The sequence below is a fragment of the Mauremys mutica genome, chromosome 1, assembly GCF_020497125.1.
Source record: "Mauremys mutica isolate MM-2020 ecotype Southern chromosome 1, ASM2049712v1, whole genome shotgun sequence".
Lineage (NCBI taxonomy): Eukaryota > Metazoa > Chordata > Testudines > Geoemydidae > Mauremys > Mauremys mutica.
In genome coordinates, this window is record NC_059072.1 from 144,186,868 (window position 1) to 144,316,724 (window position 129,857).

A 129,857-nucleotide genomic window follows, 5' to 3' on the forward strand; every position below is an offset into this window, starting at 1 on the left:
TTCTCACAGATCATCGACCTCTGATGTCAATTTTTGGACCCTACACAGACATTCCCCCATTAGCTGCTAGTCGTATGCAACGTTGGGCATTGTTACTTTCAGCACACACATATGAAATCAAATATTGGAAATCCACTCTGCACAGCAATGTAGATGGCCTCTCAAGGTTGCCTTTGCTGGTCAAACATCAAGATAGCGCCCAAAAGGAAATCTTCTACTTTGAACAGGTAGAGAATACACCCATCACTGCTACTCAGATAAAGAAGGCAACTCGCGTTGACCCAGTATTGTCCCAAGTTATGGACCTGGTGATGCATGGAAAATCTCAACAAACCTCTCCGGTCTCATCCGACCTTGTTACCTACATGTCCAGGAGGACGGAGTTATCAGTCCAATCTGGTTGTTTGTTGTGGGGGAGATGTGTCATTATTCCACCACTACTGAGATCACAGATGTTAGAACAGCTACGTTCCGGTCACTGTGGAATAGTGCGCATGAAGGAAATTGCACAAAACTATTTTTGGTGGCCTGGATTGGACAGTGCTATTGAAGAGAAGGCAAAATCTTGTATGTCATGTCAGGGTGTGAGGGCACCCCTACACCCATGGGACTGGCCTGAAAACCTCCGGCAATGTACTCACATTGACTTCGCTGGCCCCCTAGAAGGAAGCATGTTCTTGGTGGCAGTAAATGCCCATTCTAAATGGCCAGAAATCTCTATAATGCAGTCCACTACTGCAGAGAGTACTATCCAAAAACTACGAGGACTCTTTAGTCGTTTTGGTCTGCCAGAACAACTTGTGAGCGACAACGGACCGCAGTTCGTCTCTCAGGAGTTTCAAAATTTTATGAAGGCAAATGGGATACACCACATCACGTCAGCACCATATCATCCATCCACCAACGGATTAGCTAAAAGATTTGTGCAGACAATGAAACACGCTTTGAAATCAGCAAGGGGACAACACTCCATTCAAAAGCGTCTGGATACCTTCTTACTTTCCTACAGAAACACACCTGATGCTACGACCTAGGCATCCCCGGCCTTTCTAATGATGAGATGACAGCTGCGCACTTGCTTTGATCTGCTGAAACCTTCTGAACCCCAACAAATTGTGCAACATCAGCAGCAATATCAAGTCATCAGACGGGCACCCAGAGCAAAAGACCGAACCTTTAGCCCAGGACAGCCAGTTTTGGCTCAGAATTATACTTCCAGAGCTAAATGGGTCCCTGCCACAATCATGACTCAAACAGGACCTGTTTCCTACACAGTCCGGACTGCAGAGAATCTTACCTGGCGGCGACATGTAGATCAACTGTTGCCAGGTCATGCCAGTCCTCAGGACACATCTGCAGTTGAGTGATCTGACTTCACCTCTTCTGGTGAGACACTGAATCACGAATCACCTGTTCCTGACTGTTCTCCTCCATTACTGCCAGCGGCTGAGGTACCCCTTTGCCCAGCATGAGCTGATACCACCTCCTCACCTGTTCGTGCTGCGGACCCTGAGCCCATGGTACTTTAGGGTGCAACAACACCAGAAGTTCGCCGTAATCCACCTAGAGATCCTCATCGGCTGGATCTTTAGCTAGGGCCAACCCACGGTTATGGGGCAAAATAATCCCCAGGGTTTAGCCAGGAATGGAGGCAGTCTACCCTCCTTCTCTAGTCTCATGTGTGTTTTATTTAGGGGATGTTGTTATTAGGGGGGGAGGAATATGTTGTGTATTTGGTTGTCATGGTTTTTGTTCCTATGGCAACTGAGTTAGATTATTAGGGGATAGCCCAGCCAGCTTTGGCCGGTTGGGTGAGCTCTGTGTCTGTAAATAAAATGGTAGTTTTGTTAGCTGTCTGCTGTCTGGCCTCAAGTGATTTCTTCCTAAACTGTCTGCCCCCAAGGATATAACACTATTCAGACAGATGGAAATGGCCAGGACCCTGCAATTCTCTCTAGCTCCCAGACTGACTGTGCTGCCTAGAGTTACCACACAGGGCAGGCCTAGCACTGGCCTGGAGAGAGAGTCCTGGAGTGGGTTGCTACCTACACTACGGTATGCGAGATGGTCACTCAGAACCTAATCAGTAAGTGTTAAGAACAAGTTCTAACTGGGTGAACAGGAAGCCCTCTGAGACTCTGCTGCCATTGATGGTCACATCTGAAGAAGGAAGCTCCATGACACACTCCTACCACTAATGTACCACTGCCGTGCCCACTCCGTTCGGGAAGCCCTGACCAGTCTGGGTTCCACAAAGGCAGCAGGGGTTGCTCCCTTCTCCTTTGGATACAGCTGACCCCAGTGGTAACATCCCAGCTCTGTGGTTTTAGTGGCCTCACTACAATTGGACACACACAGCTAAGAGGTTCAATTTTAGATGTTTCTTTTTTTCCATATTTATTTTCTTAATTGTTTTATCAAATGAGCAGCATTCAAGGCTCACTTTTATTCGCCTAAAAAGACAGAATCATTTTTCAAATTGTTCTGCCCTACGCCAAGGAGGGTGGTTACAAGATGATCTGAGACTGAAGCAAACATGACATCAGAAGCGGACTTATCCCTCATATATGGTCACAGCTGGAGTTTTAGAATTGTATTGGATGTTTTAGCTGCACAACGTTTTAGATAAATCCTCTGATAATGTCAAAAAAGGTGAATATTATTTCTATTGGTTCCTTCTGGCAGCTGATGCCAGCATCTGAATCTATATATTTCCCTTCCACAGCTTTGTTGTCACTTGTCAGACACAGAGGAGCCCTGGCAGAGTGTTTTGGTGTAGCCAGTGTAGTGTCAGGAGGGGACAGCTAGTTCGGCTGGTAATGAAGGGACATCTCTCCATTCAGCTGCTTTGGTTTCTCCTCTTTCTTCAGGACACCATGGGTAAGTGCCTGATTTATTTCACTTTATGAGTTGGGCAGATGAGGGCTAGAAATAGAGTTTTGAATCCACTAGAAATAGGGTTTTATTCCAGAAATCAATGAAACAAAGGGAAAGCAGGCAATTGGGTTTAAATAAATGTGTGTGTGTGTGTATAATTATCTCCCTGTTGGTTATTCTGAGAGAGTAGGTTTATATATTTGCAATTATCATAGATTTGACCCAGTCACAGATGGTTTATACATTATAAAATACCCCAGTCTTGTAGCACTGTGAGCTTGGACTTGGTTTTAGTGAACTAATGGCTTCAGTACTTAGAAATTCCTGCTAAACAAATGAACCACAAGAAAAGGAAAGTGGGCTTCCCTGTTGTGACCTCCAGCCTCATCCCTCATCCAGCTCTGTACCTGTGTATGGGACCTGTGAATAATGCCAGATATACAGTCCGTAACATTTAAAATAACACTGCTGTCCTGTGTGCATCCAACATGCTGGGCACCTTCAGCAGGGTGTAAGTGATGCACTTGTCAGGACATTGAACTGTCCGGTAGCAACCTGTTTCTGTGAGTTGCTGCAGTCTGAGACGCTGCTGTTCTGTAGCTGCAGCATGAACGGGTGAAGCTGAAGATGAAAGTCAGATTTTAGAAACCTCAAATATTTAGCTAGAGACAAACTGTGGTACCACAGCTGGTATGTACAGATCACAGATAGCTCTGGAGCTTCTCTGTGCCTTAGAGAGTAGGTGCTGAGGATTACAGAGCAAGAGATGTTTTGGAGTGAGAGTTTGTACCTGAACTTCCCAAGAAATTCACACAGAAGTAGCTGGAGTTTGATCTCATGATAAAAGTGAACGTTAGCAGAATGAAACCACAGAGAATTTCACTGGGATTCCTGGGTAACCAAGTCACCATGGCATGGGCCACGTGAAACCAGGGAGCCCTATTCTCCCTGCAGGGTGGATTGACTCCCATTACTTACAATGGGTGGAGCTCGTACCCTGCAGGGAGAGAAGGCAGCCCTGGTCCACAGTCTGATCAGAGTAATAATAGAGGCTGGTTACAACCTTCCTTTTCTTGTCTTTAAATTTGAATCCATGTGGAACAGGAATGTCCCCATCACATTTGTGTCCAGTTAAAAGCTCATAGCCCAACAGTCCATGAGAATGTTTTTCAGCTTGATTTAAATGCAGCTTAGAACAGCAGCTGAACTCCCTGCCGCCCTCCCTCAATAACGGGGCACTTTACAAATCTACAAATGGACACCTACGAACGGACTGGATTCTGGTTCCACCCAAAAGTTTCACAGTGGTGAAACCGACACTCCAACAGGTTAACATTTTCATCTTTGATTGTCAAAACTTTAGGAAAACACACACACACACAGACACAAAAAATTGCAGCGGAACAGAAATAGTTTTGTGAAATTGTTGCCCATGTTTCTTCCTGCCATTGCTGAGCAGTGGGACGACTCCTGGGAGTTCCACAATCTGGACTTAAATAAAAAAGACTCTCAAGGAGGGAGGTGACTCAAATACAGCCAAGGATTGCAGCACAAAGTGATTTAAAAACAACAGGGACATTTTAAAATCAACCCATAACTCCATAGGCGCTAATGTACGTTATAAGCTCCTTTCCAACAAATCACTTAAATATGAGCTTAACATTAAGCACATGTGTTAGTCCTCTGTGACTAAAAGCCTTTGCTTGTTCAGGGCCATAAAGATCAGGGGGCAGGTGTAACATGATGGTAGCTGCTCAAACATGCTGCAGTGGATATGCCCTACTGGGAACAGCACTAAGAGGAAATCATAATAATTAACCCCCAGTCACTGCTGTGATGCGGACACCATGGAATACATGAGTGCACAGCCTATGCCCCTGTGTAACTTACAGATGGTTCTGTGGTGAAAACCCTGCGCTGGGAATCTGGCGATTAGTGTCTGTTCTTGACTCTGCCACAGATTTAGTGTGTGACCGTGGGGCATCTCATTTAATTTCTCACTGCCTCAGGTTCCCTTTCTATGAAATGGGAACAATGCCTACCTGTGTGATTGAGGGTAGAGAGATTATGTGGGGATAAAATCCACCAGACAGAAAAAAACTCTTTAAATAAATTAAAATTAATAAAGTAACCTCTTTTGTTCCAAGCCCAACACATGGGTTCCCACAGAGCGGGGAAGGGTCTGAAGAGACACCAATTTTTTAAATCTGACTTAGTGTCACAGAATGAATCGTCTCAACCAGAGGGGCGTGGAGGTGGGTCCAGAGCTCCTGGATTTCCCATAATAGTCACTATGCTCTGGGGAAGAAGTTTGTTTTCACCATGAGATTATATGGAACAGTGCCCCCCCCAGCTCCCCATCAATATACAGCTGTAATTGTAGCTAGTGGGAGCTCTCTGCTCTGAGGGTTCTGATGTCCTCTGACCCCCCCAAGATGGAGTTACAGCCCCTGTTACTGGAGAGGAAATGTGATTTATGAAAACGGAGTATAAAATACTCATCACAGATAAATCTGCAGTTACAGTTTGTAACCAGCAGGTAAATGCAGGTGGGCAAAAACATTTTCTCTAATTCTTTATGAGAAATATTTAAAGATTTGAAGCAGGTAGAAGGGGAGGGATCTGGGAGGAGCAGTGACCCAGACAGAGGAGGAAGAAAAGTAGCAGTGAGTGGCAGGTGGGCTGTATGTTGGGGTGGGTGGCATTGAATGGACAGAGAAGCAGCAAGTATGAGGGGAAGGAGAGCAGGATAGTGGGATATGTCTGGCTCTCCATGTTATGTTCACAGGATAAACACAGAGAAGTTAGATAAACATATGAAATACTCTTTCTGGAAGGTTGCAATGTAATAGAACTGTATTACTTAGAACCCTAAGACACAAGAACTTGAAAACAGAGAGAGGGGGAGACAAAGAAGGCTGCTCCACAAGGCAGACAGGTCCAACTTACCACACCTAGGTGTAGGCGGGCTCAGATTGGAATGTTCAGTCCGTAGCCTTCAAACAGGACCAGAAAGCCCCTTACTCTTAAAGTGGCAGCAGGTTGCCATTTTAAGAGTATTCAATACACCACACTCCTTTCCAGGCAGGTGGAGGAGCTGGTGACGGGAGAGGTGGGGTGGGGGAACATGTTTTCAAGTGAGTGATGGGGGAGGAGGGTTGAAGGAAGGAGGAGATCGGGTGTTGAGGGAGGGGAGGAGTCTCTGAGGGCACTACTGCTGTGAATCACACAGCAGTGATGCTGCTCTGCATCCACCAGCCCAGAGAGCTCAGAGGAGAGGAGATACCTCAAGCTGCCTCCCCAGTGACAAGCCTAACTGGGGGATCAGGGAGTAAAGCCCAGGGCTCTTGTGTGATACTGTCCAAGCCAGAGGGATTGGGCTCTGCGCTGTCTGCAACCCTGCTCTGTGTCTGTTTTGAAGGTGCTGATGAGCTGAGGCTGGTGAATGGAAGCAGACCCTGTGCCGGGAGAGTGGAGGTTAAACACCAGGATCAGTGGGGGACGGTGTGTGATGACAACTGGGACATGGAAGATGCTGAGGTGGTTTGTAAGCAGATGGGATGTGGCTCTGCTGTCAGCGCCCCTGCCTGGGCTCATTTTGGAGAAGGATCTGGACCAACTTGGCTGATTCTAGCTGATTGTGATGGTAACGAGTCAGCTCTCTGGGACTGCAGACATATAGGATGGGGTGCAGCCAATTGCTCTCATATTGCTGATACTGGAGTGATCTGCTCAGGTAAGAACTCGGCCAACCTGCCCCGTCGGAAACTCCCAGTGAGGGAGAAGGGACTGAACCCACGTGTGACATTCCTGGTGACTCAGAACTGGACTGTGCCCTGCACTGGGGTCAGGGTGGAGCTGACCAGTCTCTCCCTGAGCTCCCCTGGGCAGACTGGGGATGAGCAGGCTGTGCCAGCCTCTGGGCAAGTCAAACAGCTGTCATGGAGTAAGGGTGGGGTGGGAGATGACCCCATTAGCAGCTCTGTGCTGGTAGGTGCCTGTGTGCAGCAGCCCAGTGCACCACACGGCTACACTGCACCACACGGCTCCCTCCTTCCCTGAATCCCCCCACAGGGTCAGGCAGGAAACTCCCACTTGAAGTGTAGCTTTTTGCTCCACAGCCTGCGTGGCTGCCTTCCCATGCAGGGTGGGCTAGATTTACCCCCTCCCAGGGTAATATCATGGAGATACACCTGGATCCCTCTGCACTCTGCATTTGGGAAATAAATGTGTCTGCATAACCTGGCTTCATCAAAGCTTGTGCTGTTAAAATGGCTGGGTTTGCACACAGGTCTAAAGAGAGTGACTAACGCACTGTTAAAAACAGCCCTGACACAAGTAATACTAAGCCCTGGTCTACACTACAGAGTTAGGTTGATGTAAGGCAGCTTACGTGGACCTAATTCCATAAGTATCTATGCTAAAATGTAGCCCCTGCCAATGTAACTTGCCCGACATAATAACTGCAGCTCCATGAGAGACGTAGCACTTAGGTTGATGTAGTGCTCCACACTGACAGTTAAATTGATGCAAGCATGGGCAGCGGGTATGGCAGGCCAGGGGAGGCTGAGTCTCTCCAAACAGCCAGGCATGGCCCCACCCATGCTCTGCCCTGAACCCCCTCCTGCTTCCTGCTGCTTCCTCCTGGCCTCAGCCCAGGGAGGCTGCTCCTCTTCCCCAAGGAGGCTGGGGCTAGTGCGTCCCATCCTGGGGCCCGGGACTCAGGGTGGTTGGGGCCCCCAGTGCTCTGGAGCTGGGGGCACTGGGGCTGCAGTGCCTGGTACTGTGGGCACTTGGGCAGGCTGGTCAGGGAGGCCTGGGGCTGGAGCTGGGGGAGCCAGTGGCCATGGTTGTGGGCTCGGGGCTCTGGCCGGGGAGCGGAGGTGGAAGGGGTGGAGGAGGGGCGGAGCCTCAGGCAGAAGGGACAGGGCTGGGGGCTCTGCTCTCCAAATGGGCAGCTGACGCACCACCCATGGTGAGGATGTACACCACCAACACAAGGAGCGTAGTGTGGACACATAACTTAGGTCAACTAAATGTTGAACTGTAGACTTGCCCTTAGTGTAGCTGCAGCTGGCTGAACAGTGATAACACCTCTTTGTTCTGATTAGCTCAGTTTACACCTCTCTGCTAGTCCCTGATCACTACCATTGGTGAGATCACATCTGTGCTTTGTGTATCTCCCCCTCACACCCTGCCACTCACCTACCATCCTCAGTGACAAGATCGCCAGAAACTGTGGGAGAGGTCACCCCTCCCCTGTGCCCTCTTGGCCCTGTGTCAGAACACAGGGCCCACAGTCACCATAAGCTCCCCCCACTTCCCTCAGAAATATGCCTGGCACAGTGGGGGCCTCCTCAACAGACCCCAATATGGAGTAACCTCCAGCACATGGAGATGCACTGACTCCCCTCTCAGTCTCTGTGCCAGGCTCAGCACTAGTGCATGGATCTACCGGGGCCGAGGTGAAGGATATACAGAACCTGGACTTCAGAAAAGCAGACTTTGACTCCCTCAGGAAACTGATGGGTGGGATCCCCTGGGAGAATAACATGAGAGGCAAAGGAGTCCAGGAGAGCTGGCTGTATTTTAAAGAATCCTTATTGGGGTTACAGGAACAAACCATCCCAATGTGTAGAAAGAATAGTCAACATGGCAGGTGACCAACTTGGCTTAACAGTGAAATCCTTGATGATCTTAAACACAAAAAAGAAGCTTACAAGAAGTGGAAGATTGGACAAATGACCAGGGAGGAGTATACAAATATTGCTCAGGCATGCAGGAGTGAAATCAGGAAGGCCAAATCACACTTGGAGTTGCAACTAGCCAGAGACGTTAAGAGTAACAAGAAGGGTTTCTTTAGGTATGTTAGCAACAAGAAGAAAATCAAGGAAAGTGTGGGTCCCTTACTAAATGAGGGAGGCAGCCTAGTGACAGAGGATGTGGAAAAAGCTAATGTACTTAATGCTTTTTTTGCCTCTGTCTCACAAACAAAGTCAGCTCCCAGACTGCTGCACTGGGCAGCACAGTATGGGGGGAAGGTGACCAGCCCTCTGTGGAGAAAGAAGTCATTTGGGACTATTTAGAAAAACTGGACGAGCACAAGTCCGAGGGTGCTAAAGACGTTGGCGGATGTGATTGCAGAGCCATTGGCCATGACCTTAGAAAACTCATGGCAATCAGGGGAGGTCCCGGATGACTGGAAAAAGGCTGCTGTAGTGCCCATCTTTAAAAAAGGGAAGAAGGATCCGGGGAACTACAGGCAAATCAGCCTCACCTCAGTCCCTGGAAAAATCATGGAGCAGGTCCTCAAGGAATCAATACTGAAGCACTTAGAGGAGAGAAAAGTGATCAGGAACAGTCAGCATGGATTCACCAAGGGCAAGTCATGCCTGACTAACCTAATTGCCTTCTACGAGGAGATAACTGGGTCTGTGGATGAGGAGAAAGCAGTGGATGTGTTATTCCTTGACTTTAGCAAAGCTTTTGATACAGTCTCCCGCAGTATTCTTGCCGGCAAGTTAGAGAAGTATGGGCTGGATAAATTATAAGGTGGATAGAAAGCTGGCTAGATAATCGGGCCCAACGGGTAGTGATCAATGGCTCCATGTCTAGTTAGCAGCTGGTATCAAGCAGAGTACCCCAAGGGTCGGTCCTGGGGCCAGTTTTGTTCAATATCTTCATTAATGATCTGGAAGATGGTGTGGACTGCACCCTCAGCAAGTTTGCAGATGACACTAAACTGGGAGGAGTGGTAGATATGCTGGAGGGTATGGATAGGATATAGAGGGACCTAGACAAATTAGAGGATTGGGCCAAAAGAAACCTGATGAGGTTCAATAAGGACAAGAGCAGAGTCCTGCACTTAGGACGGAAGAATCCCATGCACTGTTACAGACTAGGGACCGAATGGCTGGGCAGCAGTTCTGCAGAAAAGGACCTAGGGGTTGGATTGGTCGAGAAGCTGGATATGAGTCAACAGTGTGTCTTTGATGCCAAGAAGGCTAACAACATTCTGAGCTGTTTAAGTAGGGGCATTGTCAGCAGATCAAGGGATGTGATTGTTCCCCTCTATTCGACATTGATGAGGCCTCATTTGGAGTACTGTGTCCAGTTTTGGGCCGCACACTACAAGAAGGATGTGGAAAAATTGGAAAGAGTCCAGCGGAGGGCAACAAAAATTATTAGGGAGCTGTAGCACATGAGTTATCAGGAGAGACTGAGGGAACCGGGATTGTTTAGTCTGCAGAAGAGAAGAATGAGGGGGGGATTTGATAGCTGCTTTCAACTACCTGAAAGGGGATGCCAAAGAGGATGGATCTAGACTGTTCTCAGTGGTACCAAATGACAAAACAAGGAGTAATGGTCTCAAGTTGCAGTGGGGGAGGTCTAGGTTGGATATTAGGAAAAAAAATTAACTAGGAAAGTGGTGAAGCACTGGAATGGGTTACCTAGGGAAATTGTGGAATCTGCTTCCTTAGAGGTTTTTAAGGTCAGGCTTGACAAAACCCAGGCTGGGATGATTTAGTTTGGAATTGGTCCTGCTTTGAGAAGGGGGTTGGACTAGATGACCTCCTGAGGTCCCTTCCAACCCTGATATTCTATGATTCTGTGATTCTAAGGCTCTCTTTCTGGGCTTGATTCTGGGTTTCCTGTGTACAGTGAGCTGTGCAGCTGCAGTGCCTCAGCTGAAGTGTATCTGACTGAGCTGCACCATCCTTAGTTCCCCTGTTTCTATACCAGAAATGCACAAGTGCAGAGAGGAGTTCCTTTGCATAATGGGTGAAGCCAAAAGTGGGAGCCTGGTAACCACACCCCCATTCCCTGCTAGGCCTGTTCTTGTCTCTGCAGCTGCAGCTTTGGGCTTATAAATCCTGAACTTCTGAACCTATTGGTGCTGCTTGCAGGATTTGGGGAGTATCCAGAGGATACAAAGGAACTCGACCAGCTATCTGGGAATCAGGCACAAACATTTACAAGGCAAATGCTGAATAAATGTGAAATGGAAACCTACTTGTCTGAGAAACCCTCATTCCATCCATCCTGCTCTTGTGCACCTCATCTTGGTACCAAAGCAACCAATGAGCCACATGAACTGAGTGTCCCCTCACAGTTATTAACAATTATTTACCTCAGGAATAAAGAATCATTGTCCTGAGGTTACAAAAAGAGAAATTTACACTAAGGAAAAGATTCCTTGGCATTTTAAGTTCCCTGAATACTCAGTGTGTGTTCTTCATTTTGGGTCTTTATCACATATTGGCACCACATTTGGCCCTTGGTAGATTGAGAGCTCTGCTCCCCAGACACAGCTGCTGTAAACTTGTCCTGAGTTTGTGCTAGGGCAATGCTCACATGTATTAGCCTGCGCAATGACCCTCCCCACTCCTGAAATGCAATGGGTGAATGTTGAAAGGCCCCACTTTACCAGTCAGCGATCGGCTCAGCTGCTTTGCCACTTTCCCTCTCTTGCACCTCTCCTGTCTGCCCGGCTCCTCTATGGCTTTCACACTCTGCACCCACACAAAACCTACCTGGTCAATTACCTGTATTGCACCAAGGGAAATACATCACAATTCCCTTCATCTACACACCAGGCAGCAACCCTGTACACACAAGGAGTACAGGATGGGAGCAGAAAGGTCAACGCACAGCATGGCATTGTTAGATATTGTTATTGAATAGGATGCTTATACACCAGCTTTGCACTTCTGTTTAGAGCAGCCTCATGGCGTCTCTGGTTTACACTATCCACTTATTTCCAGGCTCTCATCTGGATATAAGCACAGTATGGATTTTGCTAACAGCTCCCTTTTGGAGCGTGCTTCTTGTCTCACAGAGCCAGCTGGCCTAGCTTCAACTACACCTACTTTTCACAGGCAACAATCAGCTTAGAGGTGGCGAGTGGGTGCAGTTGACTAGTGGTGATGTGTAAGGCCCACTTTACACCACTGTTACACTGGTGCAGCTATGGAGGACAGAGAACTCTGTGTGCACATAGCCCTGCAGTCACTGCTAGAGTTGAACTTTTCCACACTATTTATTGTCACTGCTGCTCTCAGAGACAGGAGGCCATTGTTCATTCATTGTGATGAAGGCCAGACTTTCCTTACTGCCTGTGGCCAGACAGCTTTTCATGTCAGTGACTGTTAGGGGGCTTATTCCTTCACCTGCTCACTTCCCTGGTCCTTCTCGTATGAACAGAGAACAACAATACCTGAAGTCCAAAGGTGCAAACAATTCAATGTTTATTGGGGTGAACTTCCAGCGAGTATGATTCCAGTTTCCTTCCTCAGTGTCTAACACCACAGAGCCTTGCCTGTGTCCCTCTTCCCATTCCCAACCCTCAGCAAAACCTGATTCGAATTCCCCCACCCCAGTCCCTGTTCCCATCCCCCCCTTACTTCCTTATTGACTGCAGACTATATAGTAAAACTTGAGTTCTGCTAGGGTGACCAGATCACAGGGATGAAATATCGGGACACGGGGAGGGGCGGAGCAAAAAAAATGGCGGCAGAGCAAAAAAAAAAAAAAATAACAGTTTTGCAGGGGCCGGGGGCATTAGCAGGACCCAGCCGCGCCGCCGGATCGCACACAGCGCCCCAGCCGCGCGCACTGCATTCCCCGCGGAGCCTCCCACCCCGGGCACATGAGATTCGTCCCACCGCAGGCGGGGAGCCCCGCGCCTCTCCCGCTCAGCTGCACTCCAGTAGCTCCTTCCCGGCAGGGCAAGATGCTGGAGCGCAGCCGAGCGGGAGAGGCGCAGGATTCCCCAGCAGCGTCGGGGAAGTTTATCGGTTCGGGGGACCCTGGCCGGCTCCTCGCGCCAGCCGCCCCGCTTGGGACAGATCTCGCCCCCGCAGCCCCTCTCCACCACATGTCTCCGGCGGGCAGCCCACACCCCCGGGCCACGCCGCTCACCCGGGCCCTGCCTGCTCCGCGCTGCCCCTGGACCCACCATGCTGCCCCGTGGACTGCAGGGCTGGAGCAGCCTCCGCGCTGCACTGCAGCGCTCCCGCCCCAGCCAGCCATGGCCCGTGTGCCCAGGCTGCTGCACAGGGGCGTCTCCTCCCCAGGTTCGGCTTGGGATCCAATGGGGCAGTGAGGGGGCGGGGCTGGGGGCAGGGATTTGGTGAGGGATCCAATGGGGGAAGGAAGGGGCGGAGTCGGGCCGGGGGGCAAGAGCCCCTCCGGGCTCCGCCTGTGCACGGGAGCGGAGGGCAAAATTGTTTGTTTGTCCAGTGTCCCGACCGAACATTGGTCGGGACGCGGGACAAACAAGCAAATATCGGGACAGTCCCGATAAAATCGGGACGTCTGGTCACCCTAAGTTCTGCTTAGCAATACCTTAACCAATCATTTTACTGAAACTTAACTAACCAATGCTAACATATTATAACATGATTATTTAACCAATTATATCCCACCACCTTAATTGGTTTATACAGCAGACAGAAACAATCACAGAACTGGACAGAGATTATACAGACTAACAATAGGGAAATGGGGACTACAGTGATAGAACAGCAAAGAAATGAGGATTTCACATCCCAACTATTGATAAGTGAGTTTTTGCCAGACAGGATGATATCAAACTAAGTTTCCTTTTACATTTTCTAGGCTCTTCCCTTTCTCTGGAGGTGATAAGCATTATCAGGACAGGATTGTATTCCTAACAGCCCAATAGCACCTTGTTTCAATGTGACTAGTTTGGAATGTAAGGATGTGACCATACACTTCCCAGCTTATGGCTGCTTCTGCTGCTTAGCTAAAGGCCTCACTTAGCCTAAGAACAGGGCCTCAGACTGTCACAGTAAGAGAAAGGCCTGTACGTCGGCAGACAGTGATTTTGATTCTTTCTTTTATACCTCTATAACTAGCTATATGATAAGAATACACCTAAAAGTATAGGCCTTTGCAGACAGGCCTAAATATCTATATCCTAACAGTGACTATGGAATTACATTAAAATTCACTAACAAAAATCCTCATTAATGCACCTGGTGGGAGAGGAAGGCAGTCTGTGTGTTTAATAATGGGTTTTCCTAGGTTTTGGTGGGCTCTGTATCCTAGTACCTCAGGGAGAGGCACTATACCTAGGAATCGGGACAGACTTAGAGTGTGTGAGGGAACTAAAAGGGAGAGAGGAGAGACACTGTTTAGAGTGATAGAGGCCATGTCAGGTCAGGGAGGATAGCAGTTGTGTCTGGGTGGCCACCGGCTCCCTGCTCAGAGGAGGGTCAATTTCTGAGAGAAAGGAGGGGGTCAGAGTAAAGTGACTGACAAGAGAAAGCCTGGAAACAGGAGCTAGTCCAACCAACAGGAAGTGAGATGCCCAGCACTGGAGAGAGGAGAAGCCAATTTGGAGCAGTCTGGAGCCAGGTATGGAAAGGTCAGGACTGGCTGTTTGGTGAGTCCCAGGTCTGCATGCAGGGTCCCCCTGAGAACTGGCCCCTGGGCAGCAACAACTCCCAGCTTGGGCCTTTCCCTCTTCAAGGTGACTCCCCAGTTAAAGAGTTTTGTTGGGAATATTCCCCAGCCAGCTAGGCTGAATTTGTGCTTCAGCTACCTAGGGAAAATCCACCACCACATGTCAAGCTTTGCTCTGACTGTGAGTCCAAGCTGCCTGCCTGCTGTGAGTGTGTCTGAGCACTAGGGCAGGAGACTAAAGTTAGGATTTTTAGTAGTGTTATTGCAATGTGCCCCTTGAGCCCTGCACCCCTTTGTGATGAGGGGAAATCCCAGAAGCAGCCTGACTTCTGCATGAAGAGGATGCCTGAGCTCAGTGAGCTGGAGGAAGGATTCAAAAGAACCCAGGCCTGTCCATCAAAACCTTTAAGGAGATTGGTGCTAAAGGAGGTAATTGGATGGATAGGAGGTGCTACATAAGGGTGAATAGTTTGTAAGAGGATTTTCATAGGGTAGCTGGTCCCTGCTGATAAGCTAATCCAGCTACCCTGGACCAGAGTAGGTGAGTCCAATCCAGCCAATTAAAGACGTCTGGGTTACACCTGGGCCTGTAAAGGGCTACTTGTGGGCAGTTTGGGAAGATGGACTGAGACAGGCTGCATCCTGGGGAGGGGAAGACACACCAGAGTGGAGTTAGCTCCTGTGGTGTATCCCTGCAACAAGGGGCCAGGGAATTAGGGAAGCAGGTAGGGGCTAAGAAGGGAGTAGAGCTGACTGAAACTGGGAAGCTGCTATGAGCAGCACTGCCAGAGACCCCTGGATGGAGTGACCCTGAGACCAAGGAATGAGAAAAAAGTTTGTTTTTTTCTGTTGGTTTGCTAACCTCTGTTAAGAAAATAAACCTTTTTTCAAAAGACTGGGTATGGCAGTGCATTCCTTGGAGCTGGGGGAGACGCATGACTGGGTGAAAAGGGTGTAAAGGGGATGTCAAATTTAACAGGTTTTTGGTTCTTTCTGGGGAATACACTGAGTATTTGAGTGTAGGACAGATGTAGGGTTGTGAGTATAGGCTGTTTGGTACATCTCGCCTATAAACTAGTTCTGTCTTAATAGAGAAAAAGCATTTGACTTAGTGATACTCTTTTCATGTGCCTTATTCCCTCAGTGATATCTTCAAAGGCAAAATGTGCATTTTTGTGCTATGACTGTATTGGATCACAGCGCAAAGAGGGCACAGTTAATGTTGCATGCATGTGTGATAACTGAAGGTGGGCCCGGGGGGAAGCTCCCTTATGGACACCCAGCCAGTGAGTTAGCTGTAAAATCCCGCTTGGTGTCTGTTCTCTGCTTGCCTTGGAATCTCTGTTCTCCATTCTGTATGCTATGGTGCACTGTGGGATAGCTCCTGGAGGCCGATGCTGTCGAATTGCGGCCACACTAACCCTAATCCGAAATGGCAATACCGATTTCAGCGCTACTGCCCTCATTGGAGGGAAGTACAGATATCAATATTAAGAGCCCTTTATATTGAAATAAATGGCTTCGTTGTGTGGATGGTTGCAATGTTAATTCGGTTTAACGCTGCTAAATTCAAAATAAACTCGTAGTGTAGACCAGGCCTCTGATGCAAATGAGGCTAGAGAAGTTTCCGTAATCCTGTCACCCTTGTCCCAGGGTTTAGGTGTGCCTCCCTCCGCCTTTTCATTGCTTTCTATAAGTCTTTCTTTTGATCGGTTTTGGTTCAAGCAGAGGTTGGGGAGAGGAAGGTCTTTCATGAGTCAGCCAGGCTGGGTACTGCGCCCTGGTTACCCAAAAACACAGAGCTGACAGCTAACAACAGAAACTGGCATATAGAGTAAAGGGCTCCTGCTTATTTAACAATGTCTTTGCTGTTGAGAGAAGAAGGTTCCCTCATTTCATCCCCAGGAAGGCCTGGGGAAGGTTATGGGATGTCAGCATAACCAGCACTCACTGATGAATGTATTAACTCTCTAGGTCGCATTGAGGTCCGGCTGGTTGAAGGGGACACTGCCTGCTCAGGACGTGTTGAAGTCAAACATGGAAAAGTGTGGGAGACAGTCTGTGAGTCACACTTGGATTTCAACACTGCTTCTGTTATCTGCAATGAATTAGGGTGTGAACAGGCTGTAGCCACCTTGGGAGCAGCTCACTTTGGAGAAGGACATGATCTGATCTGGAAGGAAGAGTTCCAGTGTGTGGGGAATGAGTCTCTCCTTCAGAAATGTCCCAGGATGTCCCGTCCTAACGACACATGCTCCCACGCTAATGATGTTGGCGTATTGTGCTCAGGTAAGAATTCAAACTGATGACCCACTAACATGGGCCCTACAGCTGAGCCCCTCAGTCTCTTTTCTCCCTAATCCACGTATCTCTCACGTGAACCGAGATCCCAGAAAACTTTGCGTGTTTCCAAGTTGCGTCAAAAGATTCCTGACTGGTAGAGAAGGTGGCTCCACTCTCCCACCACCCAGGGGGAAGCAAGAAGAGATGGCGGGAAACCCCATTCTTGCTCACACATTCCACACCCTATTTCAAGTGTCTCCAATAAATGGGGACAGTTCTATTTATCTTTCTCCTGCTATAAGGATAGGGTCCCAGCAGAGCTCTGATTTCCCTTATCCTTCACTAGGGATGCATGTTCTCCACTGCTGAGCGCTCTCCTCCCTACAGATACATCTGTAAGAGGAAGGGGCATGGTCTAGTGGTCAGAGTACAGAACAAGAACCTAGGAGACATGGGTTTTATTTCCAGTTCTGGTTCTGTACTCAATAATGCTGTATGCCTCAGTTTCCCCATCTGTAAAACAACAGTTAATTTCCTACCTCAGAGAGTGGCTGTGAGGCTTAACTTCATTTGTGTTTGTAAAGTGCTTTCAGGCACTTGAATAGATAATGCTATGTAGGGACCAGTTGTTGTTGTTGTTTTAAAACTTGCGTGATGGAATTGGAGCAGTTGTGGTCAGTCTCATGTTATTGCCCTGCAATGGGGGTTGGCTTTGTGCCACCCATTCATACAGATCTGATTCTTAGAGACTAGGTGGAAGCCTATGCTACTGCATGGGTGTAATTCGTAAAATCCTGTGAAGCAACAGTGACTGCTGGAAGCAAATATTAAGCAAAAAATCCCCCAAAACATAGAAAGAATATGAAGGCAAAACATGTCCATTGTCAAGCTGAAATGTATGCTCATATAATCTAACTCAGATATACCCACCTCCCTCCGAGTTATTTTTTAAATTACTTAGGAGAGTTAATGTTTTCACACAATTTTGAACCACATATTATGAACCACACATTAATGTTGAAAGCATGTAGCCATTTTCATTCTGAGGCAGACATTAATTGAAAGACAAATGCTCGACAACTTTAGTGCCTGACAGCTCTCCTGCAGAGAGAAAGCCAGGATTGGAGAGGGGCTGCCTTTCTGTAGAGTCTGGCACAGAAAAACTGGCCCATCTGTGGGCAGGCCCAGATACCAGAGGAGCTGTGGCTGGTCTGTTGACAGGGCATGGTTCCAGAAGAGGTGAGGCCCATCTGTGGGTAGGGCCAAGTCCTAGGGCTGGAGGAAACATGGGGAGGAGGAGCTCAGTGCTCAGAAAGGTATGGGAGGTTTGGTGGGATTTGGGGTTGGGGGTGCGGCACTGCTCTCCCATTGACTGGTGTCTTCCTTGGCACACTGCACACATGCAGATCAGGATGAACACGTCTGCCAGGAGGCCATTGTGTGTTTCCAGCTGTGGCACACGTAGCTGGAGTTCCGAGATCACTGCATGCCCAGGTGCATTTGTGCACAGCTTAGAAATCCTGGCAACACCGCCCCCTCCCCCGCCCCCAGCCAATAACACCTTTGGACCAGCAACTGGCAAGGCCATAGAAAAACTAGCCAGGGGACTCAAAAACCAGCCAGGTAATATAAGGCTGGTGACAGGGAGAGAGGGAGACCTCAGCCTCATGGTGCTCATTCCTACACATTTTTTTATCACTAGAAGCTCACACAAAGCATTCGCCTCCCCATGCCCCTTCCCTCCTATATCCCTTCAGTAGTGTGTTTGACTCACTTTGGGCCTGATCCAGGAGTGGCAGCTCAGGGTGCTCAGCCTCTCACAGAATCTGCTCAGCACCTTGTGGGATTGTGCCCTGTGCTTGGGAGACCCTCCCGTGCTGAACTCAACATTCTGGAAGTGCCCAGGGTATCATTGGGCAACCTTAATTCTGGATTAATGATGTTATTTTCCATTTAGTTCTACTCAAAATCTGCTCTGAATCCCCAATTTTTCCCACAATCTCAGAACAGAGCTACAACTTTGGGCAGAGAGACAGACACCAGTGTTTGCTTTTTAACTGTCATCAGCCCCAGACTGAGCACTGTTGAATTGACTGAGGCAGTTCACAACTCTTAGATTTTCTGTTTCAGTGCCACCAATGGAAGCCCCAAGCAGCTCTTCACCAAGGGATCCTCCTGGGGCTGGCAATAACTGTGGGGCTTCTCTGCTCTCCAGCTGCAGTCACTGCATTAGCTGTGGCTGTACTGAATGGTGGAGGATTACGCTGGAGCAGCTTGGGAGAGCTGTGAATGTGATATGAGGAGATCTGGGCTTCAGCACCCCCACGTGTGTTATCAGAGGAAAGATGTGCATATGGACCTTGAGGTTCCAGTCGGCATCATTTGCGTAGTCTGTGTCAGGAGAAGGGCACTGGGTTCAACTTGCTATGGGTATTGTCAGTTGTGAGTTGAGACATGAAAGCTGTGTGTGGATTTAATGATGGGTAGGGGAAAGTATATGTTCAGGTGATATCTTGTGTTGATGTGTAAAGTGGCGCTAAAAGGGAGGTTGTTATATTTTGCAACTGTGATATGCTCTCAGGGGGTAGGCTCAATATTTGAGCACAGGGAAAGTGCAGATAGTGCCTGTCTATTACAGTGAACAGGCAGAGTGGGAGTGTGTGTGTGTTACAGTGTTGTGAGGCATTGCTTGAAAAGGGCAGTTAACACTGCATGGGCATTTATCTGAACTCTAAACTCTGTATTCAGAAGTTTGAGTTTTGCTGAACCCAAAGTTCTGGAAGCGCATGTGCCATCAACGGGCAACCTTAACTCTGCATTAACAAAGATTTCTGCCATTTAATGTACTAGTTTTTTAAACTGAAAGAGAAATGTTTGTTGGTAGGAGCCAATGGTTACATAAACAGTTGTAGTTCTCACCTAGGTTTGCAGCTGATAGGCTACTGTGAGTAATAATCAAAAGACCTAGTTTTTATATAGTGCTTTCATGATGAGTTCTTAATGTACTTACATCATTATCCACATTTCACAGATGGGAAACTGATGCAGAGAGCAGTGAAGTATCTTCAAAGAATCATAAAAATGTGGGGCTGGAAGAGACTGAGAAGTTATCAAGTCCAGCCCTCTTCATTGCGTCAAGATCAGTTAAATCTAGACAGATGTTTATCCATCTTGTTCTTAAGAACCTCCAATGGTGTGGATTCTACAGCTTCCCTTGGCAGCCTGTTCTAGAATTATCCTAAACTACTCTTCTAGTTAGGGTGTTTCTCCTAATCTCTAACATAAATCTCCCTTGCGGCAGAAATGAGCATTACTTTTTCTCCTACCTTCAGTGGACAGGAAGAAAAATTCACCCCCGTTCTCTTTATAACAGCCCTTAACATATTTGAAGGCTGATATGTCCCCCCATAAGTCTTCTTTTCTTAAGACTAAACATGCCAAGTTTTTTTTTAACTGCTCATAAGTCAGGTTTTCTAAACCTTTTATAATTTTTGTTGCTCTCCTCTGGACCATCTCCACATTTGTCTCCATATTTTCTAAAGTGTGGCACTCAGAATGGACACAGTACTCCAATTCAGGCCTCACCAGTGCCCCCTAGAGTGGGACCGTTATCTCCTGTGTCTTACATATAACAGTCCTGTTAATACACACCAGAATAATACTAGCATTTTCAAAATTGCATTATACTGTTGAATCATATAGACAGGCTGGGTAATGCACCCTGGTTCCCCAAGAACACAGAGCTGACAGCTAACAACAGGAACTGGCATATAGAATAAAGGACTCCTGCTTATTTAACAATATCTTTGCTGTTGAGAGAAGAAGTTCCCTCATTTCATCCCCAGGAAGGCCTGGGGAAAGTTATGGGATGTCAGTATAACCAACACTCACTGATGAATGTATTGACTCTCTAGGTCGCATTGAGGTCCGTCTGGTTGGAGGGGACACTGCCTGCTCAGGACGTGTTGAAGTCAAACATGGAAAAGTGTGGGAGACAGTCTGTGAGTCACACTTGGATTTCAACGCCGCTTCTGTTATCTGCAATGAATTAGGGTGTGGACAGGCTGTAGCCACCTTGGGAGCAGCTCACTTTGGAGAAGGACATAATCTGATCTGGAAGGAAGAGTTCCAGTGTGTGGGGAATGAGTCTCTCCTTCAGAAATGTCCCAGGATGTCCCGTCCTAACGACACATGCTCCCACGCTAATGATGTCGGCATATTGTGCTCAGGTAAGAATTCAAACTGATGACCCACTAACATGGGCCCTACAGCTGAGCCTCTCAGTCTCTTTTCTCCCAGATCCACGTATCTCTTACATGAACCCAGATCCCAGAAAACTTTGCGTGTTTCCAAGTTGTGTCAAAAGAGTCCTGTCTGCTAGAGAGGGTGGCTCCACTCTCCCACCACCCAGGGGAAAGCAAGAAGAGATGGCGGGAAACCCCATTCTCTCTCACACATTCCTCACTCTATTTCAAGTGTCTCCAATAAATGGGGACAATTCTATTTACTTTTCTCCTGCTATAAGGATAGGGTCCCAGCAGAGCTCTGATTTCCCTTATCCTTCACTAGGGATGCATGTTCTCCACTGCTGAGCACTCTCCTCCCTCCTCAGTCCTGTTAATATACACCAGAGTGATACTAGCATTTTCAAAATTGCATCAGACAGTTGAATCACATTCCAATTGTGATCTATTGTTACCCCAGAACTTTTACAGCAGTACTACCACCTAGTACATTTATTCCCCCTTTTGAAGTTGTGCATTTGACTTTCCCTTCCTAAGTGTAGTACTTTGCAGATTTCTTTCTTTAATTTCATCTTGTTTTCAAATCTGCTCTGCAACTTGTCAAGGTCATATTGAATTCTAATCCTGTCCTCCAAGTGCTTTCGATCCCTCCCAGCTTGGGTCATCTGCAAATTTAATAAGCATACTCTCCATTCCATTATTCAAGTCATTAATGAAAATATTGAATAATATCCGACCCAGGACTGACCCAATGGCACCCCACTAGATATACATTCCCAGTTTGATAGAAAACCACTGATGACTATTATTTGAGTATGGCTTTTACCACCTTATAGTAATTTCATCTAATTTTTTTATGACAATGTTGTGTGCCACTATATCAGAAGCCTAACTAAAAACACTATCTCACATCTACTACTTCAGCCCTACCCATAAGACCAATAACGCTGTCAAAGAAGGAAATTAGGTTGCTATGGCATGACTTGTTTTTGACAAATCCATGCTGGCTCTTCCTTATAACCCCATTATACAGTAGCTGCTTATAAACTGATTGTTTAATAATTTATTCCAGTCTTTATAGATACATACTTGCCCTTCTCCAGTCCTCTGGAGTCCTCAATGAGTTCTCAAAGATAATTGGTAACGGTTCCACCTGTGCTTCAGCTGGATCCTTAATTATCTTTGTGTGACAATCAGGGTCCAGACATCCTAAGCGGAGAACATGGGGCCTGAAACCCAAAGAACAAGCAGTTGAAACAACTGTTTGTATACAGTATTATTGTATTATAACAGTGTATTGGGTAAGATATATAAAAACTGGAAACATGCTGGTTATGGATATCATTGTGTGAGGTATATACAGATGGCAAGTAGAGTTATGTATGTGTGTTGGAAATATGTTCTCAAAATGTTTTAGGGACAGATCTGATAAACAAGTTTGTCTTAGACAAAAAGATGTTGTTTTGCCTATGTTTCCAATGTAAACTGAGCAAGTTGATGCCAGAAACAGTGGAAATTACTTTACATATGAGCCAAGAGGTTGATGGGAAGTCACCAGGAAGAGTCAAATAGCAAAGAGAAGAAATTTATCTGGGGATGCACTTCAGACTAACACATTTCAAAAGTTTACTAGGGTATAAAAAAGAAGGGGAGAGAACTCCTTAGTTACCCATCATTTAGGGTGCAAAGGGGACAGCACCCTCTACTTCTGTGAATGTTGGATCCTCCTGCCAGAAGGATTGGAGATGCTGGTAGCTTGATGTGAGAAAGCTGTTGAGGCAAAGATCATAGTTTGCTAAAGTAAAGTCTTAGATACTGGAAAGTTGTTGCATTTTGTTATGTTTGTAAGCATTTTGTGCTTTGCTTAGAATAATTTAAATCTATGTTCTTTATGAACAAACTTATTCTTGGTTTTACCATAAATCAGCTCAAAGCAGTGTGTTAGGTAAAGAGTGTGTTCTCAGCTGGGGTTTTAGAACCCAAAACAGTGGTAACTTAACTGGTTTTCTTAGAGGAAAAAAATAATGTGGCCATAACTCCTCTGTCTGACAAATGACTGATACAAAACAGAGTGCTTCACCTAAAACTACTTTTTTTATTAGGTTTCAAGTGTGCACACACACACAAACGTATGCTGTAGCAGTAGGGTTCAGAGTATTCCAAATATTTATAGTTACCTAAAAAGTCTGAAATGGTCTCAAGAAATTAACAGCGAGGCTAGCGAGGCCCCCCTCCTTCCATCTGACTACTTGTGTCAAATCCTTGCCAAAAGGAAAACTTCCTCAGACTGCTCCAAAGCACACTTTCTAAATAAAAAAAATATTTTTTGGGGGGTAAAGCATACAGCCCATAATAGCCTCCAATAGGCTAATAATTTCTGCAGCAACAGCCAATAACAATTCATTAATTTTTATTAGCAAAATATTTCTAGTTATAACAATAAAACGTACATGTTAGAGGCACCTAACACCAAGATTGGTTATCCAAACATTTTTTTTCCTCTTTTTACAGTACATTTATTTTTTTATTTTATTCTTCCATTTTGATTAGAAAAACTGCAAGCACGCAGCTATTTGGCTATGCCTTTCAGGGTCAAAAACTATTTTTAGCTATGTGACGTTTGGGTCTCTGCTGTCAGTGATTGAACATACAAAATGACTGACTCCAGTGCTGTCTCATTCTGGGGTAAATACAGGAATGTCAAATACAGGGGCTACAGGCTAGATTGAGTGTACTGTATCTTTGGGGACAGTAAACTTAATAATTTTCTGTGAGGCTTGCATTTTCCCCCTCATTGTTAATATTAATTGTTTTGAGTATCTACTCACCATTAACCTCTGTTCACCATTAATCTCCAGACACTCCATTCTACTCCTGTGAGCCACTCCAGCCATCCCACAAACTGCTCAGCAACATATCTTCAGGCCCACAACAGTCAGTGATTTCAGTTCTTAGTAATTTTAGTTTGTAGTACAGGAGCTTCAGTTCTGGTGCACCATTAGCCCAAAGCAAATTCAGATTAGGAGCCTATATCTAGACTCCTAATGGAATCAAAATTAGGTCTGATATTCCACAATAGAGGGGAAAAAAGGTGCAGATGGTGTTTCAGGCCCTCAAAGAGACCCCATTTCATCTAATACAAACACCTATCCCAACCCCTTCTCAATTTAGTGGGATTCGGGACCCATGTCCCTTGTCTAGCGAGTGCTAATTTATTGATGGCAAGTCCCTCTGTCATAACAGTTCCACAGTCCTTGATTCACATAATCAGGGTAACAACACTTTATTCTTCCTGCCCCAATAACAGAGAAAGTGGGGATCCCACAGCAGCCCAAGTGACCATTTGGGCTGCTGTGGGCTCAAGCTAGGCAGGGTGGGTGTGCTTATGCAAACAAGATCAGCCCCTGAATTTCTTTTCCACATCTCTCCACAATTCACCACCAGATGTCAGTGTAGAGCTCATCCTGACTCTGCTTACAGTTGTAGAAATGCTTCATCCACTCCTTCTCCTGACTGGGTGATCTATTGTAGACCCCTACCATTACATACATCCCAGTTTTGATTTTTGCCTAGAGACTTTCAGCTGATCTGCCTCTCACCACCTTCTGGGGCTCAGAATCTCAGACTTGCCCAAGGTCAGCTAACAGGCCAGTGGCTGATGTGCCTTACCTCAACCCCCAACTATTTCTGCTACCCTTCCTAGTTTGCAACCCCTCCTATCTTCTCCCCTCCTCCTCCCCCAATCCTCACTCTCTCCTCCTTGCCTGAACCCTCCCACAACTTCTTCTCTCCCCTACCACCCATTCCCCTTTGTCTCTCTCCCCATAATAAACACATTCCTGGCTATGAACCCAAACATTTTCCCCTGTTACCACCTACTCTTGCACCCCAGATCACCCTCCCACTCCCAGTCAGCATTCACATTTGGAAGTTGTTTTCTTTTCAAAAGTAGTTTCAGCACATTCTGAATATTTTGCTGCACTCAGATTATATTTGCACCAAACAAAATCCCCCCATGAGAGAGACAAATTGGAGCAAAAATCCTGTTTTTTAAACATCACTTTTCTTTTCTGGGCTGGAGTTGCACTCACAGTGCTTGGGGTGGGGGGAAGGTGCCTATCTGTAAGGACCACAATTTACCCTCAAAGCCATCCACATCTCATAGTGGATTGGCAGGTTTCCAGATAGCTATCCTCCCTCACTGCACATGCTCAGTATAGTCCATTAGGCATGTGTGCAGGCACGTAAGCCTTCACAAGCACCTAACTGGAGAAGCAGGCACTTTTTGAAATAACATTTTAATTTGATTTTCCCCAAGGTCTGGTGGATGCCATATACTCTGTTGGGGGTAACCCTTGAGTGTCTGAGACCCTGGTGCAATGATCTGAGCCTTGGTTTGATCTCTATCTGTGTGCAAAAATAGAATGCCAGAATCTGTCAACTTTAAGACAAGCTAATTTTTCTCTGGAAGCTGTATCTTGGAAACCCCTTGGTGAAATGGCCCCAAATTTTGATTACTAACACAATCCTGTGCTCCTATGTAAAATACTGTATTCCAATCCAATCCAATCAATCAGGCAGATATTAGAGCACTTTGATAAATGTAGCTTTGAAGGAAAGCTGGTCTCAACCTTAACTGTTGCAGAGCTATCACTTAGCTATAATACCACCAGTGTTTATTTTGTTCCCAGTCAGACCCCTGAGTGCAACTGTTCTGATTCAGAAAATTTCCAGTGACCTAGGACTCAACACGCATGACACATGAGAACCCCAGTTTCATCACATGACATTTATGTGATATCCTGAGGACAGGTGCTCCTGACTCATAACCAGCACTTTGGAACCACAAAAGCAGAGACTGGCCCCAGTCCAAGACAATCTGTCCCAGACGTGAACCTGACTCCAGAGCGGTACATGCTCGAGCGGAGTTTGGTGGGTGCTGTGTGACCCCCTCACAAAGGACAGATATAGGGAATAATGCCTACACTGTAAGAACCTGATTATCATGTCAGAACATCCTGATTTACAAAGTTCCCAGTAAACTGGGAAATAAATATTAATTATCCCAAGTCACTGGGACTCCTTTTTCACATCTTTGGATACAATTGTGTAAGAGAAATGTCCCTCTGATCTTCCTTCTCCTTGTTCTCAGGGTACGCCGGGTACAGGCTGGCAAATGGCAGCACAGGGTGTTCGGGGAGAGTGGAGCTTCGCCACGGAGGCACCTGGGGAACCCTCTGTGACTCCCACTGGGATTTACAGGCTGCCCACACCCTCTGCCAGCAGTTTGACTGTGGATTCCCCCTGTCGATTCCAGCAGGGCAGCTCTTTGGTACAGGAGATGGGCCTGTCTGGAACGGCACATTTGGCTGTGAGAGGAACGAATCCTGCCTGAGGGACTGTCCAGTTACTGCGCTGGGCACAACTGAGTGTCCCCCTGGGAGCGAAGCCAGCGTGGTGTGTTCAGGTGAGCAGCTGCAGTGGGAAAGGAAAGAATTGGGGATTGAGGAACATCCTCAGCCAGATCTTCACAGTGTGTCAATCGGCCAAGCTCCATTGGGCTCAGTGAGGCTATGCTGATTTACACCAGGTGGGGACCTGGCCCATAAATTGGTGCCCTGTCCCGGCACCAGCCAAGTCTGCTGGAACTGATCCCCCTGTGAAATACTTGTGGTGCCTTGAGTATGGAAAGTACCAAGGAAACCAAATTCTGGTCCCTGGTCCTCCCTTCGCACTAACTGACATGGATCGAGTATCAGTTTGTGAATGTGCTGGTGTGGAATAGCCCCACAGCCCCCACAGAGTAACTGCTAGCATTGAACATGAGCAAAAATCCCTTCCTGTTTCCCACTCCCCTCCCTGCCGTTGCCATTAACACTGATCACTGCGCCACCTCGACACTCACTTTCCCTTGTGCTCAGGGTGCCTCGGCGGCAGGTTAGCGAACGGCACCGAGTGCTCCGGGAGAGTGGAGATTCGACATGGAGACACATGGCGAAGCCTCTGTGCATCCCACTGGGATTTGCAAGATGCCAATGTCCTCTGCCATCAGCTGAACTGTGGCTACGCCGAGTCGATCTGGGGAGGAGCCCATTTCGGGGAAGGGAACGGAACCATATGGAGCGACACTTTTCATTGTGAAGGGACTGAATCTTGTTTGTGGGATTGTTCTCGCATGGCCCTGGGCAACTCAGCCTGCTCCCCACGAGACACGGCCGGGGTTATTTGCTCAGGTAAGTTAAATACAGATGTGTATATGTTAGTTACAGAGCAGTGTACTGCCCAGATTAGGATAATCACAAGCAGTCCCATTGACTACAGTACTCAAGGTCAGTAGGGATATCAGAATGTTGCTCTCTATGTTTAAGTTCCACAGATCAGAGACACCTCTGGGTGCACTGAGGGATGGTGAGGTGGATCCTAGCATTACATTAGAGTGAACCAAAGAAAACAGCTTTGTGCTATAAGCCTGAGTTTGTGATTCACAAATTCCCTCAGTCCCAGCAGGGCTGACTCAGACCTTCATCAAGTTGAGGTTGGTGTAGCAGAAGCAACGTATATTCAGCTATCTCATCCAAGCTCGGGGGCCATTACAATCCCATTTCGCTCTGGAAAAGTAGGTGTTTGCCCTGGTGTTCCTGGCCAAAGTGCCCCCCGCCCTGTCTATCCTGGATTCTGTGCTGGTGGGCTGCAGCCCTCACCTGCAGAGCTTGCTCTGTGTGTGTATGTTTATAGATCATTAATTCTCCACAACACTTCATAGAAATAGTCAGTTCCTTGCCAAAGATCCCAGTATTCAGAAAAGTGTTCAGATGGCTCCAGAGCTTGGCTCCTGAGCCAGCTGGGAACTTTCACAAAGATCCTGCTCTTAGTGAGAGCACTTGGTGCTTTGGTGAAGATCCTCCTCTACAATGCAACACAAATACTGCAGGGGTCCTTTTTCCTCCAGGCTTCTCCAAAAATCTTCAAAGGCTTCCCCATGCCCCACCAGAGAACTGCAGTAGCTGATAGATAGGAAGCTATCTGATGGCTATCCATAGTGGCTTAGGCCCAGGTTTTTACAGCTATTTTGCTGTTGCTCCATTCAGCATGGCAATGCTTACCTGGTTTAAAAGCCTAACTAGTTTAAGAGCCTACGTTTCATTTTCAGTAAGGATTTAGGCATTTAGCAGTCCCTGAGTGACATAATTATGGCAACCTAACCACCAGTGTAGACAACAATAGAAGAATTATTCCGTTGATCTGGCTACCACCACATGGAAAGGTGGATTAAACCCCTTCTATCACTGAAGAAAGCATCTACACAACAGCAGCATAGCTGCAGTGCTGTTCTGTGTCACGGTAGCACCCACAGTGTAGATTTGACCTTAATAAAACAAACATTTAATGCACACAGAAAACATTATAAATAGTATTTGGAATACTGTGAATAACTTTTAAACAAAAGCTATTAAACAGTAAATATACAGATTCTCCTTATAAAGACTTTCCCCTTTTGTTTCTGTTACAATTTGACATGTTCTATACTTTAGCACACACATCAAAACACATTCCCCACTGATCTTCTCTTACAGATGATTTCTCAGGCTTTGCAGTGTAGCTGTAACATGTAGTGTGTCTTCAGAGCTTGAGAAATGGCAGTACCTCAGTCGTTTCAAACACTTCAGAACTTGGTGAGCAACTAAACAGTCTGGGGATCTCGGCAGCTAGCAGTGTTCCAGCCCTAGGCTTGGGTTAAGAGTTGACTTGGTCTCTCAGTTGCTGGTGAAACTGAAATCTGTAGCCTGTATTCAAGTGGTACCAGGATTGGAAGCAGCCTCTACAATGTCTGTTCCTTGGATCTCTGTAAGGCTCTCACTCCACAGAGGACTATCTTCTCCCCATAAACCCAGCTAAGGCAGGCAAGAATTCACAAATCCTCACCTCACTAAGTGCTGCCCCGTTCTCTCTCTTTAACTGAGACAGAGTCACAGTTTAGAGCAGTCAGCTGATAGCTAAATGTAAACTCCATAGTTTCTATGGTCTCCACAGTAACAAATACTGCCCCTAACTCTCCCTCTAGGTCCATAGAACACATCATAGTGCACCAAACATTATCCCAGTGGAGGGCTGCCCTAGAAAATAAAACTGGCATGTACAGGGGTTGGGACCAGCCCTCACAGCAGACACATCTCTCAGTGCTGCATCTATCAGCCACTGAGTCCACAGGGCTGTCTTTGACATGGAATACATTAAAAAGCTGGATTGACCCAGCTGCATCACTCAAGGGTATGAAAAATCCACATGCCTAAGTGACATAGTTAAGACAACCTCCCCCTCCCCCCCCAGTGTAGCCAGCACTAGGTAAACAGAAAAATTCTTCTGTCAAGCTAGCTACCACCTCTCGGGGAGGAGGATTAGCTACAGCAATGGGAGAACCCCTCCAGTTGGCATAGATAGAGCTACACCAGTGGTTCTCACAGTGATGAGCTGCCAAAATCTTAACAACTGGTTCCCTCCTCACCCCCCACCCTCCAGGACTCCTGCCCCATCCAACCCCCTTCCCTGTCCCCTGACTGCCCCCCGCCACCCCATCCAACCCCTCCTCTCATTCCTGATTGCTCCACAGGACCCCTGCCCCATCCAACCACCCCTTCTCCCTGTTCCCTGACTGCCCCTGGAACCCCTGCCTCCCACTGCCCCATCCAAATCCTTTTCCTTCCTCATGGCCCCCCCAGGACCCTTGCCCCCATTCAAACCCCCTGTTCCCCACCCTCTGACCGCCTCGACCTCTATCCACCCCTCCACCACCCCGAACTCCCCTGCCCTCTATCCAACACCCCCCTCCCTGCTCCCTGCCCCCTTACCATGCTGCCTGGAGGTGGCTGATGGCACTGCAGCCGCGCTGCTCAGCTGGAGCTGGGTCAAGATACCGCCGCCGCCACTGCGCACCACATGGAGCACTGGTGGCTGGCGGTGCTACAGCTGTGCTGCTCAGCTGGAGCCGGGCCACACCGCCGCTTTGCAGCACCTGGAACACTGGGTCAGGCCGAGCTCCCAGCCCACTGCCCAGAGCATGCACTGGCGGTGGGGTGAGCTGAAGTTGTGTGGAAGGGGGAACAGTTGATTAGCCTCCCGGCCGGGAGCTCAGGGGCCAGGCAGGAGGGTCTCGTGGGCCACCGTATTGTGTGCCCACCCCACCCTGCTCCTAAAAGACACAGGGACCTGCCGGGAGGTGAGGTGGGGAGTTGAAGTCCTAGAGGTGCTTAGCTGGGGCAGCTCCTGGGAAGCATCCGGCAGGTCCCTCTGGCTTCTAGGGGCAGAGCAGCATAGCTGGGAGGGAGCATTACCTGCCACGGCGTGGGCGGCCCTCCTCGCGCCCCCTACCCCAGCTCACCTCTGCTCCGTCTCCATCTCCCTGGGCCTGAGCGTGAAGCCACCACTTGCTTCTCAGCCTCCCAAGCTTCCTGGGGTGGGGGGGGGAAGAGAAGCGGGGCAGAGCGTTCAGGGGAGGAGGAGGAGGCGGAGGCGAGCTGGGGCCTAAGGTGCCACTATAAATTAAAAAAACCCTTTTAGAACCGGTTGGACAACCGGTTCTAAAAGGGCTTCTAAATTAACAACCGGTTCCTGCGAACCGGTGCAAACCGGCTCCAGCTCACCACTGGGTTCTCAAACTTGGTTCGCGGCTTGTTCAGAGTAAGCCCCTGACAGACCACAAGATGCTTTGTTTACCTGAGCATCCACAGGTACTGCTGCTCACAGCTCCCAGTGGCCGCGGTTCACCGTTCCCAGCCAATGGGAACTGTGGGAAGCGGCGCAAGTCGCCAGCCAAGTCAATAGCTAGAGTTCATGAGAAAGGTAATTTAAGTGTCCACAGTTGCAGACCTGGCCTGGAAAAACCCTGCTGAGTGCAGAAGAACCTTTATTATGTTAGCTCCTGTTCGAGAAAAACAGAGTTCTCACTCTCTGGTTGGGTGCAGCAAATCAGATACTTTATTATCTCTAGCAATTGCGTGGAAGGAGAGAGCTAAACAGGTCTGTCTCCATTTAAACAATTACAGCAAGCATTTATACCTTTTTGTTACATACAATGATGAGCAACAGCTGCATTTTGTTTATACATAGGTCATCCTGATATCTTATTTTTCTCACCCCTATTTAGACTCTAGTCTACATTCCATACTTATCTAACACAAGGTTGCAACAACGTCTCATACAGTTCTTTCCCACTCGCCTCACACAATCCTCCCTTCTACAAATCTTGTGTTATTAGGGTTACAGCGAGCCTGACTCTTGCTCACAGAGGGAACTGTTTGCATTGAAATCCCCTTCAAATCCCTGTCAGTTCTTGCTCTACATCCATACCCCTCCCCTTTTTGTGCTTCTAGCACAACTGACATCCTTATACATCCATTTGCATCAAGCCTTGGATTTCAGATTCTACATCAAATGCTTCAACCTTAGGGGTTTTGATTGGTTGCAATGACAATACACGATTAGCATGGACATGAAAGGTATTACTATTATCACATTCTTTACAACAACAATAACATAATCCTAAACTAAATTACAACAATACAAGCAGTAACATTCCTGCGGTAATAATATGATGGGGTTGTTGTACAGTTTTAGTCACAAAGCACAATACATCATGCTTAGTACATAAAGTAGACACTCTATAAGATGTATGAAAGGCGTACTTTTCAACTTGATATATATTTTGAAGCATACGGATTTGCCCTTGTAATTCAGAGATTCTTTGAACCTCTGGTAACAATGAAAGCAAAATTTGAAACCCATCAGGTACTAAACTAGTCCAATTAAAAAGTGTCGGAGAAAAACTTAGTTCTCACTATTTGGTTGGGTGCAGCAAAATCAAATAATTTATTTATTCTCAACCAATTGCAAAGAGGGAGGGAGTGCGCTAGGTCACAGGATTTCCCCCACCTAGGCAGGTCTCTCTCCAAGTAAACAATTACAGCAAGCATTTATAATTTTTGTTACCTACAATAATGAGCAACAGCTGCATTTTATTTATCCATAGACTATTTTGTTATCTTATTTTTCTCACTTCTATTTAGATGCCAATTTACATTCCTCATTATCGACACAAGATCGCAACGATTTCTCTCACAGTTCTTTCCCACTCATTTCACACAATTCTCGCTCCTACAAATCTCGCGTTATTAGGGTTACAGCTTGTCATAGGTTTAACCCCCACTCTGAACCTTAGAGTAAAGATGTGGGGACTTGCATGTGAACCCTCCTAAGCTTAATTACCATCTTAGATCAATAGGCTGCCACCACTATCTTCCCTGGGACTAACTCTCTTCCCTGGGTATTCTTGAGCGACTCCTTCACCAATTTCCTGGTGAACACTGATCCAACCCCTTGGATCTTATTACAAGGAGAATTTAACCATCCCCTCCTTTCCCCCACCAATTCCTGGTGAGTCCAGATCCAATCCCCTTGGATCTTAACAACAGGGAAAAATCAATCAGGTTCTTAAAAAGATGGCTTTTAATTAAAGAAAAGAAAGGTAAAAGAAAAAAAAAACCTCTGGGAGATAGTATACAAGCTGATCTCACAGACACCAGATTTAAAACACAGGATGTTCCCCTGGGCAAAAACCTTAGTACACATAAGAATACCCAATTTGATTATTCCCCTAATGCCAAGACAAATTACAAAAAGAAAATAAACATAAACTTATTTATTCTTTTCTAAAATGTACTACTCTGATAAGAGGCTGGTTCCTTGATCTTTTCCACTCCAGCTGAAACTGAAACTGACTCTAAACAAAAAAAACTTCCCTCCTTCCTTTTGAAACATCTTGTTCCTCCATTGGTTCCTCTGGTGAGGTGTGAGCTGGGCTAGGTGAACTTTTTAACCCTTTACAGGTAAAAGAGGCATTAACTCTTAACTATCTGTTTATGACACACCCTCCAAATCTCAGACAGTGTTGAACCGCACTGGTGGTGATTTCTTCCTAGAGCTTTAGAATAAACAGATTAATAAAACACATGCACCTTTACATATACTACTAATTATGTAAAAACTACAAGATTTTTCACATTTTAAGGACAATTTTAACCAGTTAATTCTGGGAAACTTTCATGGCAGAGTGCATCAGCTAGTTTGTTAGAAGCTCCTGAAATATGTTGAATTTCAAAATCAAAATCTTGGAGAGCTAAACTCCACCGAAGAAGTTTATTGTTTTTTCCCTTGGCGGTATGAAGCCACTTTAGCACAGCATGGTTGGTTTGTAGCTGGAAATGCCGTCCCCAAAAGTATGGGCGTAGCTTTTCCAGGGCATACACAATGGCGTAGCATTCTCTTTCACTGATTGACCAGTGGCTTTCCCTCTCAGACAGTTTCTTGCTGAGAAACACGACAGGATGGAATTCTTGATCTGGTCCTTCCTGCATTAAAACTGCTCCTATACCACGCTCAGATGCATCTGTGGTTACTAGGAATGGTTTGTCAAAGTCTGGGGTCCTTAGCACAGGGTCAGATATGAGTGTCGCCTTAAGCTGGTTAAAGGCCTTCTGACACTCATCAGTCCACTGAACTGCATTTGGCTGTGTCTTTCTGGTCAGGTCTGTCAGTGGGCAGCGATTTGGCTGTAGTGTGGTACAAATCACCTGTAATATCCGGCCAAGCCTAAGAAAGATTGGACCTGTTTCTTTGACTTGGGGATAGGCCATTTTTGGATAGCATCCACTTTGGCCTGTAGGGGGTTTATAGTTCCTTGACCCACCTGGTGTCCAAGGTAAGTCACTCTGTTTTGGCCCATTTGACACTTTTTAGCCTTAACAGTTCGTCCTACCTGCCTGATGCGCTCGAAGACTTTTTCCAGGTGCTCCAGGTGTTCTGCCCATGAATCATAAAAAATGGCCACATCATCGACGTAGGCAACTGCAGATTCTCCCAATCCCACTAGGAGACCATCTACAAGGCTTTGGAAGGGGTGGAGGGTGCATTTCGTAGTCCAAAAGGGAGCACATTAAATTCATACACCCCTGAATGGGTGACGAAGGCTGACCTTTCCTTGGCGGGTTCATCTAGTCAGGGGCAGCTCAAGCAATTTTGCCGCCCCAAGCACGGCGGCACGCCGCGGGGGGCGCTCTGGCGGTTGCCGGTCCTGCGGCTCCGGTGGAGCATCCGCAGGCATCCACCGAAGCCACGGGACCAACGGACCCTCCGCAGGCACACCGGAGCCACCTGCTGCCCTCCCGGCGACTGGCAGAGTGCCCCCCGTGGCATGCTGCCCCAACCACGCGCTTGGTGTGCTGGGGCCTGGAGCCGGCCCTGCATCTAGTGGTACTTGCCAGTTCCTCTTGGTTAAGTCTAAGGTAGAGATGAATTGGGCATATCCCAATTTCTCCAATAGCTCATCGGTGCATGGCATTGGATAGTTGTTGGGACGAGTTACAGCATTTAGCTTACGGTAGTCCACACAAAAGTGTATTTCCCCATCTGGTTTGGGAACTAGAACCACTGGAGATGCCCATGCACTCTTAGAGGGGCGGATTATACCCATCTGTAGCATGTCCTGGATCTCCCATTTTATAGCAGTTTGGGCATGAGGTGGGGTGGGGTTCTAATTGGGTGAGCATTACCTATGTCAATGGAGTGGTATGCCTGTTCGGTCCGTCCTGGGGTGGCTAAGAACATTGGCGCAAAGCTAGCACACAGCTCCTTGATCTGCTGTCACTGCAGACGTCCAAGGGTCACGGAGAGGTTCACCTCTTGCACGCCACCATCACTTTTTTCTTCACAGTAGACACCTTCAGTTCACTCCATGTCATCTGTTACCTGGGCTGTAAACTGGGAAACCTTTAATTCTCTGGAATAAAAGGGATTAAGAGAATTAACATGGTATACCTTAGGCTTTCTGTTGGAGGTGGGGGAAGTTATGAGATAGTTAACAGGTCCCAGGCACTCCTGGACCGTGAATGGTCCTTCCCATAACGCTTCCATTTTATGGGCCTGGAGCGCCTTTAAGACCATGACTTGGTCTCCTACTTGAAGGACCATTCTCTGGAATGTTTATCATACCAGGCCTTTTGCTCTTCCTGAGCATCCTTTAGATTTTCTTTAGCAAGGGCTAAAGAGTGTCAGAGGGTGCTTTGTAGGTTGCTTACAAAGTCTAGAATGTTAATTCCTGGAGAAGGCGTAAACCCCTCCCATTGCTGCTTCGCCAACTGTAATGGCCCCTTAACTTCGTGGCCAAACACAAGTTTGAATGGTGAAAACCCTAAACTGGGATGTGGTACAGCCCTGTAGGCAAAAAGCAACTGCTGTAACACTAGGTCCCAATCATTGGAGTGTTTATTTACGAATTTACGTATCATGGCCCCCAAAGTTCTATTAAACCTCTCCACCAGGCCATTGGTTTGATGGTGGTAAGGAGTGGCAACCAAGTGATTCACCCCATGAGCTTCCCACAGGTTTTTCATGGTCCCTGACAGGAAATTAGTTCCCGAATCGGTAAGGATGTCGGAGGGCCAATCTACCCTGGCAAAAATGTCTGCTAATGCCTGGCACACACTTTTAGCCCAGGTGTTGCTTAAAGCTACTGCTTCCGGCCATCGGGTAGCAAAATCCATGAAAGTCAGTATGTATTGCTTTCCTCTGGGGGTCTTCTTTGGGAAAGGGCCCAGAATATCCACAGCTACTCGCTGAAATGGGACCTCAATTATGGGGAGTGGCTGGAGAGAGGCTTTGACCTCGTCTTGGGGCTTTCCCACTTGTTGGCACACCTCACAAGACCGCACATAATTAGCAATGTCCTTGCCCATTCCCTCCCATTGGAAGGACTTCCCCAAATGGTCTTTGGTTCTGTTCACCACAGAATGGCCACTGGGATGATCATGGGCTAAGCTCAAGAGCTTTACCCGGTACATAGTTGGAACTACCAACTGTCTTTGAGGATGCCAGTCTTCCTGGTGTCCACCAGGAAGAGTCTCCTTGTATAAAAGTCCTTGTTCTACAACAAACCAGGATTGGTTAGAAGAGCTGAGAGGCAGTGGGGTGCTCCGTGCTGCCACCCAAGCTTTCTGAAGGCTGTCATCTGCTTCCTGCTCAGCCTGGAACTGTTCCGTTGATGCTGGAGACATCATTGTGGTATTTCAGGCTCTGGCTGAGCCTTTTGGATAAGGTTATCTGCTGCTTCTGCCAGTTCAGGCCCGCTGGTGCCCTCTGGCATTGGAGTTGTAGATGGGTTTGCAAGCGCTGGACTCAGTGCTGGCAATGGCTCTGGTGCTGGTTGCTTTGCCAGTTTGGGTTCTGGGACTGGCTTTGGCTGGGCCTCTGGGATTGGATCCACTATGGCTGTTGCAGTCGTTGGCAGGGGATCCGGTTCCATCACCTCTGTTTGGGTCTCTGGTAACACAGACGGGGCCCTGGTGGACGGCTCAGGAACAGGAATGGGTGTGAGAGCTTGCTTAGCCTGGCTGCGGGTGACCATTCCCACCCTCTTGGCTAGCTTCACATGGTTGGCCAAGTCTTCCCCCAGTAGCATGAGGATGGGATAATTGTCATAGACTGCAAAAGTCCACATTCTTGACCAGCCCTTGTACAGGACAGGCAACTTGACTGTAGGCCAGGTTAAAACTGACATAAAGGGTTGAATTGTCACCGGAGCTTCTGGGTTGATGAGTTTGGGGTCCACTAGGGATTGGTGGATAGTTAACACTTGTGCCTCTGTGTCCCTCCATGTGATAACCTTCTTTCCACTCACTCTCAAGGTTTCCCTTCGCTCTGAGGGTATTTGAGAGGCATCTGGGCCTGGGGATCTTTTGTGAGATTGTGGTGTAATGAACTGTAATCGGTTGGGGTTCTTGGGGCAGTGGGCCTTTATATGTCCCAGTTCATTACATTTAAAACATCGCTCAGCTGACTGGTCACTGGGCCGAGGTGGGTTGCTAGTGACTAGTGTGGTGGGACGATAAGGTGTCTGGGGCTTTCCTTGGGTTGTAGGTGGGGCCTTGGGTTGCCCCCTGTGATAGGGTTTGGTTTTGGGTTGCCCCCTCTGATATTCGCTCCAACTGCTACTAGTGTTTTTCTTTTCTGCCACTTCCACCCATTTGGCTCCAATCTCCCCTGCCTCAGTTACAGTTTTGGGCTTCCCATCTAGGATGAACCTTTCTATTTCCTGAGGAACACCCTCTAAGAACACCCTCCATTTGCATTAGGAAGTACAGATCATCCAGAGTTTTAACACTTGCTCCTGATATCTAGGCATCCCAATTTTTCCCAATGTGGTAGGCATGTCGGGTAAATGACACATCTGCTGTACACAAGGCAGGCCCTTTCAAAATTTTCTAAGAAGGCCTTGGAATCATCGCCTGCCTAGTAGGTGGGGAATTTTCTGGAATGGGAAGCGGTACATGGAGAGGGGCTGCTATGGTTGGCTGGTAAATCCTGCTTAGCCCTTGCTAACTCCAGTTCATGCTTTCTCTCTCTTTCCATCTCATCCATCTCTTTTTATTTTGCCTCTATAGCTCTCTTGTGAGCAGTTTCTTCCCTGGCCATCTGTCTGTCATGTTCCTTTTGGCTCTCCTCAGCCTGGAATTTGGCTAATTCTAGGTCCTGTTGCATAGATTTTTTTATCCTTTGCCTGACATTTTTCCCCTGGTCTGCCTTAGCTATCTTTGTTTGAGAGGTAAAACACACACACACACACACACACACACACACACACACACACACACACACACACACACACACACACACACACACCCCTTGTAATTCCTTTGTGAATCTAACTTGAAGGAACAAGTAAAACTGGGTTTGTAACTTGTTTGGCAATGTTAATTACCCTCCAACTATCACAGCTGGAAGCCTTTTCTATCAAAGCCCTGTTAGAAAACTTTACTTGTTTGCCTCCAGGGTATCTCTCTTTCACTGCTTCCCCAGCATTCAAAGGAGGAAAAAAAATCTAGCTTTGGGTTCCTTACAATCCCACCTCTACCACCATGTCATAAGTTTTACCCCCCCTCTGAACCTTAGAGTATAGATGTGGGGACATGCATGTGAACCTCCTAAGTTTAATTACCATCTTAGATCAATAGGCTGCCACCACTCCCAAGGACTAACTCCCTTCCCTGGGTAGTCTTGAGAGACTCCTTCACCAATTTTCTGGTTAACACCGATCCAACCCCTTGGATCTTATTACAAGGAGAATTTAACCATCCCCTCCTTTCCCCCACCAATTCCTGGTGAGTCCAGATCCAATCCCCTTGGATCTTAACAACAGGGAAAAATCAATCAGGTTCTTAAAAAAACGGCTTTTAATTAAAGAAAAGAAAGGTAAAAAAAAAGAAAAAACCTCTGGGAGATAGCATACAAGCTGATCTCTCAGACACCAGATTTAAAACACAGGATGTTCCCCTGGGCAAAAACCTTAGTACACATAAGAATACCCAATTTGATTATTCCCCTAATGCTAAGACAAGTTACAAAAAGAAAATGAACATAAATCTATCTATTCTTTTCTAAAACTTACTACTCTGATAAGAGGCTGGTTCCTTGATCTTTTCCACTCCAGCTGAAACTAAAACTGGCTCTAAACCAAAAAACCTTCCCTCCTTCCTTTTGAAACATCTTGTTCCTCCATTGGTTCCTCTGGTCAGGTGTCAGCTAGGCTAGGTGAACTTCTTAACCCTTTACAGGTAAAAGAGGCATTAACCCTTAACTATCTGTTTATGACACAGCTAGATGACTCTTGTTAACAGAGACTGTCATGCATTGAAATCCCTGTCAGTTCTTGCTCTACTTCCACAAGGGTATCTGAAATCTAACGGCTACTTGTAAAATTCTATCCACAGGCCAGTAAATAATATGACTGGCTGCCACAGTAGTGAGATTAAAATGTATATCTTGCAACGTGGTGGCTTCAACATACACACAGCTATCATTAGCTTGAAAATGTAGGTGTCCTGTCAGAGTAGTTCCTTGTCCCATACCCTCCCAGTAAACGTCATGAACAGTGACAACTTCCCCTGGCTTCAGTTTACGGATACACTAAGATGTGGAGGTTCTAACGGCCAAAAAGTCCATTGATTTCTTAACCTCATCCAAAGGTCGGGTGTTATCCCAGGAGCACTGACTAAAAATCAATTAGGCATGCCAGATGGTCTAATTTCCCAAACGTGTCAGTGAATTACCCAGTCCCACATGCATCTTTCCCATGGCCCCAGCAGGATTTGGTATGTGGGAGCCCACACCCCCCTAATTAGTCCATATGCTTGGAAGGAGCACTGTGAACATCTGCACTTCCACCCAGAAAATCTCCAAGTATGTCTCCATGGCCACAGATCAGATGGTACTCCTGAAGTGTCTGTAAGGGCAGTGGGCCATGCCTGGTGCTCAAGATCACTCCGAATGGCCATTAGCCGGTCATTCAGGAAATCTTGAATTTCTGAGCATGCCAGATCCCACTTCAATGCCTTCCCAGCCTCAGTGATATTCAGTACCATCTCTGTTAAAACTTCTAGGTCATAGAACTAAGGGCGGAAATAACACCAACTCCAGCCTGTACTTGGGTTAGCTGGGCTCCTGAAATAAGGCCTGTGGCTTTCTCTAATTGTCCTAATTTCTCGTCATGTTCTTGACTTTTAAAAATATTCCAAATTGCTGTTGCACTATTTGCACCATCCCATAGGTGTCCAACTAAGCCTCTTTTCTTCCTAAAGGAGACTTGTACCCTTTGCTCTGCTAGCCAAATAGCAGCTCCCTTGAAGCAATTTGGATACATGGAAATGATTTGAAAACTGGATAGGGCCAGGTGAATTTCACAATCTCTAATGTGGCATTAATTATTGTTATTTGATATCCTAGTACAGGCCTGCACAACACACGGCCCTCGGGCTGCATGCGGCCCATGGAGGCTCACTGTGTGGCCCGCGGGGGGATTCGAAATCCCGCGCACACGGGAAACACCGCGCTCTGAGGGCAGCCCAGAGCCCTTTGAATCCCGGCCACGGCTGTGATTTAAAGAGCTCAGGGTTCCCGGCGGCTGTGGGCAGCCCAGAGCCCTTTGAATCCCAGCCACGGCTCCGGTGGCCGGGCTGGGGCTGGGATTTAAAGGGCTCAGAGCTCCCCTCAGCGGCAGGAGCTCTGGGCCCTTTAAATCCTTGCCCCAGCCCCGCAAACCTCTGGGTTCCCCCCGGCCGCCGGAGTCCCTGGCCCTTTAATTTGCCCCTGAGGGCTCCCAGCCACCTCTTCAGCTGGGAGCCCCAGGGTGATTTAAAGGCTCTGGGTCTCCCAGCCACAGCTGGTGCCCCAGGGCCTTTAAATCTTGAGAAGCCCCGCCTCTTCTGGATGAGGCCACAGCCCCCTCAGGACTCCGGCAGTACCGGTAAGTCCTGTAAATTACTTTCACCCCTGCCCCCGCCCCAAGTGGGACACGGGCACAGAGCCCTCGCATGCCGCTACCCCACCCCCCCAGTGGGACATAGGCATGGAGCCCTCACGTGCCGCCGCCTCCTCTCACCGGAACACGGGCATGGAGCCTTCACGTGCCGCTGCCCTCCCCAGCGGAACACGGGCACGGAGCCCTTGTGCACCACTGCCCCCCCTCCCCAGCAGGACACAGGTACGGAGCCCTCGTGCGCCACCCCCCCACCCAGCAGGACGCAAGCATGTATCCCTCACGTGTTGCCGCCCCCCCCGCAGGACACGAGCACAGCGCCCACGTGAGCTGCTGCCCCCCCCCAGCGGGACACGGGCATGGAGCCGTCGCGCGCCATCCCCCCCCCAGCGGGACACAGGGCTCAGATGCCGCCCCATCCTGAGCGTTTTTGGCCCCCTCAAATCTTGGAGCCAGAGGGACCTGCTGGCTCTTAGACTCTCTGCGTGCTGCCGGCGCTTCAAGCCCCGCTATGCAGCTCCAGCAGGTCCCATTGGTGCTTTTCCTGGCCAATGGGAGCCATGGAGTTCGCGCTTCTGGTGGGCGCAGCACGTGGAGAGTCTGGAGACTCCCCTTGCCGCTCTCACCCTAGGAGCCAGAGACCTCCCAGTTGGGCTGGTGAGTGTGGCCAGGGAAGTGGGCAGGGTGTGGTGGAGTGAGTGTCTGGGAGGTGTGCGGGGGGTGATGGGCTGTGTGTTTTGGGGTGCTAGGCATTGGGGGCCTGTTGGGGGTGCTGGGCAGTGGGGGAGATCTGTGTGTGTCAGGGCACTGGGCAGTGGTGGTCTGTGTGGGGTATTTAGTTGTGGTGGTAAGGCTGTGGGGATGGGCACTGGGAGGGAGGGAGGAGAAATCTGTGTGTATTGGGAAACTAGCGAGTGGGGAGTTCAGTGTGAGGTGCTGACATGTATTAAGAGTTACCAGCTGGATTGAGGACTGATCGATCTGGACAGAGTTTATATTGAATGGGCAAATGAAAAAGATCGCAGGGAAAAAGAGTAAGGTTAGTTTAGCAGTCTTTGACATTTTGACCAATAAGGAAATTAAAATGCATTTGTAACTACATATCTTATTCTTGGCTGATAATCATTTATTGATATTTTTTAGGAAAATTTTCAATTTAAAACACAAACTTTTGTTTTTTCTTATGATATCTCCATCCGAAAACCCATATAAATTGACACAAATTGCAAATTAAAACTTTTTAAATGTATAAGCATTTTACTCGCTTGGGCACATTTGTCTCATGGCACACAAATTTGAACTCCGCTTCAAAAATGTGCACAGAAGAAATTTTTCTTTTACCTTAATTATACTATCTTAGGGGCAGGGCCGGCTCCAGGGGTTTTGCTGCCCCAAGCATCCAAAAAAAAAAAATGCTGCGATCGCGATCGTGATCTGCGGGAGGTCCTTCGCTCCGAGCAGGAGTGAGGGACCCTCCACGAATTGCTGCCAAATACCTGGCAGTGCCGCCCTGCTCCAGAGTTGCCGCCCCAAGCACCTTCTTGATAAGCTGGTGCCTGGAGCCAGCCCTGCTTAGGGGCCTGCTATGACATATTACCAAGGTTCAATACAAAGTCATATAAAAGTTATACAAAAATGCATAATGCAGAGATTTATCTACAACTGCATTGATTGACTGCTGTGTGCAGTAATATTGTAACCTCTGGGGGGTTGAAGAGGGGTGTGATGGTGGGGCCGAGCAGGGAGGGGGCGGGTCCTATTTCACTGCTGTGATCTGGTCACCCTATGCGCACCGTATCCTTCCCTCTCTACAGGCTTCCACACACCGTCAGTGCCTTGCTAGTGTGCCATACACCGTGAGATATCTCTTCTCTTTGTGTGTGACTGTGAGTGTGTCCCTTGTGTGTGAATTTATTCAACAAAATCTTGAGCTTCATAATGGATACCATGAGTGAAAAGAAAAAGAGAAAAATAGAATCAGAGCACAGAGTTTTCAACACTGAATGGATGAATAAATACTTATGTACTGTTTCCAAAGACAAAATACTGTGCCTCATGTGTCATGAAATGTTAGCCGTTCTGAAAGAATACAACCTTCGGCAGCACTTTGAAACTAAACATCCCAATCTCACCAAATTGAACCCAAATGAAAAAATAATTAAAGCAGCCAGTTTAGCGAAAAACCTTAGTGGAGAACAGCAAATTTTCAAGAAAGTGAGCACTGAGAACGATACGATTACTAAAGTAAGCTTTCAAATTTCTAAGGAAATCGCTGCTGCTGGGAAATGCTTCACAGAAGGTGAGTTTTTAAAAAAGTGTATGTTGATTGCTGTATCTGAGTTATGTCCAGAAAAGAGGGGAATATATGAGAATGTCAGTCTATCACGCATGACTGTACAGAGAAGAATAGCTGCCATTTCTACCAATCTAAGTGATCAGTTAAAGCAGAGTCAGTGAATTCTGTTTTTATTCCCTCGCTATGGATGAAAGCACCGATTTAAAAGACACCACCCAACTTCTTATTTTTATTAGAGGTATTGATAAAAACTTTGAAATTACTGAAGAACTTGTTGGCATGTGCTCCATGACGGGTTGCACAACTGGAAAAGAAGTCTCCAGTGAAGTGATAAAGTGCATGAACGATAAATTGGGATTAGATTTCACAAACTTGGTAGCCATTTGTACTGATGGTGCTCCAGCTATGTGCGGAAAAAAATGTTGGAGCAGTTACTCTTCTTGAAGAATTTATCGGGAGACAAATAACCAAACATCACTGCATTATACATCAGCTGGTTTTGTGTAGCAAAGTCTTAAAATTTGAGCATGTAATGTCAGTGGTAGTTTCCATTGTAAACTACATCCATTCTAGAGGACTAAAACATAGGACATTTTGAGCCTTTCTTGAAGGGGTAGACACCAAGTGCAGTGACTTAATCTACCATATGGAAGTGAGGTGGTTGAGTTGAGGAAGAGTGCTCCAACTTTTCATTGCTTTGAAAGAGGAGGTAGCAAAATTCCTAGAACCAATAAAATTCCCAGAGCTTGAAAATGAGTCCTGGAATCAAGATCTCTTTTTCTTTTGTGATATTACAGCACACCTGAATGATCTTAACATTCAACTTCAGAGAAAAAATCAGCTTATATTTCAAATGTGTGCAGCAGTGAAAGCTTTCAAAATGAAACTGAAACTTTACAGAAGTCAGCTGTCAAAAGGTGAAATGTGTCACTTTCCCACTTGTGCACAGCATATCCCTCAGCACAAACACACCAAGTTAGGAGAAAAATACACAAAGCACATCAATCTTTTGATTGAAGAATTTGACAGAACACTTACTTTGTCTAAAGAAGAAGACATCCAGTTGAAGCTAATTGAAGATCCCTTTTCTATGGATCCAGAGGAAGTGCCACTAGATTTGCAGTTGGAGGTTATTGAACTTCAATGTTTGGCAGTTTACCGAAAAAAACACAGAGAAAGCAGCCTGCGGGACCTCTACAGAAGTCTGGACAATGAAAAATACAAAAATCTTATCAAAGTTGCACTGAAAACATTCAGCATTTTTGGAAGCACTTACATATGTGAACAAACATTTTCCATCACGAACCTGAATAAAAACAAGCAACGTTCTTCTCTGGCTGATGACCATTTGGAAGACATCATGAAAATATCCACTTCAAATATGACACCCGAATACAACAAGCTTGTTGCCCAAAAGAGATGTACTATCTCTCATTCAATTTGCAAGGTAATTATGAAAAGTACAAATGTTTTCTTTCAACGGAACAGGTGTTTTTCATTTTTCCATGATTCATAAAAAAAAATTAAAAATTTAAAAAGTTGTTTGATTTAATTGAAAAATTCTAATAAAGTATCACCCCCCACTCCCAACCTTCCTTTTTGGCCCACAGCTGTTTTGGTGGGGCGGCGCTGGGGAAGGAGGGTTTGTTTCCACAGCGCTGGGCGGTGCTCGGGTGGGGTTTTTCCATGGGGCCAGGCGGTGCTGGGCGGGTAGGGGGGTTCCGCAGGGCTGGGGGGTTTCGGCCCTCAGCTGTTTTCTTTGGAGTAATGTAGCCCTTGCGGCTTTACGAGTTGTGCAGGCCTGTCCTAGTACATCTCTCTCGGGGATAGTATTATACCACATGTATTGTTTAAATATTCTCTGGTACTTTCAAGAGGCATTAACATTAATAGCATAGGAAGGGGTATATTGTAATATGGTACAGGTTAAATTATTAGTTACTGGGATCACTTCAGTACAAGTAAACTTTCCAGGGGCAGAACACACACTTTGAGTAGAAGTCTGATTATTTACTAATTGGGTAACCAAAACAATAAGGACCCCTTCCCCCGATATACTACAGACTCCTGGAATGGCCATTATATTAACTCCATTATAAAACCTTAATTTAAAATTCTTGAAGCTCATTTGTAGTGATATTATATACTTTGAACTCCTCTGACAAGTCTTTTACCACTCAATTGTTCACTTATATGGGATATCCTGAACCTTAAAAATAATTTTTTCAAACAATATTTAAATAAATCACTAAAGTGTGAAGGCCTTGGCTATTGGGTTTTATCAAATATATGGCATTGTCTGTATTTGGATGTATTAGAGGGGTAACAGTGTAATGGAAAAGATGGCAGGGGCAGTGGCAACAAGGTGCCTTTGGTATTTGTCATTTAAAATCCAGTTAGAGAGTGCAATACATGCTGAAGGTACTTATCCAAAAACACAGGGCACAGCCTGTAGAATAAACCCCAAAATCCAATCAATACCACATTCCCAAGCATAGGTCCCACAAGTTCCTTCCTACCAGTGTATAATTTTTTGTTTCTTCACCAGGGTCAGTTCTTAATGTCTTTTGTAGTCAGGAATTCCTGGACTTTGGCAATTTCAGTGGAGTGAGTGTTCCTTCTTCTTTCCTGAAGCAATCGTGGCTCATCATCATACAGGGGAGGGGTTACCAGCACATCACCCTGTAGTGCTTTGGTTTTTGTAGCAAATACTGAATGCAGGTTAGCTGTCAGTGGACAGGGGAGAGGTTACCAGCACATCACCTTGTCCTTTTCTCCTGCTGTTCAGAAGGAGGAAAAAAAATACCAGAAGGAGCTCGAGGTGGAGGGGTCTTTTTTTGTGGTGAGTAGCATGGGTCCAGGCAGTCAAGCCTTGGCACTTCACAGCGGTGTTGGTAGTCAGCAGGACTTGGTAAGGGCCTTTCCAGCATGGAGCCAAAGCAGTCTTTCATTGGTGGACCTTTACATAGATCCAATCTCCTGGTTCCAAGGAGTGGCAGGGCTTCTGGGGTCTTTGGGTAGCGCTTCTCTACCTGTGAGAAAAGAAACTTAACACATTTCATTAATGCCTGGCAGTGTTTTGCAGATTTTACATCTGCTTAGGCACATTCAGGCCCCCCACTTTTTCTTAGTTGTCAGCCAAGTCTTAGCTGTGAGCAGTGTCCTTGAATGGGGCCAGCATCTTATTTGTAGACTGAGCACGCTAGCTATTTTTTCCTAGTTAATTCATTCTATTCTTTTTCCTTCTCCCCTTCTTGGTTTCTTTTAACCTACAAAGGAAACTTCCACTCTTCACTCATACACCTTTTCCCAGTCATGAACACATACACATTGCCATTATACAGTACATTAGTCTTATTATTCAATGTATGCCACATATACCCTTCCACTAAAATAACTTTATTACAGAGCTTTGGATCAACAAGCCAGGACAAGCACACCCACTTTGAGGAGTCCACTCAGTACAACCTTTGGTGTCCAATAGCTTCCCACCCTCCCCAGCCCTCTGGCTAGAAATCTGAGGTAGCCAGAAGGATCCCATGTGCAATATGGGGAGTGGGTTAACTTTTCATGTCCTTGCTTCCAAAGACTGTTGGTATACAAACTTTAACAACAATTTTCCAATTAAAAGATCTGGCCAATGAAGCTTCTTTTTCTTACTTAAGCAAATGTATTAGACTTTAGTATACCACATTCTCCTGATTTATCCAAACAATTTGCATTTCAAATTGAATAAAACAAGTATCTGCATTTTGATTTAACCCTTCTATTTGATTTTGAACTAGACTGTCCTATGAAAAATATTAAACACAACAATTCTGGCCACAAGACAAACACCACAAAACAGGACATAGAACACAGAACATAATTCCTATTGTGCCAGTAAATGCATGGTACGTTGGATACTGTTTAGCTGGCATCAGTTTTCTCTGATTATCTGAAAGACAAAAAGAACATAGGTCTACCCCTTCTGCTTGAAATATTTCCTTTTTATAAAAATACCCTTGTTGATTTCAGGCAAATCAGAGAAATCACCCTGTATTTTCTTGTATTTGTTTCATAGGCAGCCCAGGTTTCAGTGGCTTCTATCTTATCAATCAGATAATTTGCATTTAATACAGATGCTTTCTGGCTTACTTAAAAAGGGATACAATTGTTTTTACCAGAATTTTGATTGCCTTTTACTTTTAACCCCTGCTTGTCTCCCAAAGGACACTTTTTAGCAATTCAAATCATCATTATATATTGTCCCAGGGGTTTGAAATCCTCATGCTTATACTTACTTACTCTTTTCCTTCCACTATGCCCTCAAAGTTTCCAACCTGTTTTCCTCTCTATCTGTTGCCTGTCTGCTTGTACCTGATCCTGCTTTTCTCACTGAATCATCCCTTCCATGGGCACCAGCTTTGTTCCACTACCAATTTAGCTAGGAGGGTGGGCTTCTCAACTAGTCCCCACCCTTCCTGGTCTCTTCCCTTAAACATTCTTACTCACAAGGCTATCTGAGTCCTCCCCTGTGAGGCTTGCCACCTGGGCAAAAACACATCGCCCATTGGCATTTAACTGTTCAATTTTCTCTTTGTGGCAAACACACTGCAGTTATAGTAGCATATGCTGAGCACAAATGGTTAAATTTTGACAAGTCCCTGAAGGATCGGAACTTGCTTAGCAAGTGCTTCCTTTTCTGCCTGGAAGTCCTGTCTCAAGGCCTGCACTTTAAGTGGAGAGGGATAGCTCAGTGGTTTGAGCATTGGCCTGCTGAACCCAGAGTTGTGAGTTTAATCCTTGAGGGGGCCATTTAGGGAGCTGGAGTAAAAAAACCTGTCTGGGGATTGGCCCTGCTTTGAGCAGGGAGTTGGACTAGATGACCTCCTGATGTCCCTTTCAACCCTGATATTCCAAGAACTTGCCCTGGGCATAGGTTTGTGTTGCTGCCTGGTTCATGATAAATTGCTGAATTCTAGTTATCAAGTACACATCTCTTCCCTATTCTCCAGCTTCTCTATTGCCCAGTCCCACTACATCTGGGGGTAGATCCACCTGACACCCTTCCTGGTCAACCGGCGGGGAGAGAGGAATGCTAAACCCCTCTCCAGTTCTCAGACTTACTGTGACTGAGTGGGCACACCTTTAATCATGCAATCCTCAACATATAACACCAACAATACCAAGCAAAGCAAACATAAAATAACAAGGGCAAAACAAATAGATAGGGGGAGCCCTGCAGAATGCACACTTTCTCAATTTTCCACCAAACTGTGACAGATTTCTGTTACCAACCTATCCCTCATGTCAGGTGATCAGGCTGACACTGCAGGATTGTTGGGAGAACATAAAAAAAAACACACCATATGACTGAATTTTAAAGCTACATTAATAATAAAACAACAGAGAGTGTTGGGAATGCTCCCACATCACTCAGGGGAAGAAAAACATTAATGCCCCAAGCCCTAAGTCACTTTCTTACTCACACACATACGTCCAGACTGGCCATGTCTGTGTATAATGTCCAGAGAAGGTGAGAGGGAGGAGGTGGATGGGTGATTATCCTGTATACAGCTTGTCCAGAATCTCCAACTTGCTTCTGCTCTTGGGAGGGCCGTTCTTGTACACCCTGGGGTCTCCTGCACCATCTCTTTTAGAGATTCCAGTCCAGGCCGGCTGCCTGTGGTTTCTTCAGCATCCCCAAATCACTGGCTGGCTTCAGGATCGCAAAGGCAGGCTGTTGGATCTCACTGGACAGCTAAGGTTTGCAAATGTAATCTCAGTCCTGTAACTTGTATTGCCTTTGGTTTGCCCCATCTATATTTTTCACAGCCAGCTGGGGCTGAAAGCAATTTTTTCTTTGTACTTGGCATGGTCTGTGTTGATTCTTGACCTTGAACGCAGAGCAGCTCTCTCTTTATCTCTGGGCCAAGCTGAATTGCAAATTAACCCGTTCCTTTGCTCAATAGACAAATTGCTCCCACTGTGTGTCAGAGGCTTTTTGGTGATTAAAAACTCCTCTGAGATGTATGATGTTATCTAGATTGAAGGTACCTTCTAAGTCCCCAGCACCACATCTAACTAACCTTATTGGGGGTGGCAAAACAGTTCCCCAATACTGCTCTGCATCTGATCTTGCTGCACAGTCAATAAGTTCAGATGGCGTAAGCCCAACAGGGATAGATGGCCCCACAGACAGTCCTCCTCTGACACCCCAGTAGACATTTCAAAAGGTCTCTTACCTCTGTTGTGGCTCCATGGGGTTCGAAGGGGAATGCTCCATAGCAGCTGCCGTTGTCTCTGCAGGCATTGCCATCCCAGCCAACCCCCCAAATTGTCAGAGAAAAATAGAGTTTTCACTCTCTGATTGGGTGCAGCAAGTCAGATACTTTATTATCGCTAGCAATTGCATGGAGGGAGACAGCTAAACAGGTCTCTCTCCAGGTAAACAATTACAGCAAGCATTTATACCTTTTGTTACATACAATAATGGGCAACAGCTGCATTTTGTTTATACATAGGTCATCCTGATATCTTATTTTTCTCACCTCTATTTAGACTATAGTCTACTTTTCATACCTATCTAACACAAGGTCACAACAACTTCTCACACAGTTCTTTCCCACTCACCTCACACAATCCTCCCTTCTACAAGTCTCGCATTGATAGGGTTACAGCTAGCCTGACTTGCTCACAGAGGGAACTTTTGCATTGAAACCCCCTTCGAATCCCTGTCAGTTCTTGCTCTACTTCCATACTCCTAATGAATTTGGAGCTGATGTGGTGATCGCAGGTCATCAATGTGCATTGAACAGGGACAACCAGGGCAGGGTTTCTTTAAAGGAGCCATGCATCCTGGCAGTCTGGATCTGGGAATTGCAGCAGGGAAGTGGGGTGCTTGGTGTGCTCATTACAGGCTCCTAGTGTCTTGTTATAAATCACAGCTATCTCACAGCACTGCCTCTATCAGTGTGTTGAGTGAGCACTGAGTGCTTTTGCACAGAGTGTTTTGGTAACCAGGGGCCTGATCTGCCAGGTGTTCCTGAGCACTCCCTGGAGAAGTGAGAGTGCTCCACATCATACCACGGTTACCTTCCACTTGGCACAGAAACCTGTGTTTTACATCACAGCTGTATATTATTTCTAATGCAATACCAGCAGGGAGTATTTGTAATGGGTTGGATCACAGAAACCACTTTGGGACTGCCACCTGATGTGCTGAGACTATCCCTGACCCCATTTTCCCTGGAAGCCTGGGACTTCAGAACCCTGCCTGGTTGTGCCAGACACACTTGCCTGCTACAAACACTGACCCAGGTCTGAACTACATCCCCCCAAAACTGCAGGCTTAACTGAAAACAGCTTAAGAAGTGTTCCTGCCTCCAACACCCAGATGCCCAGTTCCCAATGGGGTCCAAACCCCAAATAAATCCATTTTACTCTGTATAAAGCTTATATAAGATAAACTAATAAATTGTTTGCCCTCTATAACACTGATAGAGAGATATGCACAGCTGTTTACCTCTCTTCACCCCCAGGTATTAATACATACTCTGGGTTAATTAATAAGTAAAAAGTGATTTTATTAAATACAAAAAGTAGGATTTAAGTGGTTCCAAGTAGTAACAGATGGAACACGATGAATTACCATGCAAAATAAAATAAAACACAAGTCTAAACCTAATACAGTAAGAAAGTGATTACAGATGAAATCTCACCCTCACATGTTCCCATAAGTTTCTTTTACAGACTAGCCTCCTTCTAGTCTGGGTCCAGCAATAACTCACACCCCTGTGGCTAGTGTCCTTTGTTCCAGTTTCTTTCTGGTGTCCTTTGGGGCTGGAGAGGCTATCTCTTGAGCCAGCTGAAGGCAATATGGAGGAGTTTTCAGAGGCTTACATAAACTTTCTCTTGTGGATCAATACCCCTCCCTCCCCCTGTGTAGAATCCAGCTACAAGATGGAGTTTTGGAGTCACATGGACAAGTCACATGTCCATGCATGACTCAGAACTTTACACAGGGCTGCTTATGGGGGTGGGGGAGGCAAGTGGGGCAATTTGCCCCAGGCCCCAGGTCTGGCAGGGGCCCCCATGAGAATTCTTTGGCCCCGGCCCCGCCTCCGCCTTCCCCTGGCGCCTCAGCGCGTCGTGTCCAGGAGCGGCCCTGGATAGAGCTAAAGCGGTGTGGCTAGGGCGGGGTCTGATCTCCTCCCTGCTCAGAGCTGCATGGTAAGGGGGTGGGGTCTGATCTCCTCCCTGCTCAGAGCTGCATGGTAAGGGGGCGGGGTCTGATCTCCTCCCTGCTCAGAGCTGCATGGTAAGGGGGTGGGGCTCTGGATTAACCAGCACGAACTTAGGCCCCGCTTTTGCCACACCACTGCAGTGCTGTCCAGAGCCTCTTGGACATGGTGTGCTGAGGCTTCGGGAGAGGGGGGAGGCAGGGGTAAGCAGCATGGCAGGGGGCTGGGGCCGGGGGGGGGGTTGGATAAGGGGCAGGGAGTCTCAGGGCCAATCAGGGGACAGGGAGAGGGCAGAGGTTCTGGGGGGATGGTCAAGGGATGGGGAATGGGGTGGGGTTGGATTGTGGGTATTCCAGGGATCTGTCAGGACTTGGCATGGTGGGGGTGGATAGGGGTCGGGATAGTCAGGGGACAGGGAACAGGGGGGGTTGGTGGGGGGTTGGGTCCCGGGGTGGTGATTGTGAAGGGGTTTTGGGGGGGGCAGTGAGGGGACAAGGAGCAGGATGGGTCGGGATTGTGAGGAGGGCAGTCAGGGGCAGGAAGTGGACGGTGGTTGGATAGGGGCCAGGGCCAGGCTGTTTGGGGAGGCACAGCCTTCCCTACCTTAAAGCTCATTTAGCAGTTTGAGGCTTGCAGACAGCTATTTAACACAAAGAGCCAAGCTGTTATCTTTTCCATGGGGGAGGGATCACATGAGAAAAGCAATATCCTATACCACCTACCTCCTTCCCAACCCTACCAAGGGAGACCCCGCCCCCTACATTCCCTGAGGCTCCAGAGGGGTTAATTGAGTGGTTCTCAAACTTTTGTACTGGTGACCCCTTTCACATAGCAAACCTCTGAGTGTGACCCCCCCATAAATTAAAAACACTTTTTAAATATATATATAACACCATTATAAATGCTAGAGGCAAATCGGTGTTTGAGGTAGAGGCTGACAGCTCGTGACCCTCCAGTAATAACCTTGTGACCCCTTGAGGGGTCCCAACCCCCAGTTTGAGAACCCTTGGGTTAATTTAATTTTAGCACCCTGTGTCCATTCACATGCATGTGCTATTTTGAACATTTCAGTTTTCACAACATAGGCTCATCTTAGATTCTGGAACAAGCTCAAATGCTCAGTTTGTGGAGTATGTACATAAGCTATACTAAAGACAAACCCACAGTAACCATTTCCAGTTTCTGAGGGACCCCATGGAGTCAGTCTCTAGGAAACAGATACGTTCATGGAGGTTAAGTCCATTAATGGCTATTAGCCAGGATGGGTAAGGAATGGTGTCCCTAGCCTCTGTTTGTCAGAGAGTGGAGATGGATGGCAGGAGAGAGATCACTTGATCATTACCTGTTCACTCCCTCTGGGGCACTTGGCATTGGACACTGTTGGTAGTCAGGATTCTGGGCTGATGGACCTTTGGCTATTCTTATGTTCTTATATTCTAAGCTAAATGAACCCAAAATTATGGAGACAGATATAAGTCAAGGAAGCCAGCAGAGTATCAGAAACCTGGAAAAATCTCTGACTGGATGGACTCTGGCATTTGATCACAAGCTGAGGTGGTTCAAAAGTTTTGGATTTTTTTTAAGCAGAATTTTTTTATTGTTTCTTTAAACAAACACAGCAAGTAGCAAATATTTGGCCACACACTTCTGAAACCCCAAACCATGTTCAGGTTTTGGGAGACTAATTTCAAATTTTGAAGGAAAGCAGATATTGTCCATGATTTTTTTCTGCTTTTTAAAAACCCCTAGTTTTGGATCCAAAAAAAGTTTTGACCAAAAATATTTGTCCAACCCTTTTGATGAGCTTTAGTGCCTTTTAGCACTAGCTGATGCTGAGAACCAGTGTTACCTTGTAAAGGTGACTTGAAAAGAAGTTTTCTCAAAACTGGGTTTGTGCTGAGAGGCGGAAGGTTTTTAAATTTTTATTTTTCCCAAGGCTGCCTGGGCAGGGGGGAGAAGGGGGGCAAGTGGGACAATTTGCCTTGGGCCCCACAGGGGCCCCCACAAGAATATAGTATTCTATAGTATTGCAACTTTTTTTTATGGAAGGGGCCCCTGAAAATGCTTTGCCCCAGGCCCCCTGAATCCTCTGGGCAGCCTTGACTTTACAGGTGGCATTGCATACTTTCTACCTTGAACGTCCCCAGGTAGACTTCTTATGTGGATTGGAGTCCATTAAAGTCTATTGTCAGCTTAAGTGTTTCTTGATTGGGCGCTTAACTTACAAATTCCTTTCTGAAAGGCTTCTTAAAAATCAAACAAGTACACAGCCAATATTCATAACTTTGAATACAAAAATGATACATGGATACAAATAGGATGAATATATCTAGTAGATCATAATCTTTGCAGAGATATGTTACATGGCATATCTAGCATAAAACACATTCCAGTTATGTCATATTTACATTATTAAGCATATTTCTATAAAGCATTATGGGTGCAATGTCACAGTATTATTCAAAATATTTTGTGTCTCTGTGAGCCCAGGTCATTCTAAGTCGCTCAGATTGTTGAATGGAGAAAGCCGGTGCAATGGGAGAGTCGAGATTTCCCTCCGTGGTGTGTGGAGCAGAGTCCTGGATGACCAGTGGGACATGGATGATGCCAGCGTGGTGTGCAGGGAGCTCCAGTGCGGAGTCGCTGAGAAAGCTTATAACCCCCCTAAGTCTGAGCGAGGAACAGGCCTCGTGGGGCTGAGAAGCGTCCAGTGTGCAGGAAATGAGACTCGTCTGACTCTCTGTGACAACTCCATATCCGAGACAGCCCAGGCAGGAATTGCTGAGGACGTCGGTGTCATTTGCTCAGGTGACTTAGTGTGAAAATCTTATAAATATCCTGTCCTTGTTCAATGGGAACATGACCCACCTCACGGCCTGCCTTCACCCCACTTTGTGCTTTGATCTCAGCAGTCCTTGAAATGATGTGGATTTGAGGTTCAAACTGACCCATTTATAGTAAAAATATATAGAGAACAAAGCATAGCCGTGTTATAGGGTTAATGCACTATAGAAACTTCTCTCTCTCTCTTATATTTTTATGTATTAGAGCTGTTCAAAAAAGTTCATCAAAACTTTTTTCCTTTGAAGAAACTTCACAATATGATACAAATTTTCACAAAAAGTCTGTTTTCATTGAAAATGTTAAGATTTTTGTTGAAAAACTTGGGCTCTCGATTAACCACAGGTAACTCTTGTGTTTAGCTCAAAAAATTAATCATGATTAATCACAGAATAGAATACCAATTAAAATTTATTAAATATTTTTGGATGTTTTTCTACATTTTAATATATATTTATTTCAATTACAACAAAATAGAAAATATACAGTACTCACTTTATATTAGCTTTGATTACAAATATTTGCACTGTAAAAATGATAAAAGAAATAGTATTTTTCAGTTCACCTCATTCAAATACTATAGTGCAATCTCTTTATTGTCAAAGTGCAACTTACAACTGTAGATTTTTTTTTACATAACTGCACTCAAACACAAGACAATGTAAAACTTTAGAGTCTACAAGTCAACTCAGTCCTACTTTTTGTTCAGCCAAATCACTCAGACAAACAAGTTTGTTTACATTTACAGGAGATAATGCTGTCCGCTTCTTATTTCTAATGTCACCTGAAAGTGAGAACAGGCGTTTGTTTGGCACTTTTGTATCCAGCATTGCAAGATATTTATATGCCAGATACGCTAAATATTTTTATGCCCCTTCATGCTTAAGTCTCCATTCCAGAGGACATACTTCCATGCTGATGACGCTCATTAAAAAATAATGTGTTCATTAAATTTGTGACTGAATTCCTTGGGGGAGAATTGTATGTCTCCTGCTCTGTTTGACCCACATGTTGCCATATATTTCATGTTATAGCAGTCTCGGGTGATGACCCAACACATGATGTTCGTTTTAAGAACATTTTCACGGCAGAGTGACAAAATGCAAAGAAGGTACCCATGTGACATTTCTAAAGAAAGCTACAGCACTCAACCCAAGGTTTAAGAATCTGAAGTGCCTTCCAAAATCTGAGAGGGACAAGGTATGGAGCATGCTTTCAGAAGTCTTAAAATAGCAGCACTCTGATGTGGAAACTGCAGAACCCGAACAACCAAAAAAGAAAATCAACTTTCTTCTGGTGGCATCTGACTCAGATGATGAAAATGAACACACGTTGGTCTACACTGAGTTGGATCATTATTGAGCAGAACCTGTCATCAGCTTGGATGCATGTCCTCTGGAATAGTGGTTGAAGCATGAAGAGGCATATGAATCTTCAGCGCCTCTGGAATGTAAATATCTTGCAACACCGGCTACAACAGTGCTATGCGAACACCTGTTCTCACTTTCATGTGACATTGTGAATAAGAAACGGGCAGCATTATCCTGCAAATGTAAACAAACTTGTTTATCTGAGCAATTGGCTGAACAAGAAGTAGGATTGGGTGGCCTTGTAGACTGTAAAGTTTTACGTTATTCTATTTTTGAGTGCGTTTTTTTTTTGTACTTAAATCTACATTTGTAAGTTCAACTTCCATGATAAAGAGATTGCACTACTGTATTTGTATTAATACTGTTTCTTTTGTTTTTTACAGTTCAAATATTTGGGATAAAAAATTAATGTACAGTGAGCACTGTATACTTTCTAATCTCTGTTGTAATTGAAATCAATACATTTGAAAATGTAGAAAACATCCAAAATGTTTAAATAAATGGTATTTTATTATTGTTTAACAGCACAATTAATCGTGATTCATTGTTTTAATCGTGCAAATAATCAAGATTAATTTTATGAATCGCTTGACAGCCCTATGAAAATCCCAAATTTATTTAAAGCAACAAAGAGTCCTGTGACACCTTGTAGACTAACAGATGTATTGGAGCATAAGCTTTCGTGGGTGAATACTGACTTCGTCAGATGCATGTAGTGGAAATTTCCAGAGGAAGGTATATATATATTTGCATGCAAGAATCAGGCTGAAGATAATGAGGTTAGTTCAATCAGGGAGGATGAGGCCCTCTTCTAGCAGTTGAGGTGTGAAACCTAGGGAGGAGAAACTGCTTTTGTACTTGGCTAGCCATTCACAGTCTTTGTTTAATCCTGAGCTGATGGTGTCAAATTTGCAAATGAACTGAAGCTCAGCAGTTTCTCTTTGAAGTCTGGTCCTGAAGTTTTTTTGCTGTAAGATGGCTACCTTAAAATCTGCTATTGTGTGGCCAGGAACACTTCAACCTGTTTTGATCAAGACTGCCATGGATTGTGACTCTGGGCTAGATCCCCGAAGAGACTTGGGCATTGCAAGTCTTGACTCCTAGGTGCCTTGCCATCCGGTGGAATCCTCAGCCCTGAGTCACGTGCTCAACTCCCTGTACAATGCTCATAACTCAGTGGTTAAAGCACTCAGCTGGGAGGTGGGAAATCCATGTTCAATCCCTGCTCTGCCTGATTTGGGATGTGAACACAGGAGAGTGCCCTAGTCACTATAGTCTATAGGATATGATGGGGTGGGTCTCTCCCGTTGGAAATGTTCCACTTTGTACAAATAAACAGTCACCGACTCATAAAAAAAAGGTAGAGATTGATTCTAGCTGGTGGCCAGGGCATTCACCTGGGATGTTGGAGAGTTAAGTCCCTGCTTCAATAAATATGTAACGATCTATAAATTATGTATTTATAAAGAGGCAATTAGGTAGTTATGTACCTTTGTGGCTCTAGTCCTCTGTCACTTAGGAAATACATCAAAGTTGCTGTTCTAATGTTACCTTGTTAAGTCCTGTGCAATTTTCCTTTATTTAAAGGAAAAGAAGGAAAAGGAATCTGTGATAGGATTTTTTTCATTGTTCTTGGTGGTAGTATGACTATTGTACAAGATAATTCTCTTGTTCTTTTTGCTGGTATATTATTTACATTAAGGTTCCACTGTAAAAGTAAACAAGTAGATATTTTAACTAAGTCCCTATATCATGCACTGTATGTTACTGCACTGATAGCATTTTTCATGCCCATTCCAACTGGAGGGTAACTATAGCACATTAACGCCCCATTTCTGTTCCCATTGTGTCAGTGGAAGCCTCACAGTTGATTTCAGCAGGGTAGAATTAGGCCCTAAGGGTCTGGGACCTTATTGTAGACACATGGATCCAATTTGCCTTTCTTTCCCTTTATTTGTAAAATAAATTGGTACTGTCATAGGTTTGTTCCCCACTTTGAACTTTAGCGTCCAAAAGGTGGGGACCTGCATGTACCCTTCTAAGCTTAAATCCTAGCTTAGATCTGATAGCGCTGCCACCAACCAAAAATATAGTGTTTTGGTACACTTTCCATTCCCCCCAAACCTTCCTTGGGGAATCCAAGACTCAAACCCCTTGGGTCTTAACACAAAGGGAAATAAACTCATTCCCCCAACCTTTCCTCCTCCTCTTCCCTCCCCCCCCGCCCACCTATCCCTGGTGAGTCAGACTAATCCCCTGGGATCTCAAACAAGGGGAAAAAAATCAATCAGGTTCTTAAAAAGAAAAGCTTTTAATTAAAGAAAGAAAAAGTAAAAACTATCTCTGTAAAATCAGGATGGAAATGCCTACAGGGTATACAGCTTATAAAACTAGAGGGACTCCCTCCCCCCTAGCATAAGTACAAGTACAGCAACCAGAGGTAAAATATCCTCCCAGCAAAATACACATTTGCAAATACAGAAAACAACAGAAGACTAATCCGCCTTTTTAATTAATACTCACTATATTGAATAGAAGAGACTATTTTAGGAAGCTTGGAGAGCCTGGATGTACGTCTGGCCCCTCTTAGATCCAAAAGAGAACAACCCCCAAAACAAAGAACCCAAACAAAGACTTCCCTCCACTGAGATTTGAAAGTATCTTGTCCCTTCATTGGTCCTCTGGTCAGGTGTCAGCCAGGTTCACTGAGCTTGTTAACCCTTTACAGGTAAAAGAGACATTAACCCTTAACTATCTGTTTATGACAGGTACCAAGTCTACTTTTCTCTAATGTTCTAGTACCTCCTGTCATGCTGTCTGGAGTGGCTCACCACTGTAAGTGACAATCTCAGGGCAGACTTGAAAAACAAGGGCAGACACCCCAAATTGGTGGTGTGTTCTATAGATTTCACCAAGCCAGTGAACTCCTAGATCACTATGCAAGTCTCACCATGGAGTCAGACAGTCCCCTTAGGCTTTACAGCCTAACTTGCCACCCAGACAAACTGAAAATTGTGATAAAATGTCATTTAATCCTAATATCACACCACATCAAGTTTCTCCGACTCCTAAGGGATCAGTCAGTCACCCCAGAACTTACTCCAAAGATAATGCTGGTAGACAGTTCTATAGTAAACTACTAAAGGTTTATTAGCAAAGAAGAAAGAATGAGGATTATTGAGATGCTATAGCAGGTAAAATATAACAGGTAAATCAGTTTGTAATTCCAAATGGTGGCAGTGATGTAATAAACTGTCAGTTTCTCAAAAGTCTTTTACAGGATGTCATGAGGTACTCCACTCACTGCCGATCCGGCATCTCCTGCTCGTCACTCTGAGGATTAGCTTTCAAGGCCAACACCCAATCCACAGTTTGCACACCATCACTCTGACTCGGGTCTGCAGCTCCTCTTGCTCTGGGACCTGCAGCATCCTCTTTGTGACTTAACCCTCCAGCTGGGTCACTCAGGGTTCCCCCTTGTGGGATTCAGGCCATCAACAGCCTAGGCCATCTTCCCATTCACTGCCCTGGTGCCACTTCCTCAGTGGCTGGAAAGGGATTCCAGTCCAGGGACAGCTCAGCAGTTCTGGGGTTCCTCCCTGTGCTCACACTGCTCCTTATCTGGGCTGATTTAGTTGGGGTTGTTCCTGCTTTGAGCAGGGGGTTGAACTGCAGCCCCCAAACACTCCTCCCTCTTCCCAGGACATAACTGTTGCCTGCCTTACTGCAGCCTTTGCCAACAGCCCCAGCCTGTAGCCAGCTTCCTGGCTTTATAGTCCCAATCTGTTCCTGCACAGGTGAGACTCTCTCTAACCAGCTGATTCCAGCCTAACGCTCCACTGTTTGCAGCCTAATTAGCTGTTTAGGCCCACCTGGGGCAACCCAGCTTTTACAGGGCTAGTGTGGGGAGCTCACCCCATCACACAGGGCTACCCAGAATAACTCTGGGGATCTCTGTCTTCTCATTCAGTTATTCTTCTCTGTTAGAATCAAAACAGGCTAGAGATACAGGATCTTTCTTTGAATCCATATTTATATCTTTTTCTCAAAGAAAACAAGTGACAGTCTACCCATGTGGGCATTTCCTTTGATGACAGGGAGTGAGGAATGCACTTCATTTTTTACCTCTGACCTTATGCATAATGGCTATTTGCTTTGAAATTAGCATTTTCTGCTACAGTCCTTAAATCCTTTATTTGATGTGTTATTTAGCTACAAGTGTATTTACCATCTGCATGTTTGGCATTACATTATGACAGGAATACATGAGCGAAAACAATACCAGTAACGTTCCACTAGTTTTCATAAAGTTTAAACATCTGAATATATCCTTATACATCTAACCACTACTTTGATTTACACGAGTGAACTGATCTCAGTACACTCTAGCATGACCTGGTCAGCCAGTGTCACACCCTCCCCATTCTGTAACAATTGAAAAGAACATTTGGTTTGGGGTAAATTAATTGCCTAATCATTCCTTGAACACCTTGCTACTTATCATTTAAGAGTTGTTTGAAAATATTCAAGATTTCGAATAAGGGCTGATTTCCCTAACTCTTCACCTCACAAACAGCTTTGACCCATGTGACAAGTCCCTTAAGGATTACTCTGATGAGTAAAGAATTCAGAATTAGGCCCTTTCACTCACATGCTGTTTACCAATAATGTCCTGTAAAAAGTATTCCTCATTTCCTTACTCAGCTTCTCTTCTTTTCTGTGTTTCTTGTTAAAGACAGATTTTTAAAAGCATTTCAATATCTCAGCCATTGTAGCATCATCATTGATTTGCATGGAAGCTGTTTAATTATCATCATATTGCATATTAACAGCTGGGATCTATCCCTGCAGGGAGCAGGCGGATCAGACTGGTGAATGGGGCAGGTCGCTGTGCTGGGAGAGTGGAGATTTATTACCATGGCAGCTGGGGGACAGTCTGTGATGATTCCTGGGATCTGTCAGACTCCAATGTCGTTTGCAAACAACTGGGATGTGGACATGCCATCAATGCAACTGTCTCCGCTCATTATGGGGAAGGATCAGGGCAGATCTGGCTGGATGATGTGAACTGCTCTGGGAATGAATCTGATCTCTGGTCGTGTCCTTCCAGGAGCTGGGGCCAGCACAACTGCAGACACAAAGAGGACGCGGGAGTTCTCTGCTCAGGTCTGGTCCAGGAATGCTCATGTGAGCCTGGTTACCAGGGGATTTAATGGAGGGGGCAGACAATTGAGGAAAGAGCTGAGAATGATAGAGCTTTTACCTCACTGTCTCTTCTATAGGGTGCCCATACGTCCCGTTTTGTCAGAGATAGTCTCTTTTTTTAAGTCTGCCCTGGCCGTACTGACTGTTTTGGCAAAACTGGGCATTTGTCTCGTTTTCTCCTGCCAACTGATCATGAGTTGGCAAAAGCAAATTGGACATATGCAGTTTTGCCTAAAAAAGTGGTATGCGACCCCTAGCAGGGTGTGGAGGAACATACGGGGGTGGGGCGCATGTGGGAGTACAGCAGGAGTCTTGTGCCATTGTGCATGTGGGAGGGAAGAAGGGGGCGTACATGGGTGGGTGGCAGGGGGGTTCGGGACGACCCACGTTGTGGGGGGGAGGAAGGGAGGCCTTGGGGTTGGGCCCCCCGTGGGGAGTTCTGTTTTCCCTTTTTAAGAAAATATGGTCACTCTCCTCTTCTACCTACCTACTGGGGTCATGATTAGAAAGTCACCATTTCCCATATGTTCCCACCCAAGAGTATATGAGATATCGCAGCGTTTCTCTAGTGTTGGGAGAGCAGTCACTGCTGTATTGCAGGTATTGGTGTGTGTAACTGCTGGGAACTGGTGACTTTACAGAGGTGACCATTGTATTTCTAATGGGCCTGTGGTGTCCAGAAGAGTCTCTCATTCTTAGAGTGATGCTCTCCGACATTTGCTCCTGCAGAATGATGTGCAGGATCGTTGCCAATCGCTGGGATTTCACTCTTCACACCCCAGTTCATTACAGAGTCAGACGATTTAAATTCCCTTTTTCTTCATTTCCTTCTAGAGTTCACAGATCTGAGGCTGGTGAGCGACAGTGACTGTGCTGGGCGGTTGGAGGTTTTCTACTATGGGATGTGGGGCAGTGTTTGCTCCAATCAGATGTCTGGAGTCACCGCAGCAATTGTCTGCAAACAGTTGAACTGTGGGGATGGAGGGCAGATTGCAAGAGACTTTGCATATGGAGCAGGTTCTGGTCCCACATGGCTGGACCATGTTGCATGCAGTGAGCAGCACAGCTCCCTTTGGCACTGCCCATCAGACATGTGGAAAGAGCAGTCCTGTGATAACCGTGCGGAAGAGACCCATATTTCTTGCAGTGGTAATTCTGAAACTCTCTGTGCACATGCATGTTTAGCTCATTGAAAGGGTGTAATAGAAATTTTGAATGTATTTACTTTTCAGTGTAGACAGTTTTACATTTGCAGTAGTGACAGACATATTTTCATTGTCAATTCTCAATACAGCCCCTGGAAAACAAACATGGGAGTTATTGATACAAGCTGTGTGTTACACAGAGCAATCACCCTGTGAGAACCCACAAATGCCCATAGGCTTGGGAACTAGGGGTTCGAGTGGTGCTGCAGCACCCCTAGTTTTTGCATGGGGTCCCAGCTGCCAGCCCTGCGCTCCACTGCTGGTCCTGCACACAGGGTCCCGCTGCTGGCCCTGCAAACGGGGCTCTGCTCCTGCCTCCAGCTGTTGTCCCAGCCTCAGTGCCCCTTACCCCTATCCATCTTCCCGCCCCGCTCCCCGGCCCCAAACCATGTCCCAGTCCTTGTCCCAACTTGGGGGAGAGGGAGCACAGACAGGGGTAAGGGAGAGGCAAGGTAAAAAGTTTGGGGACCACTGGCCCTCAGCACCTCAACTGTAAAAATTGTTCCTGCAACGCTGCAAATGCCTACCATTAGCAAGTGTCATTTGGGAAGCTCTGTGGCTATACTTTTGGTATGAACAATCAGAGATGGGCCCAATGTCAGTGACCAGGATGTGGGCGGTCATGCTGAGTGGTTGAAGTAGGAGTTGTTCCCAGTGGTTAGAGCAGGAGCTGGAAGGCAGAAATTGGAGCCAAGGGTCAGAGCCAGAGCCAGAGGCCAAAGATGAAGACAGAAGTCAGGAATCGGAGCTCAATGTCAGGACCGGAGCAAGGCAAGGGGTAAGTCTGGAGTCAAGGCAACAGCAAGGCTGGGAACAAGACAGGAAAACAAGGCATCCTAGCTGTGGGAAATGCTTCGAGCAGTTGCTGAATGATGCTTGATTCAGGAGTTAGACTGCTGACCCTTCCCACCAATCAGGTGGTACCACCAGTCAGGCAGCCTAATATGGGCCAGCTGCACTTGTTAGGCTGCCTGGAGACTGCTCTGCTGCAGCCCCTACTTCCTGACACCCAGGCTGTGAAATTTGGGTTAGGATCAGAATTCCCAAAAAGTGTGTCTGTGTCTGTGCACATAGGTGAGAGTTCGTTGCAGATCTAAAGTCCTATTTTGGTCTCAATTCTAATACCACCATTTCTTGTCTCTGGATCCCCACAATAATCATAGAATATCAGGGTTGGAAGGGACCTCAGGAGGTCATCTAGTCCAACGACCTGCTCAAAGCAGGACCAATCCCCAGACAGATTTTTGCCCTAGATGGCCCCCTCAAGGATCAAATTTACAATCCTGGGTTTAGCAGGCCAATAATCAGACCACTGAGCTATCCAGCTGTTTACCTTCAAACAAGGCCAGGAGCAGCTGCACACAGGGTGGATGGAACAGACACAGATAACCCCAAATGCACACACCAGCAGGGAGCTGCATAAAGATTTCAACAGCCAGAGAATCCGCTGAGTAATACATTCATTAGCTATGAAAAAAACTAGATTTTAGATTTATGTTTATAAAATTGCTGAAATTTAGGGTTTAATATACAGATAAACCGTACTCTTTCCTACATCACACATGCTTCTTGGTCCATTCAGTTCATCGTTTTCTCTTCATAGGAAAAAAAGAGAAACCACGTCAGACCCTGTTTGCTGAATGCCCGAATTCTACAAGCTGCACAGGTATTTCTGCTTCTCACTGTCTCACGCTTGGTCCCTATGGACTTTCTCAGCTGTCCCAGTAACATGAGATTTCTGCATTTCCAGACCAGGAAAAGTTACGTGTCGTGGGAGGAGAGGATAGGTGCTCAGGCAGAGTGGAAGTTTGGTATCGTGGCTCCTGGGGAACAGTTTGTGATGACTCCTGGGACATGGCAGATGCCAAAGTTGTGTGTAAACAACTGGGCTGTGGATCTGCTGTACCAGTCCCAGGCGAGGCTGCATTCGGTGAGGGGACTGGTCCCATCTGGGTAGAAACGTTGAATTGCAGAGGGACAGAGTCATCTCTCTGGGACTGTCCTGCCAAGCCCTGGGGTGAGAGCAACTGTGGTCATAAGGAAGATGTTGCAGTGAATTGCTCAGGTGAGTGACAGAAGATGTTTCTGCTACATGCTGTAATTTTCCGGAAGGAGGAAGGGTCCAATTGCCTGCCCCTGCCTCCCCACCACCCCCCTGGTCACAGACCAGGCTCTCCCATCACCTGTGTGCAGCAGCAGCATGGATGTTGTGTGGTGGAACGTTTGTGGGGCGAGATTGGCTCAGACATCAGCCCACATACCCCTGCATCCATCACAGACCCCAGTGTGCTGGTTTGTTACTAGTCAGCATAGGGGAACATGGGCCCTAAATCACTAATCTACAGACCCTTTGCTGCTCTGAGGGAGTTTGTAGAAGCAGGGCCGGCTCCAGGGTTTTTGCCGCCCCAAGCGGAAAAAAAAAATAGCCGTGATCGCAATCGGTGGCAGCTCCACCACGCCACTTTCTTCTTTGACGGCAATTCGGCAGCAGGTCCTTCCCTCAAGAGGGACCGAGGGACTCGCCACCAAATTGCCACCGAAGAGCCTGACGTGCCGCCCCTTCCCCTTGGCCGCCCCAAACACCTGCTTGCTGAGCTGGTGCCTGGAGCTGGCCCTGTGTAGAAGTGACATCTGGTGATCCCCAGGGACTCTGAGAGACGCTACCCAGTGAAAAAACACATCACCTCCCCCTCGCGCCAGACTCCAACTCTCCTCCCTTTCCCTTTGCAGGTATGCCAGGGACGACATCATCACTGAGTAGAACAGGTAAAACATCCCTTGCTCCCATCAAGAGTTAAATTTACCTGGTGCTGGGTCACAGAGGATGAGCTGCAAGCTGCAGCCTAATGGAGGAGCTTCTTTCCATGTGTAGGCAGGGGAATGGTCCCACTATTGTGGGGAACTTTCTGCCTTATACACTATCTTGGTGAAGTGGGCTAACGAAGGGATCTGAGTCCTTGCTCCCACTTCCTTTACCCAGAGGCTTGCATGACCTCAAGGGCTCCTCTTCCACTCTCCTGTGTGGCAGAGTCCTCATAACTCTGACAAAGCTGGGCCCAGGATTTCAAGGGAGGGGGGTTCAACCTTGTTGTGGTCACTTAGGGCAGGGGCTATGGGAAAGGTTAAAAGAAAACACATCACCCTGCTCTGTGGCATGGGGACATCACAACCAGCATCTCTGGAATGTAAGGGAATCATAGAATCATTGAATGTCAGGATCCTGAACTCGACCATCTCATGGTCACTGCCTCCCAGGTTCCCATCCACTTTTGCTTCCCCTACTAACTCTTCTCTGTTTGTGAGTATCAGGTCAAGAAGAGCTCTGCCCCTAGTTTGTTCCTCCAGCACTTGCACCAGGAAATTGTCCCCTATACTTTCCAAAAGCTTCCTGGATTGTTTGTGCACTTCTGTATTGCTCTCCCAGCAGATATCATGGTGATTAAAGTCTCCCATGACAACCAGGGCCTGTGATCAGGTAACTTCTGCTAGTTGTCAGAAGAAAGCCTTGTCCACCTCATTCCCCTGGTCTGGTGGTCTATAGCAGACTCCCACCATGACATCACCGTTGTTGCTCACACTTCTAAATTTAATCCAAAGACTCTCTGTTTTTTTCTGCAGTTTCATACTGGAGCTCTGAGCAGTCATACTGCTCTCTTACATACAATGTAACTCCCCCACCTTTTCTGCCCTGCCTGTCCTTCCTGAATAGTTTATACCCATCCATGACTGTACTCCAGTCATGTGAGTTATCTCACCAAGTGTCTGTTATTCCAATCACATCATAGTTCCTTGACTGTGCCAGGACTTCTAGTTCTCCCTGCTTGCTTCACAAGCTTCTTGCATTTGTGTACAGGCACTTAAGATAACTCGCTGATTGTCCCGCTTTCTCGGTCTGAGACAGGAGTTCTCCCTTCTTGCGCTCTCCTGCTCGTGCTTCCTTTCGGTATTCCATTTCCCCACTTACCTCAGGGGTTTGGTCTCCTTCCCCCAGAGAGCCTAGTTTAAAGCCCTCCTCACTAAGTTAGCCAGCCTGCTTGCGAAGATGCTCTTCCCTCTCTTCATTAGGTGGAGCCCGTCTCTGCCTAGCAATCCTCCTTGGAACACCATCCCATGGTCGAAGAATCCAAAGCCTTCTCTCCAACACCACCTGCATAACCATTCGTTGACTTCCACGATTTAATGGTCTCTACCTGGGCCTTTTCCTTTCACAAGAGAGGATGGACGAGAACACCACTTGCACCTCAAACTCCTTTATCCTTCTTCCCAGAGCCACATAGTCTGCAGTGATCTGCTCAAGGTCATTTTTGGCAGTATTATTGGTGCCCATGTGGAGAAGCAGGAAGGGGTAGTGACTGAGGGCTTGATGAGTCTTGGCAGCCTCTCCATCACATCCTGGCAAGTAGCAGACCTGTCAGTTTTCCCGGTCGGGGCAGCAGATAGATGACTCAGTCCCCTTGAGGAGGGAGTCCCTGACCGCCACCACCCACCTCCTTCTCTTGGGAGCAGTGGTCGTGGAACCCCCACCTCGTGTCTAGGACAGTGCATCTCATGGTGGAGTCTCCTTCTGCTCCCTTCCCTCAGATGTATCATGTAGTCCACTCTCCGCATTAGTACCTGTGGAGAGAACATGAAAATGGTTGCTCACCTGTATCTGCATTGCTGGTATGTGGACGCTCCTCTTTCTTCTTCTGGAGGTCACATGCTGCCAAATTTCTTCACCGTCCTTCTGTCCCCGCTGCTCAGCCTGCTCTGATTCTTCAGAATGTAGTGCTGTAGCGGGCTGGCTACCCACTCCTGCCCTTTGGGGCTTTAAAACAGCCCTGGGAAGGGGCTTTTGGCTGGGCTGATTGGGGAAATGGCGGCAGCTGGGGGCCACGCCCCAAACTGAGCCCAGGGCCTTATAAAAGGCCAGAGCAGCCAGGAAGCCAGAGAGTGTCTCTCTGTGGTTAGAGAGAGATAGGCCTGGCTGCTTAGACGTTAAGATAAGTACCTAGGGTGAAGCAGGACGGGGAAAAGGCTGAGGGGCTGGGGAAGCTCCAGCCTAGGAAAGCCCCAGGCCTGCGGCCTAGCACGGGGCTAAGAGGTACTGGGGTTTGCAGGGGGCAACCTAAGGATAGGCAAAGCAGCAGGTCCGAACCCCGTTGCCGGTGATGAGAAGGCTGACACTGCAGTCTGTCCCAGGATATGGGGCTCGATAGTGACTGAGCAGTAGCCATTCTGAGGCAAGTGGGGATAGCGTGGTGGTGGGGGGTTCCCCTGAGAGGGGGAGACCCAGTTAGAGTAAAAGGGGCACCGGGTCCAGGGAGGGACACGGGGCTGAGAGTAAAGCAGGTGGATCACCAGCCTGCAGAGGGCGCTCTGGACTGGAAAAAGAGCTAAGTTGCAGAGTAACCAGTAGGAGGCGCCGCAGGGGTGAGTCCCGACCCGTTTACAAGTGGCAAGCCAGGCAAGAGCCGGAACCGCCCCGATACACGGGGCCAGGGCAGGGAGAAATGGATCCCTGTTACACTGGGGTCTTCTTTGCTGAAACCCCGGGTGTTGTCCCTGGGTGGGGTTTCGAGGCAGCACCCCAGCGAAAGGGGGCTGAGGACCCACAGGGACTGCAGGAGGTGCAATGGGCCCTCCAAAGACAGTTGGGCCAGCTGATGGAGGAACAGCGGGCCCTGGTGAAGTTCCTCAGGACAGAGTTCCAGAGGCGTGGAGACAGATTGGGGAGGCGCAGGGCCGGGACCAGGAGGCCCACGGCTGAGCGCCGGACATGTTATGCCTGTGCAAGGCGAGGACACATAAAGAGGGACTGTCCCTACTGGGCTGGGAGCAGGGTATCTCACCCAGAGAAGGGGCAGTGGCAGGTCCCTTGGTCAGGCTGCCGGGTGAGGGAACCCAGGCAGCCGCCAGCGTGTCGGGCTTGTGGACAGACGGGCCACTTCTGGAGGGACTGTCCAGGCCCTGGGAACACGGCGCAGGGCAGCCCAGGGAAGGCTAGGCCCATGAAGGGATGGAGAAGGCCCAAGGCGGCGAGGCGGCAACGAGCCTGCTGGGGCTGTCAGAAACTGGGCCACATTAAGAGGCACTGCCCCCTCAAGGGAGTCGAGGGTCGGCCAAGAGAGGTGCCGGGAGGTTCAGAAGGGGCCACACTGGATCCCGAGGAGGTGACAGCAGTGGAGATGGCAATCGTGGGGACCCCGCGGGAGGCTGGGACCCAGACCATTACTCCAGTCACCGAGAGAGGGACCCAGACCGAGTGGGACCAGCAGGTGGCTGGGGCCCAGGAGCAACGTGTCCGAGCGACAAAGGGGGCACAGGTGGTTATCGGACAAGCCACCAGGGGGACCCAGACCCTGAGGGAAGAGGGCCTGGGGGACCCAAATCTACGGGCACGGCTTGAAGCGGTGGAGCAGGCCCTCCGTGAGTCTAAAGCAAGTGGGGTGGCCCTTGCTAAAGACTATGCGGCCGTCGTGGATGAGGAGATCCGCTTGAGGAAGTGGCTGGAGGACTCGGAAAAGAAGAGAGTGGCACTGGAGGCACATGGGCGCCTGAGCCAGAATAAGAAACCTCCCTATCCCCAAGGGTGGGGGTTTTAAGGGGGGAGGTGTGTAGCGGGCTGGCTACCCGCTCCTGCCCTTTGGGGCTTTAAAACAGCCCTGGGAAGGGGCTTTTGGCTGGGCTGATTGGGGAAATGGCGGCAGCTGGGGGCCATGCCCCAAACTGAGCCCAGGGCCTTATAAAAGGCCAGAGCAGCCAGGAAGCCAGAGAGTCTCTCTCTGTGGTTAGAGAGAGATGGGCCTGGCTGCTTAGACGTTAAGATAAGTACCTAGGGTGAAGCAGGACGGGGAAAAGGCTGAGGGGCTGGGGAAGCTCCAGCCTAGGAAAGCCCCAGGCCTGCGGCCTAGCACGGGGCTAAGAGGTACTGGGGTTTGCAGGGAGCAACCTAAGGATAGGCAAAGCAGCAGGTCCGAACCCCGTTGCCGGTGATGAGAAGGCTGACACTGCAGTCTGTCCCAGGATATGGGGCTCGATAGTGACTGAGCAGTAGCCATTCTGAGGCAAGTGGGGATAGCATGGTGGGGGGGGTTCCCCTGAGAGGGGGAGACCCAGTTAGAGTAAAAGGGGCACCGGGTCCAGGGAGGGACACAGGGCTGAGAGTAAAGCAGGTGGATCACCAGCCTGCAGAGGGCGCTCTGGACTGGAAAAAGAGCTAAGTTGCGGAGTAACCAGTAGGAGGCGCCGCAGGGGTGAGTCCCGACCCGTTTACAAGTGCTCATAGAAGCATATCCTGACATCTGTCCAGGAAATCTTCATTTTCAGTTATGCAACGCAGGGTCGATACTTGTTTTTCCAGATCTTGAACCTTCTCTTCCAATATGGAGACGAGTTTGCACTTTGTACAGACAAAGTCGCTTTTGTCCTGTAGAAGAAAGACAAACATGACACATCCTGAGCAGATAACAACAGTTGAACGCTCACCATCCATATTTCCTTCTTTTTAAGATCTTCCTCAGCTGTTGCAGTAAAAATTCAGAGAAGGCTGCAAGATGAAAGCCTCAGTGCGCTCTTCCCAAGCAAATTCCTTCTGTTAGCCTTTGCTGTTCACTCAGTCTATTCTTCTTCGAGAGATGTCCCTGTGGGTGCTCCACTCCAGGTGTCGGTGTGCCCCTGCGCCTTTGCTCGGAGATTTTGACAGCAGTACTCGTACCGGTCATGCACACACAGAGCCTGCCTCACATGCAGACCATACCTCAATAGTACATGTGCATGACCAGTCTCCTCAGTTCCTTCTCTACCATCCCTGGCCTGAAACAGAGGTCAGCAGACTCGTCTGAGAACATTTCTCTCACCTTATTTAAATATTTTTCCTTCCTAGTTTAGCTTCCCAGTTAGTTAGATAGACCTTCCCCATCTTCTTTTCTCAAAAAAAAAAGCCTTTTTCTTTCCTCTTGTCAGCGGCAGCCGACTCCAACATGCCTGGCTCCCCGGGCTTTACGCGCTGCACTACCTACCGGGACACAATTCCCATCTCCGATGGTCACTCTCAATGTATAAAATGCTTCGGGGAATCCCACATCCCCCCAAAATGTGCCCACTGCAGTAAACTTAAATCCAGGTCACGTAAGGACAGGGAGCTGAGACTAAAAATGCATCTCATGCAGAAGTCCTTAGGACCAGCCTCCGATCCGGGCATGGACTCTTCTGCACACCACAGCCCTCCCGCCTCTAAAAAGGAGGAAAAATCCTCCAAAAAGCATCAGCCTCTGTCCCTTATAAGGGATGCACCGAGAGCTAGAAGATCGCCTGGTATGTCTACCACATCCCTCCCAATGTTTCTCTGACTCAGCACTTTTGATGCGTCAGGTTCCTCCGGCACCACGCAAAACCTGTCTGTGGCTGCGGTGGCAGCACAAAACCCCAGAGCCAAGGCTTGAGGCTTCCAGCTGCCTGCCTTTCTCACATGGCACCATTCAGCACCATGAAGGATGCAGTACCGACACATATTAGCCTTCCTGATCCTCCACAGGCTGCTCTGAATATGCCGGCACCATCATCCTCTGAACTTGCCGGTAGCGCTACAAGGCTCAGAACAGCAGTGCAGATGAACCCTCCAGCACAGCAAATGCCTTTCATGCAGACGTCACCACACACAGGCTCTGCAGCACCACAATTTACTCAGTCCAGGAACTTGCAAGTGTCACCTATCCTGCAGTCACCCCTACTTAACACCTACTTCTGTCCAGACACTCACACAAGGCAGCTTTCTCCTGCTAACTCTCACTTTCCCAGTGATGAGGAATCAGTACTGCAGGGAGATTTTCACCCTATCAGATCTCCCATTCACAGACCCCAATCAATATAGGTCATAGAAAATCTACCTCATCCTGCCCCCTGGTATGCAAACCCATGAATGGCACCACCCATACCCTTCCCAGCACAGTGGCAATATTGGGCTCCTTGGGCACCGTACACTCAGGATCACACTCAATATGCCACCAGAGACAGGGGTGTGAGCTGCTCGGTACCGCCAGTAAACACATCTGCCACTGAGTCACAATATCAGGCAGCCCCTTCACACCTTAAGGAAAAAGCACGTCGTACCTCCTCCAACCCAATCGACTCAGTAGTTACACCAGCCAAAGCAATACTTCCTTCTCCTCCGACGTCCTCGGATGATTTCTCAAAATTCTAGGACCTCTTTAAAGAGTTGCCAATGAGCTAAGGGTTAACCTGGAGGAAGTTCCTGAAAAACAACTTGAACTAAGCAACATTCTGCAACCATCTACCACATACAAGTTTGCATTACCTATAAATTCAAGGCAAACCTGCCAAAGCCATATGGCAAACAGCAGCTGCAATCCTACCCACCTGTAAGTGAGCAGATTGAAAGTACTTTATCCCTTCCAAGGGTTGTGAATTCCTTTTTACTCATCCAGCACTAAATTTGTGGGTAGTAGAAGCAGCTAACCAAAAGAACAAACACAAGTTTCCTCGCTCCACCCCATCTGATAAAGATTAGATCTGCTCGGGTGTAAGGTGTACACATCTTCCACATTACAATTCCGCACAGCTAATTATACAGCCATTTTGGCCAAATACAACCACAAAAACTACAGTAAACTCATGGAATTTACTGCTAACATTCCAGAGATAAAAAGCAACAATTTACATCCATAGTTTCTGAGGGACAAATCATCTTCCATACTGTGCTTCAGGCTGCCCTTCAGAGCTGGCGCTTCCACTAGGGACCCTAGGTGATCGCCTAGAGCGGCAGGATTTGCGCAGTGGCATTTTGCCACCCTTGTCAGAAATTCGGTGGCGGGGGGTCCTTCTGCTCCGGGTCTTCGGTGGAAATTTGGCGGCAGGTCCTTCACTCACTCCGGCACTCTCCGCCAGGGCCTGCTCCAGGCACCAGCATTCCAAGTTGGTGCTTGGGACGGCAATCTGGAAGGGGCGGCAGTCCCTGTTGTTTTGCCCCCAAGCAGCACGCCGAATTGCTGTCGCAGGCAGCGGGGGCGTTTCTGCAGTGGCAGCAATCCAGCGGCAGCTTCTATGTTTAGCTGTCCATGGAGGCTTCAGCTAAACATAGAAGCTGCCTCCGAATTGCCACCACCACGGAAACGCGCCTGCTGCCCTAAGGGCACACGGACTGCCCCAGCTGCCTATGGCGGCAATTCGGCGCGCTGCTTGGGGCGGCAAAAACTGTAGAGCCGGCCCTGCCCACCGTCGAAGTGCCCCGAAGATGCGGAGTGGAAGGACCCCTCGCCACCGAATGTTCAGAGGAGGAGCGCTGCTGCCTAGGGCAGCAAAAACCCTGTCGCCGCTTCTGCTGCCCTTGATGCTGCCAATACTGCCACAAGATCCACTGCTACATTAGTTGTGATGCACCGAGCTTTATGGCTCTCATCCTCTTCCTTTCCTCGTGAGGTCCAAAATACCATTGAGGATCTCCCCTTCGATGGTGACAAACTCTTTGCCTCCACAACAAACGGTGTACTTCACTCCATGAAGGACTCAAGGGCAATGCTCTGGTCTCTAGGCATCCAAACCGCTGCAAACAGGAGGAGACAATATAGATACCAACCTTACCAACGTCCACGCTACCCCACATACACCCAACAACATCATAGAACACATGAACACCAGCAACAACAACAACGCCAGAAACCCGGGTATCAACGCCACCGTTCCAACTTGTCGGCAACATCTCAACCCCCTCCAACTAATCAGCAAATTTGAAGCCTTGATCGAGGATATAGAAAATATCATTCCCACTTCAGCACTTACACTTCCTGCCCCTATTTTCGGACACCATCTGTGCCCATTCTACCATCAATGGCAGAACATTACCACTGACAAATGGGCCATAGAGGTCATCACAATTGGCTATTCCTTTTCCTGTCCTTGCCTCCCACCCATCCCTCCTCCCTGTCCCTCTTCAGGGACCCATCTCAGGAGCAACTGCTCCTGCAAGAAGTACAACATCTCCTTCAATTGGGAGCAGTGGAAATAGTGCCCGAACAACACAGACGAAAAGGTTTCTACTCCCATTACTTTATAACAGAAAAGAAAACTTGGGGGTGGCGACCGATTCTTGACCTCAGGAAGTTCAACAAATTCATCAAAAAGCAAAATTCAGAATGGTTACCCTCACCACCATAATCCCAGCGCTGGAGCAGGGTGACTGGTTTTCAGACCTCGACCTACAGGATGCCTACATTCATGTGACTATACATCTGGTCAACAGACATTTTCTTCACTTTACATTAGGTTCAAAACACTTTCAATATAGGGTGCTGCCCTTCGGCCTATCCACCACCCCCTGTGTTTTTTCCAAACTTCTAGCAGTCGTCATGGCCCACCTCAGAAAACAGGGGGTTATAATATTTCCTTACCTTGACGACTGACTCCTGAAAGCCATGACTCTTGACGAAGCTCTTCGATCTGCACAGCTGACCATCGAATGCTTCCTGTCCTTCGGCCTACAAATAAACAGAACAAATCCACATTATCTCCTACCCAACAACTAGAGTTCATAGGAGCATACCTCAATTCCTGGAAGGGAATAGCATCTCTTCCGTTGGAGCGTTCCAACACCATAAAACTTCTGGTCACAAAACTTTGCAATAGTCCTCAGGTCACTGCTCGGGACTGCCTACAACTTTTAAGCCACATGGCCTCCTGTACTTTCGCGGTCAGGAATGCACGCCTATATATGAGGTGATTCCAAGCTTGGATGACCATGGTTTACAGACCAAACATACATGGTCTAAACAAACCTCTATCCATACTCTTCAGAGTCAAGGACTCCCTCCTATGGTGGACATTTCCCTCCAATCTGTGCTCTCAAGTCCCTTTTCTCCAGGATGCTGCTTCCATCGTAATGACTACCGATGCATCCCTCACAGGAGCACACATGTCCCACCATACAGCCCAGGGACTATGGTCTCCCACCAAAAACTCCCTACACATAAATATCCTAGAACTTCGGGTCATATGCAATACCTGATGCCAATTCCTCCCATTCATTCAGAACCAACATGTCCGAATAATGACAGACAACATCGCCTGCGTGTTCTATGTGATATCAGACTCTTACCTACCCAGGGCCCTGAATACCACTGCAGATGAACTAAGCAATTTCCTTGGGATCATGAACAGGAGATAAATGAGATGGTCAAACATTCCTTAGGGGTGCGTTCATGATCTCATGGAACCAAAACTTACTGTACACATTTCCCCCAATACCACTTTTCCAAAGCGTTCTGACAAAGATATGGACAGATCATGCCATGGTAATTCTGATTGTCCTGTCGTAGCCCAGATACCATGGTATCCGTTCCTCACCAGATTGTCAATTCGCCCACTGATTTCACTGCCCCTCATTCCGAATCTCTTTATCACAGCAACATGGCCAACTTCTCCACCCCAACCTATCCATGCTACACCTCAAAGCTTGGTTCCTACATAGTTTTCTCAAAAGGAACTAACATGTTCAGAACAGGTTCAAAGAGTACTATTACACAGTAGAACACAATCCACTTGCATCACCTAGCTCCGAAAGTGGAAGCGATTCACACAATGGTGCTCAACCAAACAAACTGCTCCCATGTCCGCACCTCTTCCACTAATACTTGACTACCTCTTAGACCTTAAACAATCCAGACTCTCAGCTCCATCAAGGTCCACCTAGCTGCTATTCCAACCTTTCATCACAAGATTGATGATACCTCCATCTTTGCTCATCCCATCACCAAGCATTTTCTCAAAGGACTCCAATCCCTATATCCGGACATTAAACCCCCTACCCCACCGTGGGACCTCCATTTAATATTAACATGTTTGATCAACAACCTTTTGAACCACTAGCCACATGCTTTCTCTTAAACCTCTCCATGAAAACAGCATTTTTAGTGATAATCACTTCTGCCAGATACACAGGAGAAATAGCAGCCCTCATGGCAAACCCACCATACACAATATTTTTTAAGGACAAAGTTACCCTCCGACTACACCCCAAATTTCTTCCAAAAGTGCATTTGTCCTTTCACATCAATGAACCTATACACCTACCAACCTTCTTCCCTAAACTGCATGCAAACTCCTTCAAACCCACAATGAACACATTAGATGTATGCAGGGCTCTGTCTTTCTATTTGTATAGAACCAAACATTTTAGGAACCCTTCTAGACTCTTTGTCTCCATTGTGGAGCCCTCCGAAGAGGCACCTACTTCTACCCAGAGACTTTCCAACTGGATTGCTAGTTGTATCTGACTGTGCTATCAGTTAAAGGATACAACTCCTCCAGGTTCCATCAGAACTCACTCCACTAGATCTGTACCTATCTCCATGGATTTTCTACACAAAGTTCCTCTGGTAGACATTTGTAAAGCAGCCACTTGGACTTATGAACACACCTTTGTTAAGCATTATGCCCCTACTCAAGGCCCTCTCATTGACACACAGATGGGCAGAGCTGTTCTAGCTACTGCATTCCTACCAGATCCGAAGTCCCTACGTCCTTGAGATACACTGCTTTTAAGTCACCTGGAGTGGAGCACCCACAGGGACATCTCTCTCTCAAAGAGGAGGCTATTCACCTGTGCAGTAACTGACATTTTTCGAGATGAGTGTCCCTGTGGGTGCTCCACTATCCACCCTCTTCACCTCTACTTCGGAGTTGGGGTAGCCTCTGTTGTAGAGAAGGAATTGAGGAGACTGGTTGCACACGCGTACTATTGAGGCACGGTCAGCACGTGAGGCAGGCTCTGCGTGTGGACAACCGGTATGAGTACCGCTGTCAAAATCTCCGAGCGAAGGCGCAGGGGCACACCAACACCTGGAGTGGAGCACATAAAACATATAACCCCACTCTGCGGCACGGGGACATCACAACAAGTGTCTCTGGAATTTAAGGGAAGTTCACAATCCTGTTCCTGAGGACTGTCAGCCTCAGAGTCCTGATTTCCCATCGAACCTTCCCCTTCCTTCTGGTATTGGGTGCTAGCCAACCAAAACACCCCACTGAGTTTTAGTAAGGGGCCAACAGTCCTCTTACACATGGCCTGTGAAATCTAGGGGCAAATGTCACGTGGGTGGGAGCTGCAGGCCTTGCAGAACTAGACGATTCCTGTCTGCTGGCTCCAGCTGATAGAGCAGGGCTCATGATTTAAACAGCAGCCTGTGAGCTGCACCCATGGTGCACAGACTGTGTCCCAGCCCGTTACCCTGCTATCCTGGGCCATGCAATGAGTGACTGGGGAGCTCCCTGCCTCCTCTCCCCGCCGACTCTCACAGGATGTCGCATGTTCATTTCTATCCAGCTCCCCCGCGCCGCCCTCCAACCGACAGTGGGAGAGTCACAGTGCCCGTGGTCGTCTGCATTATCTTGGGGGCCCTGCTCTGCCTGGTCTTAATCATTCTGGGTGCACAGGTGCGAAGTGCCAGAGTACAGCACAGAGGTGGGTGTTGATTGGTGTGTCTGTGTGAAATGCCTCTAAAATAACAGGGGGAGCTGTGCCTAAGGGGGGTGGGGTGTTGGCTGTGTAATGGAAGGTTAAATTGTATTATACTGTTCAGCCACAATGTGGACTTGCATGTAACAACTTACCTTAGCTAACCTCAGCCATGCCTGGCAGAGCATTAAGGGATCTTATTGTGAACACATCTGGTGAGTATTTCTCTGGGAAAGAAGCTCTGTAGCCAGTTCATATCTGGTACAGAAAGCTGACCTGCTAATAGCAGCCCTGCCACCTACCATGTACAAGGTGTATGTGACATGGTGCCCAAATTTAAGCAGTGCCGGAGGAGAAGAAAAACAGAAGAAAGAGAACAACAGAAATTGCAGGCAGAAGGAGGGGCAATGAAGGTTTCAGACAGGAAGAAAAAGCAACACAGGCTGCAGGATTTCATCAAGATCTCCCTCTTCATTGCCCCAGAGAACTTCAGCTTTGACAGACCTTCACAATTGACAGACTAGAGGCAGCATTTTGCAAGATTTCAAATTGCTATAAAACTCCATAAGGAAACTGAGGTATGGTGTTTAGTTCATGCTCTTTGGAAGCAAGTAGAGCATTTCTTTAAATCCTTTGATTTTCCTGAGGACAGTCCCAAAGATGACTATGAAAGGGTTCTGGCTATGTTTGATGCATACTTTATACACTGGAAGCTCAAAGTTACAGAACTGACCAGTGAACCACACACTTCATTTGGAACTGGAAGTACGCAACCAGGCAACACAAGAGACTGAAAAAAAGCAACTACAGTACAATACTGTCTTAAATGTAAACAACTAAAACAATTAAAAGGAAAGGTTAAAAAAAGATTTGACAAGATAAGGAAACAGTTTCTGTGTTTTTCATTTAAATTAAGATGGTTAAAAGCAGCATTTTTCTTCTGCATAGTAAAGTTTGAAAGCTATATTAAGTCAATGTTCAGTTGTAAACTTTTGAAAGAACAACCGTAACATTTTGTTCTGAGTTATGAACGTTTCAGAGTTATGAACAACCTCCATTCCAAGGTGTTCGTAATTCTGAGGTTCTACTGTACCCTCAGAGAAATGTGGTTTATGAAAGGGCATGTTTTCACCAGAGAGTTCAAGGACTAGGGGAGAATGTTCAATAATTTATAACAGCTCTGAGTGCCTAGGCTGAACACTGTGATTCTGAAACAGCAAACATGAAAATATCAGAAAGAGGCTGGTTATTGGGTTAGCAGATAAAAATCCTTCTTAGCAGCTACAGTTAAAAACAGACTTCACCCTACACATTGCTATTCAAATGGCAAAACGATCTGAGCTGATGAGACAGCAAAATCTAGAGTAACTTGTCATAGTTGAAAAACAAGAAACTAGCTTAGAAGCTGTTAAACGCAGCATGAGTGTGACAAGTTAACACCATAAAACTGGTGAGGAAAAGAGAGAGAACTCCCTGGCAAAGAGAACAAATTCTAGTCAAACACTCAGGATATATTAAATGCATAAAACATGGACATTTTGTAGTGTTTTGCCACATAAACGCAGTCAGAGAATTGATTCATATTACAGGCAATCAAGAGCCATTGTTTCTGGGATCTATCATATGTGATGATACAGAGCCTCTCTGGAGAGTGAAACTGATCATTCAGAGAAACATTATTGACTTTCAAATTAACTTAGGAGCCGGTGTAACAGTCATCACAGAATGGCCTTACAATCACCTCCAACCCCTCCCAGAATAGAAGTCACCTGACACAGCTCTGACTAGACCTGGAGGCATTCTGAATTGCATGGGACAGTTCACCACAGAAATATCTTTCAAAGACAAAAACTTCTCATTCATAGTGCATGTGATCAAAGGATCAAAGACCAACAGCGTTCTCCACCTCAGTGTGGCAGCCGTGATGGGCCTAATGAGAAAAGTGGAAGAACTTGACAGCGGGATATTTGAAAGGAGACCCAATAAAAATAAACTCAAGATAAAATGCTGGAGCATACAGTGTACCTCAGAAAGAACAATCAACAGAGCAAACTCTACAGATGGCAGATGCAGAAGAAGAGGAAGAAAACTCAGAGATTCCAAACAGGCCTCATGCAGTCATTGCAACTGATGGAAAGCCAGATGACCAAATTGTTACTTGTTTGGGTTGGGTAATTGGAAAACTAGTACCACTGAGAGATGTTAGAGCTTTTTCCCTCGCCCCTCTCTTGGTTCTTACACGCAAACAGAAAGCAGAAGACCATAGTCCAAGTCCAGTCAATACAATGTTTATTGGGGTTAATCAAGCTAGCATATCCATATCTCTGTACACCACAGAGCTTTTCCTATGCTTTTTCCCACCTTCTTTTTCTTAGCAGGCTTAATTATACCTATAGTGCACAGCCTTGGTCCCACCCCTTACAATTTATGGTCATGTTCCGTTTTGGAGGATCATGAGTATGGGGACTTTGGTACCACCTCTTTTGCACCCCATGGGAAGGGTAAGGAGTAAGGTTATTTTTCGGTCAGGGTCACCTTTTCTCTGTCTTTTTAGTGTTTAGTGTCAATCAAGAGTCTAGGGCTCTGGCCCTCCAGGCAGGGTGGAGTATAAGCAGTCTGTAGTCCACAGCATCCTGACTGTGACAGCCGGCAGTTAATGGTCTATCAGGGAAGCTCTGGCCCTCTGGGCAGGGCAGAGTGGGGAGCAGGCATTGCCTAAGCCTCTTGGCTAAGGCAGCCAGCAAACACACAGTCTGGGGCTCTGGCTGCTTGGGTGGGGCAGAGCAGGGAGCACCAAACAGTCTAGGGATTCAGGCCCTCAGGCAGGGCAGAGCACCAAACAAGCGGGTTTGATGTCCTGGCTCTGGCAGACAGCAGACCTCTTGGCCTAAGGTGGGAAGCTGCCACCCCAGGAATGAGGTTGGCAGCAGGGGATGGGGGGACTTCGTCTCATCCTTCTCCATTGTGTCCCAGCCCAGGGCCCTGACAGTGGAGGACTGTTCCGCCACTGCATCAGCAGGGATCCAGCTAAAACACGTTGACTTGGGTTTTGACACTTAAACAGAACCAAAATCCAGTTTCTTTGGACTACTTCCTACCAGCGTCTGGGTGAGGGGTTCCTTAGTGCTTGGGTCCTTGGTCTCGTCAGAGTACTTGGCTGATGGCAGTCCCAGCAATTTCTCTCCAGAGTTGGTCTCCTTTGGTGACAGGATGCTTCCCAGTGCAAGTTGAGCTCCAGAGTTTTGCAGCAGGCTGGAGACTTCTTTCTCCTTCCCTGGCTCCCACTCAAATGAGATGCAAGGCTCTCCCTTTATACTTCCTGTCCTGCCTGGTAATTCCGGTGAGGGGGGCAGGGCAGGTTTGGCTTTGCCCACCAGGGGGAGTGTAGTGGTCCCTCACTCTCAAGTGGGGAGGGAGGCCACTCCACCTCACTAGAGGAAATAATACAAAGAGACTTCAGGTATTGTCAGAAAAAGAACATGTTGATATTCAGGGGCGGCTCTAGGCATTTTGCCACCCCAAGCACGGCAGGCAGGCTGCCTTTGGCGGCTTGCCTGCGGAGGGTCTGCTAGTCCCGCAGCTTTGGCGGACACGCCTGCGGGAGGTCCACCGAAGCTGCAGGACCAGCGGACCATCCTCAGGCAAGCCGCCGAAGGCACCTTGCCTGCCACCCTCGCGGCGCCGGCAGAGCGCCCCCCGCAGCTTGCCGCCCCAAGCACACGCTTGGCATGCTGGGGCCTGGAGCCACCCCTGTTGAGATTCCATTTAGAAAAGTGCAAGAAAATCCATGTAAGGGAAAGATCCCAAATAGAGAGATACAGCAGGAGGGAGGGTATGAGGAAGGAGAAATGCTACAAAAGAGCTTGGGTGATAATGGCTAAAGAGATCAGACAATTCTATTAGGCATTTAGGGAATATCTACACTGCAGTGAGAGGTGTGATTGCAGCACATGTAGACATACCCAATCTAGTTTTTACCTAGGTAAAAGCTAGCTGGCATAACAACACCAGTGTAGTTGCATCAGCATGGCTGTGATGTGGGCTAGCCCCTGGAGTATGCACCCAGGCTCCTAGGTGAGGTTGTACATGGAAGGTTAGCCTGTGCTTCTGTGTTTGCTAACACAGCTACATAGCTAGCTAGATCTAAGCCAGCTCAGATGTTTTTATGCATCCTGCAATCACTCCTCTAGATTGCCGTGTAGATGTACCTTTATATAAGAACATAAGAATGGCCATGTTCTGGGTCAGACCAAACATCCATCTAGCCCAGTATCCTGTCTTCCGACAGTGGCCAATGCCAAGTGCTTCAGAAGAAATGAACAGAACAGGCAATCGTCAAGTGATCCATCCACTGTCGTCCATTCCCAGCTTCTGGCAAACAGAGGCTAAGGACACCATCCCTGCCCATCCTGGCTAATATCCATTGATGGACCTATCCTCCATGAATTTATCTAGTTCTTTTTTGAACCCTGTTATACTCTTGGCCTTTACAACATCCTCTGGGAAAGAGTTCCACAGGTGTTGACTTTGTGTTGTGTGAAGAAGTACTTCCTTTTGTTTATTTTAAACCTGCTGCCTATTCATTTCATTTGGTGATCCCTAGTTCTTGTGTTATGAGAAGCAGTAAATAACATTTCCTTATGTACTTTCTCCACATGAGTCATGATTTTATAGTTTCATATCCTCCCCTTAGTCATCTCTTTTCCAAGGTGAAAAGTCCCAGTTTTATTAATTTTTACTCATATGGCAGCTGTTCCATACCCCTAGTAATTTTTGTTGCCCTTTTCTGAATCTTTTCCAATTCCAATATATCTTTTTTGAGATGCGGTAACCATATCTGCACGCAGTATTCATGATGTAGGCATACCATGGATTTATATAGAGGCAATATGATATTTTTGACTTATTATCTATCCCTTTCCTAATAATTACCAAAATTCTGTTAGCTTTTTTGACTGCCACTGTACATTGAGTGAATGTTTTCAGAGAACTGTCCAGAATGACTCCAAGATCTTTCTTGAGTGGTAACAGCTAATTTAGAACCCATCATTTTATATGTATAGTTGGGATTATGTTTTCCTATGTGTATTACTTTGTGTTTATCAAAATTGAATTTCATCTGCCATTGTGTTGCCCAGTCACCCAGTTTTGTGAGACCCCATTGTATTTTTCACAGTCTGCTTAGGACTTAACTATCTTGAGTAGTTAGGTTTAGGTATCATCTGCAAATTTTGCCACCCCACAGTTTACCCCTTTTTTCCAGAGCATTTATGAATATGTTGATCAGCACTGGTCCCCGTACAGATCCCTGGGTGTCACCACTCTCTCCATTCTGAAAACTGACCATTTATTTCTTCCCTTTGTTTCCTATCTTTTAACCAGTTACTGATCCATGAGAGGACCTCCCCACTTTATCCCATGACAGCTTACTTTTCTTAAGAGCCTTTGGTGAGGGACCTTGTCAAAGGTTTTCTGAAACTCTAAGTACATTATATCCACTGGATCCCCATTCTCCACATGCTTGTTGACCCCCTCAGAGAATACTAATAGACTGATGAGGCACGATTTCCCTTTACAACAACCATGTTGACTCTTCCCCAACAAATCATGTTCATCTATGTATCTGATAATTCTGTTTTTACTGTAGTTTAAACTAATTTGCCTGGTTCTGTAATTTGGGCTACTGGCCTGTAATTGCTGGGATCGCTTCTGGAGTCTTTTTTAAAAATTGGCATCACTTTAGCTATCCTCCAGTCATCTGGTACAGAAACTTATTTAAATGATAGGTTACATACCACAGTTAGTAGTTCTGCAGTTTCACATATGAGTTCCTTCAGAACTCTTCGGTGAATGCTATCTGGTCCTCGTGACTTATTGCTGTTTAGTTCATCAATTTGTTCCAAAACTTCCTCTAATGACACCTCAGTCTGGGACAGTTCCTCAGATTTGTCACCTAAAAAGATACATAGATAGTACTTTCCATTTTTAAAGCACTGCATAAATATTAGCTAATTATTCCCCACACAGTCTCTAGGCAGTACATATACAAGTACTATTTTGCCCATAAGTGTGAACACCAGGATAGGAGAGGAATGATTTTGGGTGGTACTAGGAGTAATAGGATAAATTTATGAAGGGACCATTAAGGTTGAATATCAAGATAAATTTTATGACAGTGAAATAGCCAATAGAACAAACATGAGAGGGATGCGGTCCCTGCAACCTGGACAGAGCAGTGGGAATGTGCTGTAGGGACCAGTCCAGTCCTGCACTGGGCCCAGAGGGAGAGGCTGGATGATCTCATAAGGTTTCTCAGCCCTAGCTTCTCTGACCCTATGCAAACCCTGCCCTCTGCTTTCAGGCTCCTTGGACCCTTTCTCTGAGGCCGTGTACGAAGAGATCGATTATAACCTGATGAGAAAGAAGCAGGAGATGTTTGATGACTCAGGTCTGTGTGTGTCATTCCTAACAGGGAGAAAATCTCTAATGCACTCTGCATTCTAAAGCTCTGAGTTAGAGCTAAATCTCTGCATCCTTCAAGCCTGTGAGTCCTGGATGGCTGCAGATGCTGAGTCTGTGAAGAGACCAGCCAGTTACTGGACTGAGATGAAATGAGTTTCCTCCCTAGCAGACTCTGCTAGCCCCATTCTGAGGACAGTCGGACCCATCTGTACATCCTGCAGCCTTAGGTGGAAATTAGTTATGGGTCAGGAAAGTGACTGTTCACGTCCTTTTGACTGAATGTCAATCAGTTGGGAAGACGCTGCTCTCAATTTACCACATTGTGGGGCACTCTGAGCATGGTCAATGAGGCCACTTCTGAGATGCACATTGTCCTCTCTACTAATGATGGGGGTTGGTCATGGACTCTGATCATGGGAGGGACGTGGCCTAATCTGGCAAAAAGGGATCATAGAATCTTAGGTTTGGAAGGGACCTTAGGAGGTCATCTAGTCCAACCCCCTGCTCAAAGCAGGACCAATCCCTATTTTTTCCCCCAGATCCCTAAATGGGCCCCTCAAAAAGGCGCACTCAGTCCCTGCGTCACCTCACGAGGTCAATATGTCTGTTCCCAGCATCTTCCCAGTCTGATTTTATCCACCCCAAAGCCACATTTACCCCCCAAAATGGATATTTATCTTGGAAAGTCTGTGTCAGCCTCTCACCACTCAGTTGCTGTGAATTCAGCCTCTTCTCTTGAAGGAGCAATATACTGAGACCATAAATCTTGCTCCAGGACCTGGATGCATTGCCCATCAGCCAGTTTCACTGCTCTCACTGTGATAACATCCCATTTACCATCTCTCCAGTCTCCTATTCAGATGACTCCGTGACGAAGCTGCAGTATTACACCGGGGACAGTGAGGGGGAAAACGATCCTGGATCCGAACAAGGTAACAGGGGATGGGGTGGATACAGAGACATATAAAAGATTTCTGTCCAACTCTTGATGGAAACGAACAAATCCTGACCCTTTCTGTGTGTGGTTGATGGTGCTCTCCCCCAGGGGAGGAGATGCAGGGAACCGGGCAGAGAAATATGCACACAGTATGAAAGAATCTGACTTCCACAGCTGACACGTGTCACTATACAACCCCTGATCTATGAAGCATGATCTTAGCCCCCTGCCTCCTCGACATGAGCATACAGCCCAATTCACAGTCCAGCCCACATAAAGTCAGAACTTTAAACCATGTCTTTATAGAATTCAGTTGAATTCACAATGGTCAGCTCTGGCGTGGCAACTACTATCTCCCAATGGGTCCAGGGGTAGCTCAATACCATCATAGATCCTGATCTCATTGAAGGGCATAACAAAGTTGCTGTTGGATGCTGTGGGGCAGGACCAGGCCCTAGTTATTTTTGAGGAAATGAAGGTGGCACAATTATTGTTTCACATAATGTCCGTGACTCTCCCTTTTCCCCTGGGTCACCCTGTGACTTCCCCTACAGACTCTGTGATGAACAGCCCAAACTCCAAGACAACAGGCTTTTAATGGGGAACTAAAACCTGCTGGGGAAATGGGTGTGTTCAGGGGAAGCTGAATATGGTGTTTGCTGTTCCAGAGGGAGTTTACCTGGGGGAGTCTCAGTTGGATTATGATAACGTGGAGGAGCCTGCCTTGAACGACGTCCTCCAGACTCCAGATGGTCAAGGTGAGCAGTGATGAATCCCCCTCCAGAAACCACATTACCCCTTGGCTACTGCTGTTCCACCCCTTCATTCCCTAGTCAGCCTTTTGATCCTGAGATCAGGGCTGGGGAGAATTTTTTTTTTTTTGTAAATTCAAGATCTCTCTCAAGCTTTATTAGATTGTGACATTTACAAGAATTAGCGGTAACGGTGGAGCTGCAGGGTATTGCGTCTTCGCCATGCAGCGCGGCGGGAGCCACCAATGGTGTGGTGGAATTTGTGGCCCTTGCCAAGACCACGACTCTTCCTGCCAGCTGATGTCAGCCCACGCATCTCTCTGTGTTTGTGAACTGGTTTGGTGATCCATCGGGTGTCAGGGTTGCGTCTGATGGCCTTGTGGAATGGATCAATCAGGATTACCTCAAAGAACTTGTATGTGGAATCTTCACCCACCCAGTAGGAGTTCAACACTCTCAGAGCCCCACAGTGGCGACCAGCACGCTCATCTGCTACAGATTGCAGGCTCCGGGCAAATTTCAGCTGGTTAACACCATGATTTACAGGTTTACCATAGGTAGCACATTTTGGGACTGGGCGTTTACGACCACCACGGCGAACACGAATGCGGTAGATAACATAACCTTGTTTAGCCTTATATCCCAGTCTACGGGCTTTGTCTGGCCTGGTTGGTCGGGAAGCTCGATGCAGGGCAGACAACTGGCGATACTGCCAACAGCGGACACGCAGGAGGAAACGCATCACGTCTGACTGTTTCTTCCTCCATAGCTCTTGGATGTATTTGTAGGCACCTATGTTTGTTTACCTGATGGCGCCCAAAGCCGGAACCCAGACTAGCCTGGCTGGAGCCAGGGAGGGGCATTCCACAGTTAACAGCTCCCCTCATAGCCTTAAGGAGCCATGTCTTTGTTAGTTTTATGTTTCCTGTTTGCTTCCCCTCCAATAACCTCCTTTGATTTTCTCTGTGCAGTCTGGCAGGATAATATCAAACAGCTAAATTGAGGTGTATGTGGCATTCATAAGAAGTAATACACATAACTCCCTCATTTGCCACACCTGGCATGTGGCTTATTTCTCTGTTCAGTGGAAAGCCTCTTCTCATTTCCATTAATTCATATTTTTATTTCAGAGGTCCCTTCCCTGCCTGGAGATGACCCAGGGGATGGTTATGATGATGCCAGAGAAATTTCTGACCCTGAAGATAATCCTGGTCCTGGACCAAGTGCCCAGGAAGTCACTGTGACCCATGGGGAAAGTGTCAGGAACTGGGATTCACAGACTGGTGAGTGGAATGTGGACAACTCACCTGGAAGAGCCTTTCCTGGCCACTAGAGGTCACTGTCACTGCACTGAAATACAGTTATTGGTAAACTCCCAGCTGTATCCCCACCCTGACTTTTACTAAACAGAGTTAAATGGACATAAAACAAGAAAGAGAGAAGATTTCCTAGATAAGGTCCCTGATCCTAAAAATATTTGATCCCATCTGTCACTCTACTCACGTGAATAGTCTCTCTGGCTTCAGTGGGACTGTTCAAATCATCAAAATTACATTGGTCCATTGGCAGGATCGGGGCCCAAGTGCCTTTCCCCAAACCAGGTATCAGTGCCCTTCATGGTACTGGGAAGAGCAGGTCCCTGAAGTGTGGTTAATTAGTAGCCTGGCATCAGGTTTGAAATCACTCTCTTCAATATGTAAATGTCATAGAATCATAGAATATCAGGGTTGGAAGGGACCTCAGGAGGTCATCTAGTCCAACCCCCTGCTCAACCAGGGCCAATCCCCAACTATTTTTTTTGACCCAGATCCCTAAATGGCCCCCTCAAAGATTGAACTCACAACCCTGGGTTTATTGGGCCAATGCTCATGTCTCCATTATCATAGGATCAGAGCTGGGGCCCATGGCTGAGCTCCCACTTTGCAGCTCAGGGGAAACTGGGTTGGGATGAAATGTGCATTTTTTTGGTCTTGATGGGAACAATGTGCAAACAAGCATTGTGCAGGTAGGTGAGATCTGTGATGCCTAGGCATGTCCCATGGGCTAGGGTCCCCACTCTGCTCCAGCCACCAGGTCTCTGCTGACGTGTGGTCCCTTAGGGACTATATCAGATGTCAGGAGTTACAGCAGCCCCTAGTGGCTATCAGGGAGTTGTCACCAGCTCACTGCTATCCCCACACTTCTCCTGCACCAGGAAGCTCTCAGTGTAACACCGACAGACTGCGGTTGTCAGCGGGCAGGATTGAACCTTGGCCCTCTGGAGGTTAGAGCATGAGCATCTACCACATGAGCTAAAAGCCAGCTGGCTGGTAGCTAAGGCTGTGGTGGAGTAGAGTCATTTAACTCTCTAAGGGTAAGTCTTCACTACCCGCCATATCGGCGGGTAGCAATAGATTTCTCGGAGTTCGATATATCACGTCTCATCTAGACGCGATATATCGAACTCCGAACGTGCTCCCGTCGACTCTGGAACTCGCGGAGTCGACGGGGGAGCCACGGATGTCGATCCCACGCCATGAGGATGGGTAAGTACTTCGAACTAAGGTACTTCGACTTCAGCTACGCTATTCACGTAGCTGAAGTTGCATACCTTAGATCGAACACCCCTCCCCCCCCAGTGTAGACCAGGCCCAAGTGTTCTCATTGCCAGTATCTGGGACAGACCACCACACCCAGGAGCTGCGTGGATTACATCAGAACACAGAGAATCTCCACATGTTTTCTTTGAAGAACAGAAAGAGATAATGGATTAAACTTGCCAGAGGCCCGCTTAGAGGAACTGAGGGTGGGGGCTGATTCACAGCCCATCCTGTATGTTGCCCATCCATTATGCACATGGGTAGAGAATGGATACATTGACTGTAATGTGACCTCCTTGCTATTTTCAGGCTGGAATCTGCACTCACTAAGAAGCGAAGGGGCCTCTGGGGCTGAGAGGGTCACCCTGTCCTCACCTCCTCATGACCCAGGTTATGATGACATTGATGATGGCATCTCTGGGACATCGATATAAGAACGGCTGAGTTCAGATGAAATATCCTGTGAGGATGTAAATGCTGTATGGTTAGACTCTTCCTGTCCCAAATGCTTATTGACCCATGAGGGAATTGGAGACAATCCCTGCCTGGGAACTACTTCCAATAGCTTTTTTATTTCAGTTTTGTTTAGATGCAAGAAATAAGTGGGACTGAGACATGGGCTGTGATTTCCCCTGTAACTTCCCGTTGATCAGACAGCCTGCTTTTTTGTTCCTAACATTTCTTCATTGTGAATTTTTGCTTTTTCTTATTAAAGCCTTTTTGAAGATCTGTTCCAGGGCTGATGTTTCTCTCTTGAGGTCTGTTGGGTGGCTCCATGGGGACCAGCAGGGAGGGAGATGGAGACTGAATCTCCAAAAAGTAATAATGTTAAAATGTCACTTCTCAGTTATCGCTGGCTCCAGAATGGGGCACTGCACTGTGAGTGAATGTTCTATCAGGGGTGTGGTAACAGTGAGAAACCCAGCAACAAAATATTCCTAACGCCAGAGAGTGCCATTACCCTCAATCCAGACTCCAGACTTTCCTCTGAAATCCAGGAGAATAAATGGGAGGTTACTTACAGGTACCTTAATGAGCACACACACACATGATTAGGCCCCTAGTCTTGTCTTTGCCCTACAAATTCTCATACTATTCCTGTCACTGTGGCATCAGAGCATTGTTTAGAGATACATGAAGTGATAGGATTTTCTTTCATCACATGTGGATCATTCTCCATCCTTCCTCCTGGGGAAAAAGTGCATATGGATTCTTATGGAGGGTTATGGGGGTTTATTTTCAGTTTTATTTTATGACATTCTGTGAGCTTATGCTACTGAAGGCAGATTTAAGAAGCTCACTTTCAAGTGGAACAGAAAGAGGGTTCAGGTGGTTTTGTGATCCTGTGGGAGAAACAATTGCAACTAGCTGTTCTGGTTCTCTTTCTAAAAGATACTCTTTAGTTCAACCAAAACTGTGGGCTTGATGTAGGAATTACTGTGTGAAATCTGTGTTATTCAGGAGGTCAGACTAGATGATCAGAATGGTCCCTTCTAAGCTTTGAAAGGCAAATATGAATCCCTGCTGTGAGATAACAAAGCCAGATCTACAACACCCCTCCACCAAAGTAGTCAGATAATTGTATCAGTGTCACTAATGAAAGAGCAAGCAAATGGAAATTAAAACAGCCCTACTGGGTTTTGGTTACAGTATGATCATGTCCATTCCCTGTACTGGAAACAAAAACATACAGAAGTAAATAAGCATCCTGGCCGAGTTCTACAATTTCTAGCAACTGAACTATGTAGGTACTCCTACAGCCCCATCATTATAATATCTCAGCCTCTCCCAGACATTCATCAATTTACCCCCACATCATCCCTGTGAGTTATGTAAGTATCATTGTCCCCAGTGTACAGGTGGGGAGCTGAGGCACAGATAGGTTAATAATTTAGCCATAGAAGACACTTTGGGATAACCCAGGCCAGTAAGGGGTTCAGTCAGTGCCTGCCTTGCAACCCTGGGTGCCTTAAATGCTGTGTTGCTGTGGCTCACTACTACTGGTTGAGACCATTAATGCCTTGCTATGGAAGAGCACAGAGCCATCCTCACTCAAATGATCCATTGTTAGACACATGCTCAAGAAGCCATGACTTCAAGCTCTCATTTCTCAGCCTTTACTGTCTATGTTCTGGGTAATTTAATTGAGCAGGTTAGGGGGAAGCTACTCTGATGTCACCTGAGGTCTCCTGCTGTACCTGAGTTATTTTGGTCTGGACAAATCCTGGGCATGGCACGGAAACTGCTCTGATTTCATGAGTTGATGATCTCCTAGCTGTGCTGGCTCTCTTACATCTGCCATCAACTTCTCTGGTTTTCTCACTTTGCCTGCACGTCATGGCTGAGGTGCAGGGTACTGCCCTAAAATGACTCCATTCCTTTCTTCCAGAGATTCCTGAGGGACAAGGAAGACAGGGTGAGGAGAAATATTAAAGTTTTCAATTTTGTTATTTTTGTCAAAAATTTGAATTTAAACATAGCAAAAAGGGGGAAAATATTCCAACAAAGGTTCACCACATTCTGCCCGTTCTTCTTCCAGCTCTGGTGTTGGGAGATCTTTTGTGCCCTTCTGTTAGGCTCTGTTCCATAACCGCTCATGTCCAGAGTCTGTTGGGCCACTGGGGAAGAGCGTGATGCTGGAGATGTCTTGGACCATGGCAATATCAGGAGGGTTTTTTTCCCATTTCACATGAATGCTGCAGTCCCATACTCTAGCATTGTTGTGGTCTTAGCTGAGAGCCAGCTGGCTGAAAATGGTGATACTGGTAAGTCAGGGAAATGCCTGAAAAATGTAAGGTGGTGCTGTTACCTCCTATTATTGAAGTGGTTTCCCAATCTGTCAGTGAGGTTTTCAATGTGTGTAACTTCTATCTCCCCAACTGCTCCTAAACCCCAGCTAGCATCGGTGCCTAGTGCCCAGTTCCTTTTGTGTTTTGATCCATGACTTCAATGATTTGTCAGTGAAGTGGACTCATTACAGGTATCTGCAGCTCTATAATCTTCTCACTGCATGACCTTCATGTGTTTTACATTGGCATACTGCAAACCTTCTTTTCAGTCACTTAATTCTCTTGATCAGAGGCAGTATAGCCCACCAGGTCTCTGTTATTTGTATTGGCTTCTTCTTCACAGCAGGGTGCAATTCAAGGCATGTTCTATGATCCCCTCTGTTGTCTGGGTCCTGGATAAATACAGGACTCTCCTTCTTTCCCTTCATGACGGCTCAGATGCTCCTGTTCACTTTCCGTGGATTTGAATGTCTGGGGGCAGGGATTTCCCAGTGGAGAGAGCAAAGAACTTATTTGTCACACTAGTGGGACGAAACCTGAGTTGCTGGCCCCCAGGACAGTCAGGCAGCTTTTTAATCAAGCATCTGTGAGGGCCTGTGAAAGGCTGTCTGCAGTGGGGAGAGTCTCAGTGCATTATTATTTGTTAAAGAGTTCTGTGGCACATTATAGACTAACAAACATATTGGAGCATGACCTTTCTTGGGTGAATACCCACTTCATTGGAATTGGAACCTGCATCCGACGAAGCGGGTATTCACCCATGAAAGCTCATGCTCCAATACATTTGTTAGTCTTTAAGGTGCCACAGGATTCTTTGCCACTTTTACAGATCCAGACTAACACGGCTACCCCTCTGATACTATTTGTTAATAAATCATTTCAGTTTCTGCTTGTGGAGCTGTTGTGCAGTGACCTTGATTCACACAACCATGGGAAGCTGTGAAATGGCATAGACAGAATCAAACACCAAGATACAGAGATATTGCTTCAGGCATTGAAAATAAAGCCCCAGATGTTTCCCATCAGACTGGTGATTAAGCTTCTAGACATGCAGATTGCAGGTGCAGAAACCACAGCATGTGGCAACTCATCAAGATGAGACAGGGACCCATTCCAGCATGGCCAGATCAAGGAAGAAAGTGGTTTCTCTCCTTCCACTCATTTCCCACATTCAGTGTCACTTGTAGTCAAACACTGTATGAGCTACAAATCTTCAATACACTGTTTTAATCATCTGGTGAGTATCGTGGGAGTACAGCCACTCTGCCCCTGCAGCAGCTGGGTCACTGGAGATCCCTTTCCCTCTAGCAGTGTGCTCCGGGAACAGGTTACCTTTGGAACAGTTTGCACTTTACAGGGGGAGCTGTAGGTTTGCTTGTCAAAGCTACTCTAGCACATTCCTTATCCTTTCCTAGGGGTACGTCTTCACTACCCACCATATCGGCGGGTAGCAATCGATTTTTTGGAGTTCGATATATCACGTCTCATCTAGACGCGATATATCGAACTCCGAACGCGCTCCCGTCGACTCCGGAACTCCACCACCGCGAATGGTCCGGAACTCCACCACCGCGAATGGCGGTGGCGGAGTCGACGGGGAAGCCATGGACTTCGATCCCGCGCCATGAGGACGGGTAAGTACTTCGAACTAAGGTACTTCGACTTCAAATTGCGTACCTTAGATCGAACCCCCCCCAGTGTAGACCAGGCCTAAGCTATCTCAGGGGTTCCTGTCTGGAGCAGGTTGTCGTTCAAGTGCACTTGACAGCCAGTAGGTGGCTGATTCCCCATGGCTGGTCAACTGCTCAAATGTAGCTAGTGCTATCTTACAAAACGTCCATTCAGCTTCTTTTCTGTGGGCCAGAGGCAGGTAATTTGGGACTTGTTTAATAGGTGGGGCATTACCTGTATGAGTCTCATGATTAATCAGACCTATTTGAGCTAGATCACCTGGCCCCTGGGAGAACACCCCCCAATAGTCCCATCCCAACTGGCATAAAACCAATTTTGGACCTTTTGTTAGTTGGACTCCTGCCCACTGACACATCTCCAACACGACTGTCAGAACCCTAGGGGCCTCCTTTCCTGAATGGGAACCCACTTTCCCTTCCATGTTGGCCTCTAAATAAACTAAATCCACATAAAACATCTGGCCCTCAGTCCCCACAATTGGGCAGATCTCTGCAGGTCTCATTTGCTGCTACAGTCCCACAGGGAGTCCAAACCCAGGATTGTGTCCTCTTGGACTGCAGCTACCCACATCTCCTGGGCACCTCTGTCTCCCGAATTCTAACTTTCAGCAAAGCTGGACGACATACCGCAGCCAACTCCCCTGTTGCAGTCTTCAGTTACCCTTGGCTGGGCCCAGCCCCTTCTCCAGGAAGCACCCCCTCTGTGTGGAACCTTGGGTGGCACATTAGACATAGGTGATCTGTGTCAATTAACCCTCACAATGCATGTTCTAAGTGCAACATCTCACAAACAGATGTCACTTCGATCCAGGGAGACACTGACCTTCTGTGACGGCTCGACCCCCACCATAGGTACAACATTCTTGGGTTCCTTCTTTGATTTCTTTCCAGGTCTCCAGGCTGGGTCCCTGGCTGGGGCTCTGATTTCAGCTCCATGAGCCAGGTATCACCCCTTTATCCTGGCTCTCTCCTACTGGATAACAGGAACCCTTCCTCTTTGGTAATGTGGAGTTAAGGGAAATGTACGGGGGGAGGGGGAAAGACAAATGTATATTTGGGCTGTGCCTGAAATCAGAACAAAAGCAAGAAAAACAAGAGGTAGAGCCCAGGCCTGGCAACCAGGCCTGCATCTTTCTATTCTTGGCTTTGCTACTGAGTGGCCATGACCAAGTCACTCCACCTCCCTCTACGTCAGTTTCCCTAACAGTAAAATGGAGATAATCAAGATTATTTATCATCCCCATCTGACGGGGTGAGGAACTGAGACACAGAGAATTGGAACCTGTCTATGCTACCAAGTATTTTAGTGAATTTTTAAGTGGGTGACTCCCACCGCATGACTGACATGACTCCTTAACATGTGCATTCCCCGCATATGCAAAAGCCATGTGAGAGCTGGGCTGGGAGCCCTTTTCCTGTTTTGTAGGGGGCAGTAGGTATGTGGTGTCTGAAGTCTGAACATGCTCTGAACAACTAACTTAGTGTGCCATGGGGAGCACTATAATAATAATCACCAATGAGCGCGTGGGGTACTCTACGACTATTGAGGGCCAGCACAAACATCCAGAGGGGCTGGCCAGAGACAGGATCTCAGCCTTGTGGAGGAGATGTGGTATGGTAATGACATCACAGAGACCTTTGTCAGGCCTTTAGCCTATTGGGCAAAGATAGTGGGGATGCTCCTGACATGAGACATGCAGGGGAGGCAGGGCATTTGCAATCTCTGAGACCCTTGCGGCTTTCCTCAGCAACTCTCTTTTTCGAGGTCTCCTTGGAGGCCTTAGAGAGGTGTCAGGGTCACACACCGGAGCGCCAGGGAGGAGCCACTTTTGAGTTTTCTCCTTTCTTACTAATTGCTTTTCATAGAAAATTAAGCTTCCCTATTTGGGAGGTTAGAGTTTAATCTCACTGTTCAATCTGATCCACTTGTCACCAGCCAAGCTCTGGGCCCACAAATCACTAGATTAAGATGGAAGAAAAGTTTCTCACCTAGTATTCTGCCCCTTTGAATCACTGGTGGTGTTTTGGGTTTCTCCTTCTGTCTTTCTTCCTTTTGCTCCCTCCCTCCTCTCTCTTCTTCTTTCCTTTCTTTTTTCCTTTCTCCCTGTTTCCCTCCCTCCGAGGCAATAGGTTTAGGGCCTGAGTGTATCTGTCTCTTGGCAGTAAGATAATATTTGTTTTTACAGCCACTGTCGAGTACCCAGTATCTTCCCCCTGCTCTGCTGGCTGGGCAGTGTAACACACTCCCATACAGCTCCCCTTTAGCTTGTGCTGCTGTTAGAGAGAGAAGAGGAGGGAGAGGGGCAGAGACTCTGAACATGCACTGCTCAGTGTCCATCATTTAGAGCAAGTTAGTGGAATGTAGTGTTTCCTTAGTCTCTGTTCAAGAAGGGGCAAAAATGAAGGGCAAATCTCCCCCAATAAGACTTGATTTCCTAACACAGTCCCCTTCTGCCCCTTGCACTGGGTCTGGACAACACATTCCCTGCAGCGGGTTCTGCAGAGCCATCCCACTGTGTTTGGGAATATCTCAGCAATAAGGCTCCCAGTCCTTCCTTTGTAAGTGACTGTTCCTCAGGCTGAGAGTCTCTGAGCTAGGCCAGCCTCTGTGAGGTGCTGAGCACCCACAACCCCTGTGATGGGATCCCCAGGGTGCAGGCTAGAACTGTGGGACTGCTGTGGCCTCTTAACTCTCCAGACTGGACTGTCTCACAATGCCTTGCTAGTGACAAGCAGCAAACTCCTCCAGGTACTGTTATCACTCAGCACGACAGCATGTGGAGCCCCACACCACAGCTAGATTGCATGAGTCATGAATCACACAGAGAAAGGCACCAGCCAAATCCCGCCCAGCTCCCAGTCTTGTATCTCAGGTATATGCCATCTTGCACTGCTGAAGACAAGAAGCGCAAGTTAATTGATTGGTTCACCACTTCATCAATGGAAAGTGGATATACACCACCCTTGTACACTTGAACAGATTTACCAAACACTTCAGACAAATGCACTGGTAAAGATCAACAGTTAAACAAATTTATTGACTACAAAAGATAGATTTTAAGTAATTATAAGTGATAGGCAAAACATCTGAGTGGTTAAAAAAAAAATATCAGCACGCAGTCTAAACTCTCAACCCTGTTAGGTTGGTTAACATCTAGATTAAAAGCAGCAAAGATTAATCTAGATTAAGCAGTTTTTCTCATCCCAGTGGATATTGCAGTTCATATTCCAGTCCCTTCTGTTGGAGGTCTTCTGTCTTCTGAGTGTTCTTGTGGATTGTAGTGTAGGTGGGAGAAGGAGAAAGGTCAAGCATGTGGCTGCTGTGTTCTGTTTTATACCATTACTCCATGTGCTTGGAGAATACAGGTTCAGGCATGTCTGGTGGGCATTGGTGAGTCACAAGGTGAAGCAATATCCAGTGTGTCTCTCTCCTGTGAGTGAATCATTGAATTATAGCTCCTCTGCTGAACAATGGCTGCTGATGTCTATTCAGCCTCCACCCAGGCATTGGTTACCTCCCTTGTCATTGTCTCTAGAGAGCTAGTATCTGGGCGCTTCCGAAATCCACAGCATATTTTAGTGAAAACCATACAACACAATTCTTATAATTTTATATGCATATGCACCTATTTAGATGGAAGAATGGCTTTCAGGAAATCAGAACCTTTCCCCTGATTCATCCATGGCATGTTTTATATGCAATATCACAATTATATGTAAATGAGGAATATGGGGGTTACAGAAAGCTCCCCCAAGGTATAGAATGTCACAAACCCCATTGAAATCAGTGGGGCCCAAGAGGGCCCAGCACCTCATACGACTGGGACCTTCTGAATCTTAAGCAGGGAATAGATTCCCAGGAAAAGTCTGGGCTCCTGGGTTCTAGTTGATCTCCAATCTGTGGGGAGGGGAGTGTGGCATGTTGTCATAACTGAGCCTACAACTTTATCCTAATGGTAAGTTCAATTGTAAGTTGTGAAAGTTCATAAAATGTCACAATAACCTGTAACAATAAATGTTGACATGAAAGGAATGAAAGGGAGGCAAAAGACTAGATGAGTTCAAAGAAGAAAGCCTATTGATATAACCCATGGACTACATTAAAATCATGCCTGGTAAACAAGAGAAGTATGGGACCGGAAATCAATGGACCAAAATTGATGTATTGAAAAGTAGACCTAATTGGTGGACAAAAAATGAGGGGATGGGCTATTCCACCCATCATTCCCTTTTGGGATCCTCAGAAAAAGAGACTTTGGTGGTGGTGGTGGGGAATTAGGGAATGCTGGCTAACTAAAAACTAAGAGAACAGGAAGGAGTGAGATTCAGCATCTTAGCAGCCGTCCCCACCATCTTCTGGGCCCCCAAGATACACTGTTGTGATTTCATCATTGTAATCCTAAGAGATGTTCTGACCAGACCTGGGCAAAGAGGAGGACCCAGATGATGTCACCACCTCCACTGGCTCTGGCTGAATCCCAAACACCATATGAGATGTGAAGCCTTGTCATCATTCTCCACTTCCTGTGTATCTTTTTCCTTCCCTATCTTACCCCTTCTCTTTCCTATCCCTCTCCTTTTTCTCTTTGTTCAATTAGAGTCTGACTTAGCCAGCCAAGACTGCATCTTTTGCAACACTGATGTGAGCCTGTGACCAAAAAGGCAGCTCAAAGCAATGCTCTAATAAGTCTGTTGGTGGTACTCATTTATCATGCTCAGGGTGGCTGATCAGACCGTGTGCCTCGGCTGTGTGTTTCCAGCAGTGAGGTTGCAAGTGAGAGTCAACACCAGACACAAGTTGCATTTCCCTCTGCTCCAGCCCCAGCACTAGCCCTGTCCAGATGTGAAGGACACTGCACGCCGGGGGAGGGACAGCAGTGGCACAGCAGTGGAGTGCCTGATGAGCATGCTGCACATGCATACATGCATGCATGCTGGAGCAGGAGGAGGGCAACTGGCCAGCTGGACAGCCTGCCCAGCAGCGACGATCATAAAAAAACATAGGCCTCGTGCCTTGGGGAGCCAGGCTGGCATGGGGGAGTGCTACGGGGATGGGTGCCAGGAGCCGTGCATGCTGGAGAAAGGTGTCTCCTCCCAGATCTGGGTGCACGCACAAGGTTCTGGGGGACACCTGACCAGAATGTCCATTGCCCCCTGCAAGGCCCCCTGGACTGAAGGGGTTGAGCAGAGGCAGGCCCACCAATTCCTCCAGCCCCGCATCATTGCCTGCCCACCTGAATTTGGGGCCAACCCAAATGTCCCATTCTAGGTATGCCACTACTCTTGGTCCCTCAATTTCCCCATTTCTGAAGTGGGGATTACCTGACCCACTGTTACAAGGGATTTGGAACCCTGGACCCTCTGCTCCTGCATATCAGACCCCTGCCATCCTGGGCCCCTGGGCTTGTTGCCTTGCAGTTTCACATCCCTATCTCACACTGGAAAGTCTACGATAGGCTCCTCTGTCTTGCCAGCAAACTGGAGACTGGCCTGTGCATATAGCAACCCTAAACAGAGCTTGTAACCAGTTAGTGGTAGCATTGGTTGGCTGTAAACATGAGATCCTCTCCCAGGGCCTCGGAGTACTGGAGTAGCAGAGAGAAAAGCAGCTCCAAGGCTCAGACAAGCTTAGTACTTGGGTCACACGGCATTAGCTGAGTGTAGGTGGCGTTTAGGGCTCCCTTGTCTAAGCCCATTCCGGAGCCAGAGGCATGTATATACCCACTCTCCTCAGGCATGCTAGCTGTCCTGCTGTGTGCTCTCCTTCATGCATGTGCTTCAGGGGTTCAGGTGTGGACAGTGTGGTGGTGGTGGTGGAGGGTGGGGTTGACACAACAACACACAGATGTAGTCAATAGTGTACATGTAGTCTTAGGCTGAGAAGCCAGACTTCCTGAGACACACTCCCATATGGAAGCCCAGCAGTGGCTCATGGCTATCAACAGGCTGCTCTCCAGGAGACAACTTGACTTTCTGTGGAGCAACACAGTTATCCTCTACAGAATCAGAGTTTCTTTACAGAGTTAAATAGTGGAAGATGAATGAAACAATGGTGTCTTATTCTAGAACTATTTTAGGTTTATTCATGACGCTAGCACTGTTGCTTAACATGTATTTGGGACACAGGTGTAAAAAATATCTGGTGGAACCAATCATGCTGTTTTCTTCCATCGCATAGTTATTTGCTCTCCTTATGTGTGCTACCCCTCCCCCTACTCTGTCTCTGCCTGATCTGTTTAGACAATATTGTCTCACTGTTTCCTTGTACTCCTCCATTATCTGTATCCATCTGTTGTCATAGGAACCTAAGAATGGTCATATTGGGTCAGACCAATGATCGCTATAGTCCAGTGTCCTGTCTTCTGACAGTGGACTATGCCAAATGTGTCAAAAGGAATGAACAGAACAGGGAAATTATTGAGTGATCCATCCCCTGTCATCCAATCCCAGCATCTGGCAGTCAGGGGTTGCATCCCTGACTATCTTGGCTAATAGCCATTGATGACCTATCCTCCATAAAGTTATCTAATTCTTTTCTGAACCCAGTTATACTTTTTGTCTTCAGAACATCTCCTGGCAATGAGTTCCACAAGTTGACTATGTGTTGTGTGAAGAGCTACTTCTTTTTGTTTGTTTTAAACCTGCTGCCTATTAATTTAATTGGGTGTCCCCTAGTTCTTGTGTTATGTGAAGTGGTAAATAATTCTTCCTTATTCACTTTCTCCACACCAGTCATGAATTTATAGAACTCCATCATATCCCCCCTTAGTCATCTCTTCTCCGAGCTGAAGAGGCCCAGTCTTTTTAATCTCTCCTCATATGGAAGCTGTCCCATATCCCTAAACATTTTTTATGCCATTCTCTCTATTTTTTACAGTTCTAACAAAGTATATGTTTTTGGAGATGGGTCTGTCAGGCTGTCTGGAGTGGCTTGCGACCATTAATACAAGCTCAGGGCAAACTGGTAAGAAGCAGAGCACAAACCTCAAATTGGGTGTGAATTCTATACTGGGACTTCACCAACCTAGTATCAAGTGTGAACTCCTCAGGCACTATAACAGCTTTAACATGGAGTCCAGAGAGTCCGGTTAGGTACACTGGTCTATCTTGCCACATAGAAAAGCTTGCCTTCGTGAAAGATAGTCCCTTACACCAAAAGTGACAAAATATTCAGGTTACTTCCAGTCCCAAAAGACTGGTCACTTGCCCCAAGTCAATTGCACCTCAGACCTCAAACCAAAGACAACACTTGTAGCCAATCCGATAATAAACTAACTACCAATTTGTTAACTAAGGAAAATAAATGAGAGTTATTTACAATGTTAAAGCAGATAAACATACACACACAAATGAGATACAGTCTTAGCTTCCAACAGATTATAGTAGCTGCTATAATACGTAAACTTAATACATCCTTTAGGGCTACCCAAGCAAAGTAGCTGGGAATCTTTGCTTATGTTTAGGAATCTTTGCCCCTCAGAGTCCAAACAGCATAAAGATAAATTTCCTTTATAAAGTGAGTCATTTTTCTTCCCTTCTCCCAGTATTCAAACTGTGATGGGACAAGCGTCTGGGCAGGTCCATTCTTCATGGGTGTGGAGAAAACAATCAGCAAATTCTTTTGTCTACTGATGTTCCACAATTACTTGTCTAGTGTCTGTAGTCCTTTTTGTTCAGCAGGAAATGATAACTTGTGATGGGGTGGATTAGGCCCTGAGGCCCCCTGCTGGAGCACTTGTAGCTCTGCAAAACCCCATTCCAGAATAGGGTAGTAGAGATGTCCTTCAAGCTGCCTAGAGTGGCTGTGTGGGAAGCAGCCAATCAAGGTCAAGCAGGCTAGTATAAGAAGAGTTGTAGGGCCAGAATAATTTCAGTTCCTTGCTAGAACTGGAGGAGTGTGGATGGTGAGTGGCTGGTTGAGGGAGCTTCAGGACCTCAGATGGGGTAATGCTGCCAGAAATGGGAGAGCAAGAAGGAGCCCTGAGCTGGTTGCTGGGACTCCATCAGGATGGGACAGGACTTCAGGGAAGTGGTCCAGGAAATTAGAGCAGCAGTGCAACTTAGATTAAGGGATACAGTGAACATCTGCTGTCTACAGGGTCCTTGGGCTGGGATGCAGAGTAGTGGGTGGGTGCAGGTCCCTCCCCCCCCATTAGCCACTGGGGGAAGAAGCCTGGACATTGAGGCACCCCAAAGGGGGAACTTTACTGCAGCAGCCCAGCTGAGGGCTGTGGCCAGAAAGGCCCTAAGAGGGCAAAGACTTTGTCTCCACGGAGGGAGCTCTGGGGCACTGCTCTGTCCCGGAGCAGGGACACCTTGAGGGAGATGTTACAGAGGGCACTGAGAGAGACTTTTGCTTTTATCTGACAGACAAACTGTTTGTGACTTGGCCGGAGGGCTGAGTCACTGAAGACACACCACAAACAGAGAGAGAGAGTGCAGGCACATGCACTTGGCCAAGTGGGCGCATGCAGGAGGTGAGTGTGCCCCATTGCACACCTCTCGTGGTAAATTAGTACTCACACTTGGTAATGCTTCTCTTCTGACTATGGGGTTTCCAGCTTTTAGCAAACATTTTCATAGTTACAGAGCAAACACATAAATTTTACCTTCTTCTTCAAGGAGACGTGTCCCTATGGGTGCTCCACTGTTGTTGTGCTTGCTTCCCTGTGCTGCTGATTGGAGAATTGCACTAACAATGTCCATTAAGCCAACACATGCACTTTCTCTCCTCATGCCCTGCCCCAAGGGTAGTCAGTACGCAGGGGCTAACTCTCCTCAGTTCCTTTTCAACTGCCCCTGGCTAGAGACAGTGCTATTAGCAGTCCATTAGCGATGATTATCTGGTCCTCTTTTTTTTGTAGCCAAAAGCTTAATTTTTAGTGGTAGTTAGTCAAGTGTCTTTATTTTTTTCCCTTGTGTTCCATTAAAAATTATTCAAGTAGAGTTTACTTTTTTCTTCCTGCCTTTCTCACTGGGGATCCTTCCCCCACCGGGGCATGCCAGTTCTCCTGGCTTCAAGAAGTGCCTCTCATTCAATGAGGCAATTCCCATCACAGACATGCATTCATGGCTCATTCATTGCCTCAGGGAAGGACATGTCCCTCAAAAGTGTGCTTCCTGCCTGCAGCTTAGACCTTGGTCTCACAAGGACAGAGAGCTGATGCAGAAGATTATATTCATAAAGGCAGAGCTCAGACCTTCACTGGACCCACACCAACAGTCTGCAGACATGAGCTTTCCCTACAGACCTCAATATCCAAGGGCTATGGGGTGAAGAAACCAGCTGCTGACCACTTTCATAAGTCAAAAAAGTCACAACAATGAGCCATGAGATAGCTGCAAATTATCCCTGGCACACTTGGCTCAAGAAAAACTACTGCGGCAGATACCATTCATAGAATCATAGAATCATAGAATCTCAGGGTTGGAATGGACCTCAGGAGGTCATCTAGTCCAACCCCCTGCTCAAAGCAGGACCAAACCCAACTAAATCATCCCAGCCAGGGCTTTGTCAAGCCTGACCTTAAAAACCTCTAAGGAAGGAGATTCCACTACCTCCCTAGGTAACCCATTCCAGTGCTTCACCACCCTACTAGTGAAAAAGTTTTTCCTAATATCCAACCTAAACCTCCCCCTCTGCAACTTGAGACCATTACTCCTTGTTCTGTCATCTTCTACCACTGAGAACAGTCTAGATCCATCCTCTTTGGAACCCCCTTTCAGGTAGTTGAAAGCAGCTATCAAATCCCCCCTCATTCTTCTCTTCTGCAGACTAAACAATCCCAGTTCCCTCAGCCTCTCCTCATAAGTCATGTGCTCCAGCCCCCTAATCATTTTTGTTGCCCTCCGCTGGACTCTCTCCAATTTATCCACATCCTTCTTGTAGTGTGGGGCCCAAAACTGGACACAGTACTCCAAATGAGGCCTCACCAGTGCTGAGTAGAGGGGAATGATCACATCCCTCGATCTGCTGGAAATGCCCCTACTTATACAACCCAAAATGCCATTAGCCTTCTTGACAACAAGGGCACACTGTTGACTCATATTCAGCTTTTCGTCCACCGTAACCCCTAGGTCCTTTTCTGCAGAAATGCTGCCCAGCCATTCGGTCCCTAGTCTGTAACAGTGCAAGGGATTCTTCCGTCCTAAGTGCAGGACTCTGCACTTGTCCTTGTTGAACCTCATCATATTTCTTTTGGCCCAATCCTCTAATTTGTCTAGGTCCCTCTGTATCCTATCCCTACCCTCCAGCGTATCAACCACTCCTCCCAGTTTAGTGTCATCTGCAAACTTGCTAAGGGTGCAGTCCACACCATCCTCCAGATCGTTAATGAAGATATTGAATAAAACCGGCCCCAGCACCGACCCTTGGGGCACTCCACTTGATACCGGCTGCCAACTAGACATGGAACCATTGATCACTACCCGTTGAGCCCGACCAGCTAGCCAGTTTTCTATCCACCTTACCGTCCATTCATCCAGCCCATACTTCTTTAACTTGCTGGCAAGAATACTGTGGGAGACTGTATCAAAAGCTTTCGATACTGCAGCCAGATGCATTTCCACAGCGGCGGTGATGCGGTGTGCCTCTTGGCTCCATCTGTCAGGTTTCCTGAAGAAGGTGCAAGCAACCGTTGAAGATTTTCCTATTGAGGCTATTAAGCTCTTCACGGAGATGCATCCCTTCACACTTCAAAGGATTTTCAGGCCACTCTCTTTTCGCTGGACATCTACATGCTGGGATAAAAGAGAAAGTTTAGTTCGCAGCCCTAGCATAGGCCACACATCTCCCAATAACTGGATTATAAATACTACAAGCTACACAAGAAGAAAACTAAATTCTCAAGACATAAACAGTCTGCCTCGCAATCTTCCTCATCCCAGCCATCCACCTACAAACATCAATTTTGACATCTTGGTCGAGGTGTTGGAAAACCACTCTCTAAAACTGCTACAACTGACCATCACTACCCACCCATTTGGCCACCATCTCACACTGTTCTGTGGCACCTGGGAATGCCTAACATCATACCGATGGCTCCTAGAGATTGTTTGTTTGTTTGCTTGTTTGCCATGGCTACTCTATCCATCTGATCCCCCACACACAACACCCTTCCCCATCCCTCTTCAGCGACCCTTCTTAGAAGAGTGTACTACGACAAGAGGTAGACTGTCTCCTCCATAGAACTGGTACCTCAACATCTGCGAGGAAAAGGTTTCTACTCTCAGTATTTCCTAATACCCAAGAGAAAGGGCAGGGCTGGAGACCCATATTACACCTCAGAGCTCTCAACAAATTTCTCAAAGCTCAGAAATGAAAGATGGTTACTTTAGCAATGATCATTCCAGCACTGGAACAGGGAGATTGGATTTTGGCCTTTGACCTTCAGGATGCATATTTTTAAATATTAATACTACTCTCAGACGATTTCTCAAATTCTCTGTGGTACAAGACCACTACCAGTACAGGGGGCTCCCCTTCGGGTTATCATCGCTCCCAAGAGAATGTTCCAAGGTTCTCTCAGTGGTGACCGCCCACTTACGCTCCCAAGGGATCATGACTTACCCTTATCTGGACGATTCCTTCCTCAGAGTTTAGTCTCTCCAAGCAGCTCACCAAGTCACTGAAGCCGTGCAGATCAATGCCCAGAAATCAACCCTTACTCCTGTGTAACACCTGGAGTTATAGTCATTGACCTTGACTCTCTATGGGTGAGAGCTCTCCTACCTCAACGCAGATTTCTCTCTCTGGCTACAGTCACAGAGACCATTCAAAACAACCCACAGATATCAGCCAGACACTGCCTACAATTCTTAGGGCATATGGCAGCAGGCACAGCGGTAATACTACACCCCAGACTTCACATGTGATGCCTTCAGTTGTGGTTCAATTTGGATTACAGACCAAACAGGGACAGACTAGACCATGGATCTGAAACTCAAATAAACCACGAGGGCCACAGGAGGACTAGTACATTGGCCCGAGGGCCTCATCACCGAAACCTTTTCATACAATGATACAAAAGTATAGTAAAAAATGAAGAGTAATATAGTATGCTATTAAAAGTCAATGTATTAACTTTTTAAAAACTGTAATGTGAAGAGGGGTTTTAATAAAATACAAACACCTGTAACTATTCCTTATGTGGTCAGCAATACTGATGACGATCTACACTAACAGTAACAATATAGCTGTAATGGCAGGAACTTTTTAAAGTAACTATTCATACAAAATACGTTACCACTTTTAACAAACATTTTTCCCAACTACTATCAGTTGAACTTCATACCTCAGACTGCTCGTCTAGTATATGAGGCCCCGGCCCTGCCCCGCCTCTTCTCCGCCTCCTCCTCTGAGTGTGCCACATCTCTGTTCCTCCTCCCTCCCTCCTGGAAAGTCCTAAGCAGCTGTTTGGTGGTAGGAAATGCTGGGAGGTAGGTGGAGGAGTGGAAACGCGGTGCACTCCGGGGGAGAGGAAGGGGATGGTGGGAAAAGGAGCTTGGCTGCAGGTGAAGTCAGCGCCTATGGCAGGCCGCAGGAAATAAATTTGCGGGCCACGTGTTTGAGACCCCATGGACTAGACAAACCGCTGTCACTACCCACCAGGGTCAAAATCTCCCTAGACTGGTGGAAAGACCCAGCCACCATTTGCAAAGAGATCCCCTTCATGAAAAAACCTCCATCATTGCTCCTCAATACTGATGCATCACTCACAGGATGGGGTGCACATCTGAAAAACCTCAAAACACAAGGAAAATGGTAACCCGTGACGATATCTCTCCACATCAATCTCCTTGAGCTAAGGGCACTCAGGAATGCCTGCACCTACTTCCTCCATCTGATCAAAGGTTCACACATAAAAGTCCTAACAGACAACGTTGCCTGTATGTTCTACCTAAATTGACAAGGGGGAGCCTGGTCTCCCTCCCTCTGCACGGAAGTGATGAGATCATGGAACTGGTGTATATCCAATGACATTACACTGTCAGCAGCCTACCTCCCGGCTACATAGAACTCGATGGCGGACAGTCTCAGTTGCAAATTCCCACATGATCACAAGTGAGAACTAGACCCAGTAGTACATCATGATCTATTCAGGCAGTGGGGGACACCAACCACACACCGGTTTTCCACTTACCTGAGCAAGAAATATCCATGCTATGGCTCCAGAGCGGAGATAGGACAAAACTCTCTAGGTAATTCTCTCCTCCTCCCTTGGGATGGAGATCTCCTTTACACCATCCCTTACTTTCCCCTGCTATCAAAAGTCCTACTGAAAGTAATAGGAGACAGAGCACACATCATTCTGATCGCTCCTACATGGCTGAGACAGACCTAGTATCCTTATCTGTAACAGCTGGCAATGTGCCCACCATTCCCTCTTCCACTCACTTCACATCTCCTTTTGCAGAACAGAGGACATACCCTACCTCACAACCTGGTAATTCTCCACCTCAAAGCATGGCTTCTTCTTGGTTCAAACACCTAGAGAACTCATGTTTGACAGAAATGAAAGAGGAATTATTAAATAGCAGAAAATCCTCAACACAATGTACTTACCTGCAAAAATGGTTTAGATTTTGGATTTGGTGTACATCCCAACAAATCTCACTGACATCCATGACTCTTCCACATGTCTTAAACTATGCTCTGGCCCTAAAAAGATCAGGGCTGACTATAAGCTCTCTTAGAGTCCACTTAGAAGCTATAACAGCCTTTCACCATCTAGTAGAGGGATACTCAAATGTAAAATTACAGAACTACTAACTGTGGCTTGTAACCTCATTTAAATATGCATCTGCACCAAATGACAGGAGTCATGACCTTCATTTTTAAAACTACTAACTGTTGTATGTAACCTATCATTTAAATCAGCTTCTGTACCAGATGACTGGAGGATAGCTAATGCGATGCCAATTTTTAAAAAGTGATCCAGAGGGGATCCCAGCAATTACATACTGGTAAGTCTGTCTTCAGTACGAGGCAAACTGACTGAAACTATAGTATAGAACAGAATTGTCAGACACATAGATGAACATAATTTGTTAGGGAAGAGTCAACATGGCTTTTTGTAAAGGAAAATCATAGAATCATAGAATCATAGAATCATAGAATTCAAGATCAGAAGGGACCATTATGATCATCTAGTCTGACCTCCTGCAAGATGCAGGCCACATTAGCCGATCTACCCACTCTTTTAGCAAGCGACCCCTGCCCCATGCTTCGGAGGAAGGCGAAAAACCTCCAGGGACACTGCCAATCTGCCCTGGAGGAAAATTCCTTCCCGACCCCAAATATGGCGGTCAGCTGAACCCCGAGCATGCGGGCAAGATTCTCCAGCCATACCCTCTGATCATGCCTCACCAATCTACTAGAATTCTTTGAGGGGGTGTGACAATGTGGGTATGGCGGGACCCAACTGAGAGTGCCAATTCAGGACCAATTGCTTAAACAGGGCAGTTACTGCCCAAGGCTGGGGTTTTTCCACCTCTAAGGCAAGCCAAACCAGCCAGACAAAGAGGACTTTGATTTCACCCCACTGGCTAACCACAAGTCACACAAGCAATTTCCTTAGACACTCCAGTCTGCCAGTATCACCAACAGTGCCACTCATCCTGGGGATGAACGGTTATGAAAATCAATACCCCAGTAAAAGAAAATGGTTCTCTCGATCCCAAAGAATCAAGCCCCAGACCCAGGTCAATATACACATCTGATCTTACCCACAAACCACGCTGTTGACAATCCTTTAGAATTTAAAATCTAAAGGTTTATTCATAAAGGGAAAAAGGTAGAGATGAGAGCTAGAATTGGTTAAATGGAATCAATTACATACAGTAATGGCTAAGCTCTTAGTTCAGGCTTGTAGCAGTGATGGAATAAACTGCAGGTTTAAATCAAGTCTCTGGAGAACATCCCCTGCTGGGATGGGTCATCAGTCCTTTGTGCAGAGCTTCAGTTTGTAGCAAAGTTCCTCCAGAGGTAAGAAGCAGGATTGAAGACAAGATGGAGATGAGGCATTAGCCTTATATAGGCTTTTCCAGGTGTAAGAAACTCTTTGTTCTTACTGTGGAAAGTTACAGCAAAATGGAGTCTGGAGTCACATGGGCAAGTCCCTGCATACTTTTCCGAGTTACAAGGCATATCTGCCTTCTCTCCATGGATCAATTGTGTAGCTGATGGTCCTTAATGGGCCATCAAGCAGGCTAGGCAGAGTTATCACCAACTTGTCTGGGGTGTTTCCCAGAAACACAGCACAAATTTGAAATACAGACAGTATAGATCCAATACTCATAACTTCAACTACAAAATGATACAGACATACAGACAGCATAATCATAACCAGCAACCCATAACCTGGTCTTAGACACCTTATATGATCCCCTTTACATAAGATTTGCTGCCACTACAGGACCTTGGTTGCAAACCATGTTCTATATGGTCCCAATTTATATCAATAATGTCACAGGGGGTCAACAAACATGTGGAAAAGGCAGATCCAGTGGATATAGTGTACATAGATTTTCAGAAAACCTTTGACAAGGTCCCTCATCAAAGGCTGGAAAGCTAAGTAAGCTGTCAGAGGATACGAGGGAAGGTCCTCTCATGGATTAATAACTGGTTAAAAGATAGGAAACAAAGGGTAGGAATAAATGGTAAGCTTTCAGAATAGAGGGAGGTAAATAGTGCTGTCCTCCATGGGTCTCTACTGGGATCAGTCGTATTCAAAATATTCAGAAATGATCTGGAAAAAGGGATAAACACTGAGGTGGCAAAATTTGCAGATGATACAAAACTACTTAAGATTGTTAAGTCCAAAGCAGACTGTGAAGAGCTACAAAGGATCTCAAACAACTAGGTGACTTGGTAACAAAATGGCAGATGAAATTCAATGTTGATAAATGCAAAATAAGGCACATTGGAAAACATAATCCTGACTGTACACATAAAATGCAGGGGTCTAAATTGGCTATTACCACTCAAGAAAGAGATCTCAGAGTTACTGTGGATAGTTCTCTGAAAAACACCCACTCAATGTGCACCGGCAGTCAAAAAAGGCAACTGAATGTTGGGAATCATTAAGAAAGGGATAGATAATAAGACAGAAAATATATTGTCTCTATATAAATCCATGATACGCCCGCATCTTGAATACTGCATACGGATGCAGTCGCCCCATCTCAAAAAATACATAGTGGAATTGGAAAAGGTTCAGAAAAGGGCAACAAAAGTGATTAGGGGTATGGAACAGCTTCTGTTTGAGGAGAGATGAATAAGATTGGGACTTTTCATCTTGAAAAAGGGATGATTAAGGGGGGATATGATAGAGGTCTATAAAATCATGACTTCTGTGGAGAAAGTATATAAGGAAGTGTTATTTACATCTTCTCATAACACAAGAACTAGGCATCACCGAATGAAGTTAACTGGCAGCACGTTTAAAAAAAAACAAAAGGAAGTATTTCTTCACACAATGCACAGTCAACCTGTGGAACTCTTTGCCAGAGGATGTTGTGAAGGCCAAGTCTATAACAGGGATCAAAAAAGAACTAGGTAAATTCATGGAGGATAGGTTCATTAATGGCTATTAGCCATGATGGGCAGAGATAGTATCCCTAGCCTTTGTTTGCCAGAAGCTGGAAATGGGCGAAAGGGGATGGATCACTTGATGATTATGTGTTCTGTTCATTCCCTCTGGGGCCCCTGGTGTTGGCCATGTTTTGCAAGATAGGATACTGGGCTAGATGGACCTTTGGTCTGACCCAGTATGGCCATTTTTATGTTCTCAGTGCTGTCAAAACCAATCGTTGGAATGTTCCTCAAGGGTATTGCAAACCTCTTTCCAGAAACTTGGCTTCCCACTCCCACATGGGACTTAAGCCTGCTACTAAAAGGACTGACCAGTTTTCCCTTTCAACTCATGGCCCCCTGTTTGCTTACTTACATCTCAATGGAAACGGGCTTCCTGACAGTGATTACTTTGGCCAGGAGAATAGGAGAAACAGCAGCTCTGATGGCACATCTCCCCTCTATGGTACTCTTTCCGGACAAGGTTACACTCAGACCATATCCAAAATTAATTCCTAAGGTAATGTCCCCATAACACATGAATCAATTGATTCACTTTCCAACCTTCTACACCAACACTCACTGAGATAACAGAGAGGCTATAATACATACTATAGATGCCAGAAGGGCCCTCACCTTCTACCCAGACAGAATAAAGGCCTTCAGGAAATCCTCCAGACTGTTTATTTCCATTGAGGAAAGCTCCAAGGGCTCAGAAATATTGGTCCAAAGACTTTTCAAGTGGGTTTCAAAATGTATCTGGCAATCATAGATTCATAGGACTGGAAGGGACCTCAAGAGGTCATCTAGTCCAGTCCCCTGCACTCATGGCAGGACTAAGTATTATTCTAGACCATCCCTGATGATGTGTATTTGGTTGTCATGGTTTTTGTTCCTATGGCAACTGAGTTAGATTATTAGGGTATAGCCCAGCCAGCTTTGGCTGGTCAGATGAGCTCTGTGTCTGTAAATAAAAGTAGCTTTGTTAGCTGTCTGCTCTCTGGCCTCAAGTGATTTCTTCCTAAACCGGCTGCCCCCAAAGATACAACAAGTGGCAATGAGGGTGGGATACCGATGCTGCCCCAGCAACAAAAGGAAGTAGAAGTCAAGGTAAAGACCAAATAAACAAACAAACAAACAAACAAACAAAAACTGCTTGTTGGCACTGACTGTGAAACTGAAACTAAAATCATGGCTACTCTGACCGGGCCACTGGAAACTTTTGATGAGAATATAATGCAGTGGCATGTGTATACTGAGCGTTTTGAGCTTTTTGTTATTGCAAATGACATTACAGAAGCGAAGAAGGTGCCAGTATCCTTAAGTGTTGTAGGGGCTAAAACCTACCCCCTGCTACGCAGCTTACTATATCCTGTTAAGCCTGAGACCAAATCTTACAGTGACATTGTGGAAATCCTGGGGTCCCATTTTTCCCAAAAACCACTGGTAACTGCTGAAAGATATAGGTTTCACAAAAGAGACCAAAAAGAAGGTGAAACAGTTGTACAATTTGTAGCAATTTAAAAAAAACTAGCAGAACACTGTGAATTTAAGATGTTAAATGATGCCCTGCGTGACAGGTTAGTGTGTGGCCTGCACAGTGAAGCTATACGGAAGCACCTACTGACAGAGGCTCAGCTTACCTTAAAGAAGGCTGTTGATATTGCAGTCTCCATGGAACTGGCTACAAAGGAGGCGCAATACATTGGTGCATCCCCTAGGGTGCATAAAGTGTCACAAGAACCGACCCACAAAACTGTGCAGAGTCAGGAATGTTAGCACTGTGGTAAGCCGGGTAACCAGGCATCAGAATGCTGGTGTAAGGACCTGGTGTGTCGACACTGTGGCAAAAAGGGACATATTGAGTGTGCCTGTAAACAAAAGAAAAAGAGGCCTGTGGTCTGGCCGACAAAAAGGGGAACCCTGCATACCCTAGAGCAGACCCAGGATGATCAAGGTGACACCTCATCGCAAGAAGAAGTGCCACTGCATGTTTTGTCTTTGGCAGTGGGCTCACATGAATACTGGGTAACCCCATTGTTGGACAGCAAACCTATACACATGGAACTGGACACCGGTGCAGCCGTCTCACTGGTCTCCGAGACTGTGTATAAAGAAAAGCTACAGCATCTTCTGCTTAAGGCAATAAAAACTGTTCTGAAGACATATACGGGAGAAGCTGTGCCCATGTTGGGCACTATTGATGTTAAGGTGGAGCTCAATGGACAGGCTGCTAAATTGCCACTGTTTGTGGTAAAAGGAAATTACCCCGTCTTGGCTTGGGAAGATGCAGCTGAATTGGGCAGAAGTGCACGGAATGACTAAAGAAGAAACCAGTCTAACTCCTATACTAAGGAAACATGCTGCTGTTTTTGGAGAGGATCTGGGAAGTATGAAGGGAATCACTGTGACATTGAACATTAAACCTGACAATCCACCAAAATATCTGAAAGCCCGAACTGTGCCATATGCCATCAGGCCAAACGTTTAAGTGGACCTGGAGTGCCTGGTCACCAATGGGGTTCTAATACCAGTTACCCATAGCCCATGGGCCACTCCTATCGTTCCAATAGTGAAGAAAGATGGCTCCCTCTGGATTTGCGGTGATTTTAAAGTCACTGTCAACCCAGTGTTGTGTGCAGAGCAATACCCACTTCCCTGCATTGATGAGCTCTTTGCAGGCCTGGCTGGGGGACAAAAGTTCAGTAAGATTGATCTGAGTCAAGCATATTTACAGATGCACATTGATGAAAAGTCCCAAGAGCTGTTGACTATTGTGACTCATAAGGAGCTTTATCAATACTGTCGCCTACCCTTCGGAATAACTTCTGTTTCCGCCCTGTTCCATAGCGCTATGGACCAGATCTTGTGTGGCTTGTCAGGAGTTCAGTGCTATCTGGATGACATCCTGGTCACTGGAAGGAAAGAAGAGGATCACTTAAAGAATTTAGAGGCTACCCTACAAAGACTGGAAGAGTATGGCCTATGAGTTAAAAAAGTGTGAATTCTTCCAACCCTCTGTTGAATATTTGGGACACATCATTGATGCTGCGGGTCTTCATAAGGCCCCTGCAAAAGCTAAGGCAGTTGTGGAGGCTCCCCCACCTCGAAATGTAAGCCAGCTGCGCTCGTTTCTAGGACTACTATTATGGAAAGTTCATCTCACAGTTAGCCACACTGCTAAACCACTTCACGAGCTCCTTGGGCAGAACAAGGCCTGGAAGTGGACTGAAGCCTGTGATGTTGCATTTAACAAAGCTAAGGATGAATTGCTAAATTCTGAAGTTCTAACACACTTTAATCCATCCTTACTCCTACAATTGGCCTGCGATGCCTCCCCTTATGGAGTGGGAGCAGTTGTGTCACACATTATGCCTTCGGAAGAAGAGAGAGACCTATTGCTTTTCCTTCATGCACTCTAAGCAAAGCAGAAACCAACTATGCCCAAATCGAATGTGAGGCATTAGGAATTGTTTTTGGAATTTGGAAGTTTCATCAGTACCTGTTTGGGCGGAAGTTTACTCTTCTCACACACCATCGACCTCTGACGATTCCCCCATTAGCTGCTAGTCATTTGCAACGTTGGGCATTGTTACTTTCAGCACATACATATGAAATCAAATATCGGAAATCCACTCTGCACGGCAATGCAGATGGCATCTCAAGGTTGCCTTTGCCGGTCAAACATCAAGATAGTGCCCAAAAGGAAATCTTCTACTTTGAACAGGTAGAGAATACACCCATCACTGCTATTCAGGTAAAGAAGGCAACTCGCATTGATCCAGTATTGTCCCAAGTTATGGACCTGATAATGCCTGGAAAATCTTGACAAACCTCTCCGGCCTCATCCGACCTTGTTACCTACATGTCCAGAAGGACGGAGTTATCGGTCCAATCTGGTTGTTTGTTGTGGGGGAGAGATGTCATTATTCCACCACCACTGAGATCACAGATGTTAGAACAGCTACATTCCGGTCACTGTGGAATAGTGAGCATGAAGAAATTGCACGATGCTATTTTTGGTGGCCTGGATTGGACAGTGCTATTGAAGAGAAGGCAAAATCTTGTATGTCATGTCAGGGTGTGAGGAATGCACCCCAGTGGGCACCCCTACACCAATGGCACTGGCCTGAAAACCCGAGGAAATGTATTCATGTTGACTTCACTGGCCCCCTTGAAGGAAGCATGTTCTTGGTGGTAATAGATGCCCATTCTAAATGGCCAGAAGTCTCTATAACGCAGTCCACTACTGCAGAGAGTACTATCCAAAAAGTACGGGGACTCTTTAGTCGTTTCGGTCTGCCAGAACAACTTGTGAGCGACAACGGACCACAGTTCATCTCTCAGGAGTTTCAAAATTTTATGAAGGCAAATGGGATACACCACATCACGTCAGCACCATATCATCCATCCACCAACGGATTAGCTGAAAGATTTGTGCAGACAATGAAACACGCTTTGAAATCAGCAAGGGGACAACACTCCATTCAACACCAGAAGTTCGCCGTAATCCACCTAGAGACAGAAGACCTCCTCAATGGCTGGATCTTTAGCTAGGGTGAACCCACGGTTATGGGGCAAAATAATCCCCAGGGTTTAGCCGGGAATGGAGGCAGTCTACCCTCCTTCTCTAGTTAGTGTGTGTTTTATTTAGGGGATGTTCTTATTAAGGGGGGAGGAATATGTTGTGTATTTGGTTGTCATGATTTTTGTTCCTATGGCAACTGAGTTAGATTATTAGGGGATAGCCCAGCCAGCTTTGGCTGGTCGGGTGAGCTCCGTATATGTAAATAAATGGTAGCTTTGTTAGCTGTCTGCTCTCTGGCCTCAAGTGATTTCTTCCTAAACCGGCTGCTCCCAAGGATACAACACCTGACAGGTGTTTGTCTAACCTGCTCTTAAAAATCTCCAAGAATGGAAACTCCACAACCTCAATAGGCAATTTATTCTAGTGCTTACCCACCCTGACAGTTAGGAAGCTTTTCCTAATGTCCAATCTTAACCTCCCTTGCTGCAATTTAAGCTCATTGCTTCTTGTCCTATCTTCAGAGGTTAAGAAGAACATTTTTCTCCCTCCTCCTTGTAAACTTTTATGTACTTGAAAACTATCATGTCCCCTCTCAGTCTTCTCTTTTCCAGACTAATCAAACCCAATGTTTTCAATCTTCCCTCATAGGTTATGTTTTCTAGACCTTTAGTCACTTTTGTTGCTCTTCTCTGGATTTTCTTCAGTTTGTCCACATCTTTCCTGGAATGTGGCACCCAGAACTGGACACAGTATTCCAGTTGAGGCCTAATCAGCGTGGAGTAGAGTAGAAGAATTACTTCTCATGTCTTGTTTACAACACTCTTGCTAATACATCCCAGAATGATCACTTTTTTTGCATCAGTGTTACACTATTGACTCACATTTAGCTTGTAGGCCACAAGATCCCTTTCTGCAGTACTCCTTCCTAGGCAGTCATTTCCCATGTTCTGTGTGTGCAACTGATTGTTCCCTCCTAAGTGGAGTACTTTGCATTTGTCCTTATAGATTTTCATCCGATTTACTTCAGACCATTTTTCCAATTTGCCGAGATCATTTTGAATTTTAGTCTGATCCTCCAAAGCACTTGTAGCCTCTCCCAGGTTGGTATTGTCCAAAAAATTAATAAGCGTACTCTCGATGCCATTATCTAAATCAGGGGTAGGCAACCTATAGCACGGGTGCCGAAGGCAGCACGCAAGCTGATTTTCAGTGGCACTCACACTGCCCGGGTTCTGGCCACCAGTCCAGGGGGCTCTGCATTATAATTTATTTTAAATGAAGCTTCTTAAACATTTTGAAACCTTATTTACTTTACATACACAATAGTTTAGTTATATATTATAGACTTATAGAAAGAGACCTTCTAAAAACGTTAAAATGTATTACTGGCACGCAAAACCCTAAATTAGAGTGAATAAATGAAAACTCGGCACAGCACTTCGGAAAGGTTGCCGACCTCTGATCTAAATAATTGATGAAGATATTGAAGAGAACTGGACCCAGAACTGATTCCTGCAGGACCCCACACTTTATGCCTTTCCAGCATGACTGTGAACCACTGATAACTACTCTTTGGGACGGTTTTCCAACCAGTTATGCACCCACCTTATAGTAGTTTCACCTAGGATGCATTTCCCTGGTTTGTTTATGGGACAGTCATGTGAGACAACATCAACAGTTTTACTAAAGTCAAGATATACCACGTCTACAACTCCCCCTCTATCAACAAGGCATGTTACCCTGTCAAAGAAAGCTATCCAGTTGGTTTGATAAGATTTGTTCTTGACAAATGCATGCTGACTGTTACTTATCACTTTATTATCTTCCAGATGATTTTTTTAAATTTATTTGCTCCATTATCTTTCTGGGTGCAGAAGTTAAGGTGACTGGTCTGTAATTCCCTGTGTCGTCCTTATTTCTCTTTTTATAGATGGGCAAATTAAGTGCTATTTTCCAGTTTTCTGGAGTCTCTCCCGTCTTCCATGAGTTTGTGAAGATAATCGGTAATGGCTCAGATATCGCCTCAGCCAGCTCCTTGAGTATTCTAGGATGCACTTCATCAGGCCCTGGTTACTTTAAAACATCTAACTTGTCTAAGTAATTTTTAACTTGTTATTTCACTATTTTAACCTCTGATCCTACTTCATTTTCACTGGCATTCACTGTTAGACATCTAATCACCACCAACCTTCTTGATGAAAACAGAAACAAAGGTGTAATTAAGCACCTCTGCCATTTCCACATTGTCTGTTATTGTTTTTACCCTCTCATTGAGAAATGGGCCTACCTTGTCCTTGGTCTTCCTCTTCCTTCTAATGTATTTGTAAAATGTTTTCTTGTTACCCTTTATGTCTCTAGCTAGTTTGTTCCTTGCCCTTTCTAATTTTGTCCCTACATACTTGTGTTATTTGTTTATATTCATCCTTTGTAATTTGACCTAGTTTCCACATTTTGCCATGCTTCCTATCCTTCCAGTGGGATAGTTTGCTGTTGTGCCCTTACTAATGTCTCTTTGAAGAACTCCAACTGTCTTCAATTGTTTTTCCCTTAGACATGCTTCCCATGGGAACTTCCCTACCAACTCCCTGAGTTTGCTAAAGTCTGCCTTCTTGAAATCCATTGCCTTTATTTTTCTGTTCTCCCTTCTATCATTCCTTAGAATTATTAATTCTACCATTTCATGATCACTTTCACCTAAGCTGCCTTCCACATTCAAATTCTCAGCTGTTCCTCCCTATTTGTCAAAAGCAAATCTAGAACAGCTTCTCACGTAGTAGCTTTCTTCACCTTCTGAAATAACGAATTGTCTCCAATACATTCCAATAACTTGTTGGATAATCTGTGCCCTGCTGAGTAGTTGAAGTCCCACATCACCACCAAGTCCTGTGCTTTGGATGATTTTCTCAGTTGTTTAAAAAAAAGCCTCATCAACCTCTTCTTCCATTTTTAAATATAAAGCAACACCTCCTGCCTTTTTTCCCTGTTTGTCCTTCCTGAGCTACCCTTCTACACCAATATTCCAGTCATCCATGTAATAGTTGTGTTTATTTACTAGCATTTTGAGTTCTTCCTGCTTATTCCTCATACTGCTCACATTAGTATACAGACATCTAAGATACTGATTTGATTTCACCCCCCTAGTTCTGTCTTGTCTCTCCTTTATCTTTGCTATAACAGCCCATACTCACCCCATATTCCAACCCTTCCCCCAAGTCTCCTTGTTTTTGACTAATCTATAAGCTTTGGTCAAGCGGGGCGCTTGAGCTGCCACCGAAGACTGGGATGTGCTGCCCCAATAACGGACAGAGTGCCACCCCTTTCTATTGTCTGTCCCATGCACCTGCTTCCTTTGCTGGTGCCTGGAGCCGGCCCTGGTCAGAGGGCCGGATGATCCTCTTTAATCCCTCTTTAACATCTTGGATATAGGCCCCTAACAGGTAGCATACCTCCCAGAATGCCATGTCAGGGTGACAGATAGGTGCCACTGACCCCTTCACAAGAGAATTAGCAACTACCACTATCCTACATTTCCTCCTGGGAGTGGCGGCTGTGATCCTCCCGGCCTTGCGGGGTGCATGGCTTCTCCTCCACCTTTGAGGGTGATTCCTCATTGCTCATTTCCTGGGCAGCATATTGGTTTTCCATCACCATAGTGAGTGGGTTGGGATAGAGTTGCAGCATTGCCTAGTGCCAGAAGTAACTAGCAGCCAGTGTCTTCCCTGTGACTGAGTCATACCCTCCTCACCCAGTGGTGTGATAGCAATCCTCTGTAGCTGGCTAGCTTCCTCAGCTTTGGATGTCTCTATATGAATACTTTCAAGGAAATCCTCATGGGCCCGGATGCTCCTCAGCCTAGCTACCTCTTCCTGTAGCTCTCCCACCTGCTTCCTGAGAGATTCCACCAGCAGGCCCCTTTCACACTGGATGGTCCCCCCAGCGTGGCTTTCTGTGAGTGTGAAATGCAGGCCACAGTCTCTGAAAATCCACAACAGGATCTGGGTAAAAGCATCCATGGTTAGGTTGTCTGTCTGGATACAGGCGCAGGTGGAGGAGACGGGCAGCATTGGGACTGACGATGTGGTCCTTCCTAATCATAGGTATTATATTATGTACCCCTCCCACAAACTCCCTCTCAAACTCCCCTGTTTGCGGTCCCCTATTCACTACCAAGTTTGCAATATGACCCCCCTGGATACTATTCACACACACTCCACAAGGTCTGTCTTCTGATCTGTCACCTTCTTCAAGAATGTCCCTATCTCGGAGATCTGTAGAGCGGCAACAATGGGTGTCAGTCCACACCTTCGTAGAACTGTATGTGATCGCTGGAGACTCTGCCTCTGATGCCCTCTTCGGCTCCACTGTACTACCATCTGTAACTGACCCGACTCCGAAGTCGGTCTGTACCTCGCCCTGGCCATCCAGGCCGAGGGGGTCTGGGTCTCCCTGCCTGGAGGTTCCACCTTCAGGCATTCCTTGGGGCCCTCCCTCCTCTCATCCTTGGGCCCCTTCCCCTCGGGTTCTATAACGGGACACTCCTTCGGTCCGTTGTCCTCTACTTCTCTTCCGTCTTCACTCTAGCTCTGTTGTCTAGGGTCTTTCTCTCCTGTCCTCTGGGAATCTGGGTCCTCCCTCTCTCTGGGCCACTGGGCATAGGGGTCTCCACTCCCCTCATCAGGGTCTCTGCTTCCTTCCTGCCAGGGGACCCCCTCCCATGGCCTCCTTTCCCCTTTGGGACAGGGCCCCAATCTGTCCCCAGAACCACTGGTATGGCAACCCCTCTACCACCCCCAGCAGTTGCCAGGCAAACCAGCCACCAATATCCAGGGGCACCTGGGCCACAGGGCAGGGCCTCCAATCCCCATTCTCGCCCCAGGGATAAATCACTGGGGCTTCACCAGCTCTCGCTGAATGAGGGAGCAGGCCGAGGCCATGTCCACTAAGTCCCTCCTCATCCACACAGGGATGGTGGCCAGTCCTTGCCCCTGCTTCCTCCCTCCACCATTCGTCTGACCACAAATATTGGCTAGCCCACACTCAATTTCTGGGCAATCTCTGCATTTGTATCTCAGCCACACACATCACCAGCAGACCAACTGTCCCGGGCGATTAGGGGCTTCCTTGTTTTACTCCTTTCTTTTCTCCAGGCTTCTCCCAGTGGGGTGGGAGGTTCTCAGGGTTTCTTCCCCCAGTCCAGGTCACGGCCTGTCCAGCCCTCCTTTCGAGGAACATCTGCATCTGCGTATTCCTCAGTGAATTTGACAGCGGCCTCTACCGTATTCGGCTGATGCCGCCAGACCCAGAGTCACATGTTTTCCGGAAGGCCCTTCACAAATTGTTCTAGGATCACCCTGTCCACAATTTCTCCCACCGCCTGGGTGTCCGGCCTCAACCACCAAGTGGCCCAGTACACGAGTTTCTGGGCAAAAGCTCAGGCCGCAAACCCTCATTCACTAGGCCGCCTGAAACTTCTCTCTGTACTTTTCCATGGACAGTCCAATCTAGTCTAGGATGGCCGCCTTCACCATGTCTTAATCTTTGGCCTGTTCGTCAGTTAAGGCTATGTAGGCAGTCTGCACCTCACCAGCCAGATAGGTAGCCAGTCTTAGGGCCCAGGTTGCCTTGTTCCATCTGGCGCCCATTGCCACCTGCTCAAAAGTACACAGGAAGATGTCGGGGTCGTTGGCTTGGCTCCTCTTACAGAGTCCCAAACCTGGCACGCACCTGCCATCACCTCCCAGGGGACTCACCCATCGGTGCAGGAGCTGCTGCTGTACATTGGCCTGCTCCCTGATGAAGTCTTGGAGGGTTTTCTGTTGTTTGGCCTGCCAGGCATGTAATGCCTTCTGCTTCGCCTGGTAGGATTGCTGGAAGACCTGCAGGGTTTTCTGTAGCCCCTCTTGCTGTTTAGCTATCCACTGCATGGTTCCCTCCATCCTTGGATAGCCATGCCCTGGTGGTGGTTTTGGATCCTGGACAAGCCTCCCCGTGTAACGGGGCACATGCTGTGCCACCCCGGTTCGGCCCTTCTCTCCCTCTTCTCAGAGACTCAGGCAGGGCCGTCCTTAGGCATATGCACCATACAGGGCTGAGTAGGGCACCCGAAAATTTAGGACACTCTTAGGTCTTAGTGTCCACCCTCCTACCTCTTCCTATGGCCATTCTGACCCTTCCTTCAGGCTCCCAAGGCTGGCTGCTGCATCCTGGTGAGTCTTCCTCCAGAGGGGATCTAGTACTTAAAAGTGAAAAAGCCTCCAGACCTATTAGCACAACACTGAAACTGTTAAAGAGCCATTCAAGTGGTAATGAAACCATTTAACAGGCATTTGCCAACCCCCAGGTATACACTGTCAGTTTCTGAATTTACTGATAAAAACAAATGTGCATTACTGTAATATTTACTCAGAACTAGGGTGACCAGATGTTCCATTTTTAAAGGGACAGTCCCGTTTTTGGGCACTTTTTCTTATATGGGCACCTATTACCCCCCACCCCCGTCCCATTTTTTCACAGTTGCTATCTGGTCAACCTACTCAGAACATGTTAGTGAACAGGACATTAGATTAAAATTTGCTTTTAAAATATTTCATTTGTGGGTTGCTGAAGATGATAAAATCACATCTCTAAAAAATCCTTGCATAGATTTTTAGATGCACAATCTGAGTATTCATCTTTAGCCTTAAATGCTTGGATCTTCAGATTGTTAAGGGTAGTTAGCATGAGCAACTCCATTTTGTAAATTCCCCTATTTTGTATCCATCATTAACTAAAAGCGAGCACATCACATACATGGCTCCCAAGGGCAGCATTAAAGAAAGATAAAGTCGGAAACAGGAAAGAGGATAGGAACACAGCTGCAACAACATAATTAAGGAAAAATTCTAGTATGCAAGGTAACAGCTGGACTGTGCACTAGCCAGCACGAGGACAGTGATTAACTGTAATAGGCTAAAGATAAGAAAATGGCTTGTTTATTGGTTAAGGCTTCCGATTCACGAGAGTAGCATGCACTCCTAAAAGGTATATAACTTCTATGTAATCTGCAGCCTGGGTCTCTCCCTGACTAGCAGGGGGACACCACGTTCGAACGTTGTTTGAAACTTGTGCAATAAAACTTTGTTATTTGGACACTCTGTAAATCTTTGGTTTTTGTGCTTCAGCCTAGAAACGAACGGTGCGTGGCCTACAGGTATAATTCACAACAGTTTGTGGCGACTCCACCGGGACTCTAGGCTCGCAGGGTGAGACCTCGCTCCTCCTCGCGGACGACTTTAGCCGGCACCAGGTGCGTTCACCTCCGAGAACTCTGGGGAGTGGGAGCGTGGGTCATCGCCCAGGCGGTAAGGTGGCACACTTTGGGTGTGTTCCTGACTGGCCCTCAGGAACCTAGTTTGGTGTTACGTAGCCTCCTGGCATAATTTGTAACAGTTTGAGGATTGTCTTGTCGTTGTGTCTATCCATCTCTGTTGTGGAGTGTGTGAGTTTGGATACCGCCCCACCCGGGGGCGATTGGTCAGCTAAGAGGTATCAGTCCCCGCAGCCTGAATGAGTGGAATCTGCACAGTCGCAGCCGCACCACACCTTGGGAGAATACCCTTGATGTGAAAGCAAGGGCGATTAAGGCAGTAGCCAGTGGGCTTCTTTTGTATGTTGCACCGGGCATCGCTCTGACGAGCCCGAATTTCTTTTCTTGTATGACTGGGGTGTAAAGTCCTCTTGGTTTTGGTTCATTTTGGTTAACCTTAAAATGGGTTCTGGGCAAAGTGTACATAAGGGGACCCCTTTGGCTGAAATTCTGGAAAATTGGAAAAGGAGTTCTGGTACCCATGGGTTGTCTAGGAAGCGTGCTGCAATTTTGTGTAAAGTCGAATGGCCAGCGCTGACTATTCAGACACCTTTTGAATGGCCACCGGATGGAACTTTTGGGCAGGACAAATTAACTTGCCTTAGGCAACGGCTGGAGGACAATCATCCGGCTCAAATGAATTATTGGTATGTATGGGATAACTGGGCATACGCTTGGAAAAAGAGGTGTCCCCTGACATTAGGTTCTGGGGCTGCTTCTAACGCTCGTGCACAGCTTGCGGATTCCTCTCCACCCTATGCTGCCAGTACTGTTTCTCCTCCTGAACTCTATGTACCGCCCCCGTTGCATCTTCTCTGTATCGCTCTCTGACTACTCCTTCTCCAACACTTCAGGCGCCTCTAATAGTGCAACCGGTTGTCGTTCCTAATGAGGGTGGAGAACCTGTTACCTTTGTAAATGCCTATCGGCCTTTTGGTCCACAGGATCTGATTACATGGCAACTGCAAATGCTGCGTCTATGGGACGACCCAGAAAAGGTCCTGCAGACTGTTTGGAGCGTCTTTAAGGCGTATAATCCTAATTGGGCAGATGTACAATTGATTCTGGATACTCTCTTTCTCTCTTGGTAGTCCATCGATCCAATGATGACAAATCTGTGCAGATCATCTATTGTTGGTCTCATGGTGTGCCCTCTGATGACTGTAGAAGCCAATTCTAGAGGTGCACGTTTTGCTGCAGATGGTGCTTGGGAAGTTCGCGGTCAGTGGGTTGTGTGCTGCTGATGCTCTGTGACGTCATTCATGTGCCTCTTGTAGACGCCGGCAGAGGTCTTCCTTGAAGGCGATGCAGGTATTTCTAACTGTTGCACGCCACTGTGTTCTGTTGCTGGCGGCGTCCTCAAGGTCCCTAGGTTTGATACTGCTGTACTGCAGATTGGCTTTGATGGTGTCCTTGTAACGTTTCCATGGACGACCTATATGCCGGATGCCCTGGGAGAACTCACCATACAGAAGCTGGCGGGGGATTCTGTTGGCATCCATGCGGCTGACATGACCGGTCCAACGTAGCTGTGACTTCATGATCATCATTTTGATGCTTGTCATCTGGGCTGTCTTGAGGACCTTAAGATTGGGCACTTTGTCTTGCCAGTGGACCTTCATGATGTTGCGGAGGCAGCGCATGTGGAATGCTTCAAGCTGCTTGATGTGATGCCTATATAGTGTCCATGTTTCACACCCGTACAAAAGAGATGAGAACAACAGCTCTGTACACAAGCAGTTTTGTTGACATCCGGATGTTGTGGTGGTTTAAAACTTTGACACGCAGACAGCCACGTGCCTGGCTTGCTTTGGATATTCGTGCATTGATCTCATTATCCAGTGATCCATCACTAGATATGACACTACCCAGGTATTTAAAGTTCTCCACTACTTTAAGCTGAGTGCCATCAATGGAGATACTCGGGACAGAAGCATTTGATCCAGGTGCAGGTTGATGAAGAACTTCTGTCTTTTCGAGGCTGATAGTTAGTCCGAAGAGTTGCGAAGCCTCAGCAAACTTGTTGACAATGTGCTGAAGATCATTTTCAGTGTGAGCCATGAGGGCACAGTCGTCGGCAAAGAGTGCCTCAAGAAGGAGTTTCTGCACTGTCTTAGTCTTTGCATTCAGGCGACGGAGGTCAAAAAGTGAACCATCGTGCCAGTATTTCAAGTATATACCTCGGTCCAGATCTTTCATTGCATGGTTAAAGACACATGCAAAGAACAGGTTAAATAGGACAGGAGCGAGAACACATCCTTGTTTCACGCCATTGGTGATGTTGAAGGGGGCTGATGTGGCTCCAGCAGACAATACTTCGCCTGTCATGCTGTCATGAAAAAGGCGTATAACCTGGACAAATTTTCTTGGGCAGCCAAGTCGTGTTAGAATGGTCCAAGGGACTTCCCTGTTGATGGTATCAAATGCCTTTGTCAGATCTATGAAGACAGCATACAGGTGCATATTCTGTTCAATGCACTTCTCTTGTATTTGTCTGACAGCTGTCTGTTACAGCTCCATTTTGTTTCTTAAAGCTGTCCCCTTATTCCATTTTGTTCTTGTTCTCCTCTGTGGCCACACCTCCCTGGCTGTTAAGTTGTTTAACAGGGCCTCTGCCCTTCTCTAAGGGAGGGCCCCTTAAGTTGTTCAACAAGAGCCATTGCCCTTCTCAAAGGGATGGCCACTTGTGCTAAGTGGGACCTCTGCCCTGTTCAAAGGGTTAGTCCTGTTATCACCTTGTTAAAACCTGGGCTTGGTGTAGGGTAGGCAATGTCCAGAGCTGCAAGGCCTATTGTGTTTTTAAGATCCTGGGCATGAGTCATAGACCTCATGTGCTTCTAAGTCACCTGGGGGCTCAGGACTTGTTCAGACATGTTCTATGCCTACCTGCAGTCTTTTCCCTGCTTTCTCTCCTCCCTGTAAGAGGGGGAGCCAATCGGAGCAACTGGCAGGAAGCTGCCTAGGTTTGCCTTTATAAACAGACATTTTCTGAACAGACTTTAGAAAGATTCCTGCATTGCTGCCTGGTCTGATCAGCCAGGGGTTCTGGGGGTTCCTTTCTCCGGTCTTGTTTTATTTTTGAGCATACCCCCATTTTTTGAACCCCCCCCACGAAGAACGAATTGCTGCCTGAGAGATCTCCTGATTATCTAGACTGTACCAAGCCTTCTGATGTTCTTGCTGCTTCTGCCTCTGCTGCTGCCTTAGGGGCTACTAAGAATCCCTCTGTGAAACTTTCTGTACTTTTATTTTATTATTTTAGCTGCTGGCTCTGTCTCCCCAGCACACAGACTCAAGCTAAACCTTGGTCTGTGTTTTAAAACCTCTCTCTTAAACTCTGTGGCACTTTGCCACTAAAAGTAAGTTTGTGCTGCTGCTAAGCTCTGCTCCTGTGGGCTTTGCCTTGGACTCACTGTTTTCAGCTGTATCCACTGCTGCAGCCACCTCCCTTGGCTTCCTTGGGGGCTGCCTTGGGAGCTGTATTCTGGGCACATACCACTCTGCGCTCTGTAACTTCCCCATAGCATAAGGTGCACCATAGGTTTTGTTTCTTTAGTTTAATAAGTCATAGTTTGTTAAGATTATAAAGCTTGTAAGTCTCACCTGCCTTGCTATAGTTTGTTGTTTTGTTGCTCCATATAGCTGCTTGTTGTAGTTTGCTTAGAATTGTGATATTTGTTGTTTTGCCTAGTCATTGGTTAAGATAGATTTAAAAAGTCATTGCCTGATTGTATTCTGTACCTGTTTTGTTACTTTGTAGAAGCTGCTTGTCATTTTATGTAAGTTTAATTAAGTTAGAAGATAGATAAGATTCTTGCTGCTCTAATCTCCCCCTCTGAATTTCCCAAACCCCCTGCTGCTTTTTTTTCCCTTGTGTCTGCATCACCCTCCGCATCACCATCTGAACTTCCCAAATTCCCCCCGCACACACACACTGCTCTGTTGTCCTTACCTCGCAGGGCTTCAGAGTCTCTCGCTGCTTGCAGCTGCATCTCTCATCAGTTGCCACTATCATTTCCCCCCCCCTCCTGTTTCTTGACCCAGCCTTTGGGTACACTCTTGCTATCACAGCCTCAAAAATTAAGTCTACACTGCATAATTTCACTTATCACCCATATTGTATTATTGCACTGTGATTCACATTTTACTTCCACCTTTCTGATATACTTTGTATTTGCATTAATACTATTGTGTTACATTGTGTATAAGGCCACCAACCACTTAATACATTCTATCTAAGATTGTTGACCATTCTATATAGAGCCCACCGGCGAGGATGATCTGTCTCCTATGTGGGCAAGAAGAACATATCAGAAGGGATTGTCAGACCATGGAGTATAATTAATGGGGATGGCTTGACTTTCCCCATACTCAATCAAATGCCAGACAACCCAAAATTGATCACCATGATGCGCATCAATGACCTGGAGGAGCCAGCCCTGGAGGGCTTGGTCTGTAAGCAGACCCTAGTGAAGAAAGACCTGCTGAGGGAGGCAGACGTCCATTTGTAAAGCACCATGTCCCTGACGTGCCTCCATGTGGACGTAAAGGGCTATCCCTGTGTGAAGGTTTTGCTGACAGCAGGTGGACAAACAAGCCACCTCACAGTAGGTCTAGCACATAAATTGCCGTATCCAGTTCTGTTAGAGCAGGCTTGGACCCATGTTAAGACACTGCTGCAGACCCTGTTGAAGGGCCAAATGGAGGCCACTAGAGGAGTTGAAAAGACAACCTCTTTCCATTTCAGACTGAAGCTTGCTTCCTATCCCAGGCTAAGTCCCAGTGGACCAGTCATGAGAAATGTGCCACCAGACATGAGAGACAAGACTTGCTATCAAATCCCCCCTCATTCTTCTCTTCTGCAGACTAAATAATCCGAGTTTCCTCAGCCTCTCCTCATAAGTCATGTGCTGCAGCCCCGTAATAATTTTTGTTGCCCTCCGCTGGACTCTTTCCAATTTTTCCATATCCTTCTTGTAGTGTGGGCCCCAAAACTGGACACAGTACTCTGGATGAGGCCTCACCAATGCCGAATAGAGGGGAATGATCACATCCCTCAATCTGCTGGCAATGCTCCTACTTATATAGCCCAAAATGCCATTAGCCTTCTTGGCAACAAGGGCACGCTGTTGAATCATATCCAGCTTCTTGTCCATTGTAACCCCTAGGGCCTTTTCTGCAGAACTGCAGCCTAGCCACTTGCTCCCTGGTCTGTAGCATTGCATGGGATTCTTCCATCCTAAGAGCATGGGATTCTTCCATTCTCATGAGAAACACTCAAGTTGGCCCATTGGGCCACCTGCACCAGAATTAAACCCTGGCTTTTCTGTTACCCTGCTTCTTTCAGCCAGGCATTCACAAAGAAGAAAAGATTATTGTGCTTTCTGATCAGACTGCCAATTGGTAGCCACTAAACAGGTATAACGTGGCCTCCAGTTTCCCTTCTGCTGGTAGAAGTCCCATTCGAGTGGATGGGGTAGACATTGTAGGACACATAGAAAAGAGCTCTGCTGGCTACCATTATATGCTTGTTGTAGTTGACTATGCCACACGCTACCCTGAGGCAATTCCCTTGCAGACCACCATGACCCTAGTGATAGTGACAAAATTATTAAAAATCTTTGTGACAGTGGGACTACTGAAGGAGATCCTGAAGGACAATGGTACACATTTCACCTCCAAGCTAATGAAGGAGGTATGTGGTCTATTGGGAATCAAGAACCTGCACAACTCCATATACCACCCAAAGACAGATGACCTAGTGGACCATTTCAATCAGACCCTGAAGAGAATGTTCATGAGCTTCATCAGGACTAACCTCCTATGTTGAGAGGCTGTCCTCCCCGCACCTCCCATTGGCAGTACAGGAAGTCCTGCAAGCTTTGTCAGGCTTCTCACCTTTTGCGCTCTACAGACAGATGACAAATGTGAGGGATACTCAGCCTGGTGAAGGAAGGCTGAGAGGAAAAGGCCAATCCAATCCCTAATGTGGTGTAGTATGTTCTGCAGTTCAGGGACCACCTGGACAATTTCCACAAATTCACTAAGCAATAACCTACAAAGGTGCCAGGTGGCCCAAGAGCAGAACTACAATAAAGGGAACAAGCTAAGAGAGTTTGGGACTGGTGACTGTATCTAGGTGTTATTACCAGCTCTGAGTCAAAACTGATGGCCAAATGGTAGGGCCCCTACGACATCATCTGTCGGGTTGGACTGGTGAACTATGAAGTCCACTAGCCAGATTGGAAGAAGGAAAACCAGACCTACGAAATCAATTTGTTAAAAGCATGGACAGCCAGAAAGGAACTTCTAATAGCACCATATCCCTATGAGCTGGAGTTAGGACCACAGATAAGCGTGTCAGGTCCTGAATCAAAGGTACAGCTGTGGGCACACTTGACCCTGAGACAGAAGAAGTGGGTCAGTCTCCTGGTACATGAGTTCAAGGATGTCTTCTTGGAAGTGCTTGGTCAAATGGCCATCATGTTCCACCACACTGAGACTGAGTCAAGGAAGGTGGTGAGAGAGGCTATACCAAAGAAGATACAAATAATAATCCAGGAGGAGTTAGAAAATGTGAAAGCTGGGGTTCATTCTGAAGTCTCAAAGTGCATGGCACAGTCCAATAATGCTGGTTCCAAAACCCGATGGTTGAGTCAGGTTTTTTATAGACTTTCGCAAAGTGAACAAAATCTCAAAGTTTGATGGCTGCCCAATGCCTTGAGTAGATGACCTCCTGGAGCATCTAGGACAGACACAGTAGATAACTTTAGGGCTGACGAAGTTGTACTTGCAGATCCCCCTTACAAGAGCATCCTGGGAAAAGACCACTTTTCTCTCACCATGGAGACTCTTCAAGTTCAGAGCCTTACCCTTCGGTTTACATGCTGTGGTGGCCACCTTCCAACAACTAATGGACATGATTCTGCAGCAACATAATGACTATGTGACCACTTATTTAGACAACTCGGTGATCATCAGTTGGGACTGGGAGACACAATGCACAAGGTGACGGTGGTACTACGTTGCTTAAAGGCCACTGGGCTAACAGCAAACCCTGCCAAGTGTGCTGTCAGGAAAAGGAAGACACGGTACCTGTGATACATGCAGAAGGGGCAAGATAATCAAACCCTTAGTTGAGAAAATGCAAGCCTGACCCCTGAAACAAAAAAACCCAACAACAACTCTTTTGGAAAGTTTGTGCCTGTATTCACAGAGTAGGCAGCACCTCTGACCTAGCTAAGAAAAACTTGGACCCCTAGAAAGTGCAGTGGATTGCTGAATGCCAGAAAGTCTTCCAGAACATTCTGTGCAGTGAATACCCAACTTTGAGAGCCCCTTCATATTCTGGACAATTGCTCCAAACCACCATAGACATGGTACTATTGCAGGAATATGACAGTGAACAACACCCAGTATTATATTTGAGCTCCAAGTTGCTCCCCCATGAGAGAGTATATGGCCTAGGGGAGGGTAGAATAATAGATTATTAAAGTTGGAAGGGACCTCAAGAGATCATCTAGTCCAGCCCCCTGCTCAAAGCAGGACCAATCCCTAAATGGCCCCCTCAAGGATTGAACTCACAACCCTGTGTTTAGCAGACCAATGCTCAAACCACTGAGCTATCCCTCCCTCCATAAAAGTTTAATGCTCTACCAACTGAACTAGCCAGGCTCACATACTGAGCTAGCCAGGGTCACAGGAAGGAGCTCAGGACACTGTTAGAGTCAGCAAACCCAGATCCTGCTTGTCTAACTTGAGGGCCCTGACCTGGGATCCAGTGGAGTGGGTGGGCCTAGGATCCCCTACCAACCCCCTGACAGACCTGAGATCAGAGATGGTTTTTCAGATTCCTGTGCATCAGCAACAGACTAACAGCTCCACTGAGCTGAGGGAGCCGGCACCACATCCTGCTTGGCCAGGTGAAGCACTGTTGGACTGACTCACAGTGCCTAGTTTTGATTCAGGCCCTATTGTGGACATTCCACATTTATGCTCCAAGAGCTCAGAGGCATCTGATATTTCCTTTTTTATGCCATTCCAGTAAGATCATTGCTGTAACTGGTAATGAGAGCTTGGGATGGACACTGGCATTTGGCAGCCTGAAATCCCGGCAGGACTCTAGTGTTGATTGTTAGACTCTGGTTGCAGGCAGTCCGGCCTGTTGGTTGGAGTGGTGGTCAAAGCTGGATGTAAGGTTGGCACTGGGCCCAAACCAGCGCTGAAACCAGAGTCTGGGGACAGGTTGTGGGTCAGAACTGACATCGGAGTCCATAGACAAGCCAAATCAGTGTCGGATTTGGAGTCCAGATGCAGGCCAAGGGTTGAAGCCAGGTTGGACTCAGTCCCAGTGTCTGGAGGTCAGGAGGCAGATGCAGGGTTGGAGCAGGTCAGTAACAAGGCTGGAGCAAAAGGTCAGAATATGGTGCAGAGAAGGCTGGAGTGAGCTGGAAGGATGCTCGGGAAAGGCTGGGACAGGAACAGGAATCAGATCAAGGGCAGGCTGGAAGCCTAGGGAGTCTGTGACACGGTGATGCATCAGGAGGTTCCTGGCCAGGTAGGGCTGTTGCATAGATTAACTTGCAGCTCTGGCAGAATCAGTGAAATACCTGAGGTTGGGGATCATCTGACCCTGCCCTGCTCAGGGATAGGCTGCTGCAGCATGTCCGAGGGCTGGGTCACTACAGTGACTCTGTAGGAGGAGTGAGTCAGGGCACCTACTGAAGCATTGTAGATGGGTAGGTTTAAGCCTGCCCACATCTAAAGGCCCCCTCCCCTCTGCCAAAGGTGGGGATTCCCTGGACCCAGGCATCAAATAATTTCAGGGGACAACAAATGAAAATCAGGGATGGGAGTGAGGGTCACAGATATAAAATCAGGGATCCAGAGGAGGACACTGAGCGGAGAACCCCAGACAGCGCCCACTGCTCCCCAAAGGCATCCAGGGAAGCAGTGGACACCACCCAGAGGAACTCTGCCCTGAGATGTGATTTGAGGGATGTTTGGAAATAGGTCTCACAGTAGCCAAGCACCCCCTTCTGTCCAGCTTCCTGGTGAATGGCCACCTTGGCCAGTGTCAAGGAGGTCTGATGACTTTGTGGGGCCAAGGATGGGGTGCGTAAATCATGAGGTATGGGGAAAAATTGAGCCACAATCGGAAGAGTAGGTTCTGGAGGAGCCAGAAGAGGGGTTGTGAACTGGGGCACTCAATATAAATATTCACCAGGGTCTCCCTCACTGTAAAACAAGCAGGTTTTGGGGATAGTTGTAAACCACGTAAGGTAGACACCCGTGTTCACGGCTCCATGAAGGAGCTGACAACTAATATACCCACCAGGCTGTGGGGCCAGAGTGGGATACAGACTAAACCACCAGGGTTCCCCACCCTCCTTGGGTGATAGGAGGTCCCATTGTGACACTGCACCCCATATTCTTTCCAGTGATATTGCTCTGATATGATGACATAATTATAACGTATTTTATGCAAGACAGGTCATGTGAGATGTCATTGGAAAAGTTATGATGTGCTAATATGATTATTCTATTTGTATGCATGTATCATTTTGTATCTAAAGTTATGAATATTTACTATGTATCTGTACTTCGAATGTAGTCACACCTTGATAATGCTCACTGGACAAGATGCTGTCAGTCTACCTAGTGGGTGGGGAAGGGCCTTTTCAGGGCAATGGGTCATTAGGAAAAAACAGTAGGTCTTAGGAGAAGTTTATCCCCCATCTGGTGAGGCTTCCTGTGAGTGCTACAGACAGCCTGTATGTAATGGCTGCTATGATTCTACACAGGTCTCTAAACTCCACCTTGGGATGTCACTATTTTTCCACAGACTGGTCTGGGAACCAAGGTTTGGGAACAAAGGGTTCCCATCGTATACAAAAGCTATATAAGGCAGGGAGTGACATCACCTGGTGTTCTTCGTTCCCCAAAAAAGAAGACTCCTGGTAACACCTGAAAAACAAAGACTGAACTGGGGGAAGTGCTGGACCCAGGCGAAAGGAATTTTTACCCAGTGAATGAAACACCTGTGGATTCCAAGCTGTAAAGCAAGTGCACCTTGCCCATTAAGAAACTGCAGCCTGCTTGTATCATCTCTTAGGGTGGCAATCTGCTAGTCATATCCAATATATTTAGTATATTAAGCTTAGTCTGTGGTTTTTTTGTTTATTTGCTAGGTAAACTGCTTTGATCTGTCTGCTATCACTTATACTCACTTAAAATCTTTTGTACTTAATAAACTTGTTTTTGCTTTATCTAAACCAGAGATTTGGAGTGAAGTGTGTGGGAATCATAACTCACGGGCAAAGGCTGTTGCATATTCCTCTCCACATTGAGGGAGGGGGCGAATTTTATGAGCGTACACTGTACAGTTCCCAGTGTAGCGCAAGACGGTATAATTTTGGGTTT

At 46.8% G+C, this 129,857-nt stretch overlaps 2 protein-coding genes across 2 annotated transcripts; one reads left to right on the top strand and one right to left on the bottom strand.

Annotated features, from left to right (window-relative positions):
- The first annotated feature begins 2,064 nt into the window (after positions 1 to 2,064).
- LOC123348125 (antigen WC1.1-like) lies at positions 2,065 to 86,943 on the top strand. Its single transcript, XM_044985562.1, has 16 exons — positions 2,065 to 2,086; positions 6,299 to 6,424; positions 25,987 to 26,301; positions 26,756 to 27,067; positions 53,203 to 53,520; positions 59,775 to 60,094; positions 60,965 to 61,277; positions 62,937 to 62,999; positions 63,084 to 63,398; positions 64,064 to 64,099; positions 75,648 to 75,785; positions 82,141 to 82,227; positions 83,090 to 83,173; positions 83,847 to 83,936; positions 85,061 to 85,213; positions 86,819 to 86,943. The coding sequence occupies exons 1-16, from the start codon at positions 2,065 to 2,067 to the stop codon at positions 86,941 to 86,943; spliced, it is 2,817 nt and encodes a 938-aa protein (XP_044841497.1).
- LOC123355875 (60S ribosomal protein L15-like) lies at positions 84,062 to 84,743 on the bottom strand. Its single transcript, XM_044998702.1, has one exon. It carries the CDS (start codon positions 84,670 to 84,672, stop codon positions 84,112 to 84,114), a length of 561 nt encoding a protein of 186 aa, XP_044854637.1. The 5' UTR covers positions 84,673 to 84,743; the 3' UTR covers positions 84,062 to 84,111.
- Positions 86,944 to 129,857: the final 42,914 nt, after the last annotated feature.

Bases quoted from the DNA above. Each gene is read 5' to 3' on its own strand.
- LOC123348125 (XM_044985562.1), top strand. From the start codon at position 2,065: ATGGTCACTCAGAACCTAATCA. The intron at 27,068-53,202 runs GTAAGTTAAATA...CTGTGAGCCCAG, and splicing joins GGCCGGGGTTATTTGCTCAG to GTCATTCTAAGTCGCTCAGA. The intron at 85,214-86,818 runs GTGAGTGGAATG...TGCTATTTTCAG, and splicing joins GAACTGGGATTCACAGACTG to GCTGGAATCTGCACTCACTA.
- LOC123355875 (XM_044998702.1), bottom strand. From the start codon at position 84,672: ATGCGTTTCCTCCTGCGTGTCCGCTGTTGGCAGTATCGCCAGTTGTCT.